Source organism: Dendronephthya gigantea, unplaced genomic scaffold, assembly GCF_004324835.1.
Source record: "Dendronephthya gigantea isolate DGI-Jeju-01 unplaced genomic scaffold, DenGig_1.0 000013F, whole genome shotgun sequence".
In the NCBI taxonomy this organism is placed as follows: domain Eukaryota; kingdom Metazoa; phylum Cnidaria; class Anthozoa; order Malacalcyonacea; family Nephtheidae; genus Dendronephthya; species Dendronephthya gigantea.
In genome coordinates, this window is record NW_021163023.1 from 23,998 (window position 1) to 141,872 (window position 117,875).

At 37.0% G+C, this 117,875-nt stretch overlaps 4 protein-coding genes across 4 annotated transcripts; 1 reads left to right on the plus strand and 3 right to left on the minus strand.

Annotated features, from left to right (window-relative positions):
• Positions 1-1,485: 1,485 nt before the first annotated feature.
• On the plus strand, positions 1,486-9,510 carry LOC114519245 (lactadherin-like). The gene is made up of 9 exons (XM_028539344.1): positions 1,486-1,734; positions 1,899-1,985; positions 2,220-2,247; positions 2,378-2,691; positions 3,163-3,304; positions 4,088-4,272; positions 5,886-6,027; positions 8,724-9,058; positions 9,496-9,510. The coding sequence occupies exons 1-9, from the start codon at positions 1,486-1,488 to the stop codon at positions 9,508-9,510; spliced, it is 1,497 nt and encodes a 498-aa protein (XP_028395145.1).
• Positions 9,511-39,601: 30,091 nt separating this feature from the next.
• LOC114519378 (putative ankyrin repeat protein RF_0381) lies at positions 39,602-49,818 on the minus strand. The gene is made up of 5 exons (XM_028539503.1): positions 49,290-49,818; positions 49,191-49,199; positions 48,612-48,654; positions 47,713-48,477; positions 39,602-42,870 (listed from the first exon to the last, which is right to left on the minus strand). Exons 1-5 carry the CDS (start codon positions 49,619-49,621, stop codon positions 42,061-42,063), a joined length of 1,959 nt encoding a protein of 652 aa, XP_028395304.1. The 5' UTR covers positions 49,622-49,818; the 3' UTR covers positions 39,602-42,060.
• A 28-nt stretch (positions 49,819-49,846) lies between these two features.
• Positions 49,847-73,802, minus strand: LOC114519579 (putative ankyrin repeat protein RF_0381). The gene is made up of 5 exons (XM_028539730.1): positions 73,702-73,802; positions 71,252-71,478; positions 56,974-57,363; positions 52,724-53,008; positions 49,847-50,855 (listed from the first exon to the last, which is right to left on the minus strand). Exons 2-5 carry the CDS (start codon positions 71,415-71,417, stop codon positions 50,179-50,181), a joined length of 1,518 nt encoding a protein of 505 aa, XP_028395531.1. The 5' UTR covers positions 71,418-71,478; positions 73,702-73,802; the 3' UTR covers positions 49,847-50,178.
• A 5,494-nt stretch (positions 73,803-79,296) lies between these two features.
• Positions 79,297-104,634, minus strand: LOC114519580 (serine/threonine-protein phosphatase 6 regulatory ankyrin repeat subunit A-like). The gene is made up of 4 exons (XM_028539731.1): positions 104,547-104,634; positions 97,689-97,945; positions 81,239-84,522; positions 79,297-80,750 (listed from the first exon to the last, which is right to left on the minus strand). Exons 2-4 carry the CDS (start codon positions 97,876-97,878, stop codon positions 79,938-79,940), a joined length of 4,287 nt encoding a protein of 1,428 aa, XP_028395532.1. The 5' UTR covers positions 97,879-97,945; positions 104,547-104,634; the 3' UTR covers positions 79,297-79,937.
• Between the last annotated feature and the right edge of the window lie 13,241 nt (positions 104,635-117,875).

The window sequence follows — 117,875 nt, forward strand, 5'->3', positions numbered from 1 at the left end:
CCCCATGAAAATTCAACACAGTTTGTGGGTGCAACAAAACTGCTGACAAACTTAAAACTTATTTGTTAAATATATTATTCACCAGTAATTACTTGAATCAAATACCAATATTTTAAAATATATTATAGTCATACAACTATTCAATATTAATGTTACAGCATTCAGAATAATAAAAAATGCCAAGTATATGATGTAGTCATGCTGTAGGATCTATTATGGTGCATTCTTATGAAGGATCTATATATTATGGTGCAACAAAAATTTGTTTCAGTTTTAACAAGATTGATTAATTATCAAAACCTGCAAACTCCAAAATCTATAGCATGAATTTGTGGTCACAGCTGGGCAAATGGGTTGTGTTGCACAAACATTGAACTTTAAATATCAAGTTCAAATTTTAAGTGCACACAGGTATCACAGTGCCATACTACATGTAGGCCTATATACATGTAGGCCCATATATATAAAGGGCCTGCTCCTGCTTGCTGGGAAATTGTAGAATGTGTGTCAACTCTCATGCTTTTACTGTTTTACACATACTGTATTTTTTCAATTACCTTAAAAAGCAATTTGATAATTAATGAAAGAGATTTAAGTGGAGCATTTTAGAGGTAAATAAGTTAAAATAAGCAAATTTGAGCACGGCAAACATTATTTCTTACATACTGTACATGATACATTTATGACTATATCATGTATGACTGTATGACTATAACAGTGGATGATCAATTTACTTTTTTGATCGCGTCGCGTAGCGACAGCGATCTATAGTTTCGGCTTGGTTTTTTTTTTTTTTTTTCCTCTCGGGTCGACCCCCAGCGTCGCTAGCTGCGGGCCATATCACCCTAATCGGGAACCTGCGCACAGGTAAGTTGCTAGTTATATTACGTGTTGTATTCACTTTGGGCATATTTCGTTTCACCTTCGAACTTCGAAGCAGTAAAGTAGAATCAATAAAGCGATCAAAATGCTAGCAAGTGTTATCTTTATCTTTACACTCATTACACATATAACTAACTGCACACGCCGAGCCGAGTAAGCCTGAACTAAAGGATTTCAAGCAGTTTCGAAATGGGCTGTTTTGTGTTTCTCCTGCTTTCAACATGCGACTATAGTTCGGTATATTGTTCATTTTTATTATTAAGAACATTTACGACACAAAATTTGCATAGCTGGGCTGGCTACGCCGCTGTGAACGACGCGATCATATAACGCCTAGTAGGCGTCTTGTTTGAATAAGCTCTTCAATTATTAAACATATAAAAAGATAAAAGAGAGACAATTTACACCTTATCTAATACCAATAATAATAATAATAATACCAATACAATAACCGCGTAACCAATGTAAGCAATTATTGAAGAAGTGATTCTGTTGGATTTTATGTTGTACATACCTTGCTTTTTTCATTTCCTACGACAAGGTTCCTGCAACACCAGTGAAGTTCCATTTGGACTAAAGGATGGAAGGATAAAGGATTCTCAGATGTCATCATCAACCGAAAAAAATGGATTTTCCGTATCAAAAGGGAGATTAAACGGTGCAGCTTCTTGGCGTCCCGACGATGACAATCAGAACCAATGGCTCCAAGTCGATCTTGGCAAAAAGGAACTTGTTACAGCCATTGCCACTCAAGGTTCTGGTTCTAATCGTTATTGGCTGAAGAATTATTCGATCACTTACGGTGTGGATAAAGAAAACCTCACTTCATACAACATTAATGCAACTCAGAAGGTGAGCAGCCAAAGAGATAATAATCATATTATTATTAGATTATTAAAGTTTTGAACACTCTCCAGAGGTTGTTACCACTTTCACCCCCAGTGTGTCTTAATCAAAAGTAGCTTATAAATATATTGTGAAAAGTCGACTTCATCAATAATTTATAATTTATAAAGGTGTTCGCTGGAAATTATGACAAGAACTCTGTCGTGACAAATCTCTTATATCCAGCAATAAATGCGCGTTATATTCGCATACACCCAGTGTCTTGGCTTAATAACATATATCCTTGAGAATCGAAGTTATTGGTTGCTACACAGGTAGATAATACTCAACATTGAGCATATCTTATTTGTTTCCAGTCCCTCGTTTACCTTCAACACGCCCATTCTAAGTTAACTCCAATAAAGCGGTGGATTGTGGAAGAGTCGGGTGGCGTGAATTATTATCTTTCATGATAATATCCAGCTGATCTAAGCACCAATCATTTATCTTAGTTACATTTTTGCATTTCCTACGACGAAGGTTTTTGCAACACCAGCGAAGTTCCATTTGGAGTAGAGGATGGAAGAATAAAGAATTCTCAGATATCATCATTTACTGAACAAAATGTCTTACATACGTATCTTACTTTTTTTGCATTTCTTTCAACAAGGTTTTTGCAACACCAGCGAAGTTCCATTTGGGGTAGAGGATGGAAGAATAAAGAATTCGCAGATGACATCATCAACTGCAAAACTGAGCGAATTTTCTGCATCAAAAGGGAGATTAAACGGTACAGACTCTTGGCGTCCCACAAATGATGATCAGAAACAATGGCTCCAAGTCGATCTTGTCAAAAAGGAACTTGTTACAGCGATTGCCACTCAAGGTTCTGGTTCTAATCGTTATTGGGTGAAGACTTATTCGATCTCTTACGGTGTTGACAAAGAAAAGCTCACTTTATACAAAATTAATGTAACTCAGAAGGTGAGCAGCTAAAAAGATAATAATCGTTTTATTATATCGTCATCGTACAAGCAATCAGAGCCTATGACTTCTTCAGGATTTCTCAGGGAAAGAAAACTAATTGTTACCCAAGATTCTTCTAAATTACTTTCAATCTCTGAGTCAAGAACTCTGGGGGTGGAAATTCAATTGAATAATCACAGCTACAAAACGTGTACTAAAATAAATAATAGTTATATTGACAATAGATTTAAAAAGAATAATCAGTCAAGATACCACAAAATTTTTTTTGTCTTTGATAAAAACTCATATATTGTGTTCACAAGATGTTTATTTTCGTATATGTTTTATTATATTTTGCGAAATTGTCGGCTGTAATATATTTATTTATTTATTGATATCTGTGGTTATATATTTTTATTTCTTTTCCTAAATGAGAAGTAGTCTAATGCTCAAGGTGTTCATTTCATCCATCATTTATAATTTATAAAGGTATTCGCTGGAAATTATGACAAGAATTCTGTCGTGACAAATCTCTTATATCCAGCAATAAATGCGCGTTATATTCGCATACACCCAGTGTCTTGGTTTAATCGCATATCAATGAGAATCGAAGTTATATGTTGCTACACAGGTAAATAATACTCAACATTCACTTGTTTCCAGTACCACGCATATCCAAAATTAACCTCAACATAGCGTTCAATTGCGGGTGAAGGGTTGGGTGCAGTGAAATATTATCATTTGAGATCATAATTATGAGCTAGAATTTCAATGCATTTGCACCGAGCAAATGTCTGCGTACACTAGAACATCAAGGCAATATATAACAATGGGTATTGATGATTATAAGCAGGAACGGACGGGGGGGGGATGATGTAGTATTAAGTTACTAGCATTAAATTATTGCGCATTACAATTACGGCGGTGAACTTTGGTGTATTAGAGAAACGTTTAACGAACTATTTAACGACATAACATTTCGTAAAAAATATTCTTCTTGTAGCACCGATTCATTCTAATTCTATTTTTTTACTGACATCCGATCCCAGTTCCCTTTTTCCATTGTGGCATGATTTGGTATGTAGCATTATAAAATAACATGTATATAACGCGTGTTCTGATTAATTGAAGCCCGTGTTTGGATCAGGCCATCCAAACACGGAAACCATTAATTAATTGTATATTAATTCACTTGGCCTCTTCAAGTAACCAATGCACGCAATGATCGAAAAGACCTCTTATATCTTAAACACGCATAACTTATTTTTTTGTAACTTCTTACAACAATTAAGGTTCTTGCAACTCCAGTGAGGCTCCACTTGGAGTGGAAGATGGAAGAATAAAGAATTCTCAGATGACATCATCAACTAAAGAAAAGGACATTCTGCATTAAAAGGGAGATTAAACGGTGCAGGTTATTGGCGTCCCGCAAATAAGAAACAGAACCAATGGCTCCAAGTCGATCTTGGCAACCAGGAATTTGTTACAGCGATTGCCACTCAAGGTTCTGGTCGTAGTTACTGGGTGGAGACTTATTCGATCTCTTACGGTGTGGATAAAGCAAACCTCACTTCATACAAAATTTATGCAACTCAGAAGGTAAGAAGTTAAAGAAATTATAATCTTATTATTAGATTAGTGTAGAAAAAGTCAGGATTTTTTTCATTGTGTCGAGAATTGACATGGACATTTGCACTAATAGTAATAGCTAATTTTATATAGCAACGCACTAGAACGCACTTGATTGGTTGACACTTAAACTAACAGTTCAAATTACACTTGCATGCATCTTCAATTAATATCATCTGTATATAACTAATTCTTCTCTACTCGGAGACACACACACAATTACACAAATGAGAAAATAACCAAAATCACGTTGTTGCATTGATCGTCCAATTTGTATCCCGCTAATTCGAACCTCCACTAAAGTCCTCTGCAAACATGGTAGACACAACGCAGCAAATGAAGAACATTTGGTAATTCAAGTATTAAAACAATCGAGACACAGTGCGCTTTTCTTCACTCTCGCAACATTCCCGCGTGTTTGGATCAAGCCATCCAAACACGTAAACCATTAAGTAATTGTTTAATCCAGCACAGCTATTATTCAATCAGATTGCTATCCACTTTTAACTGTCTTTTAGCAGACAGTTTCCAGAGGGAAATGAATATTTTTTCTGATCATAAAATGTGATCCAGTAGCAGCCAATGTACTTATTTCATGACCTAATTGTAACACTCACTGTGTTTCCACAATCTGACGAAATTGCTTTGCAAGTTTGTGCTTTTCACTGGTGAATCTCGATCAAGGACCTTTCTCAAAACGTGTTTTGCACCACACCTGTACTTTACATCTGGATATAAGTTTGGGCGATGAAAACTCTTTTTTACCATGCATTATTGCTTCTGAAGAGAGAATTTTGCTTCTGGAAGTTCTGTCAAATTCCCAGGAGCAGAAAGGCTTTTGTGCTTGTAACAAAGATATGTAAAATATGCACAAAACTGACAATATCTAACACATCCAAAGGCATAGCACAGTGACGGGACTTTTAAATTATAACAATTGAAGTCTTCTTTTTTATACACTCTGTAGTTTTCGCTAAAATATTTTTGTCTCTTTTCATCATTCCCTACTTCCTTTATAAGGACGGTCTAATGTAAATAAAAAACCTTACCTAGTATGACGATTCATATCATTAATTAAGTATTAAAACTGTGATGATTTGCCGGAGTTATGGTTAATTGCTGGATAATACTTGAAGGATTTTGGTCTGAAGTTTTATACATAATGTCACGAAGCTTCAAGAGGGTTGAGGTTTATGGTGGAATCTCTGGTTATTCATTAGTTATGTTACAAAGTGTGACATTAGTAGTTTTTGCTCCCGCGCGGTAGGTATGTTGATTTTAGAATGACTTGATTCAAATTCGTGAACAGAGCCCGGCAGTCAATCACGTTCGAAAAAATTAATATTGTATATTGTCATTCAGTCAACGATAGACGCTTTTAGGCAGGGACGCCTGAGTCATGGGGCAGAGAGGGTGACTTTCCCATTTGTCCTCTGCTTACTGAGGGACGCTGGGTCAACTGCGCTTTGCTACTTTTTATACTGCTTTGAAATTTAAGCCAATCTTTTAAAATTTAGTATAAAGAGACCCAAGTAAAATAAGAAATAGTAAAAATACAAGGACCATTCAACATTTCCTTTCAGGTGTTCGATGGAAATATGGAAGGAAATTCTGTTGTGACAAATGTCTTATCACCAGCTGTAACAGCTCGTTATATCCGCATACACCCAAGGACATGGAACAATCACATTTCCTTGAGAGTGGAACTTTATTGCTGTCAAAGAGGTAGGATTAGAAGCAGTGCAGGCAGAAGTTTGCAAGTAGTGATTGTCATTGGCGTCAATCCAACGTTAATTGAGGGGAACCAAATTCATATATTCAGCTATGCCTGGCTAATTTCTTTTGAAAACAACTCACTTTCAATAGAATTAAGCCTGGCATAACAGAATATATGAATATGGTCCCCCTCAATTAATCTTCGATTGACGCCGATGGTAATTGTAAATTTGAAAATTTTCTTCGGAATGGCGTATTTGTACAATACACTGAAAAGAAAGTGTGAAAATTGGCAGTCAACACCGTTACTTATATACAGGATCGCAAGCGAACAGCATTCTCGTGACTGCCGTCCCCAAGTGGGTGGGGGTGGTTATCGTTTCAAGACTATTCGGCACTTCTTTTCACACCATTCAAATCTACAAGCTGCTGCTCGCTGTAATCATAAGAGACTTATTAATTTAGCCGTATGCGCATTTCAGTAGGGACAACGTTTTCTTTTCCATAATTATAGTTGCGTTTTGCAAAAATTAAAATCGTTTACAACTTTAAACGGTACAGAAGGTAAACAAAAGTCCATATGTCAGGACCCCATGATGTTTGTGCCCATGTGCAGCTCGCTTTGTGTAATACAAAGAAATTTAACTCCACAAAATTCTTATTTCTACGAAAATATATCATATCATATTCTAAAAAAAGTTAAGGCAATGGATTGCACTTCTTTGGCCCGTGCTCAGTGCTGGCTATAATTGTTCCCACAAGAAATAGTTTTTTGTTACTAGAAATACATGCATGCAGAAACCCCTCGCCTCGGTTTAACAAAATTAGTTATTAATTAAGCATAGGGATGGTAACATGATTGTTAGAAAAATACGTATGTGAGAAAAAGAAATTGAGAAAAGTGTGGAAATATTTTTCTGCACGTGGAAGCACTGTAGTCATAGCAACTCGCAACGGCCGTATATTTTTAAAGAATCAAAGTTTACCCTCATATTTTTGTGAAAAAATGGCAAAAATACGACAAGATTCTTACCTTTTTCTGGAATTTAAGTTACTCATTTATAGTCAGTGTTATGGTAAATTATTACTCCGGCGTCAGCGACGGAGTTGAAAATTCGCCCCGGTTTTGTTTTGTTTTTGTTTTGTTTTTATTTTTCGTCGTCGCAAGTCAGAAATGGCGCGAAATATTCTAGTATCTAAAATGTGTATGTGACCGTATTTATCTACGTCCCAGTATTATCTCCCAAGAGTTGTGGTACACAGCTTTGGCTAATTTTCCAATGCGCGATTCGATTTCTCTCGCATGATACGGCAATTTCTCCAAGAGGAACAAATAAACCGTTCTTTTCATGCTGTTCGATTAAGTTTAGATTGAATTGGGGTAAGAATATATTTAATACATGTAGATTCTGGTCCTATTTTAGTAATCTCGCTGCTATTTCGCCGTTTAAAAAGATGATGTGGTCGTCGTGTATGGGCGCGTCGACACGCCGCGTAGTAGTTTGCACAGGATCGAAGATTTAATATAACTATATAAGCACAAATTCCAAAGGCGTAAGACGAAGCGAATGTATCATGCGGTTTATTTACATTTTTGAACAATTGAACTTCTATACTGCGATGTGCTTCTGAATTTCGCGATCGAACATTTAGGTTCGCTAGGTATCTAAATGCGAATATGTATGCGAAACAATACGCGAACTGTATTGTTTATGTTCAGAAGCTCTATATTGAAGACTGGCACGTGCGCCGGAGTTAACGCCAGAACGGCGTCTTGTTTTAATTATTAATTACCATGAAATATAACATCAGACGTCTCATACAACTTGCAACGCCTCGACTGGTTTTTGCACGGGAATGTTTTGATTTTCTTTTCTTTTTGTTATTATAAAAACGGAGTTTATAAATGAAATTATAATGTCGTTTATTACATAACACATTCAGATTTATAGTGAAATACATTTGAGAATATTAAAGTTGTGTTTACCACGAAAGAATTACATTTTAAAGCTGTGGATGAAATATTATCAAGTGTAAAATCTTCCGACTTTATTATACACGGTGAATTCGGTCAAAAATTTGGTCTTGTTATTTGTTAAACCGTGAAAAGTGCTGACCACATTCGAGTTTCCCTCTAATTTAATTAAAAATACATATACTCTTTATTTTATGAAAACATAAAAATTATTCATTTCATCAAAATTTTGCAAAATGACAGTTAGTTATTGACGTTTGAAAATACAAATTTTTGTCTCGACCAATCAAGAGCTTAGTGGTTCACTCTGGCGCACGTGCATAACGTAGAAGACCGTCCATGGCGTGAGGTCCATTGCATAATGGCGGACAACTTTGATTTCGCATTTGCACATCGTGGGTGTAAATATCCGAGCGGAATTAGTACCCTCGCACGGTGCTCCGCACCGGATCGGGGATAAAATGTTTAGTACTAAACTAAGCGGTTGTACCGAGCTCATTTGGCCCAAACAGTGGTTATATTAGTTCATTAACGGTAGTTATTAATTTCTTTGAAACCGAGTAGTCATGTATATCTAGCGCTTGTGTGATATGCAACTAGTCTTATGACTTTTATTCTGTATATTTAGGAGGTGAATAAACATGTTATTAAATTTAGATTTATCTGGTTTCGTCCAAACGGCAGTTTAAATTTTTAAAATACTCTCTAATGAATGCAATTCTTTGCAAAGCTGGTGAAAAGACACTCGGCGTGGAAGATAAGAGTAAAGTTAAAGCTTCGCAATTGACTTCTTCGAGTTATTTGAATGCATGGACCAAAGCAGCTCGTGGACGATTGCACAACAATGGACAATGGAGAGCAGGATGGAGAGCAGGAGCAAACGACAAGAACCAGTGGATACAGGTTGATCTTAGCAAGAAGGAAGTTGTCTCAGGGATTGCCACTCAGGGAGGATATTATTGTTATCCACATTTTTGTTATTATCGTTGGGTGAAGACCTATTATGTTAAGCATAGTTTGAATGGAACAACATTCGAGTCTTACAAAGATGAGGGTGATGATAAGGTGAGAATTATTGCAGTACAGGGCGTATAAAAAATACAGTTCATAAATCTTGGGCAGGCCATTCGAATGGTACCGGATTCTCGATACAGTCTCTCGAATTTTTTTAGTGTACATTTTAAACAGTGATATCGATTATCTAAATATTTCGCTCGAAGGATAAAAGTTAATATACTTTGCAGGAAACATATCTTCAGCGAAAATCGATTCAAAGCTTATGCGTGCCACCCGTTACCATTGCAAGAGAGTCGTTTCAAAATGGCCGCCAAACAGGGTTTAATCGTGTGTACATGGCAAACCAGTTCGGTGACCCCAAATTCCTTTGTATAAAACATTTACGCTATTGATGCTTTATCTATTTAAAGTCTGTTATGGGGATTTTTTTCTATTTACAAAAACGTCATTTTAACATATTAAAAATTTTTAAAACTTTTTTATAGATAAAGCATCTATAGCGTAAACTTTTATTACTAATAATTGGGGGTCACCGAACTCGTTTGCAACATAAATAAGATTAAACCCTGTTTGGGGGCATTTTGAAACGTCTCTGCTCCCAGGGTAACGGGTGCCAGGCACCATTTCTGAATAGATTTCTGCTCTAGATATTTCTCCTGCAAAAGTATATTAACTTTTAGACCTGGCCTGTGGCGAAATATTTAGATGTTTGATATCCCTGTTTAAAATGTGCATCTAAATTAAAAATTCGAGAAACTGCATCGAGCCACTTTAAGCGGTGGACATGCCACAGTTAAAAAATACTGTTATAAAGTTTCTCATCCCCGAGCCGGTGCGGAGCACCGTGCGAGGGTACTAATTCCGCCCGGGGATTAGGAATTACACCCGGGACCCGGGAGAACATAGCGGAATCCAAAGTTGCCCAAATGTCATGGACGTTCAATGGTCATGGTACTTGTGCGTATGCGTGAAATGCGAACTAGTGTGGACTGGAAATCAGCAACTTCCGGATTGGCTAAGACGAAAAGTTTGTGTTTCAGTGAAAAACGTCAGCAATTTAACTGTCATTTTGCAAACTATTTTTTAAAAAAATGTTTCGAAAACAAAATATGAAATGTGGAATCAAAAAACAGATAAAACACTGGGAAGAGCTTAAAATATTATCAGAACGGGAGGAATTAGCGGTGAAAAGGAACAACTCGATTATATACCTTGAAATGGTAGGAGTCTATTTTGTTTATTTCGAGGTTTATTTCGTGTTTGCTGTACGAATACATTTTATGACCTTGGTAATATTGAAGGTTAGGTCTGGCTAGCTCAGGAAATATCTTGCTTCGTTTAAAATGGTGAGAGGTTGCTGCATGCATGTATTTCTAGTACAAATAAATCAATTATTACTCTCCTCAGTATCAGCCTTAGCTGATTATAGTTATTCGCTCATAAAATTGGCTCATATGACCGGGATATTTAGCCGGGGTATCGCTTTGGTAACGCTGGCTAATTTAAATATGGAGGAAATATTTACAAAACGCCTTGTAATAGTGGATCTTTTGTCTTTATAGCTGCAGCTGTTCTTAATCTTGGAACACTATTAGCAGCCAGTTAGCACTCCCGAAGGAATAAACTATGAGGAAGAAGGAATTTTGTTTTAGAGCAATCACAATGCATAAATAATAATTTCATACGGTGAAAAAATAAGCACATTATTTACCATTTTAAATGAAGTATTAAAAAAATTGTGAAAAATCGACCCTGGGGGATGCCTTTGACCGGTCACAAAGAAAATCGAGCGAAAAATTCGTTCGATCGAAAAGTATGGCCTAGTTGGAGAACGGCTTCGGTTCAAAACGAAATTCCTCAGTAGCACAGGTTTATGTAAAAGTATGTCTGTTGTTTGTTTGTCACTGAATGTACAGTACTATCATAGGAAGCCTGCATGGTCAAGTGCTTTCGTCATACTTAACGGTTTTATTATTTTCTAAACAGATTTGGGTAGGGTTTTATGATTTTCAAGAAAATACATTAGAATTTAATTTGCAACTTTACCTAGATATTTGATGGGAATAGTGACTGTGATACCATTGTGAAAAATAACCTGTCTCCACCAATCACTGCTCGTTATATTCGTATACATCCAGTGTCTTGGTATAATGACATTCGCATGCGAATTGAGCTTTATGGTTGTTACTCAGGTATGTACTAACCTTATATACTTCAAATAAATATCAGTTTATTATAAAATATTTTGGTTAAACCTGAGTGAACAAACGAAGCCAAGGTTACATGCCAGAGAATATATTTGACTGCGTGGAACTGTGATATTGCGTTTATTGCATTTATTGGGTTTTTTTTTACTGGTGGATCTTCGCGTTTGTAACGTTACATTCTACCGTTTGTCCTCTTGTGGATCTGTAAATCGTGTGTTCCTACCAATACGATCAGGCTTCCTTCGCGTGTAATTCCTGTGGTAAAAGGTCGATTGCGCGCTTTTCTAAAATTCTGCTCTTGCAGCCCCAGACTTCCTCAGGTGCCTCTGTATGCGAAAAAAAGGAAATTTTTGACGGGACTATTGACAGTTGGTAAACGTAAATACATTCGTTGGTTTTCATTTGGCTTTCAGAAAAATTCACACAAATTCAACTTGCCAAACCCTATACATACGTTTTCTCATATAGTAGTTATAGAAACAGAATATCCAAGTAAAATGCTTCGTTATATTTTATTGTAGCCCTAGCTGGACTTGGTGAATCTTAGAAGCATTTGAATAATTATATGATTAGTAAATGATTAGCGAATGAAAAGTTTGTGAAGTTAATAAGAGATAAGTACAAGTTAGTCATTAGCAATGCAGTGGCACCAAATACAATAACTATATTACAGTCAGATATACGAGCATGCGTAGAAGTAGCGCGGTATTATTGTATCTGAATTATCACTTAATAGTCTGTAATCCAACATGCACTGGTAATAATTTATAAATAAATCAACAATTATACGAAAAAGATGGCGGTGTGTGCATTTCAAGCTGAAAATATAGCTGGGAAAATTGGAAAAAGACGCGTTGAGTACCTTGTGTTAGTAATGAAGTTGTTAGTAGATTTAACATGATAAAGAAAACAATCCCATGTTTTATGTCCGTCTTTCAAAGACGATGTTTCACACTTCAGTATACACGGGCTTCCGCCATTTTGAGAATTGTTGATTGCACGAGTCTTGCACATGTTTAGTTAAGTTTTTTTAGTGTGTATTTCAGTATTTCTAGAACAACATTATGAATTTCACAGCATCTTGATTTTTGTTGTTTTTTTCTGATCCTTCGAATCGAAACAGGAAGAAGGAATCTGTAGAAATGGGTTTACAAGAACAATGAGTAAATTTCAAACGCATTTAATTTTACTACATCAGCCTCGGGAGAGAAGCAAAGTTGTGCATTTGTACGCCTCATTCCACCAATTAAAATCTAATAGGGGCTTTTAACTTTATGGCTAAGAATGGGAGTCGAACATCAATTGATAAAGTCTTAATTATTCTTTTACACGAGCAGAAATTGTTGTATCAAAACTTTCTTTTTTCTCCTGCTATTTGTTGAAGTTACGCCAAACCGTACCTTGAGTGACAAATGGAATATCTCTGGGAGGTCATGGAAGGCAGATGTCTCCCTTGCATGAGAATCGTATACATTACTGCTATTTAAAGAATTTGTTCAAAGATCTTTATTACTGACAAATTTGTAGAAAATCTCCCGAGTTCTCGACTCGTTTATTACTGAAGATGTCAAGTATTTTCTAATTTTCAGTGCTATGAATTTCCAGGATATTTGGAATTTTTGTGCAGGAATTTTACAGCAAGCGCTGTTGGATAACACTTACTTTAGACTGTGTTTGGTGGCCTAAGAGATAGTCTTTTGCTCGTGCACGCATTCAGATACTGATGCGAATAGTTCATTGCAATGACTGCACAGTGTTTCTTGTTTCGAATCGGTATTTGATTTGAAAACTAATATACGTTTTAATTCCTCACTTTACTTAGGGCAGTTCAAGATAGAGAATTTTTGTCTTTCGTTTTTTAAGTATTCCATGCTCGTTATTTCATATTTATACAGGCCAAATTACGTCAAAGCGTTTCACAAATTTAACTTTTCGTCCCTCGACATTCCATCCCCATCCCCTAACTTTTCATCTGAGCTGTTAAATCCTTTGTTTTCAGAACAATTCTCAAACATAGTGTTGTTTGATCCACTGACCTATATATACAAGAATAAAAATTGCATCCGTCTGGAACCTACCTCAGACTCTTGTGAGTTTGACTGCAACGTAATAACTGCATTTGCTAAGAGCAGGTTTCAGACTGTCCTAAAGGCGGTTTTCCACTTACGAATTTTTTTGCGAAGAAACGCATGTTCATACGCTTAATGACGTCGACGTCACATATTTGTAGCGATAAAATTATCAGGCTGTTCGCTGCGACGAAAATGTGAATTCGAATGATTTCTACTTTTTCGCGGCGAAAGAAGTCGCTAGCCAATCACATGGCAGAATTTTTATCTTCTGCATTTTTGTTCAAAATGGCGGACGTTGACCAGGGAGTGGAAGTGAGTGAAAGTGATTTTCTGGACGCCGAATTAAACGTTTCTCTACCACTGAACGTTCAACTTTATGTTGTTCATAGTTATCTGGCTCCAAGTCCTCAGCCGACAGCTAATTTTTATAAGGAAATGTTCCTAGAAGAAGTCAGGAAATATCGATGTCTCTGGGACGTGAATAGCGAGGGATACAAAATGCGACCAATGAAGCAAAACGCATGGTTGGAAATAGCCGGAGTGTTCAAAAGAGATGGTGAGTTTATGCTTGGCATTTATGCGTCTACAAGCAAAGCAGTGATAATAATTTTTAGAAGGGAGTTTATTGGTTGTTTTAAAAGCCCCAAAGGCATTGCAATAAAATGGTCTTAATTTTAGCAATTTAGGTATCTACATACTAAAATTATAATTCATATTAATATTCAGCAAAATAAACAAATACGAATAGTTGAAGTACAGTTACATAAGAATTGGGGTCAGTGCCACAGTGATTTGAATGAATATAAATAACAGTGTGATATGCTGATTTGTAGAAAGAATTTTGAGCAAAAGCATTGTACTGTATTTTGAGATAGCCTGCTGTTTCCTCCACTATAGTTTTTCTTTCTATGTGTCATATTTTGATGCAACATACTTACTGATCTTTTGCGGGGATCAAGTATTGCGGTAAACACGATTTGTATGACTATTTTGGCTCATGTCAGAGCATATTGGGATTCATACTGTAGGGTATTAATTAAACAATGCAAATGTTTGTGAATGGCACACAAAGGGTTGGGCATTGCTGGTCATAAATTAAATTTGACTTCCTCCAAGTGTATTTTTCTTTCTCACTGCACTATATAGTGTGTCAATAACATGATGCATTTGCCCAGGGGAAGGAGCAAAAGATAGATTTGCTAACAATAGATGAGGAAAATAACTTTAGTTTTATATATATTATAAAACACTTACCAGTATAAGAATAGGATAAGTTCGAGATAAATTCCTGTAACTTGATGCACATCACAAAAACGTTACTTCAGTTCATAATTTGGCCAAACTTGACTGTCAAATTTATATTAATTGCACTCTGTCAGCTTTACCCCTGGGTTGGGGTTAAGGTGATCCCCACCTATTTTATCTTACAAGGTTGATTTTTGTCAAGTAACCGTATCAAGAAAAAGAATCATATGGGCAGTATTTTTCTTATATTTATGTATGTAGCATGTAGTACATGTAATTTTTGTTAATGCAAAACAAATACGTTTTTATTTCCATGCTCACAAGACATATTATACTACATTTCAGTTGAGTTTTTGCAACGGAATTTGAATAACTTGAAGGACAACTTAAAAAAGTGTCTTGAAAAGAGGCAGCAGATGACCAAGTCAGGTGCTCCAGCATCTGCTTTGCCACAGCGCAAATATTTTCAGCAGATGCGATTTCTTCATGAAAAAGCAGCAAACCAACCTACAGAGTCCAATATTCCTCTGTCAATGGAATTAACTGGAAGAGATGAATGCGACCCGTGTCCAAGTGCAACATCAACTACCCCCTCTACAGGGTGTATCAAAAAAAATGTCCCAAATGTAAAATTTCCGTTTTTGTGGGTAGCCGCGCATGCGCGGCTAACCACTATGTTATAGCTGAAAAGTGTCCGCGTCCGTCTAAATGTCCACATCTTCGGAAATCGTCGGATAAGTGAACAGATCACGAGTGATCACGATTCACTGTCACGATTATGAACTATTAGGTTTGTTGACATCTTCGGTGATTGTCGGATGACCGAAACGAACTAACATGGATGCACACAACTAACAGCTGCAATTGCACGATATTTATTGATTCGTAAGTACTTTTGGCATGCTATTTATTATCCATATATAATTGTATATGATTTCCAAAGGTAACACAGCATAAGTATTAAAACTTGCTTATATCGCCCATTTTATTTGTTGATTAATTTCAAATAGTTTAATTTAAAAACGTTTGGGCTAAAAACCATAATAGATTTTAGGCCTGTGGAAATTTAAAATGGCTTTTGTATTGTAAAACAGAGTGGATATTGGTACACCCTGCATATTTAATACTTTGCATATATTTAATGACTTGTACATACATGGAAATGTTAATTTGCACACATTTGTATTTTTTGAATATGAAATATTTAGAGTCCATTTGCTTCAAAAGGATCAAAATATTAAATGCTAAATTATGCTTCCTGTAAACACTAAAATTGAGCAAAGGAATTATGCCTAAATTCACAAACAGCAGTGGAACAGAAATACAAACATAATATATTGATTTATAACAAGATCTCAAGGTTCAGTTTCTTTATACTATTTGGATGAAACTGGCGAAGGTTATGCTTCAGTTTTTAATGAAACTGGCAAAAGTTATGCTTCAGTTTCACCGTGGTTTCACGAAAAATGTAACACATGCATCGAAAATGTGTCAGCACCCTTTAACTACTGGTGAAAAATGGAAGGGAATGGCTGAGATATCTAAAATGCAGGGGACTTGATAGATCAGGTTGTATAGAAATAAAATAGCAATCAAAGACCAATATAGTCATTACAACAAGTCCCATTCCCAAAATTCCATGTTTAGACATATAATTAATATAAAAATTTTACTCAAGTTAGTTTAAACCCACAGACAATGTGTATATTGTAGAAACATATGTGTATGTAAACTACTGATAATATATTCAAATGAAGACCTAACATATATATATATATATATATATATATATATATATATATATATATATATATATATATATATATATATATATATATATATATATAAGTTCAAAGTCATATAAGATTCTTTAATTAAATTATATGAAATATAATTATACCATTTTGTCAAATAACAAGCGTCAATTGTCACTAGGAAGCTTTAACATAATTTAACGGAACTTTATACTTTTTTTTGTTTTAGTTTATTTTATGTAACTGTGCAGTTCCTATAAACATAACTTTTAGGATAGTTCAATGATTTTCTTCTGGATAGTGTCATAAACAATGTCCAGTTCATCAATGTCTGCTATCAATTCATTGATAAGCTTTTCTGGTGTCATTTGATCTAGCGAGTCATCTGTGGAACATCTAGCTATGAGCTGATGCACAATGCTGTTGAAGGCTGTCAAATTGAATGCTATGCTAGCTAATAAATAATCAAGGGACATCAAAAAGAAATACTTTGAAAACGTCTAAAAACCTTTCTCTCCTTCCAAACTAAGCTTTATGTTATCAGACGATTTGTACCGCCACTCTGGAACCTTACTCTCTTTTTTGTTCTGTCCACCTATTCTGTTTTTTAAAAGCCATGCATTTCCTATCTTTTGTAAATATGCTTTTATATATGTTATTATTCTGTCGTTAAAAATGTATTTAAATTAATACAATAAAAAAATTAAATATATTGTGCAAAAAAAGTCGTGAATTCGACTGGCTAACATATGGCATTAGAAAGTAAAATTGTAAGCATTAGTTTATATTGACTCGCCACTATAGCAGCCTGGTTTACTATCTAACTTTGAGTTAAACATGTGTGGCAAAAGTCTTCCTCCAGAGAAAATTGCATATCTGTGCCTATTACTCAATGAAAAGGATTTGAGTGTTAGTGAAATAGCTCGAAAGCTAAAGATAACACGTTCTTGTGTATATAAATATAAAAAGGTTGGAATCTCTAGTGTTCAAAAGAAGAAAATAAACAAAGGAGGTAGACCAAAAAAATTGAATGAAAGGGATAAGAGAGTCTTAGTAAGGACAATTAAAATATTACGTGAAAGAGATGGCACTTTTACGTCTAAGAGACTTGCTAGAGAGGCTGGAATAGATCTGACAAAAGTTAGTATGCGTACAGTTCGCAGGGCGATGAATAACGCCGGTTTTAAATATTTGCAAGCAAGAAAAAAGGGCATTTTAAAGAAAAGCGATTTAAAAAAAAAACTTTCCTTTGCCAATAAAATGAAGAAAGAATATCCAAGCAATGTATGGGAGAGAGACATAAACTTTTTTTTAGACGGTGTTAGCTTTGCATACAAACGAAATCCATTTGATCAAGGGAGTTCGCCTAAAGGACGAATTTGGAGAAAGCCAAGTGAAGGTCTTGATTTTGGGTGCACAGCAAAAGGGAAGAAGGAAGGAAGTGGCGGAAAATTAGTAAAACTTATGGTGGCTATATCGCATGGGAAAGGTGTTCTAGATTGCGAACAGTATGATAAAATGTCCGGTTCCCACTTTCAGGACTACATAAATCGCAATTTTCCAACTTTGTTTCAAAAAGCTGATAAATGGCAGTCTAAACTATGGATTCAAGATGGGTGCCCTTGTCAAAATAGTAAAGCAGCGAAAATTGCTATGAGAGAATCAGGGTCAGATTTGCTTTCAATACCGCCTAGAAGTCCTGATATAAATCCGATCGAGAATCTGTTTCATCTTGTGAGACGAGAACTCGACAGACAAGCAATCAGCGGATGTATAGTACAGGAGAGTTATAATGAATTCGCCACGCGAGTTATAAACACGTTCAAGTCTTTTCCTCTCGAGTGCATTGATAATATAATAGGGTCAATGGATAAACGAATGAGCATGATTATCAGTAGAAGGGGTCAAAGAATTAGGTACTAAGTAGCTGTATATTTGACTGATTAATACAAAGTAAACATATATTGCATATTTGCGGGTCGAATTATTGAACTATCAGTGAATATAATAATAAAAAACAATTATTTACAGGAGTGTATACTATAATGAAGTCGATAAATATATTATAATTACAAAATTCAATGCGGTGTCGTTTTAACGGCGCACCAAAGAGCGCGCTAGAAAAATGCAAAATATCATTCAGAACAATAAAAGTAGGAGAAATCAATCGTACTGTCTTTAAGCTATTTACAATGCTATTAACTGCGATGTATTTTTCGCGCAAATTCTTCAATATTTTTCAAAATCACAACGGTTCACCATTTCTGACATAAAGTAATTGAATCATCATATCTTATATCACTGTACGGTGCACCAATGGTGAACCGTTGAATAAGTGTGTTTTTTTAATGTACTAGCTAACTCCTAATGTTCGTTTTTAAATAATACAAGTAGGCATGTTGGTTTTTTAAATAGCGACATGAAATAAACACGTACAAAGCACCTTAGTATATTACGCTGTAAACTGTATCCTATAATATCATTAGCATGACATATAGCTATTCGCGCATATAGAGTTGATTTCCGGATATTGCGGCATTATTGTTTTACACATCATGCTGTTCGTTGCATACTAGAGTTGCAAAGCAACGAGGGCAAGGTTTGATCCTCATCTGTTGTTCTTCTGGTATCTGATGAGTGAGTGAAAATAGCTTCCAACGAACCGACATCATTTCCGTCTCCCGCTCATCGATTGTCCCTCCTCTGACGTATGTCAATCTACTTTTGCTTGTTGCAAACACTGGCGTATCCGACTCCAATAAAATATCTTCAGCGTAGTGGGTTTTGGGTGCAGAAAAGTGTACAGGCTCGCCCTCGAGTAACAGAAGCAGGTCATGCCAACGAATCAATTTTTCATTCCAACGGAAATCATTAAGAAAAATGCACTCGGCTTCTTGGACGCCAACCCATGCGAAGGTGCCAGTAGCGGGATTTTTGAAGGTGTGCATGATAAAGCACATTTAAGGGCCTGAGCAAAAAGGTTTTGCCGCAATCAGCCGGGCCGACGAGCATGACATTTCGATATTTACCCCGTCCCTTTTGTAACAGTGCGAAGATAGAATTGGCAAATTCAACTACATATATACCGTTAGCTGCTAAAACTTCTTTGGCGCATTGCAACCAACGACCTTCACAGTTCTCAGCACATTCGCGTGTCTTTGCTTCCTCAAGTAACTGGATGCGTGTTTTCCTGCTTCTTTCAAGTTTAGCTTCCGCATTCAACATGTCCCATGTAGTTTTTAATATATGGGCTACAACTTTTGGTTGTCTGTTCATGATGAACTCCGCAAGATCAGATTTACCCTCAGCCTTTTGCTTTTGCGCAAGAGCAAGCAATTCTGTACGAGTCTTAATGGACTTCGCTTGCACTATTTCAGACACTTCCAAAGACGTCAATCTCTTCTTTCGTTTTCTCGACCTTTTGGACGTTGATTCCCCGTCGTCGCTGCCCGATTCATCTCTGATACCATTTGCTATTGTCGCACTAGCAGAATCGGTTTTCGGTGGTTCACCATTCGTCAAGTCAGGATGACCAGGACTTTGAATATATTCTTCGTCAGACTTAGTGACGTATTCCCAGGCACTGTAGTAGTTGTGATGTGACGAGGAAAAATGTACTGAAACATGAAAGTTGTCTAGCAGAAGCCGTTTAATTCTTAGCCATCTTTGCCTACGTTCAAGCTTGATTGCAATATGATAGTGCTTGCCACCATCTTGATGATTTTCGAGACAACGTACAGCACCACTGCAAAACTTTATTGTCCTTCTTAAATGCCAGAACTGATGCTTGGGCAAAATCACTTCTTGAAGGAAAGATTGTTAGGTCCGCTTGGCTATATGTTATCATATAAACTTGTCGAACGTCGCGCGATCGTAGTGCTTCAGTCGCCATTACAAAGAATTTATGACTATTACACGATAACATGTAAAACTGTTTATAAATATGACCACGTGCGTAGGTGTTGACAGTTTAATGTTTAAGGAATATACCAGAGCCACCTTAATAGTATGTTAACTTTTGTAACATTATACTTGCAACAGTACAATATTAACTTAAGACAAAGGAGAAAGTGAGAAAAGATTGTTGGCTCTTTATATGAGACCAATTTAAAAGATTAAATAAATCATTCTTTTCAGACAGGCCAAGTTTGGTTTTTCATTAACAAAATTATGTACCGTGGGGGGTGGTCCCTTTCCACTGATATTGAGAGGGCTTGCGCGCGAAAATGTGAAGCTGAAATTGAGATATTATTTAGCTGTCTAAAAGAAGGAAAGCTTTTTAATAAACTGTCAAAGTTTCAGGAAAAATAATGCAAACTGGGAGCAACGCGCGACCCCTAAAAGTGACAAATATTTCATTGCGCGCAGTTGATTAAATGCATGGTTGATTTTAGCGTGACCGATCTCATGCAAAGCTGGGCAAATGAATGAATTAAAGCGAGAAACTGAACAAGAAGACGAAGCGATTTAATAATAAGATTCTTATTCCTGATGTTAATCCTCAACATTTCCACCATTCTAAGCAAACTCTAAAATTCTAAGCAGACTGCGGCTCGTCTTAGCATGGTAAACACTGAACGGCGAACCACATTTGTCTGTCCTGCCTCAAACTATCCATTTCGTTCGAAATTCTTTCTTGCAAATCGCCTACGCTACCACCGGCAAATCTAGGCGAATGGACAGACAAATGGTTCGCTGTTCAGTGTTTAGTATGCTCACACAAGCAGCAGTTTGCTTAGAATGAAATGGTGGAAATGCTGAGAATTAACATCACGAATAAATCGCTTTGTTTTTGTGTTCAGTTTCTCGCTTTAATTTATTCATTTGCCCAGCCTTACATGAGATCGGTCACGCTAAAATCAACCATTTGTCACATTTAGGGGTCGCGCGTTGCTCCCAGTATGCATTATTTTTCCTGAAACTTTGACAGTTTATTAAAAAGCTTTCCTACTTTTAGACAGCTAAATAATATCTCAATTTCAGCTTCAAATTTTCGCGCACAAGCCCTCTCAATATCAGTGGAAAGGAACCACCCCCCGGTAACATAATTTTGTTAATGAAAAACCAAACTTGGCCTAGGTATACCAGATAAGTCTTATTTATCTCTAGGAACACAAAAATTTGCCAAATTCTGCAAAATATCCTGAAAAGCGGAAATTTTACATTTGGGACATTTTTTTTATACACCCTGTAGAACACCGAAGCGAAAAGCTAGTGATGACCCATTGATTCCTTCTGTAAATAGCAGGCATGCTTCAAAGACAACACGTCAGGATGCTATTGATCTAGCAATACTAAAACAACTTGAGAGGACAGAACAAAAAATGGATGAAGCACCTTCAAATGAAAGTACATCAGATGAGATATCTCTGTACTGCCAAACTCTAATTCCCATTGTACGTTCCTTCCACCACAAAAGAAAAGACAAGCTATGATTAAGCTCAGACAACGATTGATTGAAATTGAATTTAATGATGACTAAGGTGACATGGAGAAAAAATTTAGGTTCTCATTTCATCACCTTTTCATTGTTATAATCATGCGACTCAAATTGATCTAAATTGTCTAGTTTACATTTAATTGTATTTTATGCTCTTAGATTGTTGTGGCTATACCTACACCGTCCACAGGTAATCTGTTATTTGAAATCAGAACCTAAAATATTTCATGTTCAGCATGTCCACATCAGCATTGTCACAAGTTATGTTACAGTTAAATGTATCTGTCATAGCACGTAGCAGTTCTATCAACTATATCTGCCATTGCCAGTCGACTGCTCCTTCTGAGCTGAAACACTCTTTGTATCCTTGCCTTACTAAGGATGCATCCCTTGAGTAGTTATTCGAGCCAATTCTTCTAAGCGGTTGCAAACCTAAAGTGTCGTGTTCTGTGTTCCTCCATTCACCAACTGTAGTTCCCGTTGCATTGTCCTGGTCAATGTAATCTCTAGGACAATATCTACATGCATTTGAGGAGTTATTGCTTATTAAAAAATTGTGTAGGGCAACAACTGCCTTTGTGATTTCGGTAGTCTTTTGAACATTTGCAACAATTGGTCGGCGAAATATTCTGAATCTTGAGGCCGCTATTCCAAATGCATTTTCAATAACTCTTCTTGCTCTGGAGAGCCTATAATTAAATATACGTTCATCTAGTGGGAGATACTGCGATGGGAAAGGTTTCATATGTGTTTTCAGCCCGAATGCGTCATCAGCAACACACAGCAAAAAGTCGCTTTCTTATTTTGAAAAAAAAAACTCATTTCAAGATTTTTTATCTTGAAATGAGAGAAATTTTCATGGGAGAATAGCAAGAAATAATTTCTCGCTAAGAAAACATATCAATCAAATATTTTCTTGTTTTAAGAAAAAATGTTTTCTTAAGATAAGAAATTTTGGAGAAAAATAATCCTAAAACAAGAAATATAGTAACTATTTTTTAAGAAAAATTAACTTAATTTGAGAAATATTTATTTATATTAAGAAAAATATTCTTGTTTTAAGAAAGCGGGAGAATAGCAAGAAATATTTTCTCAGCAAGAATTTTTTTCAGACTGAGAATTTCAGAATTTCACTGCTCTGTTGAATTTACTCCTAAATACGTTTTATGGAACGGGTTATCTTGGCCCTTAACTGCTTTGCTTAGTTCTAATTGTACTCTGAAGTTCAGGTTTTTCGGCCACTGAGGCTGATTCTGAGTCCGACATTTCGCAATAACTCTCTGATTTTCAAATTATTTGTACCAAACACTCTCTTTGCCTATTAAACGGCACGCATATATTGTTTGGCACTGCTACTTTAAACGCAAGTCGAACGGGAATTTCTTTAATATCTATTGAAAATATATTCTATAGAAAAGATTAAGTTTAACTATAATATATAAGTACAAGGTATAAACATACATGCATTCCAATCATTTTAGTTCATACGATGAATCAAACTAAACTTAAACATAAACAAAAACACTAATCAAACTACAAACATACATGCAAAGAGATAAATTTCAGTACCTGAAGGGTGGATCCCCTTAGGACTTTGTCTATTACAACTATTTCCAAATCAACCGTTCGTTCTATCTCGCACATTTTCCTGGCGCTTAACTGATTAGCAGTCACTCGTACAGTATTATTTATTAACTTAATAACTAACATAACAGATATCTCGCAGAACCAACTTTGGTTGATAGAGTTTCGTCGTGATCAAGCTTGCTATAAATATGGTGTTTTCTATTCGTTTAAAGCTGGGTGTGTTCTTAGTTAAAGGACTGCTATTGCAGTAGCGGATCTAGGGGTGTACAAAATATATTACACAGCTTAATTTTAAATTCAAAACATGCACCTTAATAACAACTCTATTGGTTACAAATTTCAAAAGAATATTTTTAAATTAAAATCTGCCAATGCGATTCCGATTTTAGCTAGCACTGTAGTAATTTATTCTGCACACCCCGAGATCCGCCTATGTGCAATTGCATCACTGCTGGTATATCTATCAAATGAGTATGGCTTCAAATCCTGGACCTGGTCTATCTTTATTTCTTAAGGAAATTTACTAATTCTAGAGGGCTTCAATTCGCTCATCTTAATATCGGAAGCTTCGTGGGCAAACTTTATTCAAGAGGAATGCAGTTGAAAGATATTCTTTTCGATATATTGAAAATTTCAGAAACCTAGTTAAATGACCAATTATCTCGGATAATAAGGAATTTCTTTCTGGTTATTCGTGTATTAAAAATGACACACTGAATGAAGTTAGCGAAGGAACCATAATAACCGAATACTATTCGGGATGGCATCCCATACCGCTCAACTAGTACAGATTTAACAAGTGAGGTTTGTTAATCATGCTGTATTGAAGTAGTTCGACCGAAATGTAAAACGCTCTTAGTGTGGACAGTTTATAGAGCGCCTGATATGAATCTGGATATTTTTATTGAGGATTTAAATCAATCTCAATTTACAATATCAGGGAATACTCATTGAATAATTATAATAACTCGAAATTTACATATAGCGGGACAAAATCGTCAGGCTGGCTTTGCCACTGACACTCATACCATCTTACTCGGTGATTTCAATGTGGATATGCAAACTTTGAAAAGTAAGGAAAAAAAGTTGCATGTAAATTAAGTAAATTATCATCTGTCAATAATTTTTAGCAGTTTATAATGGACCCCAAAAGGGTTACTGAAACATCGTCTACACTGATTGATTTATTGTTCCGAATAGTGGGAACTCATTGTTCATCACGGAGTTTTTCCACTAAGCCTCAGCGAGCATTCATTAATATTGTGTCTACAAAGCTGGTCAATTTAAGTCTCCAGGGAAAGTTATAGAGCATCGTTCGTTCAAAAATAATAAATCATATTTCATTAACGATTTTAAATCTGTTGATTAATTGGTAACTCATTGGTTGTCGATAACTACCAACGAGGATTTAGACCAAGCGTTTTTTAAGTGGAACTCGTGTTTCACCACGTTTATAGATAAACGATGCTTCGATCAAAAAGTCACGTATACCAGGTATATCTACGCCATGGATGGCTGCCGAACTATCGTCATTGATGCAAAAACGTGATCTTCTTCATAGGAAAGCTATCAAATTTATATTACAAATTAATGGTCCCAATACAAAGACCTTCGGAATAAAGTTAATAGGGAGGTAAGAAAGTACTGTAAAGCTGATTATTATTCAAGGTTAATCGAGGATAATAAAAACAATTCAAGCGCACTCTGGATCACTTTAAATTAAATTCTTTCGCATAAGAAAAACAAATTCAGTCTTTCGTGTCGAAGCTAATGTTTATATATATAGTGAATCCAAGTCCATTGCTGATATTTTTAAATCAACATTTTTAAACTATCCGATGTAAAATTGTTAATTGCCTGACGTTTTCTAGATCTTCAATATTTAACAATAACAAATCAAGTTTATCTTGCGAGTTGAAATACAGCCGATTACTAAACAATTCATCTTGAATGAATTATTGAAACTTAAGCCCAATTAGGCAGTCGGTATGGATATGATCAATGCCAGATTTTTGAAGGACGGTGCTTATGTTTTGCAAAAAGTTTGACGAACTTTTTTAATCGGTCTATTGAGTCCTCAAACTTCCCGTTACCTTGGAAACTTCGTAAAATAACAGCATTTTTTAATGAAGGAGTTGGTATGATCTCAACAACCTCAGACCTAGAACAGTTTCACCTACTGTATCCAAGATCCTTGAAAGGCAGTTCAATGTCAGCTATATCATTACGTGAATGTCAACAAGATCTTAACATCTACACAGTTCGGTTTTAGACCGAAGCTATCAACATCTATAGCATTAATACCCATTACTATTCTGGAGAAAATGGACAAAGGCTATCTTACTGGTGCTCGGTTTTTCGACCTATCAAAGACTTTTGACACCATGGACCATACCGTCTTGTTAAAAGAAATGCTATATGGATAGGTTTCCATTAAAACAAAAAATCAAAACAAATTGGAATCATTATTCATTACGTTGCCAAAGAGACGCCTGATTGCAGGCTAAGAATAGCCTGCAATAGGGGAAGCCTGATCATCAACGAAGATATATTACAGTCTTGGCACTCTTCATCCTCTCATCCCTTGCCTCTCTTTCATTTAAGATCATTCACCCAGAGTAATATGACCCCCATTTCTTTGTTTACATTAAAACTGTTTGTAATTTAATTTCGTTGCTGATCAGGCTTCCCTCATTGTGGGCTATTCATAGCCCACAATCAGGCATCTCTTTGGCAGCATGTATGCCAATTTGTTTTGATTTTTTGTTTTCTATTGGCCCGGTTTCGTTTTACGTGTTTTGCCACACGATACAAAACATGACTGTATTCTCCCCTATTTATTTTCATACTAACTCTCCTGACGAAGGCGTTCAGGTCGAAACGTCGAGAAGTGTTTTGTTTTGTCTATTTTGGCAGTTGTTATACCACATTTGATGTTAAGTTGTTTTTGAAGACGCTCCCACGCTGCTCCCTGATTATATTGCATGGTATTTATATGTATATATATAGTTCTTTTAGAATACAAAATTACTTTTAGAATACAAAATGATTATTCATATTGGAGGGAAAAATGATTTCAGACTTACATTTACTGTCCCTCCAGACAGTCCATAGATGCTTTCCGGTTTACGATTAGACCCAGTACCCTGCTCGATTAGAAAATGGCTGATAAATAGAGTCTTGACAACATTAAACATACTCGATATGGGCTAATGTATGAAAAAAAAGTCCGTATATAGACCATGTTCGTATAGACCGTCTCAGCTTCCACGCAAATTAACCTATTTCAGTATTAACTGTGGACAATTTAAGAAGCAGGTCAGTTTTGTAACTATATTAGTTATGTTATTTACTTTGCTAACGCAAACTATACATAATTGATGAACAAGCAATTTGTCCATTTAAAACTGCGTGTCAAAACATATATACCTCACTTTCAAAATGGCTGGCTTGATGAGCATTTGTGCGTTTATTTTAATCTCAAAAATACTCCTGCCAGGCGAATGTCAAATCATTCATCAGGCTTTTTTTCGAAAACACCAACAAAAATACTTGGCGAATCATGTCATTGATACCAAACATGCAGATACCGAGTTTGATTGTTATATGTTTTGCGTCGGAGATGATTCGTGTGCGTCTGTGAATTTTAAAACCTCTGGACCCGGGAAAGGTCTGTGTGAGATCAACAGCAAGACACTTCGAGAGATATCTTACGCTGATGAAAGCATGTATAACCCAGAATTCAACCATTTTCACAAAGTTGAAAAGGTAAGAAAACTATATTTGCCACTGCTATATAAGCATACTGTTGTAGTATCCTTTTCAAAGGCAATGCATGGATACGCCTATATGTATGATTTATCAGAGAAATTAATTGTTGGATGAAGGACCTTTTTAGAATAGCCGGTAATTTGTATACTAATATACCGGGGACGCAATTGTATAAAATTTGACGTAATTTTTACCCAGTTATATCCGTAAAGTATTGTCCATAACACGTGAAATATTGATTAGGGCTAGAAACATAAAATAAATCTTTTATTTGTAAATTGATGACTATATTCGGCAGTTCAGTTCTATATGAGTGTGTTTCTTGATATTTTCTTAAACTGTTGCAACACATAAATAATATATTTCAAAGAAAACATAACCAAAATGCACGTATTTTTGCTATTGACATCAGCACCTTCCTCGACAAGATATTTTACTATTTGCAGCATTACCTTACCGGAAGTTGAACTAGACTGAAAAACACGCCAAAGAATCGTCTTCTTCCAACGATCTTCTTTGTTTTTGCCACATTCAACTTGCTTTATTATTTCGTCCCAAAATTCCGGTTTGCCTTCTGCCAGAATGTGAAAAAAGTATAGTTGTAGTATTTGAAAAACAAAGTATATTTGTAGCATTTGAAAAAAAAGCAATATTGATTGCATTTGCGAAACATGAAAATCAAAGATGCACGTGTTCACATATGACATGAAAAATGTGAAATCCACTTTTGAAATCATGTGGATTTTTCCTAATTTTCTAAGGGCTCGAGTAATACATAAATTGTTCAGAAAATAAATCTGCATGGTTGGAATGAAACATACAGTTAATTATCATCAACGTAAGCACAGGCATTTGGTAAGTGACTTTCCAGAATCTGAAGAAAATGGACAAGTATCGAACGAACAGAAGTAGGCCCAGACAAGATCCATATTTTTGAGATCAAATTAAACGCTTTGATGTACCGCCATTTACGGAATTATCAAGCAATCAATTACAAACAGAAGATGTAACAGAAGATGTTCTAATGTTAGCTATATGGAAAGATGACAAAATGGTTTGAATCAAAGATTGGCTCTTAAGATGACTTGACAGAATTTTTTTTTGCGTTACTTCTTTTACTTGTTAGCTAGCTAGTCGAGGTGTGAAATTATATAAATATAATAATTTTTTTTGCAACTTTGGATAATAAAAAAAGATGTCATTACCTCTGCAATGAACATGAGACTGCATGTCTGCTATGTACATGTCTTTTAAAGGCCTAAGTGTCAGGCAAAACAATTCCTGTATCAGTGCTTTGTGTTAGAGTGTAAGTTGTTAGAAATGTTTTTACAAATTTACACTTGATATGCTTTGCTCAATGCTGAATGTACAAAGTTTTTGGCCTTGTTTAAAACTGGAAACTTCAGTGATTTAAATTAAAATATGAATAGACTGATAGTGAAAACTTCGGTTTAGTTCAGGGGCTTGGATTTCTGCTGGAAGCATAGTAATTTCCTTTAATTTTTCCCCAAATTCCCTTGTTTTCCGGTTCCGTAATTTAAAGAAGATGAAAAAATGTAAAATTAAGAACAAGGAAAATGTTCAAAAAACATCAAAATAATGTTTTGAACGAAAAAGGCGCTCTTCGAGTCAAACTACAGGTTGCGTCATTTGGCATCGACGCTTAAAAAAACACCCGCAAAAATATATATTCCGTTGCAGCACAAATGACAAAAATAGGAGCAAATTGAAGGTTTACAAGCTTCGACTGAGCCTATTCTGAGTTGAGAACCATTGAAAACCTTGTTATATGTTGCTTTTGATGTTTTCTCACTCCTTATAGTTTCAAGACACTGTTTTTAACTGTTTCAGAAAGTTAACGATGCCCTTGAGGATGATAACTTTAACTAAGTTTTAGCTTAGTTAAGTCTAGTAAATGACGTTTTAACTGCAAAAATTGCGATTAAATAGTAATTAATCCTTTTTGGCGTTTTTTCTTTGTTCTTCCTCTCCAAGTTTGAGCCTTTTTTGTTTATCAAGGACAGACATGGGTTGTTTATTTTCCATTGTAGCAATGAGGACTGTGTGGCAAAGAAACATACACTGTAAATGTGACATAACATGCGTGTGTGTGTGATGCAACCATAAATTATGCATACGCAAACATCGCAAAAAATGTTCTTTATGAAGTTTAAAACCGAAAATATAATAACTTGTTCGCGATTGTGCAATTCTGTACCGCTTTTAAAGAGAAAACTATTGAATAACTTTGCAAAGTTCTTTTTTTTCTGCGTACGCATTCTGCAATCTTCTGACAGGTCATCATACACATCTGGCAATTGTGAAATTGCCATTTTGAGGCTTAAAGTATATACACAAGGTTATTAATTCAGACATTACGTATTTTCCGTGTGCGAGCCTCGAATCTTTTGTGCAAGACATATTTTTTTGAGTATTTATAAATCATTTTGAGATGAAAGAGAAATCATTTTTCAATCGTATTGACAAGTTCTACCAATTTCCGCGCTGTCGCATGCACAAAAGACCTTCTCTTCTTAAGGGGCACCCTACAGTTCTTGAAAAAATAGGTATATTGCGTAACCTTTGCAGTCAACTTAATTTAAAGCAAACATATAGGAAAAGCAATGGGATTAATTTCAGGATATTTGAGAAGCTTTCGTTTAACGTCATTATGAAAATGCCCAATTATATTGCTCGATCAATCATTAAAATTTTACTAGTTGTTTATGATAAATATTTAGGTTCTAAACATTTTTAAGTATTGATCGATTGAGCAGAAGACCAACTCGACTAGTGCGACAACGCCTTATACAAACAAGATATGAGAGCTAGAACGAGCTTCTAACGCCAACTTACATTTCTAATTATAACTGACAACGCTGATTGGTTAAATAAGGATCAGCCCACTCTGGTTGATGACGTGTGCAGATGTCCCTCAACCGTTACTATATAAAAGGGCGGGCACAACACCCAAACCTTCAGTGGACTAATAGAGTAAAAGTCATATGAAGCGTTAAGAAGCTCAACCTTACAGACTAGACAAAGAAGACACGACTATACTTGATTAAAGTGAAGTAAAAAGCAAATTCCGAATAAACAAGACATCTTGAGAATCAAAATATAATTCAAACAAGACACAGATTGAGACTGTAAATAATTTTCGACTTTATTACAAAGTCATCTTCAGACAGAATGAAATACAACACTTTACAACGCGTATATATACAACACAGAGAGAGAGCGCACGTGTCAATCGAGCATGTAGGCGGAAGGCCGGTAAATCAAGCAGAGCGAAACATGATAAGGTTGTGAATCAACTTACTAGTTGCATCGAAATGTAAATGGTTACATCAAATGCATATTGTCATTTGACTCCAGAATAATCATTATACGGCTGGGCTTCTCAAACTTCATTTCTTAACCTGCGCCTGCCCGACCACCACCGACCTGCACTGCGGAGGAGAGTTGCATTATTTGTTCCACGTCTCATATCCTGGAGCAATATTGAATAAAGATCCAAAAGGGGCGGAGCCATTTGGAGAAAGTGTCAACGAAGGCTTTCCATATCACAAGAATGGTGGTGCTATAGGGATGAATATAAAACGCCTAAGATTACAAAATTTTTCTTTGATATGAAAATATGGGCGATAACTCCTTATAATCTTTGTCTCATCTCCTTTGGGAAATTCATTTTGTATTTCAAATTTTGTTAGTCTCCTCGGCGCTCTGTGAGCATAAGGTTTGTCAACAATCTTGTGACAAATCAGCGACCACACAAAATTCCGAGATTCACGATTATCAAGTTTTCCCATACTTAAGGTGGCTCCCTACAGTTTCTTGAAATTTTTAAACAGGGATATTCAGCGTTTAAACGTTTGACCAGACGGCTAAAATTTTATATACCTCTCTGGAAACATACCTAGAGACGAAATTTATTGAGATCTTGTGCTTTATTGGCAGCCGTTGCTCTAGACTATTGCTATAGACCGTTGCTAAAAACCAACTCTAGACTATAGTGTCAACGCACTTAAACAAAACGTATACGAGCTGGACAACTCTAGACAACTCTACACGTATAGTGACAATTATATTTAGGAATGACAGACACGTGAACAGTGCATGCATATAATTAGGATAAGGCTTTGGAAAATAATATTGTTATTGTATGCAGGGACTTGAGATATGAAATAAACCTTTAATAGAAAATATATCGATATCGATCATTGAATGACGTCATTTGGCGACGAGAAAAGAAAATAACGAGTTTGAGCAAGGAAACGAAGTACGAAGACGAAGACGTGTTTCGGCCGAGGTAGACTGGGAATAGTAGTCTTCGTCTTAAGTCTTCGTGCAGCGGGATATTTGAATTGAGCAGTTCTGTCAAAGTTATACGACTACGAGCACGGTACTAATTTTGTAAACATGGACAGAGTTGAATACGAGATGGCTATTTTTGCAATATTTTCAGAAGATGCTTTGGAAGTGGAAGATGGTTGTGCTGCTTTACGGTTTAAACATCTCAAACAACATTTATATTCCATACAAGAACTATTCCAGATTTGACTTGAATATATCTTACTTTGAAAACTTCGTTCTGACCACAACGAACTTTGTGAAAATATTCGTCCTAAACCAGGACAACAGGACGAAGACGTTAAACCCTCACCGCTGACCTTAAGCGGAGTATGCGCAAATGATGCGCAGACGTTAAAAATTGTGTAGTTGTCTTCGTCTTCGTACTTCGTTGCCTTGCTCAAACTCCCTAATGCCACTGCCTGAACCACAAACAGGCTAAAACGTCTCAGCAAAACGAAAGCAGTGCAAAATTACAGGGGATTGGCTCGTTGGACACGGGAGCCCCTCGAAGCGGCTTACCACCTTTTACACCGTATGACTCCCACAAAGACCACTCTACTCAGTTTACTGTGGGACAATGCTGACGAAAATGGATCAAACGATTTGAAAACCTACTTATCAGATTTACGCGTATTCGATTCGAAAGTAAAAAGCGGTTTACTTCTCACTTACGTCGGAAAAACAAGAAATGATATTTTCGACACACTCCCTGAAACCGGAGACGATTACGAAACCGCCGCGTGTTCAAATTGACCGAGTAATAGCAACACAGACATGGCTATATATCTTTGAGTTTCACGAAATGAAGCGAGAACAAGAAGAGACCCTGAATGACGCACATTTTTCATAAAACAACTGATTCAAGATTACGTAGTAAAGCTCTACGCGAAACTATGACACTCCATGCTCTTTTAAGTCCATGAAGTCGGAGTATTTGGTGTGGAGTGTACGGCTTCGGACTTGGTCTGAACTGATAAAATTGGCGTGCGAACGAGTTCGTTATTTCTTCCCAATGCTCCATTGATTGTCCAGCCAAATATCGTTTTCACTGCATACGGTCCCGTTTTCCTTGACAATTTTTGACTTGCTTCGGCTCTAATTCTCTTGGTGCATCGTTCCCAATTACGAGACCAATTTCAGCATTCAAATTAGACAAGTTTATTCCCTTGAGATGAGCCCATCTAACGACATCTTCTTGCAGTGGAATACTAGCTTTGCTAACTGGTAATCGAACAGTAGAGAATACTCTTGGTATTTCCACCATACTACTTCATTCAAATAAAAAACATTAAAACCAATAGTGACGCATTCGATCGGATTATCCTCGTTTTGCAGAGTTGTTAGTCAGAACGTTGTCTCCTTCCCTTTGCCATCAAGTTGTTTCATCAATTCTTCTGAACAAAACGTAGTGTTGGAACCTGGGTCTAAAAAAGCATGGGTCGTAACTGTTCGTGAGGATCCAGCAAAGCTGACCTTGACTGGCACGATTGGCAATCCAGTTGTAATCACGCCGGCCCCGGTGACATCAGAGCTTATCTTTGTTGCTTTTACGCATCCACTTTGTGCATCGACATTAGCAGTCTTTGTTTTAGTTTTTATCACATTCGCAAAGGATCGTACGAAGTAACGATGCTGTGCTTGGTAAGAATAACCCACGCCCTCATTTTCTTCTTCAGCTGGCAGATTGTGTCTGGATCCCGACTCTCTGCATGCAGGCACTTTGACAAAACCAGACGAAATTTGCTGCCGTTTCACTTCTTTAACATTACATGCAGTGGAAAAAATCGACCCCACAAGTACTCAACGCGTATACAGGTCTAAAAACATCCAAGATGTTCTCGGTGTATCCTTTTCCCACCTGCATAGATAACATGCGTATTCAGTGGACCTTTTATGCGCTATAAATTGATTTTTTGTCTAGGCGATAAGAAAAGATATCTATTACTTGGGATATCTTAAAATTTTAAACGTTTGCTCTTATGAGATAACAATTAGGCAAAAATGGCCGCAATTAACGCGGAAATTCTTCTGGCTAATTTGCAGCTTATAAATAATTATAAACTGTCTATTAGTAGTTCAGAAAAAACATAAACGTTTGGTGGAAAACAAAGTGTAAAGCAAAAAAAATGTTTCTGCATTCCAAACTAGTTCATAAAGCACTATTTACGCACATGAGGACACCAGTACGCACTAACGCACTGTATGTCAAGTCATCTCTCATATAATTATGATCACTGCTAAGATATTGTTCTAGTTATCTTAGAGTTTAGTAATAAAATGCAGCATAATTTTCCTACTGCGCGTTGTGCGTCTAATATAGCCTAAAGCTTCTGTTAAAAGTGCAAGATTCAGTCTCTCACATTCAAGCTTATATTAACACATTTGAATGGATGTATGGCTTCGGTTGTGTGAGTGTTCCTTTCTCCTTTTAAATCGCCACCTTGGGTCGCAAGGCCTAGGCACTCGTAATGAGTGAGCTGGTGAGGGAAAGAGACAAATTTACATTCTTATGTTTGAATATGGCCGTCAAGAGTAAGTATGGTAAACACGGAGACATTATATATAAAATGTATCGTTTATATATTTGCAAATAGTTGTAAATTGTAATGATTGTTAAATTAATTTTGTGCACGCCCCCATGGAAATCAGCTTTTGTTGTTGGTGCTAGCGTGTTGAAATAAAGTTTTATGTAGCTATGTGTACGTATGTACGTATGTACGTATGTGTGTATCTATTTCAATAGAGAGAAATATAATTAGAAAAATTATAATAACGTTCTATTTTGGCTGTCTATAGCAGATGCTGCCACCGATCAATCAAATTATCTAATCTGTGATGTTTTCGCGACGTATGTAGGACGCATTGTCACGCATAGATTACAAATATCTTTAACGCACGTGTATTCAAACGAGGATGATCATATTTTGCTGCCGTACAGCTGGCACCAGCTGGTTTTGCAATATTAGCAAGTTGCTAAATGTAAATTTAAATCATTCAAAGCGGGACTCAGTTGAGTTAGGTGCTTCAGTTAACGCTTCAGTTACATCATGGTTCATGGTTGTAGCTTGCTGTTGGGTCAAGTCGTTATCGCTTGTTTGTGTTTGATTACAGGCTTCTTTCATCGCTGGGAAACCCATCGGGGTTCAGAGCACATCAGCCAGAAGTGGAGGGTAGGAGCGAGCAAGTGGGAGGAAAAATCAAAAAGCAAAATTTTAACACGCGATATCATAAGACAAAAACAACGCTTCACCTTTTTACCCTTTGACTCAAGACTTCAAACAAGGAAACACAATCGGATCAAACGGGACATTAGAGCAACATCAAGAGGTAAAGATGGTTCCATCCAATGCGCGAGTTCTATCTTTACAATAAAATACGAATATGCGTACGAAGTATTTAACGACTTTTCCATCACGTACCGACGACGAAAATACCATTATTACCAGTACAGATTGACGGATGAAGGTCTAGAGGTTTGTTAATCGTCAAGTACTCTTGTTCAACAAAAATGGCAGAATTTGGTTACCATGGAAATGGGACAGCTGGCCTCTAAACATTGCAATGTATCCGTGGATGGACTTCACATGCGAGATTACTTTGTATATAAAAATCTAACTGTTTTCGTCAGACCTGCTCAGCAAAGTTTCATAAGGCAAAGTTACGGAGTGATTTTTGGACATTTTGCAATTTGTTCAGCGAAGCTAAGTTTAGCCTGCAATGACTATTTGGTTAAAGTAAACTACGGTGGACAATATCATGTCCTTTCTGATTTGAGGCTACTTTACAACTCCACGATTTACTTTTATGACGAATATCGATTTAATGACGATAGTTTTGAAGTTTGTGTTTCTAATAATTCAAGAATTCAGGCTGTTTGGAGATCTCGAAATTCGTGGGAGAAGTATAAAAACTCTATAAATGCCAAGATGATGATAACATTAAAATCAGTTATGTTGTAAATAAACAGTTCACAATCTTTTCAAAATTGAACGGTCAATATTTCTCAAGAAATGACTATGGGGTAATAGACGGTGAACCACACGTGTGTAAAGAAAAAATAGAGCCAGAATTAGAAACATACCCTGAGGATGTTATTCTAACATGCAACGAATCAATCTTCAGTATAAAATACAATGATGAATACAAAGTTTGGAATAACTTTTCGATACTCTATAAGAACAAGGTGTACGATTATACTGAGTATCGAGTTCTGAATGATACCATAAAGATTTGTAACTCCACTGATGACTACGTACGGAATATGTGGAAAATACGCAATGCCTTAGTAAAGGAAAAAGTGCATCGTGGAAATTGTGGGAAAATTAGCCTTATTAATGGACAACATAATTACTTCGTGACCAAACAGTTTCATGTCTTCTGGGAGAAAGCTGATCAATACTTCACTAGAAATGACTATGGGGTGAGAAACGGTGCACTAGTTTTATGCTCAGAGTCGTTTACTAATGGCAGAATAGGAATAGGAGAGTATACCAAGAAAGATCTATTAACATGCAACGATTCAATTATCAATATAAAATACGATGATGACTACAAAGTTTGGAATAACTTTTCAATACTCTATAAGAACAAGGTGTATGATTATACTGAGTATCGAATTCTGAATGATACCATAAAGATTTGTAACTCCACTGATAACTACGTAAGAATGATTTGGAAAATGCGTAATTCTTGGGTAAAAAATGTAATTCATCTTAAGGCTTGTCGAAATCCTGACTTTACTTGGTCATACATATATGCTGTAAGCAAGCAGTTCCACGTCTACTGGGCAACAACTGGTCAATATTTCTCAAGAAATGCCTATGGGGTGAAGGATGGGAAAGCTCATGTTTGCAAAGAAAAGTTGCGTGTATCCACAAAGTATACCAAGGAAGATCTATTAACATGCAACGATTCAATCATCAATATAAAATACGATGATGAATACAAAGTTTGGAATAACTTTTCCATACTCTACAAGAACAAGGTTTATGATTACAATGAGTATCGTTCTCGGAATGATAGCATAAAGATTTGTAACTCCACTGATAAATTCGTGTGGGATTGTTGGACATTGCGTAATTATTTCGTAACAAGGATAAGAGGTTTTCGTTGTGATGTAAAGATAATCCGAGATATTTATGTTGTGACCAAGGATTTACATGTCTACTGGGCGCCAGCTAGACAATTTTTCCCCAGAAATATTGGGTGTTTGGGGTTAACCTTTTCGTATGCCGGAAGAACTTACGACCTTTATCAACGGATTACACCAAGGAAGATCTATTAACATGCAACGATTCAATTATCAATTTAAAATACGATGATAAATACAGAGTTTGGAATAACTTCTCAGTACTCTATGAGAACAAGGTGTATGATTATACTGAGTATCGAGTTTTGAACGGCAGCATAAAGATTTGTAACTCCACTGATAGCTACGTACGGAATATTTGGAAAACGCGCAATTATTGGGTGAAAAAGTTCATATATTTTGAAAGATGTAATAGAACTATTATTAAAGAGGGACGCAAGCGTGGAAATTTTCCTTTACTGAAGGAGGTGAAGTTACAGGAAACAACAGCAAAGTACATAATTGACAATACAAGTTTTGTCGACTTTCCAAGGCACTACACCCTGTTTTGGTTGTTTTCACAGCCGGTCAATGTTACAATAAGTTCTTCAATGAGAGTTGCAAGAGAGTACAGTTACGGCGTGTTGGAAGGTAAATTTATTGTATGTTCTGATAAACACGTGAGACTCGATATATCAGACATTAGATTTTCTTTCGTAGCACCGATTTGTGCTTTAGCCCTCTCGATGATTTGTTTATTACTGCTCTTGATCGTTTATGGCATGCTTCCAGAGTTGCGCACTCTTCCTGGTTGGAATTTGATGAGTTTAAGCTTCTCATTTCTCTTGGCATTGATTAATTATGTAGTATATTTGTCGCGGTATCTGCGTGTAGGTAAGGAGTTGGACTTTCCATGTGCCAGACTAGAAATAACAAGTAGATTCATTACATATAGCACACTCATGAATGCTGCAGTAAATATCTATCATCTAAGAAAAACCTTTTGTATCAATACAGTATGTGCGACGAGATCTGATGTAAGAAAGTTGAAAACTTTCTTGAAGTACAGTCTCTTTAGCTGGGGTGTTCCAGTCTCTTTTACTCTTCTCAACATTATTCTTGTGAAGATTAAAGTGTTAAGATTTTATCAGCATATATCTCAAGGATTGGTTTATTGTGCCAAGTGTCATAATATTCCTAATTGGTTGATCGCTGCAGAAAAATATGGTTTTCGAGGCTGTGTTTTGTTCTACATCGTTGCAATGTTTATTTTCACCGCCTTTCGAATTCGCCAATCACTCAAAGAAAGCAACAGCATTGTACAAAAATCGAATATTGTTAAGAATCGGAGAAGCTTTGTTTTACTATTAAAGCTGTCAACCACTACAGCGATTAGTTGGACGCCTCTCATATTTGAAGACTTAGTTTTCAAGTCTGACGTGATGATAGCTTTACTGACCATAGCCTGGCTTACGGGTGTTTATGTTGGAATCGCGTTTGTTTTCACACGAAAAAATTACCACCTTCTAAGAAAGAAATATTTTACCAAGTGAACTATATAGCAATGAAATTGTTTTGTTTTTTTTGTAATAAGAAATTATAATCCATTATTTCATAAAATGAAATTTTATTACCCAATGTTGACGTTCCAAATTATAACTACCAACACACAAGTAAGTCTAGAGATCTGGGGCCGGTTGTTCGAAAAGCGGTGAATAAGTTAAAAATGGAAAACAAAATTATCTATTTATTGAACAACTGAGCTGAAATATTTCGATGTAAATAGTTTAATTTGTGAATGGAAGCAGATATTAAATGCATAAGATGCAGGTTCAGTCATTCACAAGATCTATGAGAGTATTTTTAATTTTTGGCTTATTCACCGTTTGAGCTAAACACCTTTCGGCCCCTGACCATGTTCCAAAGTCCAACAGTCAGGGTTTGATGAAATAAGGCTGGTAAACAAAAACATTAACTCGTAAGCAGTTCCCGTTTTTTTTCATCGCGCGTTATGGTAGGGTGTCATACAATTATACAGTATATCCGTACAATTAGCTAAGCTTTCCAAGAAAATTGTATAAATTTAGCACATAAGCAAGTGTATATGCACGTTTATATTAAGTGTAGCAGTCACAATAAAATGAATCAATAAAGTCATGGCCAAAAAAATTTATGGGTCCCTTTATTATGGAATAAGTTTCATATCGAGGATCGGCGGATCTAAGATTTCTTCTAACTTAATCCAAAAAGATTTACTCAAAAAATGGGGGGGGGAGAGGATGTAAAAAAATACGGGGAAGGTAGTAAAAAAAAACGGGCGAGGAACAAGAATTAGGCTAATTTCACTCTCATTAACGAGCCCTAAAAGCAATGATTCTGATCCACATGCATATAAACAATTCAAAAAGACTGAATGGCTTTTCAGACGGACTGTTCAGGATTTAAAGGGGGATTAGAGCTATGTCAACAGTCCCATTTGTGGGTGTGCTCATTTTCAGTTTTCAGCACTTTGTTCCCAGATTCGGATTTTGGCACATATGCCATGTTGACCACATTGGTTATTTTACCCTAAAGGTTGAGAAAATCTGTCCTAAATGAAATACACACAAATTCCTTCACAGGTCCTGGCCTCACTATATGCTGGTTCATTACGCATGTGATATGTAAAATAATTACAGTCTCTAATGCTTTAAAACATTAACAAATACAGCCAAATACAAAATTACAGAAACCATTACAATTACAAATATTGACAGCTAATAATACAATCTAGTAATATACAAGAAAATGGTTTTCGACCCTGATTGGTTGATTTCAGTGCAGTTAATCCCAAACAGTGGTGCAAAAATGTGAAACAGGGCAAATTTCTGTAACAACAGTGCAAAATCCTCTTATAAATATATCTGATTTTTTTGAAAAAAAAATTAACCAATCAATTACTGTTCCGCGTTTAATAATAGCAATGGACAGACGAACTGTTAAAATTTGAATTTTGAATGTTTTTCAATATTTGCATAAATTGTTTAAACTAATTAAATTCGAAATAAAATGTTCAAGGACATATAATGGATGAGGTCAATAATTTATTGTCTCCAAGATTTCCTTGCATATCATTAATACGTAGTACTATAATTTCTCGTGTAATTACGGATAAACATGCACTCGTGAGTTTTTAAAGACTGCAAATATACCGCTCGTCCTTCGGACTCGCGCTATTTTGCAACCTTTAAAAACTCACTTGTGCTTGTTAATCCGTAATTGCACTCGAAATTACACAATTATCTATATACAAAGAAATGTAAGTCATTATTTCATTGCTGGTTTATATGTTCAAGAATTGCATACACTAGAAGGGCTATTTCTAAAATTATAATGGTTCATATTAAGTTTCTTGTCTCTTTCTTGTGATTGACCAACTGTTAGTTTGAATATTAAAATTAAAATAATTCAGAACTTGCACTATATACATTATAAGAGTAATAATATTGAAATTTTACCTGGTGGCGGTGCTTTATAATATAGCATTCCCAAGCAATTAAGATGCTTCAAGTCTGTGTAATACTTGCATGCATTTGTAAATCTATGTAATACGTGACTAATGCTACAAGTCTGTTTACATAGCTTTCTTGCCTTTAAAATAGGGACGCTGAAGTTTTTATTTTGACAGCATTTCGAGAAAAGCAAAGTAATTTTTTTAAGAAATTTTTGAACTATTTGAATTCTTACCTATGTTCAGAGATTGATTCGATTTGATTGTATTGCAATAAATCACCATTTGATAACAAATTCTTTACAATAATTCTTAAATTTGGTTTCCACACTTATTCTGATTTTTCAATGTCTGATTAATAATTATCGAGGCAATTCCCTTGTTAATAGTACATGTTTGTGGACTTTTACGTCCAAGGGGGATTTGAAGAAGTCGGTGTTTATCGATAAGTTTAAGAAATGTTTTGCCGACTTTAGTTTTAACATTTTTCCTCGCTTGGTGATATTGTTTAAAGTTCTGTTTATCTGGGAATGGTCGTTGGTTGGTATTTAAATTAATACCTGTAATCACTGCAGTTTAGAGCCTCTCTATAAACATGGGCGGTTTATTCCAACGCACAAAAGTTTGCGGGCAGCAAATGCATAGGTTGGGGTACCTGACCAATTCTTGGAATATCCATAAGGTGTAATGGTTGACTCTGGACTTCTTCTTTGACCACGGGGGCTTCAAAATGTCTTTCGCTCTCTTCTCATCTTTTTTTCGTGCCTTTACTTTGCATGATTCCTGAACCTACAAACCTGTTACCAAGTTTGCATACTACGGTGGTAATAGAGTCAAGTGGCTTTCAAGATCAGAGTGGATATCAAGATCACCATTTTCTCGATCAAAAACTCCAACGATGGATTCGTTTTCGCCCATGGATTTTTCGAGGGAGAAAAGATGTTTGTAATCGTGGTCTAATTCTGTAAGATCGATCTTCATCTTCCGTTATCGGTTGTAAAGTCTCAGCCCATCATATATTAGCTACTTTTTAGAGAAGTTTATGATGTATGACCTTTTTTGAGAGTTTAACGAATGAGTTGCGGTATGTGAGTTCATCCAGCGGTGATGCTATAGCTACCTTGACGAAATTGTTATTAATACCGCCTGGAATAACTTCGTTTTCCTGGTCAAGCTCATTTTCCATACTGGCTTAAATAAAACTGGAATCTTGTACTTGTTTACACTTTCCCATGCAGCAGTATTTCATTATAACGTATGAGTTTATTGGCGCCACTATGTTGATTCCATCGCTAATAGCAAGTTTATTTGTTACACAAAGGAATTCTTCATTAATATTATCTGTTACATCATCGTCCAAGATTTTGATATTTGCATGTAGAAATTTGCTGTATTTTTTGCCGGTCGCACAAACTTTACTTGATTCATCTCGATTATTAAATACAAGGCCAAAACGTTGCTCTTCGTCTTCAGTTTTAATCGCAAAAAATGCTATCAAATGGTAAATTATTAAGCTTGCACAAGCCTACAAGCAGGTTTGAAATTGCAGCAATCTTGGTACAGAGAAAAACATCCGATTTTATATCAATCAAAGTCGAAAAATCTCGTAATGTGCCTTTCTCGAAGAGTTGTCATGAAAACAAATTTAGCGCATGTAATTAATGCTGTGCGAAGACGTTTTAGGTCACACTTGTTATTTTGCGTTAATTGTGATTTTTTTAGAGTTGAGTACGAATTTAATTTTAATTTAGACTGTCAATACGAAATGTGTGCAAAGCGTAGCTGACTGCAATTAACATTTTTCATTTGTAAAAATCCTAAAAGGTTCGAAATCTTTTAGGGGTGATCTAAAGCTTTCGCACGGGTATATTCTTCCGCGACGGAAACGCTGTGAACGAAAGAAAGTTTTTACAGTTGATCGTGAATGATATCTGTTTTGTATAAATTGGGCTAAAATATAAAACATATTATCTAAAAGCTCAAGTCTAAAAAATTCTTCACTTGACGTAGATCGATCCAATAATTAATCAAAACTTTTGTTAATCTGCATCTGAATTCTGTTAGTCTTCATTAACGAAAGAATCTCTCAGCGCTTCGTCAGCATAAGGTCTTTTATCAATCTTGTGATTAATCAGCTGGGACACAAACTTTCGAGCTTTACGATCACCAAGTTTCTTCAAATTGACAGAGTTTCCTTTCAAAACATTTTTCGTTCGATCTAACCTAGATCCGAAAGGATGTTCACCTTTAGTTAAAACGTAGAAAGCAATCATACCCGCGACATGAACATCTGATTTCTTTTTGAATGGACCTTTTTCTTGTTTCTCTCCCGCCTCAATAACTTCTGGCGGTATCCATCCTTCAGTGCCTTTAGCATCTGTTGCAACTGCCGTTTCGTCGCCTTTTAGAATTCGGCTTATTCCAAAGTCTGCCAATCTCATACTGCCTTCGATATCAACAAGGATGTTTGATGGTTTAAGATCTCTGTGCAATATTCCTTTACCATGAAGAAATTCCAGTCCTGATAGAATTTCTTTGATCATTCTTGGACCTTGCTCTTGCAACTGCTCAATAGTGTGAGAGCCGACAAGTTCAGTAAGGGTTTCCTCACAAAGATCAACAATTAGATGTATGAAATTCTCGTCCCTATGAAAATATCGATAGCTCACAATAAATGGAGAATTTTCTGTTTTCAGAAGACTCATAATTTCCATTTCGTTTTCAGCTACTTTATCCCACTTTTGCAACACCATTCTCTTAACAGCAACTTCACTTCCATCCTTCATGAGACCAACATAAACACATGAATAACCACCATCACCAATTCTGAATTGCTTGTCGGCGACAAAAGCCTGTATCGGAATTTCAGTCTATGGAAGAAAAAAGAAATGGAATAGAAATGCCATTAATGAGTTAAAAATAAGACATAATGTACATGGGTGTCCCCAAAGATAAAGGACTCCGGATTTGATTAGAAATTAAATAGCTTCTTATCAAGTAAAGTTTTATTAGTTTGAGGAAAAACTAACTTAGATTTTGATATGTTATAGTAGTTTTTTAGAAAAAAATTCATGGAGATATTACTTTACAAAATCCGTATACAATATTTCGGGATGTCTCTAAAATATAAAAAATACGCTGTATAAAAACACTAGAAATACATTCATTCAGCAACCCCTCCCTATGCCAAACCAAATAGTTACACAATTCCTGAGCTAACCTTACCTAAACTTATATTATGAAATGACTCAAAACTCAAATCAGTCAATATTATATTTTATCGACTATATCCTGCTAATTTTTCTATCATTAGGAACAAAATTGATCATAAAGATAAAACATTGGCCGTTTAATTTTTGCAGCATAATATGCCATTAAGTCTCTTTATATAGTCTCCCTTGCAGCAATTAATTAAATGTTTAAAATTCGAAATTGAAACCATGAAAAAAGTACAATATTTTCTGACACAAAGAAAATACCTCAAATATAGTATTTTATTCTGTGATTGCAGTCGATCCTAATACTTTTATAGTATGTAGTGATACTTGTAGTGATCAAAATTTACGCTACACTTTCAAAAACACATTTTTAGGTTTAAGCGAAGGGGTAAAAGCCTCTCACATGCAGGTGGGTATGCCTTTACAAAATGACATACAAAGCTGAAAATTATACAAATAAACTGCATCCTTACCGCGATGCAAACATGGAATAAACACGTACCCATTTAAAACACTTATAAGCTTGCATATTATGAATTATTTCTCTTACACCGCTTAAACTTTATATTTTTTATGGTTATCTGTTATACTTTATCTTGTTTCGTCTCATTTTATTTTGCACATATTTTGTTAAGATAACTGACAAAATCGAACGTCTACCGTCCATAACATAGAATTTGGACAACTTTGGATTACGCTATGTTCTGTTACAATAATACCTTGTGTAATTCCTAATTTCCGGCGACATAATTAATTAACTAGAAATACAAGCATGCATGCACCATCCCTCGCCATTTTCAACCAAAAAAATAATCTAGATTAGCTATAATAAGTTTATATTATGGAATGACTCAATAGCAAAGCGTCGCTAGCCAACTTTTTTATCATTTGGCAACAATATCATAAATCAATGGATTGTGATGTCACCCGTTTTCTACAACCTTACAGAAAACATCATGGATTCGCCCATTGTGGCGAAGTCCGTTGAACCACAAAGTATCATTGATTTGTCTGTAATGTAAAGGCCAAGGCACACAATTACACAAAAATATAAATCATAATTTCGTATATAAATTATGGACAAGAGCTTCAAGGTTTCGTGATAACAGGTTAGGACATTCAAGCACATTATCATGCATGATAATCACACAGCACTTGTGCCGCACACTTTTTTAAAAAGCTCATACGCTATTTTAATATTAAAAGGTTATATGATGGCCGTAGTAGAGCAAACAAATTATTTCTAGATGCCAGAGACTCAAGCTTGATGCTCTAACCTTGCTGCTTCAAACTTAAAACAGGTATTTCAATGATATAATGATGGCGACTCTCGCAATGATCTTAGGAATCATGAAACTGATTTAACATTACCATGCACAACCAAAGAAATAATTATTTTGAATACGGTTTAGATACAATGGAGCCATCCATTAGCATAACCTGCCATTGATGTAAAAAGGGTTGATTCTGTTAATTTATTTAAACAAGCGAGATGAAGCTGATCTTTCCACGATGATACCAATTCGTTTTTTATGTGTTTATAGTTTTTCTATTTATCTGTCTGTTTTGTCTAGAGTGTCAAAATTAGGTTTACTTATGTATATGTGTGTATTTAGCAAAGTATAGTGTAAGCGATAAGCAATAAATATACGACCCAAACCCACTCCACCTGCGGCATGTATATGTTGAAATATGTTTCTTAAAATGCGAGGCAAACACGTAATTAAGCAAACACATTTGGAAATTAAAGGACTCTAATACACCGCACACTATCAGTTGGAAAATCATTAAGAAATCACAACCGTATTGTAATAAAACTAAACGCTGTAATTTATGCCTATCTGAGAAATTTATCATCATATGTCTTCCTGAATTAAGCTCTTTGAACAAGCGTAACGAACTTGTTTCCACATGCCGGCATCGAAAGAAGTTTTTGCTAAGTAACACCTAGTAACCAACTACATGTAATACGACCTAATTAATTATGCATCTCTTGTATATAGCCGTTGTGCTGTTGTAATTACATATTATTTACCAAGCGTTAAGCTTGCCACACTCATCAGATTTCCTTTTGGAGGCTGTGGCAGGGAAACCCAACATTTCCTCACCATGTTGGCAGATAAGGTGGCGACGAAGCGACATCTGAGGTTGTCCGTCGTGATGAGCTGGCTGCGAAAACAGATCTCTTTTGCCCTCATCAGAGCACAAGTATTGTGCATTCGCGGATCACGTTCTTGGCGCCATGTAAATTCATCATCGAACATTGAACTGTCCGAACAATTATCAAATTTTAAAATGTAATATCTTTGACTATAATTGTAAACGTGTTGTGAAATCCGCTCCAGGATTACTTTTGATATGTGTAATACCTCAAGTTTGTAATTAAATATATGTCATTTTCTAAAAAAAAAAATGTAATACAAAAATCTAAGCTAACTATCCTTCCATCTAATAAAATTTATTTCAGTTTAATGGCTTGTGTCATTAAAAAGTTATCATCAATCAAACAGAAGTCCTTTTTTTCGGACACCCGCCATATATATCCTTTGTTTTATACGGTATAATTTTAGTCAACTAATTACAGAAGGCCATCTAAGATACGGGGAGAAATTAAAACAGACATTTAGGCCGCATATATTCAATTTTAAATTTGCGCAGTATGAAAGATGGGATATGTAGGTTCAATTCATATCAGAAAGTAATAATCAAATGTTTTTAAAATTGAAATAAGCGATCGAAATTAAACGTGCTCGATTGGTAGTAAAAAGGACAAAATTGAAATTTGGTAGGAGCTTAGTGGCGCAGACACCAATGAAATTATCTGTTTAATTCCCAGTGTTGAAAGAATGTGATTTTCGACCGTCAATTTTTGTCATGCGTCGCCATTCGATCGACTTTTGTTTGTCAGGATGATTTTTTGAGCACGCCTACCATAGCTAGTTTTCTGCGTTTTCATCATTCCTATGCGAATGCGTAATGCTTTATATTCGCACTTGTGAGAGAATTGTCATCAGGATAACCTCGATATAATATTGTATTCGTTTATCATAATATAAAAAAGATCAAGTTTTTTGGTACACAATATTAATTGTCTTCACCATCTCGAAGACTACCCAAGAGATGACTGGGAAAAGAGAAAGACACAACGTGTATTCATTCACTGCATTTCAATTAAAATTTGTAATTCTAGGTTTAAGCTCTTTCTTGGCAGGTGAAAATCAAATTAAATTGGACTTGTTATTTTAAATATTGCATAACGACGTGTTAAAGCGGCGGTTTCTTTCTTTGAGTCACGTTTTGGAACCCGTAATGAGTGACAGTCTATATTTGTCGTTAATTTATGCTAATACACAATACACTGACAACAATACACTTTTTCAATTTTTTAAGAGCTCGATTTCTCGCCTTTGTTTAATTTACGTTTTTCCTTTTCCGCCAATTCGGTGATAGTGACAGGTTTTTACAAAAAAGACTGGGTATAGCTCCAGAGTGTTCAAAACCAGTGGCGGATCTAGGGGTGTGCAGAAATGAGAATAAATTACTACTGCTTAAAATCGGAATCGCATAGGTAGATTTTAAACTAAAAATATTCTTTTCAAATCTATAACCAATAACGTTTTTAATAAGGTGTTTTGAATTAAAACAAGACGCCTGTTCTGGCGTTAACTCCGGCGCACGTGCCAGTCTTCAATACAGAGCTTCGGAACATAAACAATACAGTTCATATTCGCATTTAGATGCCTTGCGAACCTAAATGTTCGATCGCGAAATTCAGAAGCACATCGTACTTTAAAAAGTATAGAAGTTCAATTGTTCAAAAATGTAAATAAACGGCATGATACATTCGCTTTGTCTTACACTTTGCCTTTGGAATTTGCGCTTATATAGTTATATTAAATCTTTAATCCTGTGCAAGCTACGACGAGTCAAAGCGCCCATACACGACCATTTAATCATCTGTTTAAACGGCGAAATAGCAGCGATATTACTAAAATTGGACCAGAATCTACATGTAATAAATATATTCTTACCCCAATTCAATCTAAACTTAATCGAGAAGCATGAAAAAAACGGTTTATTTGTTCCTGTTGGAGGAATTGCCGTATCATGCGAGCGAAATCGAATCGCGCATTGGAAAATTAGCCAAAGTTGTGCACCACAACTCTTGGGAGACAAGACTGGGACATAAATTATAGATAAATCCAATCAAAAAAACATTTTAAATACTAGTATATTTCTCACCATTTCAGACTTGCGACGACGAAAAATAATAAAAAAAAAAAAAAAAAAATAAAACCGAGGCGAATTTTCAACCCCGTCGCTGACGCCGGAGTAATTAAGCGGTGTAATTTATTCTGCACAGGCCTAGATCCGCCACTGTTCAAAACTAAAATCTAAATTCCTCTTTAATGTATCCGTTAATAATCAATGTTACTATAACCAAATTAAGTGACAAAAACCTAATATATGTTTAAAATATATTTCAAGTATTACCTTCTCTAACTGGTTGCAATTCGTTGTACCAAGCACCTGAATTTTCTGACGATGTTTTACGGACCTTTTAAGAATAGTTGCAATTTCATCATGACCAAGGTGGATACTCATTTCAAGAAGGCTCAAATTTCTTCCATCAACGAGAAATGTCCCACCTCTCCATAAGTTGACGTTCTTTTTTAACAGAAGAGTGACCAAATTAACCGAATTTTTCACAATTGCTATCTTTAAAATATCAATGCCAAGAGTATCATTGCGGATTTCAGCGCCATTTTCAACAAGATATTTTACTATTTCAACCCGACCTTTAGCAACAGCAGAGTGCAGCACAGTGCACCCGTTTGTATCCTTGCCATTTACATCAGCACCCTTTTCCACAAGACACTTTATTATTTCAAGCGCACCCTCGGTAACAGCAGAGTGCAGCACAGTCCACCCGTTTGTATTTTTGCCATTTATATCAGCGCCTTTTTCAACAAGAAATTTTACTATCTCAAGCGTACCGTCTGTAATAGCAGAGTGCAGCACAGTCCACCCGTCAGTATCCCTGCCATTTACATCACCATCATGTTCAACAAGATATTTTACTATTTCAAGATTACCTTTAGCAACTGCAGAGTGCAGCACAGTGCTCCCGTTTGTTTTTTTGCCATTTAAATCAGCGCCCTTTTGAACAAGATATTTTACTATCTCAAGCGTACCCTCTGTAACAGCAGAGTGCAGCACAGTCCACCCATCAGTATCCTTGGCATTTACATCAACGCTCTTTTCAACAAGATATTTTACTATTTCAAGCTTAGCTTTAGCAACAGCAGAGTGCAGCACAGTCAAGCCGTTTGTTTTTTTGCCATTTATATCAGCGCCCTTTTCAACAAGGTATTTTACTATTACAAACGTACCTTCAGTAACGGCAGTGTGCAGCACTGTACTACCACAAGTATCCTTGTTATTTACATCCGCCCCTTTTCAACAAGATATTTTACCATTTCCGGCGTAGATTTAGCGACAGCAAAGTGCATCGCTGCCCCCCACTCATTCATATTCCCATTTGCATTAGCGCATTTTTCAACAAGAAATTTCACGATTTCCAGCCTATTTTTACTAACAGCTATGTCCAGCGCAATCCAGCCGTCAGTATTCTTGCAATTTACATCAGCGCCCTTTTAACAAGATATTTCACAATTTCAAAGCGTTCCTTCTGTAACAGCAGAGTGCAGCACAGTCTGCCCGTTTGTGTTTTTGCCATTTACATCAGCGCCCTTTTTAACTAGATATTTTATTATTTCAAGCTTGCCTTTTGTAACAGAAGAGTGCAGCACAGTCCACCCGTCAGTACCCCAGCCATTTACATCAGCGCCCTTTTCAACAAGATATTTTACTATTTCAAGCGTACCCATTGTAACAGCAGAGTGCAGCACAGTCCACCCGTTTGTGTTTTTGCTATTTACATCAGCGCCCTTTTCAACAAGATATTTTACTGTTTCAAGCTTGCCATTTGTAACAGAAGAGTGCAGCACAGTCCACCCGTCAGTATCCCTGTCATTTACATCAGCTCCCTTTTCAACAAGATATTTTACTATTTCAAGCTTAGCTTTAGCAACAGCAGAGTGCAAAACAGACCACCCGTTTTTTTTTTGCCATTTACATCAGCGCCTTTTTCAACAAGATATTTTACTATCTCAAGCTTACCCTCTGTAACGGCAGAGTGCAGCACAGTCAGGCCCTTTTTTTTTTTGCCATTTACATCAGCGCCTTTTACAACAAGATATTTCACTATCTCAAGCGTACCCTCTGTAACGGCAGTGTGGAGCACTGTACTCCCACAAGTATCCGTGTCATTTACATCAGCACCCTTTTCAACAAGATATTTTACCATTTCCAGCGTACACTTAGCGACAGCAAAGTGCATCGCTGCCCCCCACTCATTCCTATTTCCATTAGCATTGGCGCCTTTTTCAACAAGATATTTCACGATTTCCAACCTATTTTTACTAACAGCTATGTCCAACGCAATCCAACCATCAGTATCCCTGCCATTTACATCAGCGCCCTTTTCAACAAGATATTTCACTATTACAAGCGTACCTTCAGTAACAGCAGAGTGCAGCACAGTCCAGCCGTTTGTTTTTTTGCCATTTACATCAGCGCCCTTTTCAACAAGATATTTTACTATCTCAAGCTTACCCTCCGTAACAGCAGAGTGCAGAACAGTCCACCCGTCCGTATCCTTGCTATTTACATCAGCGCCCATTTCAACAAGATATTTTACTATCTCAAGCGTACCCTCTGTAACAGCAAAGTGCAGCAAAGGCCACTCGTCATTATTCTTGGCATTTACATCAGCTTCCTTTTCAACAAGACATTTTACTATTTCAAGCGTACACTCTCTAACAGCATAGTGCAGCACAGTCCATCCGTCCATATAAACGACATTTACATCAGCGCCCTTTTCAACAAGATATTTTACTACTTCAAGCGTACACCCTTTGTAACAGCAGAGTGCAGCACAGTCCACCCGTTTCTTTTTTTGGCAATTACATCAGCGCCCTTTTCAACAAGATATTTTACTATTTCAAGAGCACCTTCAGTAACAGCAGTGTGGAGCACAGTCCACCCTTCAGTATTGCTGCCATTTACATCGGCGCCCTTTTCAACAAGATGTTTTACTATTTCCAGCATACCTTCAGCGACAGTAGAGTGCAGAACAGTGCACCCATCGGTATAGCTGCCATTTACATCAGCGCCCTTTTCAACAAGATATTTTACTATTTCAAGCTTACCTTCTGTAACAGCAGAGTGCAGCACAGTACACCCGTCAGTATCCCTGCCATTTACATCAGCCCCCTTTTCAACAAGATATTTTACTATTTCGAGCTTACCTTCTGTAACAGCAGAGTGCAGCACAGTCAATCCGTCAGTATTCTCGCCATTTACAGTAGCGCCCTTTTCAACAAGGTATTTTACTATTCCAAGCGTACATTCAGTAACAGCAGAGTGCAGCACAGCGGAGCAGTCGGTATCCTTGCCATTTACATCTGTAACTGTCCGTTCAAGTTCCTGTCTTTGTTCATCCTGAAATTGCAGGGGCTTTTCTTCTTCACCTACGCTCATTCTTCCACTGGAATTTTGCTTTTTATATGTGCCTATACAGGATAGGTAAAAAAATCGCGTGAGGCGAAAAATTTCAATTCCTGAAGGAAATTTTGGAATACCTCCTGCATTATTTGATTGACAAGTTACAAAGAATGCAGAACATGCCTGCAAGGGTCATAAAACCCAGCCTGCACTTACACTTACTTTCAGTGCGGCCGATTTGACGCATGCTCAGTGATTCGAAACTTGTCCCTAACGCGGCTAAGTTTTGTACGCATGAGAGTAAAATTGTAGTCCACTTTCAAGGCGGCCGTCAAGGTGCTGGCCGTAGGTGCGATTTCACGTACTATGCGCCAGTTAAGGTCGGGTTTGACGTGTAAATCGTATGGAATAAGATCAAGCGATATATTGAATGAATTAGGGATGAAAGCGAAAAAGCAATTCTCGCGTACAAAGTAAGATATAATTGCGTAAATCAAGCAATAGCTCAGATAATCAGTTTCATAATTTGAAAAAGAGCAGCAATAATTTTCAAATTCCGAAGCCTGAAATTAATTTTATGAATGAGAGCATAAGTTATTCCGGAGCAAAAACCACAGCCAGTCGATTCAATATTTGAATCAAACAAGACACAGGTTGAAACTGTAAGTTTCTTTGATTCGATCTCATGGCTTTGAAAGTCCAAAATTTACAGTCCCAACTTGTGTCTTGTTTCATTCAAATATTGATTCTGAAGATGTTTATTCTATTCGGAATTTTTTTTACTTTATACTGGAGCAATGCTGTGGAATATAATTTGCCAAATGTTGCAACCTAACCATTGGTCAGTTTAAAAATGTCCTCAATAGCAATAAATAGTTTTATTCAAAATTTAAATTCGTATAGATATGATTTACATAGTTGTACAATTAACATTATTTTTTTTTAAAGTTCGTTTAAAAATGGCGAATTTAATTTGTTTGGAAGGTTATGCAACGTGATTGGCTGCCGCAAATATTTTTTAATTTTTCTTAATTGTTTTCGCTGAGAGTCAGACTTCGCGCGAAGAAATTGGATTTTTTTAAAGTATTTTTCCTCTTGTCTCAATACACTCACAACAATAGTGTTATTCTATTTTACTAGTATTTTAGGGACCTCAGCACAACCCCGCTCTGGGCGCTCCTACAAGAAAAACATATCAATTCCAAAGCTTAGAATATACTAGTTAATCAAAACATGCAAACGACTTAAAGATTAAAAAAAAACGCTTTGTTAATGATTTTGAATTAACAGCTACACTCTACGCGTATCTATCACAATATTGTTTCAGAATGGGTGTGATAAATTAAGAGATCGTGCATCCAGAAAAATGCGAAATTTATGTTATCATCAAATCAACGGGTCCTGGATTGTTATATGAGCCAATCGATCTGGATAGCAAACAAAACTGGGAGAATCACATTCATAAAATATGCAGTAAAGTTAGTGCAGATATTGTTGCGATAAGACCTTTATTAAACCTTTTGGTACACTTGCAACTACACAAACAATTTAGAAGACAGCAATATATTTTGATTTCTTAAATTTAATGTTGACTATTTTTCCGGACAACGGAGGTAAAGACATACGATTTTTTATACCTAAGCAGAAACGTAGCAAAAAATGGAACTTCGGATCGAACTTACACCTCTGCGATTCCGCATACATGATAGAGATGTCCAAAGCAGAATTGATCAATTGCCTAAAGCAGTTTCACACGACTGCCAGGCAGAAAAAACTGCTGGTAGAGTGAATAGTTATGACCCAGCCCTGCACGCGCCTCGTGAGCTATCAGCACATGTACGACTTGAGTTCGCAGAATAACTGGCAATTATATACATGTCGCTAACAATACGTTTTTAAATATTTCAATCTATATATTTTACTATTTCCAGCGTACCTTTTGTAACAGCAGAGTGTAGCACTGTCCAGCCGTCAGTCGTCTTGCCATTTACATCAGCGCGTTTCTCCACAAGATATTTCACTATTTCCAGAGTACTTTTGGCAACAGCAGAGTGCAGCACAGACTGCCCATAAGTATCTTTGCAATTCACATTAGCACCATGCTCAACAAGATATTTTACTATTTCGAGCGAACCTTGAGTAATTGTTCGTTCAAATCGCTTTCGTAGTTCATCCCAATGCACACTCATACTTCCACTTTGCTCTTGCTTTTTATCTGAGCCTATACAGGATTTATAAAAAAGCTTATAGATAGATAGAGAGATAAAATTACCTTTTTCTTTCTTGAAATTTGCAACGCACTTCTACTTCTAAGAGATGTAAATTAGTGAGGAGTTCCCAAAATGTAAAAGAAAAACCATGGCGTGTAACAAAGACAAAAATTTGGTAGTAGCCAAAATTTACATCTCTCAAAAGACGAATTGCATTGGAAGTTCCAAGAGGAATTGCACCGTGTAACAAGGCCTTAAGGCTGAATTGCGTAATATTTACAAAATTTAAAATTACCTATACAACATTTTTAACTTCAGTGTAACTATTTATCACATATTATTACGTTTTCGCTGCTTTTCTTAAATATAAAAGAATTCTTAGTACGATCAGTATAAATGTGTGGCATTAAATTTACGTTCATTTCTTAGGTCAAGATACGATTGATGACTGGTCTTCACACAAGTTTCACAAGCTGAACCATAATCCACTCCTGGCTTTATAATTGCTATCGCTCTTTTTTCTAAAAGTACAAGGTCAATCTTTAAATATTTCGGTTGATCCAACACACGATGTAAAAAATAAAATAAAATCTGCAGTTAGTAACTTAGCCTTCTCTAACTGAACCAAAAAGTATAGTCTCTTATTGAATTTCTTGATGACTCCTTCGATATGAGCATTCCATGTAAATTTATTACTTAGTGTAACCCCAAGAAATTTGACATTCTCAACAGTTTCGATTTCTTTCCATTTACATTTAATGTTAGAAACATTACTGGTGTTACTGAATTTTGCGAGAATGTAATTCTAAGTTCTTGAAATCTATTTTCCTCTAAACACTGCGCTCTAACACGATCCACTATACTCTGGGCCTCACTGACACCACCCTTGGGAGGATCTGTGATGCTGTAGTATGATAGGTATGGCGAATTAATATCAAGATCGTTGATCATTAAAACAAATAACCAGAAGCCCAGCTTCGTACCCTGTGAAACGCCAGAAGGAACAGAACCCAATTCAAAATAACAGCCTTCGGCCAATTTCACTCTCTGCGTTCTATTAGACAGGAACTCAGTTATCCAGCTGATTATGCTCCAAGGTAAATCCAAACTACTCATTTTCCTGATAAGGATCTCATGATCAATTAAATCAAACGCTTTTCGATCATCGAATAGAATTGTTCTTACGGTCGCACCATTCCCATCAGTTTCTAAATACCAATGATGTAACCTGCTTATTAACGACATGGTAGTTGACGACTTTGGAATCGACGGGTACTGGCGCTGATCTATCACGTTTAAAACATCTGATTTTACATAATCTTTTATGATGAACTCCTCTGCTACTTTAGACACATACTAACACAGGGATATTGGTCGTAAGTCGTTTTACTGGTTTCTTCTTTGGTAATGGGGATACATCTGCCATCTTCCAGGCTATAGGTATCAGCTGTTCACAGTAAGATGAATTAAGCATTTTCGTGATGGGAAAAGCAACAATATATGAATATTCCTTCAAGAGCCAGTTAGGTATTTTGTTAGGTGAATCTTTTAATGGCAGGCGTTCAAGAGGAGTGAAAGGTTTGTATTCTTCAAGTGGTGCGAGCAAAGCTGTGTTGATGGTATTTGCTTGTTCGTGTGGAGTTAGGTTTGAGAATCTAAATAGCCTACTCTTGCTAGTTAGATATCTTTAAGGCCGTACCGAGAACATTCCGATTTGCATGGCCGGTGTGTTTTCAATAGTTCACCAACGAGGTTAATTATTTACTAACGAAGTATCTTGGCGGGATATTTTTGTAATTTGTAAGTTTCTCTCATAGTGAAATTGAAAGCAACAGGACAAGAGGAAAAACTATTACGAAAGAAGTGCATGCTTAGCAAGAAAATGAAGACATTATAAAACGGTGTAACTTTTCATGTAGCTTGCCTAGCAAATGGCGTTGTTGTAAAGGGGTGTAGGAAGGTTAATAGGGAGTTATTATGATAAAACAAGCTTTTTCCTGTTGAATAAAATTTTTTGTAACCTATAGAAAAAAAATAAGGAAACATCACCTCGACTAAAAATCATGATGAAAATCGCATATTTTCCACAAGATCATATTTCGGTCGGAATTTTACAGAGAATTTGCATATCGGGAATAAGCTTGAAAATTGCGAGCCTATACTACGTTACTAGTAAATAAAGCGAAAATGAACAGATTCTACTTCCTTTAACGAATTGTTATTCTTGGGTATATTTTCATATTTTGGGTATATTTTCAAATTTTGGGTATATTTCAAGAAGTACTTATAATTTGTACTCGGCTTTGGCTAACGTTAATCGTTTGTAGATTTCCTATCAATCTGAGATAAAAATGAAGGTTCCTGCGGATTTTATTGTTTATACTAGAAAAATGCATGCAGCAACCCTTCGCCATTTTAAACGAAGCAAAATATTTCGTGCGCTACCCAGACCTACCTTTCTACGCTAATATGATACAAATAATGAATGTTTATGAGTGCAATGGTAAAAATATTTTCACGAGGTGAAAGATAGAATGTTCCCTCTGGAGAGTGCAATGGAACGCTTTCCATTGCACTCTTGGGTAATGGGACTTTCTATTTAATATCACGTGATCGTTATCAACCAATTAAGCGCCCTAAATTTAATGGGGTATTGTATAATATGAAATAACTCGTGCAAATTTTTCGGAAACAAAGACAGTCGTAAAGGTGAACAGAAATCACCTGATTGGCTGCTGCATTACGTTTAAGTGAGTGTTAAACTTTTCAATAGCTAAACCTTCAAAACATCAAAACAGCACAAATAATTATAATAACCATACAAGCACTAAACGTCGAATGTTGTTTTTCGATTATTTATTTCATTCAATGATTTTAGCGACTATATAAGCTGCAAATTGATATTTGTTTTATCAAAACTCTGAAGTACACTTTTGAGAACTCTTTTTAAAGTTTAAGCGATGATGTAAAGCCTTAAACGGTCGGTTAGCTCCTTCTAAAACGACATACCAAGCTCGTACTTGTCAAAATAACAATGCAATCTTACAGCAAACACTGAATAAGCAAAATATAGACACCTACCACTTCAAAGATTATAAACTACGAGTCGTTCCTATTTCACCAACTGTTTCTGTGCTGTGATGATCTTTAAATCTTTTATCATTGTTTTAATATTTGACTCCATGATTTCATTTTATATTTTTAAAAAATAGTTTGAAAAATGACGGTTAAAATGCTGACGCTATCATGCATGCTCTCTTTTTGTCTTAGCCAATCAGCAAGTCGTAGTCGTTCTTTCTTCATTCAAATTTTGCGCATGCGCACAACTACCATGACCATTGAACGTCCATGACATTTTGGCAACTTTGGATTCTGCTATGTTCTCCCGGGTCCCGGGTGTAATTCCTAATCTCCGGGCGGAATTAGTACCCTCGCGCCGGCTCGGGGATCATGCGTGTCTACAGGGCCTATACGCTGGGAGAACAATCTTCATTATCACCGAAATTTCAAACTGCGCCATAGGTCATCATAACAGCAACAAGATCCCATTTTCCCAAGCGTAAAAAGGAATGCTGATTTTATAAATTTCAGTGTTTCTATTTCTGTAACTATACGTTTACTGTATTATGCAAGGTTGTTTGGGTTTATTGATGCAGCCGCTATAGCTCATCGACCGAAATAGTTGGCGATGTATTCTTTTTTTCCAGAGTACCTTCAGCAACAGCGGAGAGCAAAAGAGTCCACTCGTTGGTCATTTTGCCATGTGTATCAGCGCCTTTCTCCACCAGATATTTTACTTTCTCAAGCGTACCTACTGTAAAAGCAGAGTGCAGCACTGTCCACCCGTCATAATCCTTGTTATTTACATCAGCGCCCTTTTCAACAATATATTTTACTCTATCCAAATTACTTTTAGTAACAGCAGAGTATAGCACAGTTCTCCCGTGTGCAAAATATCTTACTTTTTCAAGCTTACCTTCAGTAACAGCAGTGTGCAGCACACTCCATCCATTGGCGTTCTTGCCATTTACATCAGCGCCTTTCTCCACCAGATATTTTACTTTCTCAAGCGTACCTGTTGTAACAGTAGAGTGCAGCACTGTCCACCCGTCATAATCCTTGTTATTTACATCAGCGCCCTTTTCAACAATATATTTTACTCTATCCAAAGTACTTTTAGTAACAGCAGAGTATAGCACAGTCCTCCCGTGTGCATCCTTGAAAGTTAAATCAGCGCCCTCTTGAACAAGATATTTTATCACTTCCAGCGAACCTTGAGTTCGTTCAAATTGCTCTCTTAGTTCAAACCAAAGGTGTAGTTTTCTTTCTTCTCCACGCACACCTTGCTCTTGCTTTTTATCAGTTCCTATATAAAGAAGTTCTCACAAGTTAAAGTCAGCGCAAGTATGAAGACCCTATTAAACTTTTTTATGCAACTTGCCTGGGAAGGCATTGCACCGCTGGGAGGTAGAAATATGTCGGGGATTTGGGGGCTCCTCTCACGAGGTGTCACAGGCATGGTTACCGCAGGACGACCACTCTAAGAGCTATAAAATATTTTGTCTTATAATATTGGGAGCACTGACTTCTCAGAAGACTCAGAAAAAGTGCGCCGTGTAAAGCCCGTTTTCCATTTGGCGAATTTGTTCGCGAGAAGTACAGCTACAAATTCTGCAACGTGATTAGCTAGCATAAATGCTTTTTAGGCCGACTTTTTCACTGACAAATCACGATACCAAATTTCATCGCGAGAAAAATTCCGAGCGCATGCAGAGCTGAGTCAGCTCATGCGGCCTTGACAGGCTTGAAAAACAAAGGCGAAGCACACGTAATGAAAAATCGTCTTAAAGGCCCACGTACACTGAACGCGATTCGCCAAGGCAAGTTTGTAGTTAAAACTAAATAATATCAATTCTGGAAGGAAATTTTAAGAGTTATATGCCCGAGACTTGTCAAAACGTGTTATCCTTCAGTATAATTATCAACAATATTACAATAAATTATGAAAAAATTTAGTTGCTTTTGAAAACTGGAAAATTCGTTAAAACCGCGTGTAATAACGCTATGCTACTACTACTACAATTGCCATCACCACTGTCCACTACAGTCTGTTTCATCCGTAGGAATCATTTGGTCGTAGACATAATTATAACGAAATGATGCCGCTGAAGTAGTTTTGGTCGAAACGTCGGTGGTCAAACGATGCCCTAAGATTTGTTTCGTACGACGTAATCGGCGCGAAACATTCTTTAGTGATTACATGTGTAATATTGTTTGTTTCTTACGCTTTTTCTATGTATCTTTCTATATCCCTTACATAACTAGATCTCCCTCAATTAATGTCAATCAATCCCCTAATCAAGTCTATATTTAGCTATTACTGTCCGTGTCTATATATATATATATACATTACATCTCTCCCTTTGTTTAATGAATTATCAAGTTTGGGTTTATTGCATTTCCAAAAAGTTCTCTCTGTCTACGCTGCCTTGTTGACCTTCTCACCACTGGTTCTGGCGTTGGTTCGTCCGCTGCTCGTTCGATGAGTGCATTTCCTGTCGCTCTGTTTTGCTTGTCGAAATTTGTAGACTTCGTATAATCGATTTTTTTGAGGCTCGAAGTATTCGGTGAGAAGTTCCGTCGCTTTATCGAAGTCGTCGTCGTTACCAGGGTCTGGAAAGTGTCGAAAGATTTCCCGTACTCGCGGTCCTGCTTGGTATAAAAGTAATGCTCGTTGGCGTGTCTTGTTTGTAATGTTGCTCGCCGTTAGAAATGTTTTGAAATCTGCCAACCAAGTACGCCATTTAGCCGCTATATTTCCTCCCGCGTCAGCATCAGGGTCAAACGGTGGCATAGGCGTGAGATATGTCGCCATTATATAATATGTTTTAATCACTTGTTTTAGTCTTCGTCGCCAATGTAATATTCAAGCAGTTAAAACGCCAACCGCGAAAGAAACAAAACACAAGACATCCAATAAGACATGTTTTTACTGTGGTGGCAGCTACCCTCACACCAACAAACCGTGCCCTGCCAAAAACAAGACATGTGCCAATTGTGGTAAACTAAACCATTTTGCTAGCCAGTGCCGCAGTAGCAACACGAGAGAAAATAGACAAACTGGTAAACCACGCGAAGACCTACGACCAGTTAACACAGACCTCCAGGACAACACTAGCAGCGACAGTAGTGGTCCAGAATATTGTTACGCGGTCAACAACAAACAAAAACACCCGCAAGCGTCAATTGCTCTCAATGGACAAAGAGTAAAAATGACCATTGATACGGGGTCAAGCATAAATGTAATCGATAAACACACGTTCCAACAACTGCGAGATATCCGACTTCAGCCAACATCCGTGAAAGCATATCCCTTCAATTCCACAACACCTGTGAAGATGGAAGGAAAATTCCGCGTTTTAGCAGAGTCGAAACACAAATTCACGGTAGCTACCATATTTGTTACTTCTGACGACGGCGGTTGTTTACTTAGTTCTGAAACTGCACAAGAACTTGGACTCGTAAGTCTCCATTTAAATCAGATAAACAAGGAAACAGAACGTTCAAAAATCACACCAACAACGAGCGATAAAAACCTCGCACGCATCCTAGATAAACATGGCCCTGTGTTCTGTGGACTTGGGAAACTAAAGAACAAACAAATCAAATTAGTTATCGATGAAACCGTTTCACCAGTTGCACAACCGCAGCGCCGAGCACCGTTCCATTTACGCGGAAAAATTGAAGATGAAATACGCAGATTAGAACAGGATGACATCATTGAGAGAATACCCGAAGGAATTTCAACGGAGTGGGTTTCCCCAGTCGTCGTCGTCCCAAAGCGTGACGATAAGATTCGATTGTGCGTAGATATGCGAGTAGCAAATACAGCTATTCAGAGAACTAGATCTCCCTCAATTAATGTCAATCAATCCCCTAATCAAGTCTATATTTAGCTATTACTGTCCGTGTCTATATATATATATATACATTACAACATGTGAAAACTAATTCCACCGTTTTGTTTAATAAATAGGCCCTATCCTTTTCTTCTAAACATAAATAACATCTTTTTGATCACAATTTTTATCAGCAGTTTTGCGTTTCCCTTAAACGTCAAGCTAAGTGTCTCTAAAAACCTATATGATAATTTAACTTGTTTTAGCCAATATAGAAGCCGTATATGATCGATTCGGAACCGTGCCCTCGTTCAGTTAATGAGGCTACTCGTTCGCTCTCGTTCTAGGGTGCAGGTTAACTATTTGAAAGACTGTGCCAAACGTGGACTGGCATTGAAATTTTTGCGATGTTTTCGATTTGATTATTGTGTTGTCGTTATCAGCAGTCCATAACATTCCGTTTAGAAACAAACGGCAACCGCGATCATATTTTTCCCTTGCGGTCGTCTGCGGTTTCTATCGGTCGACCGTAACCGAACCGGGCCGCAGTGTCAGTTATTTCTGGACAGTCCTGTATATAATTAGGGAACCGACATTTTGGAACGCTTGATGCAATTTGCCGCAACGAGTCAAGTCGTACGAAAAAGTTCGCGGTGGAAACCCGTTTTCCACTTGCTGAATTTGTTCGCGCGAACTGAAAATTCTGCAACGGGATAAGCTGGCGTAAATTCTTTTTGCCACGATTTTTTTTTCGCTTCGAATCATGCGAAAAAATTCGTGTAATGGAAAACTGGCCTAAACATGTCCAGACCCCACGTCTATATATACTTCCAACAAAAGCGTTATGCTATTCCTTTAGTATTTTAGGACCACAGCACTCATGCCACACTGGGCGTTCCTACAGGCGTTTAAAAACACATGGGAACAATCAGAAAGAAACATTCCGAATACTGGTAGAGGTGCTGAATCGAAGATCATTACGAGTATATGTGACGCTCTGCCTCTCCAATCTTTGTTCCCCACGTCGGTTTATTTTCCTGTATGTTGTTTCATCTATCAGGTTGACACCGTTGACTGATGCTCCAGTATCAATCATTATGTTGAGACATTGTCTTTCTATTTCAATTAGACACATATTCGTATTCTTCATCTTCGTCAACATTTAGTCGGATTTCGTTAAGAGAATCTGCGACAGCATTAACTGCCTTCGATTTCGGTGGATTTGTTCGACATACGCGTGCAAAATGTCCTCTTTTCCCGCATGCTCTACAAACTTTATCTTTAATTCGCTGGACAAACTTATTTCTGGGGAAAATGTCCACCACAATTTCTGCAGGCTCGGCTATGTAAAGCCCCGTTTACACTACACTCGATTTATTGGCACGGCACGGCTAAAATGGGTACCCGTGCCCATTTCATCTGTGCCCGGCCTGTGTTTTGGTAGCCTGAACACTAATAAAATTGGGCACGGGTACAAATTTTAGCCGTGCCGTGCCGATAAATTGACTGTAGTGTAAACGGGGCTTATTTAATTTGTTTCTTGTTATGCAAGTTCTTCTTACTAGAACGATGGTGAATAATTTCGTCTCACTTGATAACTTCTGCTTCTGCCAGAAACTGAATTTACTGCTTGATCTCTTCACTCCAGATGTTTCGCTTTGCTGTCACTTATTTCCATGCAAAGACCTTCCAACCTTTAGTAGCTCTTCTAAACGGTATTCACCCTGAAGTGCTCGTCTACGCAGCTTGTTCAAAATGGAACTAAGAATAACATGTTCTTTTATCTCTTTATTTATATCAGAAAAATCGCAAGTTTTGGCGAGTTGACGAGGTTTGACGTGATAACTATCGAGTGATTCTGTCTTGACCTTGGTTCTGTCTTGCTTGTCTGAAATTGTAGACTCCATACGCGATATATATATATATATATTAATATATATATATATATATATATATATATATATATATATATATATAAACAAATCAACAAAATATAATCATAAAATTGTATTTCATCGCTACACTGTGTTTCACGTACTAGTTTTAGTACGATCCTCAGGCGATAACTATTTACAACGGTTTACGCACACGCGTTTTTGATTGATTACGCGAGAGTTTTAACGTGCATGTTTGCGTGCGCTTAACATTACAAACCTTAAAACCATATCTATGCCGGCATTTACTAAACAGTTCTGTCCTTTTGTTCAACGATTTGTTTTTGTCTGATAGCATGATTAATCTTTTTTCCTCGGTGCATAAATTGCAAACTTTCATTTCTGGACATGCGGCGGGAACTTGCTTCATCACTGACCATTTTATCCCAAATGGTTTATCTTGCGACTTGAGCCCCCAAACATACTTCGAGAGCTCCGTTTCTCCAGAGTAGCGTTCGTGGTTAAAAGACTTTAAGTGGTTGCTGTATCTGAGTTTGAAGCTACCTGATGTCATACCAATATAATGCTTGACAACTTCTCCATTATCCGAGCTAACTTCCGCTTTGTACACAATACTTTTCACGAGAAAAGTAAAATTTTCAACCGGAACACGGTCAAAGTGAGTTACTCTTGTATGAACAATGTTAAAACCTCAATCTCCAACCACAATCATAGAGTCCTTAAACATCAAAACAACTCCCAATGTTCTTTGAAATCATGCAACTGCAGAGTTAAGGAGGAATGCCCAATGAACGGTAATTGTCTCGTGAAAAGTATTGTGTACAAAGCGGAAGTTAGCTCGGATAATGGAGAAGTTGTCAAGCATTATATTGGTATGACATCAGGTAGCTTCAAACTCAGATACAGCAACCACTTAAAGTCTTTTAACCACGAACGCTACTCTGGAGAAACGGAGCTCTCGAAGTATGTTTGGGGGCTCAAGTCGCAAGATAAACCATTTGGGATAAAATGGTCAGTGATGAAGCAAGTTCCCGCCGCATGTCCAGAAATGAAAGTTTGCAATTTATGCACCGAGGAAAAAAGATTAATCATGCTATCAGACAAAAACAAATCGTTGAACAAAAGGACAGAACTGTTTAGTAAATGCCGGCATAGATATGGTTTTAAGGTTTGTAATGTTAAGCGCACGCAAACATGCACGTTAAAACTCTCGCGTAATCAATCAAAAACGCGTGTGCGTAAACCGTTGTAAATAGTTATCGCCTGAGGATCGTACTAAAACTAGTACGTGAAACACAGTGTAGCGATGAAATACAATTTTATGATTATAATTTGTTGATTTGTTTGTGTTTTTGCTCTACTATTTACTTGTATTGAGCACTCTGGTTTACTACGCACAGATCCAAGATTATATATATATATATATATATATATATATATATATATATATATACACCCATTTGCAAAAACGTTGACCGCAGATAGATATATAGATAAATACTTGAAATCTAATTATAATTGCATATGTTGTGAAATTTTATTGAAATCCCATGCAAATGTAATCACATGCAATTCTAATTAGATTTTGAGTATCTATCTATCTATCTATCTGCGGCCAACGTTTTTGCAAATGGGTGTGTATATATATATTATAAAATATAATTTATATATATTATATATATATATATATATATATATATATATATATATATATACACATATATATATATATTTATATATATATACATATATATATAATATATATATATTTAAAATACTCATTAATATTCAATAGACGTTTTGACCAATCCAATGAACTTTTTTAAACACGCGAGTAGGCTTTTATACTCGATAAAGCACTATCAGGACACTGTTTTATATAAAGACACATGTGGCTTTATATAAAGTTCATGTTCAATCCGATTGGTCGCAACGTCTATTGAATATTAATGTCGTATTTTAAGCTATTCAAAACACTCGTAGCTCGTGTTTTATGCGCTAAAACAACCTAAGCCGGTTTTCCACCAGCGATACTTTTCGCGCGAAGCGACTTTATTCCTTTGTATTGGAGCAATTTGTTCCAGGTGGTTGCAGTTGAGAGCTCTGAAACAAAAGTAAAATGTCGCTTCGCGCGAAAAATATCGCTAGTGGAAAACCGGCTTTATACCGCATAAAACACTTCTATGTATATATATATATTATTATATATATATATTATATATATATATATATATATATTATATATATATATATCACCCATTTGCAAAACGTTGGCCGCAGGTAGATAGATAGATAGATACTCGAAATCTAATTAGAATTGCATATGTTGTGTAATATGATTGAAATCCCATGCAAATGTAATCATATGCAATTCTAATTAGACTTCGAGTATCTATCTATCTATCTATCTGTGGCCAACGTTTTGCAAATGGGTGTATATATATATATATATATTATATATAATATATTTATATTTATATATTATATATAATATGTTATATATTATATTATATATTATATATATATATATATACACCCATTGCAAAAACGTTGACCGCAGTAGATATAATATACTTGAAATCTAATTATAATTGCATATGTTGTGAAATTTTATTGAAATCCCATGCAAATGTAATCACATGCAATTCTAATTAGATTTTGAGTATCTATCTATCTATCTATCTGCGGCAAACGTTTTTGCAAATGGGTGTGTGTATATATATATATATATCGTCGACTTCTGGGCCAGCAAAGTGCAGCATAAGTGCTTTATTTTTTTCTTAACTGCAATGTTCATCGCCGTTCACAGCCGTTCTAAATGTGTTATCCACTTCCTCCATCTTAGGGGCTGTTTACATGAACCCGGTTACCCGAGATTCAACGAAGCATGAGATGATTTTGAGGTATTGAACTGAGTAGATAACAAGATCCTGGCAGTCGTATAATTACCACAACAATAGCATGTGCTTGTTTGGTGCCATAAAGACTTTTTTCAATACCTCAAAGTCCTCTCACGCTTCGTTGAATCTCGGGTAACCGGGCTCATGTAAAAAGCCCCTTAGTCCGGTATGGCCGTCCAGAAGAACTTCAAAGGCAGGAAAAGACAGCCATTAAGTCTTAATTATTGCCAAACTGAGGCTGCATGTGTTTTGCAGTTGTCGTTTGATTTCGTATCGTAGACTGCTTGCCTCCAAAGCAACAACACAATTTGTATTTCGTACTCGTGTGGCTAGTTGTAGACTACAATTTTAGATCCTCGTCGCCAGATATAAAGACTTGACTCGTGTTATAGAACAACTGACACCCGATTACACGCTTTCGATTTTTTTTATATACAACTATAATGAATACTAAGTAAATTAACGATAAAATATTAATCACTACATTAAAGTATCCTACTCAAACAACACATTCGCACAAAAATCAACTGTTTTCCTAGCGCCGTTTTTTCTCATTTGGATGCTAGATTTGTCCCTCGTTCTCGTCGCTCTCCGTGTAGTTTATGTATTTAAGTTTCAATGCTGTTCCGCGTCGTATGCTAGTCAAATCATGCATGACATACATATACATACCAGAATATCAGAGAACTTGGGAATATCTCCCGTCACTAGAAAACAAACTTTAGCGCTGTTACATGCTCGGTATCAACCCTCGCATAAAGGATGCATCGTTCGCCGAGCCCGCGATTTTCTCGAGCGAAAGTCGAAATGATTCTGATTGGTCTGATGGAATGATGTAGTACAATGCACAAATTTGTCAGCATTTCTAGCTTCAGGTTTGGATTATCTCAGCGTCTTTGCTTTGGAATTTAATACATTGTCCCCACCCCGCACTAATTCCTCACGGGGATTAAGAACTACACCCGGGTATGTGACAGACCATAGAGGTATCAAAAGTAGCCCAAATCCTATGTTATGGACCTTATACGTTCAATGGTCATGGTATATTTGTACCTATGCGCTAAATATCAAGGAGTAAAGACTGGTTAGGTGATCTACAACTTGCTGGTTGGCTAAAACCGAAAGTTTATAATTGAACAAGACGCCTATTCTGGCGTTAACTCCGGCGTGCCGCACACGTGCCATGCAGTCTTCAATATAAAGCTTCTGAACATAAACAATACAGTTCATATTCATTTAGATGCCTTGCGAACCTAAATGTTGTTCGATCGCGAAATTCAGAAGCACATCGTACTTTAAAAAGTATAAAAGTTAAATTGTTCAAAAATGTAAATAAACCGTATGATACGTTCACTTTGTCTTTGGAATTCGTGCTTATATGGTTATATTAAATTTTCAATCCTGTGTAAACTGCGACGTGTCAACGCGCCCATACACATCTTGTTAAACGGCGAAATAGCAGCCATATCATTAAAATAGGACAAGAATCTACATGTATTAAATATATTCTTACCCCAATTCAATCTAAACTTAATCGAACAGCATGAAAAGAATGGTTTATTTGTTCCTCTTGGAGGAATTGCCGTATCATGCGAGCGAAGTCGAATCGCGCATCGGAAAATTAGCCAAAGCTGTGCACCACAACACTTGGGAGATAACACTGGGACGTAGATAAATCCAATCACATACACATTTCAAATACTAGTATTTTTGCGCCATTACACACTTGCGACGAGGAAAAATAAAAACAAAACCGAGGCGAATTTTCAACTCAGTCGCTGACGCCGGGGTAATAAGAACATCGCCAAATCAAACTGTCATTTTGCAAAACTATTTTTAAAAAACTTATCAGAAGAATACAGAAACAATACAAGACTATAGTGGTGGAATGGGAAGGACTCGTAGATTGTAATCTTTGAACTGGCAGATGCCTATTCTGTTTATTTCGTGTTTCCTGAAAAAATTCATTTTATTTGTTTTAGTATGAGCTTGGTATGTTGTTTTGCAAAAACATATTAACCGCCTATTAAAGATTTACATCGTCGCTTTAATCCAAAAACATTTCTTAAAGTGTAAATCGGAGTTTTGATAAAACATATATCACTTCAAAGCTTTTAGAGTCGACTGCAATCACTTCGTAAATATATTTCAAAAAACAACATTCGATGTTTAGTCCTTGAGTTGGGGATTTAATATAAGCCGGTTAAATGTTTTGAATGTTAAATGAAGTTTATATTTCTTACATAAGTGGTGAAAATCTGCATGTAGATTGCCGGTTCCATGCGGCAGGAAAACGGGAGATGTTTACTTCACTTTTATATAGTTGTCAGAAGCTAGAGTGTTTAGAAATACTTTTACTACAACAGTAACTGTTGCCACCAAAACCATTATTATCACTACAACCACTACTATCACTACGACCACAACAACGACGACCACAACCACTACTATCACGACGACCACAACCACTACTATCACAACGACCACAACCACTACTATCACGACGACCACAACCACTACTATCACAACGACCACAACCACTACTATCACGACGACCACAACCACTACTATCACAACGACCACAACCACTACTATCACTACAACCACAACCACTACTATCACTACGACCACAACCACTACTATCACTACGACCACAACCACTACTATCACGACGACCACAACCACTACTATCACGACGACCACAACCACTACTATCACTACGACTACGACCACAACCATTACTATCACTACGACCACAACCACTACTATCACTACGACCACAACCACTACTATCACTACGACCACAACCACTACTATCACGACGACCACAACCACTACTATCACTACGACCACAACCATTACTATCACTACGACCACAACCACTACTATCACAACGACCACAACCACTACTATCACTACGACCACAACCATTACTATCACTACGACCACAACCACTACTATCACTACGACCACAACCACTACTATCACGACGACCACAACCACTACTATCACTACGACCACAACCATTACTATCACTACGACCACAACCACTACTATCACAACGACCACAACCACTACTATCACGACGACCACAACCACTACTATCACGACGACCACAACCACTACTATCACAACGACCACAACCACTACTATCACTACAACCACAACCACTACTATCACTACGACCACAACCACTACTATCACTACGACCACAACCACTACTATCACAACGACCACAACCACCACTATCACTACGACCACAACCACTACTATCACTACGACCACAACCACCACTATCACTACGACCACAACCACTACTAACACGACGACCACAACCACCACTATCACTACGACCACAACCACTACTATCACTACGACCACAACCACCACTATCACGACGACCACAACCACTACTATCACTACAACCACAACCACTACTATCACGACGACCACAACCACTACTATCACTACGACCACAACCACTACTATCACTACGACCACAACCACTACTATCACTACGACCACAACCACTACTACCTTACATACATTTTAAAATTACCGACTGCTTTTTTTAAACTCCAAATAACTCGAAACTACAACTACCCTAGGTACGTCTCTTAGGAATATGCGCAGACATCGTTAATAGTACGCTTAATTTTGTTGGGACCTTTTTAAAACTAGGTACGCAGCACGTTCCTAATTTTTTAAAAGAAATAATAGTAAACCACAAAATATAACTAAACATGAAGCTACAAACAAGACAAAACCAATGTATTGATACATTATACGACCTACTACAGGGGCCGGTTGTTCAAAAGCCGGTTAACGCTAACCCAGGGTTAAAAATGCCTAACCCAGGGTTAAATTTTAAACCTTGGTTGATTTGCGTTGCACAAAGCTCGGTTAGCGTTAACCCTGGGTTAAAATTGATAAAAAATTAACCCTGCTAGCTAGGTGGTTTATCTTTTTAATCCTGGGTTAACTTCGATTCAAAATGGATGAATAAGGAGCGGAAACACGTAAATACGGATGATTCTTTATGAATTAAACACTTTTGAAAGGTTTTACCAACAGTTTCGGAGAGCAAAGAATTATTTAAGTTTGACTACCTTCGCTTCAATGCAATACATGATAAATGCATTCAACCGTACATATTGAAACATCGTAATCGAAATATTTTTTTCGGATTCCATTGTATCAGGTATCTTAGCTCATTGTATTTCAAACGTCAACTGAATCTCGATTCTCTTGATTGGCATGCAGTGGTAAGACTACGTTTGTTTCTGAATTTAATAATCAAACATGGCCTGAAATTCTAAAATTGATTGTTTATAATTTGCTTTATTTTATTTCACATCGTTTAACATACAAAATGGCCTTGCATCTCTAAACTTTCCAAAATTCCATCCACGGAAATTGCAGTTCAATACAACGTTACTGCTCTCACGGCATATAATTTTTCGATTGACAATATTTCCTCATTTGACGCTCGTTTATTGACCAATGGAAAGCGTTCTTATATCTAATTTAGTCCTTAAAATACTTTTAATCCTAGGTTAAATATTTTAACCTTGGGTTAACTAATCCCATCGCTAACCCTGCTTTGAACAACACAGTTTTAACCCAGGTTTAGCTAACCTAGTGTTAAGGATTTTAACCCAGGTTTAGCACTAACCCAGGGTTAAATTTAACCTGCTTTTGAACAACCGGCCCCTGGGTTAAAACTATGTTGTTCAAAACAGGGTTAGCGGTAGGGTTAGTTAACTGGGGCCGGTTGTTCAAAAGCCGGTTAACTTTAACCCAGGGTTAAAAATGCCTAACCCAGGGTTAAATTTTAAACCTTGGTTGATTTGCGTTGCTCAAAGCTCGGTTAGCGTTAACCCTGGGTTAAAATTGATAAAAAATTAACCCTGCTAGCTAGGTGGGTTAACTTTTTAATCCTGGGTTAACTTCGATTTAAAATGGATGAATAAGGAGCTGAAACATGTAAACACGTATAATTCGTCATGAATTAAACACTTTTGAAAGGTTTTACGAATAATTTCGACAGCAAAGAATTATTTAAGTTTGACTTCGTTCGGTTTCGGCTGACGTATTGATTTATTTATCTTCGCTTCAATGCAATACACGATAAATGAATACAACCGTACAAATTGAAACATCGTAATCGAAGTATTTGTTTCGGATGCCAAAATTCGATTCTTTTGATTGGCAGCAAGTGGTAAGGCTACGTTTGTTCCTGAATTTTGAATAATCAAAGAATGGCTGAAATTTTAAAATAGATTATAGATTGTTTATATATAATTTGCACATCGACATATTTCACATCGACATTGTTTATCATACAAAATGGCCTTTCATTTTGAATCTTTCCAAAATTCCATGCACGGAAATTGCTGTTCAAAACAACGTCCCTGCGACCCTGCCCTCACGGCATATAATCTTTCGCCTGACAGTATATCCTCGTCGGGTAAAGTTTTGACGCTCGTTTATTGACCAATCAAAACGTTCTTATATCCAATTTAGTCCTTAAAATATATTTAACCTTAGGTTAAATATTTTAACCCTGGGTTAACTAACCCTACCACTAACCCTGCTTTGAACAACACAGTTTTAACCCAGGTTTAGCTAACCTAGGGTTAAGGATTTTAACCCAGGTTTAGCACTAACCCAGGGTTAAATTTAACCTGCTTTTGAACAACCGGCCCCTGAGGGTTAAAATATTTAACCTAAGATTAAATGTATTTTAAGGACTAAATTGGATATAAGAACGTTTTCGATTGGTCAATAAACGAGCGTCAAAACTTTACCCGACGAGGATATATTGTCAGTCGAAAGATTATATGCTGTGAGGGCAGGGTCGCAGGGACGTTGTTTTGAACAGTAATTTCCGTGCATGGAATTTTGGAAAGATTCGAAATGAAAGGCAATTTTGTATGATAAACAATGTCGATGTGAAATAAAGTTAAGCAAATTATAAACATCTATCTTAAAATTTCAGGCATTCTTTGATTATTCAAAATTCAGGAACAAACGTAGCCTTACCACTTGCTGCCAATCAAAAGAACCGAATTTTGGCATCCGAAACAAATATTTCGATTACGATGTTTCAATTTGTACGGTTGTCTTCATTTATCGTGTATTGCATTGAAGCGAAGATAAATAAATCAATACATAAGCTGAAACCGAACGAAGTCAAACTTAAATAGTTCTTTGCTGACGAAATTATTCGTGAAACCTTTCAAAAGTGTTTAATTCATGACGAATTATACGTGTTTACGTGTTTCAGCTCCTTATTCATCCATTTTGAATCGAAGTTAACCCAGGATAAAAAGTTAACTCACCTAGCCAGCAGGGTTATTTTTTTTATGAATTTTAACCCAGGGTTAACGCTAACCTAGGTTTAAAATTTAACCCTGGGTTAGGCATTTTTAACCTTGGGTTAGCGGTAACCGGCTTTTGAATAACCGGCCCCAGGTTTAGCACTAATTTAGGGTTAAATTTAACCTGCTTTTGAACAACCGGCCCCATATGTAAAAATTTCAGTACAGTATTCTTACCATTATCACAATCTTCATCATTTTGTATGTTTTTTCCTTCCACTTCTTCTTCAATTTCTTTCTGTTTACAAACAGTATTCTTGGATTGTTTATTTTCCGACATATCTCTGTCTACCAATCTTTCTGCTAAGCCTGGAGTTATGATGCTCTTCTCATGCTGGGGCATTGAGTAAAATGACTACGCTGTAAAACAATTTAAACTTGCTCCAAAATACCACCAGCGCTCCCTTAAAAAGCAAAATATAATCTAGTTTTTGTGACCAATATTTTTTTCAATAACAAAAGTTTGAAATTTAATTCATTCAAACTTTATAGAATTCCCTGTTACAGGTGCTATGGCCTAGCAGGATCTAGCAGAGGGTTCAACATGTCCAGACCTTTTAACAAAAACTTGCAATCTTAGACTAGTTAGATCAGTGTATTCAAATAGATGTTAAACTATGCCATGTAAGTTTACAGTGAAACTGGAAATTTCATCATCTCCAACTGCTTTATTGCCCTGTGTTTATAAGCCATATTAAAGTGTCTCTGACACTGATTTAAATAAGTGGGACAACCACCCTGCCACTTCAAACGAAGCAAATTATTTCCGGACCTTAACCAGAGGCTAAGTTTATATTATGAAATGATTCAACTGAGTCTGATTGACTTTGATCCAATCTCTACCAAAGATGAGGAAGATACGCAGTTTGAAGAAGTAAATTCTTGACGATTATAAACTTTAGAATGTGCAAGTGTGCACATTGTAAGATTATGAACCGAACATAGAAAGTTTTTGCTACTATGAAAAGTCCTAAATATCATGAGTATGTTCACTACTGAAATCTGCACAACACAAAGATCTTAGCACAAACTTTAACCCAGACACAAGAAGAAGTTTGTTAAGAGAAACTTGCAGGGGAAGCTTTAACGAACTCCAGGATTGTCACAAATTTAAACGCATGTACAACACCTGTGTTACTGTGTTATTGTGTTATTGTACAGTGAAATTCCGATAGTCATGAAAGCAACAAGAGCTTTTGAGACACATTGTCCCTCAATGGCTATACGTTTATCTATCCAAATTGAGCAATTATTTATTTCAGTTTGACAGTCATAGTATTGTAGTACAGTAGTATTACCAAATAATTTTTGCAGCACCATGGTAACAATCAACCAATACAGAGTATTGTAATTATTGTGTACGCATTGCAACATATATAACATTTTTTATACTCGTCTAGATTATTTTGGTGAAGTATTTCATACAACACTCACTGCTAAGCACCAGTGACCTCCATTTGTCTATTGGCAAACCACGTGTACGCATGCGTACCTCTCGTTAAAGTACGATGTGCTTCAGTGCTTCTGAATGTCGAACAACATTTAGCGGGTTGACAACACTTCTATACTTAAAGATGAGGTAAAGTCCGTTCTGCGCATAAATTCCGCGCATCAACACATTCCATCAGTGGGGGAGCAACTTTTGGAATGTTAATGATATGCGATATTAACGCGTTGTATTACAAACGGCAGTTCGGGAGCAAAATTATTTTATTTCATGTCGCAAGGCGAAGAGGCTCGAATTGCTCGATAATCGAACGATAACTTATCTTATCATAAAGCTGCTAGAAAAAGCAATATTATGCTGAAAGGAATGCTCCAAGAATTTATTTGTTGAATAAGGCCCGAAATGGCGAGGCTATTTGTTGTCGCTACAGACGCCACCTTCTCGCTTGTCCTACAATTACAAATATATAACGTTTTAAATAACGGCCGGTTTATTTACAAGCTTCGCTTTATATTTTCTTCAAAATATAACAATATTTTCTTCAAAATATAATAAAAAATAAGCATATTCATCACAGATCACAGCCCGTCGAGCGAGAAGAAAATAATAAAATTATAACGACGCAACGTCATGTAAAGATTATATAACCAACGTAAACAAACATTGTTATGCGCAGAATATATGCTCAGAACGGACTTTACATCATCTTTAATTTTAAAACATGGCCTGAACATCGAACAACATTTAGTTTCACAAGGCTTCTAAATCAATGAGTATAAACCGTAGTGTTTATGTTCAGAAGCTTTATATTCAAGACTGGGACGTGCGGCAAGCCAGAGTTAACGCCAGAGAAGGCGTCTTGTTTACTACATTCGATATAAAAGCTACGAAATTCACAATTTTCTTACTCGCTATTCTAAAGGATTTCTTATTTCTTATTACAGAATAACAACCTCTTTTATCGCGGTGTGTAATATGAAAGTGGTGCCGGTCCAGAAATATATAAAATTCCGTCTTAAATTCAATCATATTTGCAGGCGTTTCATCAATAAATTATTTTATAGCAATTCTGTATACTATAGCGCAATAACCATACACATTGCCTTCATTATACTCGCATCTGAGTATGTCGCGCTGGGGCAAATTACTGCAAATTACTATTATGATTTGGGTTTCGTACCTTCAATTCTTTATACAATACAGACACGATACAGCATCGTACATAAACAAATACTTTCGATAAATTTTAGTGATCGTCGTGTCCTTCAAACCTAATCTGTGATCACGAGATCCAATACCCCGGGGCGGAGCCGGTCTGCCGGTGTCAAGCGAAATTTATGACCATTGCGAAATACATGACCACGCGTGACGAGTCACGAATTTCGCGGCTTACTCGCGCGAAAAGCATGACGATTGCGAAATCTATCATTTCGGCGGCCGAGTGCGACCCATGGCCAGTAGTGGTGGGCGATACCATGAGTATCGATTTCGATACGATACCAAGTACTTTTTCATCGATACCACTGGTATCGATACTTTTTCGATACCGATACTTGTCATTAGACACAAAAATACACATACTATCAGTAAATGTAATGTATTCTTACAACAACAATAATCATTCTTCAGTGTGGTATCTAACTTTTCAAAATGATCCTAGACTACACTTTGTGGACGAACATTCGATATAGATGCCATTTAGGCCATTTGAGTAATTTTACAAAAAAGATTGCATTAAAAAAACACCTGGAAAATGACTGGAAATAAAACTGTACTCATGCAAATATTAATCGCAGAACTTCATGTAACATCAAATATTAACAATAGTTTGACCGCGTGACAAGTATCGAAATCATCGATATTTTACAAAAGTATCGATACCAGCTTTTGAGTTCTGAGTATCGGAAGTATCGATACTTTGGTATCGGTATCGCCCACCACTAATGGCCAGAAATTGCGGAATGCGGACATGGAATATGGAGATTGCCATAGCAAATTTGCATATCTGTTCAAATATTATTCGTTAGCAGAGCTATAAATTATATTGCGCATTCTTAAATTTCGCAAAAATTTAAGAAAATCATGGCATCTTTGCCATTTGCCCCGGTTGTTTCTTGTAATTTGTGTCATATTAAAGATCCTGAAGTAATATTTTGCTGGTAAAGGTTTATGTCGGCTCTGTATTTTTTATTTTATTTCTACGCTATTACGGTTTTCGTTTTATATGGTATTCAACGTGATAAATGACCAAAACATTGTTTTGAAAATGTAGGACGATTGGACGAATACTGATAAAACATTTTGAAATACTGCCTCAAAATATTAACATTAACTTTCTCTGCAACGAGCAATTAAGGCAAATTATAATCGACCACCTAAAGCTGTATTTATAGCGTTTAGTACTGTGCACATTACAGTTTACTATAAACTCACGAAGCTTTATTTTGACGCTATATGCAAATTTAGACGGAAGTAGAATGTTAATTATGTCGATCCGAATTTTCTGGCCATGGTTTGGTTTTGGCTAATTTTCATCAAAATTTTAGTACGTTATAGTAATTAATCGAGAAAAAGTTTAAAACAAAGATTCACTAGGACAGATAAAACCTCATTGAAGGCTATTCGTCGCTAAAATACTATAGACTAGAAGTAATCACAGATTAGTGATGTGCGTTCGGAATGTGTTGATTTCGGTTCACGATCATTAACAAAAATGTTAACATTACAACGTCACAGGCTCACAGCGTATGTGATTCAAAAGTTTACCCGCAAAATGAGTAATTTAACAACAGTGATGGCTCATATGCTTTAACTAACAACAAAATGTCAAAACAGAGTGAGCACATGCTCTCCAGTTACTATGACGACCCATCAGAATCTGACATCGCAAATCTCGATATGACACGGCTAAGAAGCGTTCTCCTTCGTCGAACGCAATTATCGAATTTGAACAAGTATAAACAGCATGTTCCATACGATATTAACCCAGTCCAAGGTTGACAATCTTGTCAAGAACTTGACTTTGACTTGTCAAGTTCTAGCAAGACTTAACACAAGATCCTGCCAGGATCTTTCTAAGACCTTGTTAAATCATGCAAGATTTGTCAAGATTTTACCATGATCATTCATGCAGGATCCCTCAAGCTGCAAGATCCTGGAAAATTTTGCCATGATCGTGCAGAGTATTGGAAGATTTTGCCATGATCTTGCAGGATCGTGGAAGACTTTTGCTATTATCTTTATTACCCAACTACTTTAATACCTAACCACTGTAGTGCGCAGTATTATATTATCTAACCACTTCTTTACCAAGACTCGATTGTTCGTTATTGCGAATGCGATAAATCCCCAAGAATCTTGGAGATTTTTACGTATGACCAGGGCCTTCGTTGCGCTGTACCCCTCTCCATGAACACAGAAGACCTTACTGGATACTAGAGTGGTTGAATTGAGTGGTTGGGTACTAGAGTCAGTTGGGTAATGAGGTAGTTGGTTAATAGGGTGGTTAGATAATAAATTACTGGGTACTAGGGTCAGTTGGGTAATGAGGTAGTTTTCATAGGGTAGTTAGATCATAAATTACTGGGTACTAGAGTCAGTTGGGTAATGAAATAGTTGGTTAATAGGGTGGTAACTAAGATAATAAATTACTGGGTACTAGCTATAGAGTCAGTTGGGTATATACTTAAGTCAGTTGGGTAATGAAGTAGTTTTCATAGGGTATTTAGATCATAAATGGGTACTAAAGTCAACTGGGTGATGAAATAGTTGGTTAATAGGGTGGTTATTTCATGAAATACTGTGTACTATAATGGTACATTGCTTCATTTAATTTCTGACAAGATAATTTGACGTACAGTTTTACCTCATTTACATCATTATTTACAACTTATTTACATCATTGAAATTTACATCTTATTTACATATGCACCTTGCAACACTTCACCCTAGCAACACATCAGCAATAAAATTTTCCTGAAAGTGCTGTTGCGAAGTCCACGCCTCTGCAACTGGCATGGAAAAATTGGTAACAACGGTCACATCCAAGCCAGTATTTGCAAACACCTGTATTTCTCTCAACCGCGTTATTTTACAACACGCGTTCAGCACACTATCGGGCCTATAATTTCGCGCAATAACGCATGCTCTGAAACAATTCTAGCGTATTCGTATCAACACTTACCCTTCGATTGTTGGTGGTAATGTTGCCGCTGAAATTCCTGACACTACAAACAGCCAACATTTCCTTTACAAAGCCCATGAATTAACAAAGTTAAAAAACATCTGAAGACAATTGATGTTAAGAAATCGGCCAGGCTGGATTTTAAACTGTTGAAAATAGCGTCGGATGTAATAGCACCTTCACTGACAGAAATTTTTATCCACTCTATTGTGACTGGAATATTTGCCTACGATTGAAAGGAAGCTAGAGTGTCACCCTTATACAAAGCGGCCATAAAACTGATCTAGGTAACTACAGACTAACAGACCGATATTGATCCTACCACCAGTGTTCAAAATCTTCGACAAAGTTATTTACGACAAACTTTATCACTATTTTATTGAAAACAGCCTGCTGGTTTCATGTTAATCTGGGTGTAGAGTATTTTATAGTACACAAGAGTCAACAAATGACTGGTCGGTTAATATACATAACGGCTTGTTAAATGATAATAATCTTTATCCATCTATAAAATGCTTTCATTCACCACGAAATTCCTTTGCTAAAGCTAATAATATATGAAGTTGATCCAGGTAGTCTGGATTGGTTTAAATCAAATCTAAAAAATAGAAAACAAAGATGCAAAGTAAATGGCTCTATCTCGTTTACTTGTGGAGTTCCACATGGTAGTAGTTTGGGACCACTACTATTCCTGAGCTATATTAACGACCGAAACAACGTGCCAAATTGCTTGAACTATCTCAGCCCAGAATATTTGCGGACGATAGGAGTATAGATAGAAGTTATTCAGCTGATTCATTTGACAAAATGCAATTTGTTATTAACCATGAATTCCAACATCTAAATACCTGGCTTATAGCCAAAAGCTAAGTTCTTATGTATAGTGAAAACGGAATTCATGATAATAGAATCGCGGCAAAGAACTCAAATACTACGGCGAAAACGACATATCTATTTCCATTAACAATCGTGAAATAAGGGGCAATGTTTCCAAATCTTTGGGTATGTATATTGATAGTCACTTCTCGTGGGCAGAGCACACTGACAACATATCTAAAAAGATTTCTTCGGCTATTGGAGCGTTATATCGCGTAAGGGCGCAAAGCGGCAAGAGTTCAGTTTTTTTCGCTTTAATACAACCTCATTTTGACTACAATTGCTCGGTTTGGGGTGAATTAGGCGACACACTTACAAAAAATTACATAACTACAAACCAGATTGGTTAGAATCTATGAATCGGTGCTTGCGATAAAAGACACTAGCTACGAGGTTAAAGGCTCAGTTTATGTTGAAAATATTAAAACGCTTCCAGATTTACAAATCTTGTTTCTCTCCACTATACTGAGTATGATTTTTTAAATAATCAATTTAAATGAAATTTACCAAAACCACAAACGAATTATTTAAAACGTAGCTTATACTGTTGTTATGGGATAGCTTACATGAAGAAATTTGGTATTCCAACTCACCTTCATCAATTTAAGAAAGCTAAATGATTACTTTAAAAATTTATATAACGATAGCCTCCTCCGCAGGCATCTCTTATGTATTTATATCTAAAATAAATACATAAGAGATGCCTACGGAGGAGGCTAATACAACGACTCTCTTACGGCAAGTTTGTAAAGCAGGGGGCGACGCTCTTTAAAAAAACCCTAAGGCTCTAGCATTACTTGTTTGATCGGAATGAAACTTGGCACAATTATTCTAAGCAATATTCCGCATGGATTGACGGAGTTCGAATTTTTACTTTTGACCTTTGAAGCAAGTTACAAGAAATTCTTGATATATTTGCAGCAAATAATATATACATATAATTAATATTCAGCCTATACACAGGGTGTCCCAAAAAAACCGAAAACTATTGAAATCACCCATAACAAGGCAATTGTTAGAGTTTGAATGGCTAAGCACTCTGTTGGACTCACAGGTGTATAACATTATTTAAATGTGCATCTCAAGGACCATGACCTTCGACATGTCCCCTTTCTCTAGCAACACAAAGCATTTAGCATTTTATAAGTTGCATTAAATCCCCACGGGCTAAAATTCGTGAACACGGCATTCAATTTTTAACAATGAGTGATTTCAATAGTTTTCTTTTTTTGGGACACCCTGTATAAGTAAACGCAAATGATTAGAAATACATTGTCCTCTCCATTGTTATAAATACAATGCAGCTCAGAAATTAAACTCGGTTACGCAGTTCCTGGTCCACTATAGTACGATCGTACTTGTTTAACTGAAGATTCCTCCGTGTTTAAAGCAATTGTTGGTATTGTATGGTATCGCAGGTACGTGTGGACGGCCGAAAACGCAACGAATCCCGATACGTGTGGACGCGTAAAATTTTGAATCCGTAACGAAATGTTTGCAGATACAAATTAATCTGGAGACGTGGAAATTGTCGAGATATTTGTTTGCGTTTTTTACAACACATGTGCTTTTTAAAAGATCACTCTTGTAATCGATACTTTTGTCGAGGTTTTCATTCAGCGATCGTAACCTATATAGTAACTGTAAATAGTTCATCTAAACCATAGTTATATGTACAAAAGATCACTAATGCATGAGCCGCGCGCATTTGTACCAATGCACGCTATATAACTAGAGTGATAACTGGTGATAAATGTGTTCGCAATTAGATGACTTTTCCAAATGACTTTTCCTAAGGTTCAGATTCTAAAATATGATCAGCAGCGACAGACTAAATGCGGCGAAGATAAGTGGGGGTGCTGGTTTGACGAACCTGTGTCGAACTTTTGGCGCACTAATTTAGACTAATTTACACTTTACGCTATGTGTGCACGAGCTGCGTTTTCGAACATTTTCAAAATCGTTTTTATCTAGTTAATCGCTTTGATGCCTTGTACACACGACCTTGTCCACAAGGGGAAATATGCTCAATATGTTAAATTAGCTTCAACTTTTATTACGATTTGACGGTGTTTGAAACCGTTTTGACATAAAAACGAAAATGAAAACGCTTGAAAACGTTACCGTGTGAACATGGTCTTAGATATACACTACAGAGCCGCCTGGAGGCCACTGGAAACTCATAGTTATTAGGCTTTCAATACCATAGGCGCGTGGACCTAAAAAGTAGGAGGGGGGCAGCCGCGTAACGAGCGGCCTCGGGGCGCCCCCCCCTATGATTTAAAAATTTGGCCGATAACTCTATAAAATCATTGTTTCATCTCCTTTGACAAATTCATTTTGTAGTCCAAATTTTCTTAGTCTCCATTAATGAAAGGATCCCTCAGCGCTTCGTGAGCATAAGGTCTGTCATCAATCTTATGACTAATCAGCCACGACACAAAATGCCGAGCTTCACGATCATCAAGTCTGTCAATACTTACACAGTTTCCTTCTAAAATATTTCTCATTCGATCAAACGAAGACCCAAAAGGGTGTTCACCTTTAGTTAAGACGAAGAAAGCAATCATACCCGCGACCTGAACATCTGATTTCCTTTTGAAAGGACCTTTTTCGTTTTTCTCTATTGCTTTGATTACTTCTGGTGGCATCCATCCTGGAGTACCTTTAGCGAATGTTTGAACTGTCGTTTCATCGTCATTTAGGACACGGCTTATTCCAAAATCTGCTAATTTCATGCGACCTTCAATATCAACCAGGACGTTTGATGGTTTTAGGTCTCTGTGCAATATTCCTTTTCCATGAAGAAATTCAAGTCCGAATAGAACTTCCTTAATCATTCGTGGACCTTGCTCTTGTAGATGTTCAATATTGCATGCATGAACAAGTTCCCTCAAGTTTTCTTCGCAAAGATCCACAATAAGATACATGAAGTCATCGCCACGGTGAAAATGTCGATAACTCACTATGAATGGAGAGTTGTCTGTTTTAATAAGATTCATTATCTCCTTTTCATTCTCAACTGTGTTATCGTCACTTTGTACTAGAATTCTTTTAACAGCAACTTCACTTCCATCTTTCATAAGCCCAACATAGACACAAGAACCACAACAACCATCGCCAATTTTGAATTGATTCTTTGCAACAAAGTCCTGCATTGGAACTCCGATCTATCAGAGAGAAACACAATTTTTTTACTATGGTGAGAATTAAGAAAGGAAGAAAACACATTCAAGTGTTGTAATAAATGCAAGCGAAAAGTATAAAAGAATATGTTATACGAAAGGCGCTGTTACATATGCAATTTCAGTTCCTTGCAACTTGCAATTAAATTATAATTTTGAGTGATGTTAATTTGCAAAGAGTGCACGAAATGCGAAGGAAACGTTAGCATATCGTAAGAAATGTTTGTATTTGACAACATTAGATGCCTCAGGAGTAGAATTGCATTGCAAGTTGCAAGAAAAATTGCATAGTGCAACACCACCTTAAGTATCTCAAATGAAAACAACATTTGCAATTTTAGCTTAAAGACGTAACTAAACGTTATAAATTATAAACTAGACGTTATAAATTATAGACCCGCCAGTTACCTCTGTTAATGCACAATGACATTAAAACAACCCTATATATGTTTGAAATATTTTCTAATTATTACCTTCTCTAACTGGTTGCAATTGAATGTTTTTAACATTTGAATTTTCTGACGATGTTTTATGGACCTTTTGAGGATATCTGCAATTTCATCATGACCAATATAAATACACCATTCAATAAGACTCATTTGCTTTTCTTCAACAAGAAATGTCCCAATTCTCCACACAGCAATATCCTTTTCCAACAAAAAATTGACCAAGACAACTGAATTGTTCACAATAGCCATTTCCAGGACGTCAATACCAAGAGAATGAAAGTCTCTTTTACTTTCAAGAGTCACGTCAGAACCCTGCTCAACTAAATACTGGACAATTTCAAATGTACCTGTATCCACAGCAATGTGCAACACTGACCATCCATCAGCATCTTTACCATTCACATCAGCACCGTGCTCAACCAGGTATCTCACAATTTCGAACGTACCTTTAGTCACAGCAGAGTGCAGCACTGTCTTCCCGTTAGACTTCTTTCCATTCACATTAGCGCCCTTTTCCACAACATATTTTATTATTTCCAGCGTACCTTCAGTTACAGCGGAGTGCAGCACAGTCCACCCGTCAGCATCTTCGCCATTTACATCAGCGCCACTCTCAACAAGATGTTTTACAATTGGTAGAGTGCCTTTAATAACAGCATAGTGCAGAACTGTCCACCCTTTATTATCCTTGCTATTTACATCAGCGCCCATTTCAACAAGATTTTTTACCATTTCTAACGTACCTTTAGAAACAGTAGTTTGCAGTACAGTTCGACCGTCACTATGCTTGTCATTCACTCCAGCGCCCATATCAATGAGATATTTGACCATTTCTAGCGTGCCGTTAGTTACACCAGTACATAGAACGGTCACCCCGCCAATATCCTTGCCATTTACATCAGCGCCCTTTTCGACAAGATATTTCACCATTTCCATTGGACCTTTAGAAACAGCGGCGTGCAGCACACTCCATCCTTCAGTATCCTTGCCATTTATATCAGCGCCCATTTCAACAAGGTATTTTACCATCTCTAGTGTACTTCGAGAAACAGCAGAGTGCAGCACATTCCGACCATCGTCATCCTTGTCGTTTACATCAGCGCCCATTTCAACGAGACATTTTATCACTGGTAACGAACCTATAGGAACGGCATTGTGCAAAACTGTCCGCCCTGCAGTATCCTTGTCATTCACACTGGCGCCATTCTTAGAAAGATATTTTACAATTTCTGATTTACCATTAGAAACAGCGGCGTCAATCACTGTCACCTTTTCAATATCCTTGCCATTTACATCAGCGCCATTTTCAACAAGATATTCTACCATTTCAAGCGTACCCACGGTAACAGCAGTGTGCAGCACGGTCACCCCAGAATTATTTTTGCCATTTATATCAGCGCCCTTTTCAACAAGATATTTTACCATCTCTAAAGTACCTTTAAAGAAAGCAGTGTGCAGCACTGTCCATCCATTAAGATCCTTGCTATTCACGTTAGCGCCTTCTTCAAGAAGATATTTTACCTTCTCTAGCGCACCTTTGGTAACACCGGTGTGCAGCACCGTCACTCCACCAGTGTTCTTGCCATTTATATCAGCGCCTTTTTCAACAAGATATTTTACCACTTCTAGCGTACCTTTAGAAACAGCCCCATTGAGCACTGTCACCCCTTCAGTATCCGTGCCATTTACATTAGCTCCATTTTCAATAAGATATATTATCATATCTAGTGTACTTTCAGTAACAGCAGAGTGCAGCACTGTCCAGCCGTTAGTATTCTTTCCATTCACATCAGCGCCCTTTTCAACAAGATATTTTACCATTTCTAATGTACCTTTAGTAACAGCCGCGTACAGTACTGTCCAGCCGTCGGTATCCTTGCCATTTACATCAGCGCCATTTTCAACAAGAAATTTTACCATTTCTAGCGTGCCTTCAGTAACAGCACTGTGTAGCGCTGTCCAACCATCATTCGTTGCATTTATATCAGCTCCTTTTTTGACAAGATATTTCACTATTCCTAGCGTACCTTTTGAAATAGCAGCGTGAAGCACTGTCCACCCGCTAGTATCCTTTCCATTCACATCAGCACCACATTGTTCAACAAGATATTTTACCATCTCTAGCGTACTTTCAGTAACAGCAAAGTGAAGCGCAGTCCGCCCGTTATTACTCATATCATTGACATCAGCACCATTCTCAACAAGATATTTTACCATTTCTAGCGTACCCAGAGTAACACCAGTGTGCAGTACTGTTACCCCGCCAATATTTTGGCCATTTATATCAGCTCCCCATTCAAGAAGACATTTTACTATTTCTAAAGAACCTTTAAAGAAAGCAGCGTGCAGCACTGTCCACCCTTCAAGATCTTTGCTATTCACGTTAGCGCCTTCTTCAAGAAGATATTTTACCTTTTCTAGCGCGCCTTTAGAAACAGCCCCGTGCAGCACTGTCACCTCCTCAGTATTCGTGCCATTTACATCCGCGCCATTTTCACTAAGATATATTACCATTTCCAATGTACCTTCAGTAACAGCAGAGTGTAGCACTGTCCAGCCGCTATTATTCTCACCATTTACATCAGCGCCCTTTTCAACAAGATATTTTACCATTTCTAATGTACTTTTAGTAACAGCCGCGTACAGTACTGTCCAGCCGTCGGTATCCTTGCCATTTACATCAGCGCCATTTTCAATAAGATATTTTACTATTTCTAGCGTACCTTCAGCAACAGCACTGTGCAGTACTGTCCATCCATCATCATTCTTTGCATTTATATCAGCGTTTTTTGCAATAAGATACTTCACTATTTCTAGCGTACCTTTTGAAATAGCCGCGTGCAGCACAGTCCACCCGCCAGTAACCTTTCCATTCACATCAGCACCACATTGATCAATTAAATATTTGACAATGTCTGTTACGCCATCATCAACAGCATGATGTAAAGCAGTTTTGCCCGACTCATCTTTAATATTTATGTCAGCACCACAATCTTCAACAAAATATTTCACAATTTCTAACGATCGAGACTGTATTGCACTTTTCAGAGCGATGCTATCTGCGTGGAAATTTTGTTCTGGACCATATTGAACAAAATATTTAACAAGATCGACTAAACCATTTCTCGTTCCAATCCATAAAACTGTTCCACCATCTTTGTGCTCGAAGTAAACGTTTGCTCCGTGGTCAATTAAATATCTGAAAATTTCTTTATCAACTGGATTGACTACAAAAGTACGCCAAAACTGCAGTTTTCCTTCTTCAGCGACATTTATTCTTCCACTTGCCTCTTGATTTTTATCAATACCTAAATGAAAATTAACATACTTTTTGTTGAGTGAAATGTAACAAATTGAGAGCCCTTTCTAATTTTTGTGGGTAGCCGCTGCGCATGCGCGGCTAACCACTATGTAGTTGAAAAGTGTCTGTGGGTGCGTGTGTTTGTCCGTCCATCTTCGGCCATCGTCGGATGTACGAAAGATTACGAACATACTCGCTCGCGCGTTCTTCGCTGCTTTCGGAAAACTTCGTGAATTGTCTATTGTCGACTTTTGTCGTTTGAGCTTCGAAGGTATTTGCAAATCTGTTCTTCGTTCGAAGGTTTTGGCAAATTTTGAGGCCAAGGTAAGATATTTTTTACGATATTTGTTTATTTTGATCGCTAATTTATCCATTGTTCCATTGTGTTCGAGAAATTTCGATCACAAACGTACTCATATATACTAAATACGCGAATCGATCTTTTCAGACTTTTCGCACGAGGCAAACTTGCCTGCACTGACTTTTGGTCAGGCGCCGGCCCTACGTGTCAGAGGTGCACGTATCGAAAAATCAAATAAACCGGAGCCATTGTTGCTCGCACTGGTCGTCATAGATCGGGCATCATTTACGTCAAAGGCCACGTACCAAAATTAGACCTTGCCATTGTGCAGGTATTGAAATTAGACCTTGCCATTGTGCAGGTATTGAAATTAGACCTTGCCATTGTGCAGGTATTGACATTGAACCTTGCCACTGTGCGGGTATATAAAGTGACAGTCATTGTGCTGTTACATTCAAACAAAAATCTTCCATCTTGCAGGTAAATTTACAGCCGAATATAAGACAGCTATTGTTTTATTATTGAAGTCAACATTTGAAACAATATGGGCGTTACTATTCAAGTTTATCGCTCCAGAATTGGCTCACATCACAATTTTACAGACAGTCGCAGCAGGCTGTGCCGCCTAAATGGCAAACATTGGAATCAAATACTATTAATGTTCTACTTTAATGTATTCTACTTGCCTTTTTTGAAAAGTCAATTAAATAAAAGGCAAAAGAACAGTGAATTGTACATGTGGTATGTTCAAATGATATACTATCATAATGTGTATGTGCCATTGTTACTAAGGCTGTCAAATGATGTGGAGGAAAATCCAGGCCCAATGACTATAAATGATATAGTTGATGCTGTCTGTACAGTACATGCTGATTTTAATCAGGGTAATGAATTAATTTTTGGTACAAATGCTGGTAAACAGTGTGTGGCTATGTCATTGTATGCAATTGTTTACAGAGAAATTAAATCGGTGAATATTTGGGATCAGTCAATTCTAAACACACTTTTAATAAGTGGAAATAGTTTGTATGGTGTTATCAGCCAAAGTGTAAATAAAAGTTATTTATTGTTAACTGATGTCCCTGAGTTTGTGGATATAGATAATCATACTTTTAATTTGCAATACAGTGATTCCTTTTCAGGAGCATTATATTTAAGTGAGAATAGTCCCCCATATGTGACTCTTGAGCATGCCTTGAATGAAGTATTTTATTCTCTAAACTTTAAAAGCTGTTTGCTTACAATTGGTATGAATACTGTTGCAATTATGATGCCCTTTCCTGATGTATTTAAAGTGTTTGATTCACACTCAAGAGATTTATGTGGAAGACCATCAGCATTGGGTTACAGTGTTTTAATATCTGTAGAAGGAATAGAGAATCTTAGACAGTATTTTCAATTAACTTCAAGATCCAGTGAAGAAAATATTGTGTTGCCATTTGAGTTAAAGGGTGTAAAATGCATTAATTGTAATATGATACAATTGTATACAAAAGATGTTACAAATTCAGATATGACTGATTCTACTGAGCTATTTGAACAAGAAAGTCAAACTAAACCTGCAAAAATAAGAGCTTATAGTAATTTAGGACGACAGAATGAGACCATTCAACAAAAAGAAGCCATACTTGCACAAAATAATAATGCTAAAAATGCAAAAAGACAACATGAAACTAGTCAACAAAGGGAAGCTAGACTTACAATAGAGAATAATGCTAAAAAAGCAAGAAGGCAAAATGAAACTGCTCAGCAAAGGAAAGCTAGACTTACAAAAGTATGTAATGCCACTAAAACAAGAAGACAAAATGAGACCACTCAGCAAAGAGAGGCTAGACTTGAGAAAAAGAAAAATTCTGAAAAAGCAAGAAGACAAAATGAGACTGATCAGCAAAGGCAAGCTAGACATCATGCCACTAAAACAAGAAGAAAAAATGAGACAACTCAGCAAAGGGAGGCTAGACTTGAGAAAAAGAAGAATGCTGAAAAAGGCAAGCTAGACTTACTAAAGATAAAGAAAGGAGAAAATCTAGAAAAAATACCAGCTCTGTAAAGCATAAGAATAAAGGTAACGGTTTGCATTCAGATGGAATTTTTAATTCAAATGTGACAAATTGTCACAATGATACACTGGAACTAGTTGCAAAGTTTCATAACTCTGTATCTTTAGAACCTCTGTATGTTTGCACTTGCTGTGACCAATTATGGTATAAACATTCTGTTTCTCCTGCAGACAGACTGAGAACTTTTAATCCTGATATAACAAAGTATCTACAAAATATAAAAAGTGTTGATAATATTGAATGGATTTGTCAAACTTGTAACAACCACTTAAAGAAAAGGAAAGTTCCTCCTTGTGCAATTGCTAATGGCATGCAATTTCCAGAAAAACCATCTTTCTTTGATCTAAATGAACTGGAATGTCGACTTATTGCTCCTCGGTTAGCATTTCAATTAATTTTCAGGCCCCAAGAGGTGGCCAACTCAAGATTACTGGTAATGTTGTTAATGTTCCAGCAGATATTAGCAGCACAGTGAATGTGCTGCCTGTAGTGTTCAGCGTTAATAAGGACGTCACAGATAGGTATGGATATTTAAGGGTAACGAGGGATCGAGAGAGAGAGGGAAAAATAAGATGGCGGCAAACACATGTCCATGTATTGTTACAGAAAGCGTTTTGTAGATAAGTTTATACAGTATTAAATTGGCGACGAGTGATTTATTTTGGACGAAGAAAGTATGGCTACTACATTACCAGAATTTCCACCTTTTGATGTAGGTTTGGAACCTTCGTCACTGGGATTACAATGGAAAAAGTGGACAGCTCGGTTGGAAAATTTGTTTATAGCTTTGGCTATCGAAGATAAGAAGCGACAGAAAGCTCTTCTATTACATTATGGTGGGTCACAATTGTGCGATATTTACTATACACTTGAGAGTGAAGAAGATGAAGAGTATCAACATGTAAAAGCTAAGTTAAATTCATACTTTGAGCCAAAGATCAACATTACTTTTCAGACATATAACTTTAGACAACTAGCCCAGGCAGAAGACGAGTCTATCGATAAATTTGTTACTAGACTTCGTGAGGCTGCTAGTCGATGCCAGTTTAACGATACTGCACGGGAGATTAAAGATCAGATTGTACAGAAGTGCACCTCTGATCGGCTGAGAAGGAAGGCGCTAAGAGAAGATCCAAGTTTGGATAATCTACTGAAGGCGGCACGTGCGATGGAGTTGGCTGACCATCAGGCAACAGCTATGGAAGGTGAACCAGGAGTCCTAAAGGTGGGTCGAAAAGATGCTGTTGTTAAATCTGATAACAAGGATCAGTTGAAGCCAAAGGATAATGACAAGGCATGTTTCAGCTGTGGTGGATCATGGCCACACCCAAAAGGAAGGCGTTCCTGCCCAGCTTACGGGTTAGATTGTAGACGGTGTGGTACAAAGAATCATTTTGCACGCATGTGCAAAAACAAGAAGAATGTAAGAATCATTGCTGAGTCGGACGACAGTGAGACTGATGATGACAGTTATCGGGTTTCATCAGTGGAAAGTAGCAAGAAATGTCGCAGACATGTGACAGTGAAAGTTGACAGTCATCCGGTGCGCTTCCAAGTTGACTCGGGGGCTGATGTCAACATTATGGATGAAAAAACATTTTCACATATTAAAGAGCGAGTAAAATTGTCAAGGTGTACCACTCGACTTTATGCATATGGCTCCAGAAAACCTTTGCCACTGTTGGGCAAATTTACGGCAACGTTATCTAACAGTGAGAGGTATGACGTTGCCGACATTTATGTTGTACATGGGACCCATAATGCGGGGTCACTTCTGGGGTCAGGATCAGCAACAGCATTGGGAATTCTGAAAATTGTTAATCAGATCAGCGGTAGCCAGAATGTCAATGGTAATCAGAATGGGGGCAGGGCTTCAGCGACTGAAAAGGGTGCTCGAGTATCCAAACCACAAGGACAAACTGGCTCGGTTAACTCTGTGGATCAATTGGTGGCAGAATATGATGATTTGTTTCAAGGAATAGGCAAATTGAAGGGGGTACAAGTTAAGTTGCATATTGATGAACAAGTCCAACCAGTCGCACAGAAGCACCGTAGAGTTCCTTTTCACCTGCGAGAGAAATTAGATGCTGAACTAGAGCGTTTAGAAAAAGCTGAAATTATAGAGAAAGTCGAGACAGCCACAGATTGGGTTTCGCCAATTGTCATTACGCCGAAAAAGGGCACTGATGAAATACGCATGTGTGTTGATATGGGAGCGCCAAATCGAGCAATTAAACGGGTAAGGCACGTAATTCCGACAATTGAAGATCTACGGCATGATGTCAATGGTGCAAAAGTCTTTTCGAAACTGGACTTGGCAAATGGTTTTCATCAGTTGGAGCTCCACGAGGACAGCCGAGGGGTTACAACGTTCTCAACACATGCAGGCCTCCGTAGGTTTCGCCGTCTCAACTTCGGTACCAACTCTGCGCCAGAGATTTTTCACGAAGAGCTTCGTAAATTGCTCACGGGAATTAAAGGTGTTCGTAATATTCACGATGACATCCTGGTAACAGGGGTTGATATTCAAGACCACTACAGAGCGTTGTCAGAGACATTCCAGCGACTTCGAGAGGCAGGCCTAACACTTAAGCGATCTAAGTGTGAGTTCGAGAGGTCCGAGTTGACATTTTTTGGACTTGTTTTCACCAAGGATGGAATTCGCCCAGATCCAGAGAAAGTGAAAGCCATCCAACATCTCAGCCTCCCGAAGAATGTAGCTCAACTTCGGTCATTCTTGGGAATGACAAACTATTCCGCACAGTTTATTCCGGACTATGCGACTCTCGTTGACCCTCTTCGTTCTTTGACAAAGAAAGATGTTCGTTGGGTGTGGACAGAAGGACACCAAGAGTGTTTCGACAAGCTCAAAGAAAGCTTAAAAGAAAATGCTTTGCTGAATTACTACGATCCTAGCCTCCCTACGGAAGTAGTGTGTGACGCATCTCCAGTTGGCGTGAGTGCTATATTAGCTCAATATAAGTCGGAGAGGAACAGATCGGTATTTATGACATGTTACCAGATGGGGATGGCGAGGATCAAGTCGGTGATCGAGAGGGAGGTGTCTTGATACAACAAGAGGAAGAAGTGCCATTGGAAATGGCGGAGGAACGGCAGAATGAGAACGAAGTGCAGGATCAAAGGCGGGAGCAGAGGGGAAGACATCGAAATCCCCCGCAATGGCATGCGGACTATGACATGGGAACTGATGAAGACGAATAAAGATAAGTTGTATATATATATATACTATTATATAAATAACGGAACAGTGACATCTATTGTTTAAGTTGTGTTGTGTTGTGCTGTGTGGCACTTTTATTTTATCTTATTGAACTGGGATGATTTATTTGTTTTATGTCTAAACTTGGGGAGAGATGTAGTGTTCAGCGTTAATAAGGACGTCACAGATAGGTATGGATATTTAAGGGTAACGAGGGATCGAGAGAGAGAGGGAAAAATAAGATGGCGGCAAACACATGTCCATGTATTGTTACAGAAAGCGTTTTGTAGATAAGTTTATACAGTATTAAACTGCCTAGATTATCAAATGAGATAGGTACTATTAAAGTTCAGCTTAAGCGAAGATTACAATACAAGAGTTCTGCACTTTCAATGAATATAAGACCGCACAAAGTAATGCAAGCTATTATTACATGGTTAATTAGCACAAGTCCTTTGTATCAAAATCAAGGAATCACTATCAACACAAATTGGTTAAGAAGTGTGCAAGAGTCACTGGATGAGATCTCTTGTAGTAATGAAACATCAAATGATGCAGATGATTTAATAACAAACAATGCAGAAGATGAATGGAGTGAAGATGAAGCTGAGATACCAGCTGGAGTAACTGATAGTATGTTGACTCCTCCAGACTTTGTCAGTGATAGTGAAAGACAAGAAATCTATAATGTTGCTCCTGGTGAAGGTAACCGACCATTGAGTATTTTTAGAGATCAGTACTCTGAAGAAATGGCATATCCAGGAATATTTCTTGGTCAAAAAAGACCAGATGATAAACAAAGGCTAAGAAGCGTTTACTATAGTGAAATATGTAAATCTGAATTAAGAAGATCAGATCGTCGAGCGGCCATGTGTGTTGAAAATATCTTCTTTAAAGCTAAGAAATTGCAGATGAAATTTTTGATTGGTCAGGCACAGATTGCTCTCCGAAAAAACAAAATAGGTAACAGAAATCTAACTGCTGGAGACCTAAAAAGTGCAGAAGGTTTACAAAGTTTAATAAACCATGATGATGGTTTCAGATTTCTAAAAACACTCAGGGGCTCACCACCCTATTTTGAACGAGCCAAAAAGGACTTATTTGCTATGATTCGTCAATTAGGACCAGCATCATTATTTTGCAGTTTTTCATCAGCAGAAACAAAATGGAATCATTTATTAAGAATTCTTGGTAAACTTATTGATCACAAGGATTATAGTGATGAAGAATTGAACAATCTTACCTGGGAAGAAAGGAGTCGACTAATCCAAAGCGACCCAGTAACCTGTGCAAGACATTTTGATTTTCAGTTTAATACCTTCTTAAAAGATGTCTTAATGAGTGAACTTGCTCCATTAGGAAAACTTAAAGATTGGTTTTATAGAGTAGAATACCAACAGCGAGGATCACCTCATATTCATATGTTAATATGGCTTGAAAATGCACCTGTGTTTGGTGTTGATAAAGATGAAGATGTTGTTGCTTATATTGATAGCATAATTACCTGTAGTAAACCGGAAGATGATACGGAATTACTTGATCTTGTGAATAGGCAGACACACAGACATTCTCATACTTGCAGGAAAAAGTCCAAAAATATTTGTAGATTCAATTATCTACAACCACCAATGAGATGTACTCAGATTCTTTACCCACTCGATGAAGGTATCTCTTCAACTGTTGCTAAATCCAGCAAAGAATTGTGGAAAGAGATTAAAACGAAACTAAATGATTTTAAAGAGGGTAAAGACATTATTTTTGATCAATTACTACAAGAGTTAGGTGTTTCAGAACGGCAGTATATTCTTGCTATACGATCATCTTTGAATACTCCGACAATCTTCTTAAAAAGAAGTCCAAATGAATTAAGGATTAATAATTACAATCCTGTTTGCCTTCGGGCATGGAGAGCAAACATGGACATTCAATTTGTCTTAGATGTATATGCATGTGCAATGTATATTGTATCATATATTTCCAAAGGTCAAAAAGGAATGAGTGAATTACTGCGTAAAGCTTGTGCTGAAGCGAAAGAAGGTAATACAAATATCAAACAGCAAGTTCGTGATATTGGCAACAAATTTTTGAATTCTGTTGAAATATGTGCACAAGAAGCCGTGTATATTGTTCTGCAACTTCCAATGCGAAAATCTTCTCGTAGTGTAATTTTCATTAACACATCTCCTCCTTCTGAAAGAGTCGAATTACTTAAACCATTGAGTGAAATAGAGAAAATGTCTGATGAATCAGAAGAAATTCAGTCTGGTGGTCTTTTAAAAAGATATGTAGAACGACCTGATTGTTTGCAAAATGTGACGTTGGCCGATTGGGCAGCATGGTACGACTCTTGTGGTCAAAAAACATATAGGAAAACAAACAAGCCTGACGTTGATAATCTTCCATTGGAAAATAATGAAAGATAATGACGACGAGTTGTTAATAAATGACGATAATCTTCACGTTGTAAAAACTCCTGAAAATATGAAAATAAGGAAAGATCTCGAGCTAGAGTAATCCGAAGTGTCTGGTTCAATAAAGAGACTCAACTGAAAAACATTATCGCGAGTTAATTATGCTCTTTACTCCTTGGCGGAATGAGCAAACCGATTTGATGGGAAATTATTCCTGTTTTGAAGAGCACTATTTAGCTCGAAATGAAGAAATCAGTAAGCAAATGAACAATATGCTGTTTGTAGTGAAGACTTAAATGAAATTGGACATCATTTAGACGAATGTGATGATGATGCTTTTGATACCATTGCACCTGTGACACAAGATGTTGAACGACATGATCAGGATGAAGGATGCGTGGATACACATCCTGATTTAAACTAAACATTTGATCATCTTGCTGAAAATTTGGGCATACCGTCTTCTTTACCAAATAATGAGCCGTTGATTTTAAATGAAATGCAAGATAACGAATATCGAGCCTTAGTTCAGCTGCTGAATAAGAAGCAAAGAGAATTCTTCTATCATGCTCTGCATTTGATAAAAACATCAGAAAAGCCATTTTACGCATTTCTCAGTGGAAGTGGAGGTGTCGGAAAGTCTCACCTTATTAAATCGATATACCAGGCAGCATTGAAGTATTACAATTCACGAGCAGGGGACGATTTTCATCGTGTTCATATATTATTGCTTGCTCCAACAGGAAAAGCTGCATATCTTATAAAAGATAACACGATTCACAGTGCCTTGCGCATTCCAGCAAGTCAGTCATTGAAAAATTATAAACCATTAGATTCTGGAAGACTGAACACGATGAGATGCGAACTAAGTTCATTAAAGTTAATATTGCTTGATGAGATATCAATGGTTGGCAACAGCATGTTCACCATTCAATTGAACAACCGTTTAAAAGATTTAAAAGGTAGCAAAGAGGATTTCGGTGGTGTCAGCATAATCACAATTGGTGACTTATTTCAACTAAAACCTGTAATGGATGGTTACATATTCACAGATATTCAGTCTTTAAGTTCTTATGATGTGCTTGCCCCGAACTTATGGAGAAAATATTTTAGAATGTTTGAGCTTGATGAAATCATGCGACAGAGAGAAAGCAAGATTTTTGCAGAGATACTTAATCGACTTCGTGAAGGTAATCATACTCCGAGTGATCTACAAAAACTAAAGGAAAGATGTATTGAAGAGAGTGTTTGTCCCAGAGAAGCCCCACGTTTATTCATTCAAAATGCTTTAGTTGATGAATACAATGATATAGTTTATCAATCATTCGATTGTGGTGATAAATACATAATCAAGGCACAAGATAGCGTCATTGGAGCCTGTTCAGCTGAATTGAGGGAAAAGATAATGAGACAAATACCACATGTTCCTTTGAAAAATTCAAAACAGTTGGCTTATAAACTGCATATTGCTGTCGGGCAAAGAACAGAAATTGCCGTGAATATTCGCACTGATGATGGTCTGACAAACGGTGCAGGTAATGTCATTAAACATGTTCAATTGACTGATAATACTAAACCTTCTGGCGTCGTTTGGGTTCAGTTTGACGACGAAGATGTTGGAAAGAAAACTAGACAAGAAAATAGAATTCTCTATGCTCGAAGTACATCTATACTAAGTACTTGGACACCAATAAAACCTGTTACAACGCAATTTGCTGTAGGTAAAACGAAGTCTGCTCAAGTGGTAAGAAGGCAATTCCCTTTAAGGCCAGCTGCCGCAAAAACGGTTCATCGATCACAAGGTGACACTCAGTCACAAATCGTCGTTAATTTGAATACAAGAAGAGCAATACCTCATATTCATTACGTCGCTCTAAGCCGAGTAAGAACAATCGAAGGGCTATATATAACTGATCTGTGCGAAAGTAAGATTTCCGTCGATCCTAAAGTCGTAGAAGAAATGCACTTACTGAGAAATGAGTATAAATTAGATCTTTGCTTTACTCCGTTGTACATGCTGAATCCCACTGATTTAAAAATTTGTTATCTTAATGCAAGATCTTTGCACAAACACATTGAAGATGTACGAAAAGATATTAATTATAGGTCAGCTGATATCCTAATTTTTTCCGAAACGAGATTTAGTGCAGAAGATCCTGGTGAATTGTACGCAATTGAAGGCTATGGGTTATTCAGAAATGACGACATTTCAAATCTCAGCCGTCCATATCATGGAACAGCTGTTTATTCTAAACTTCCTATGATGATTGGATATCCTTGTGCGAGAAACTGTCATGGGATAGAGGTAACTATTATGAAAACGGTCGAATGTCCAGACCTGATTGTAATTGGAATATACAGATCTCCAAAACTTGTACTATCATCTCTTTTGGCTGCCATTTCTACGACATTGGAGGAACATCCTTCTCCACAGGTTATAATCATTGGAGACTTTAATGTCAACTGGCTTGATGAGATAGAACGAAGATCACTGTATAATCTTATGATCAATGCCAATGGTCTCGAGCAACTTATATCTAGTTCTACAACAGATAATGGAACATTGATTGATCATCTGTATACGAATTTGATTGAAGAGGATAACCTGGCAGGTACTCTTGAAACTTACTTTAGTGATCACAAAGCAATTTGGGCTTCTCTTAAGATAAGGAAGTAATCGCATTCAAACATAGCGTTAGCATGTTACAAGAACAACCATAGTATTGACATGGTTAGATGAACCCAGGCCAATGTTTATTGGCCTGTCTCCAATTTAACAAAAGGTAAGCATTTATTTTTTTCCGGTTTTTTTTCGGTTTCCTTCCAATTTTACCATTTCCTTTTCTCTTTAGGTTCTGATGGCATATTTTCAAATTATTCAAATGATGTCGAAGCTAAAACACTAATAATCTAAAGGTATATAATAGATTAGTATTGGATGCGAGCTATACATGTCTTCTTTATTTTGATAACGCGAGTCTTTGCTTTTTACAGAACTGAATCAGCTATAATCATGAAAAAGGCTTTAAAAATGTTGACGTTGCTTGTTGCCAACCGCGTGGATCAACGCCCAATTAACTCGAAGATGAGAAGACCACAACACAAATATCGGAAATCCTCGTTCCTCTTTGCGTACATCTTCGTCCACGTCCACTCACCGTAACTGTAGTCTGTTCATTGCACCAACGAATGCCAAACAAGAGCAAAGTTCGTTTTTTTAAAGCAACATTGATCTACTTCACACAAGGCAAAGGAAGAAATTACCTTCCTGGTACAGTAGCTATATATTACTCAGCAATACACGTTTATATCAGTGATGAATGTCATTCAATGTTAACTGATTGTCGGACTGATATGATCAATGGAACGTGCAAACAAACCACGTATAGTCTTATTGGACCTACGAAGTGGTGCTATCTCCAGCTAATTAATACTGATAAGTTATCGGTAATCAACATTGCAAACCACCTGTACCTTCCTGCTGGATAATGGTGATAAACGTATATATACAAAAACTTTGGCAAACAAGCCTTATAATCGTACTGGAACAATAGCCTCCGATATGCTAACTAATAATCAAGGGACATCAAAAGAAATAATTTGAAAACGTCTAAAACCTTTCTTTCCTTTCAAACTAAGCTTTAAGTTATCAGACGATTTGTGCCACCATTCTGGAACCTTACTCTCTTTTTTGTTCTGTCTACCTATTCTGGTTTTAAAAACTATGCATTTCCTCTCTTTTGTAAATATGCTTTTATATATGTTATTATTCTGTCTCTAAGAATGTATTTAAATTAATACAATAAAAAATATAACATAATTTTTATATTGTGCAATATAATCGATTTCGATATAACTGAATTCAACTGGCTATAATTTTTGCCATTGCGTATGGCATTAGAAAGTAAAATTATAAGCATTAGTTTATATTTACTCGCCACTATAGCAGTCTGTAGTTAAAATTTTTTGCCAAGCCATAGCTTTATCGCATCCAATGTTTTGTAAAGTTTTAGAGGCTACCCACATGTACGCATTGCGTACCTATTTTTTTCATATTCTAATGATCAATATACAGCCAAAGTGTAGGTTTAAGTTTATAAGTTTAAAAGTTAGTTGTGGTATGCATATTTTTGCTGCGTTGTCGACCACCAGTGGGATAAATGTATTTTTTGACATTTTTTGGTAACGAAAGTTCAGTAACTGAGACTTCAAGTTTGGCCACTATCGATATGGTACTGCGGACGTGAAACAATTAGGACTGGGGCGAGACACCTGAGTGAACAACAGGTGCAGACTAATTCTTTGTTTGCAGCAAAAATGTTTTTACACAGCAAAAATTTACACCGGCGATCTTAGGGAACAATAACCGTATTATTCTGTAGTAGGAACAGAATGATGATCGTATTAACGAAACTCACTTCAGTACGCAACGTTACATGTACGAAAATCGTTTTGCTAGCAAGGGAGGAGGAGACTGCAAAAGTTTGAAACTTACGAAACACGATGATTCGGGGTGTAAAATTATACGGGATTCATTTGAAAAGATAATAATTTAGTATTTAATTTCGACCAATGGACAAGATACGATTCAGCAGTAGCCTGTGGTCAAATGTCACTCCCTATCTCTATTTCGCGCGACGATTTCCGAACTCGATCAAGGGTCTCCGCAAGAGTCCGTTGTCTGTAGTCGTGCAAAGAGTGTCTCTTTAAAAGACTTTTTAAGAAGTCGTTGTAAAAAGCAGGTCGAGAGGTAAATATAGTACGCGCTTTTTCGAATGCATGTCATGCTTCCACGTATCTCACGAACTAGGACACACGTAAACTGAAATACAACGACATACGACGAAATAATTATGACAAGCTGGGACGGAGCACGACGAAATACGGCGGACATATATGAAAACCGAATCACAACGGAGCACGACGAAATACGGCGGACATATGAAAACCGAATCACAACGGAATACGACGAAGTAGGACATATAAAAACAGACTCGCAACAGAGTACGACATCATCTTGCATAACTAGACATGCAGGAGCTTACAATGCTCACTGCTGACTGTAAACATTGTCTATCAAGTCCAAGATATCGAGAAAGCTTTTCGATGATTATTGTTAATTAAAAAGAACCTCGTCTATTTACACTACACTTGTTTTGAGAAGCGCTTTATAACTCTTACCGTTATCACATTCTTCGTTTTGAGTGTTTCGTCCTTGGAGTTTCTCTTTAAATACTTTCTGTTCTGGTTTTCCCGAAGACTTTAAACGACGGGTTTTTGTTATGGCGCCGTCCTGCTGAGGCATCACATCATTATCATTATCATCTTGCTTGGATTCGTTCATTCTCTTCATATCTAGCGAATCCGCCATCTTAGAGTAAAACGGCTATGATGTAAAACAATTCGGATTTTCTATTAAAATGGCACACCTGCGCAACCTGAAAATCAAAATTTGTTTTTAGGTTTCATTACTACAAATTCAGGACTTCAATTACCATAATATCAGGATTTCGTAATCAAAGATGGCTGCCTTGTTATTATATTTATAGAATTATATAAGACACGATACAAATTTTGAAAATAAAGCAACTTCTAGGTTACATATTGCTGCATGTTGCAGCAGCAGCAGCAGTACGCTTAAGACGGAGACTCAGTACTGTTATGACAATTTTTTCATATGTTTATCTTACCTTTAACAGGTTCCCCAGTGATGTCATCTCAGCAACTTGCTAACCATTATATTTCAAGGAGCTAACGCGTTCCGAGATGACGTTACTGGGAAACTGTTAAAGGTAAAAAATTGTCATGTCAGTGCCCATCTTAAAGTGCCTATATCACTTGTGGGATCTTTACGGATTTGAATAGAGCTTGAAAAATTAGTTTATAAGTTGTACAACCCTTTTTGATATAGTTAAATAGTTTCGGAAATATTTGCATCTAAACATGACGATTTGCCTAAATTTCCGTCGTGCTCGGGGGCCTGGGACTCAGGAACCGAGTTCTTTTCAAACATAATATAATCAATTGTAATTTTACTTCCATCTTCCAATAACGTAGAATATTTTGAGAAAAACTCGCCCAGTTGCTACAGCCATACACAACGCACCGTTCCCGCATTTTTTTCTTGAAAAGCGCAAACTATATTGCCAGTGAAACTCTTCATGTTTACATTATAAAAGACGGCGAGTTTGCAAATCATTCCTGAGTCCCAGTCCCCCCAACCGACGTATTTTCGAAATTATTTAATTATATCAAAAAAGGTTGTAGAACTTATAAACAAATTCGTAAAGATCCCACATGTGATATAGGCACTTTAAACCGTTGCTTAAATTTCAAATTTTGTCTCGTTCTCATATAATTCTACTAGAAACGCATGCATGCAGCAACCCCTTGCCTCCGTTAAACAAAATTAGTTAAGCATACTAGCATTGGGATGGTAACATCACAGTTAGAAAATTTATGTGTGTTGGGGGGTTTGGAGGGTACTTGGTATTGTTGGTATGTGAGAAAAGAAGTATGGAAATATTTTCCTGGACGTGGAAGCACTGTGATCATAGCAACTCCAAAGCTGTGCCACAAGGCCGTATATTTTCAAAGAATCAAAGTTTACCCTCATATTTTCGTGAAAAAAATGGCAAAAATACGACAAGATTCTTGCCTTTTTCTGGAAGTTAAGTTACTCATCTACAGTCAGTGTTATGGTTATTTTAATTATTAATTACCATGAAATATAACATCAGACGTCTCATACAACTTCCGAAGTTTTATGTTTATAGAATTATAGGCCTCGACCGGTTTTTGTACGCGAATATTTTGATTTGATTTTCTTTTTGTCATCATAAAAACGGAGTCTATAAATGAAATAATAATAAACAAGGAAATGTTTTTCGACCCTGATTGGTTAATTTCAGTGCAGTTAATCCCAAAAAAGTAGTGCAAAAATGTGTAACAATTAAGTCAACAGTGAAAATTTCTGTAACAACAGTGCAAAATCATGTTGCAAATATATCTGATTTGTTGAAAAGAAATGAAATTAACCAATCAATTACTGCTCCACATTTAATAATAGCAATGGACAGACGACCTGTTAAAATTTGAATGATTTTCGTCACTTGTATAAATTGTTTGAACTAACTAAATTCGATCAAAAGTTCAAGGACATAATTATAATGGATGAGGTCATTATTTTATTGTCTCGAAGATTCCTTGCATATCATTAATACGTAATAGTATAATTTCTCTGTAATTACGGATAAACATGCACTCGTGAGTTTTTAAAGACTGCAATCATGCTTGTTAATCCGTAATTGCACTCGAAATCATACTATTACCTATACTTATAATGTCGTCTATCATGTAGCACATTCAGATTGATATTGAAACACGTTTGATAATATTAAAGTTGTGTTTACCAATCACTTTTAAAGTTGTGCTGGGTGAAATATTATCAAGTGTAAAATCTTCCGACGTCATTATACACGGTGAATTCGGTCGAAAATTTAGTCTTGTTATTTTTTAAACCATAAAAAGTCCTGACCACATTCGAGTTTCCCTCTAATGTAATTAAAATATATATATTTCATATTTATGAAAATATAAACTTATAAATTTAACAAATTTGCGAAATTACAGTTATTGCTCATTTGTGGTTATGCATTGACCTTTGCAAATACAGCTTTCTAGAGTACTCACTTCAGTCTTGACCATTAGTAGTTCACACTGGCGCATGTGCTGATGTTCATAACTTAAAAGACCGTCCATGGCGTGAGGTCCATTGCATAAAGGCGGACGACTTTAGCATTCGCACATCGTGGGTGTAAATATCCCAGGGGAATTAGTACCCTCGCACGGTTGCTCTGCACCGGCTCTTGGATTATAACAAGGCAGCCATCTGATTATAATCAGGGCAATTTCTGATTGTGTGTAACCTCTGATATTAAAAGAGCGCGGAAAACTTCTGCGTATGCGCCATGGCAGAAAATACATATATTCCAAATGCATATAAGCCAATGCAAAAATATACAAGACGAATAGACGACACAATTATTAACAGCGTACTACCATTTATCCTAATGAGCCATTTATCCTATTTATCGTGTGAATTTTTTCGTTTTTGACGGGGTACATGGCTTGAGAATATTTTTTTGAAAACAAAAGTACCTAAAAGTTAAGAGTAAAGAGAACCGAGGTTGAACCTCTGTCGAAATTCGGTCTCACAGACTCTGACAGACATTTCTTAAGATTTTTTCGATTTTATTACTGTGTTATCCTTCTCAGCTGTTCATAACATTCGGAAGCGAACGGCAACGGCGATCGTATTTTTTTCCTTGCGGTCGTCTGCGGTTTCTATCGGTAAACCGCAACCGAACCGCAACCGCAGTGTTAGGTTATTTCTGGGAAAATGTAAAAATGTAAATTAACCTAAATTTTCATTATCGAGGAAACCAAAACTTACCGTATCCATGCAGCGACATAAAAAGTGTCTTAAATAAAAGTTTAAGAACTTCCATTGCTTATTTGATAAACAAAATGTTTTAGACGATTGATTTGTGAAAAAATCACCTTTAGCTCAAGTTCTTATGGGGTGCAACTACTTCAACGTTCTGGTCGTTTTTATTTTTGGTTTCTAGAATGGGATGTTTATTTTTGCGCTCGAATTTTTATGGCTTGTAAAACACAGAATCTTTCACTCTTTTTACCGCCCTTTTACCGCTTTGGCTCAGTGAATATATATAGGCTGGTATAATCACCTCGCCTTCGGCGACTAAATTGTTAGTAGACAAAAATATATAGAAAAGAAATAGTATTAAGGTAGTTACGTATCTGATTCCCACCCTAACTAGCCTGCCTTTAAAAACGTTTTTAGCGCGTATTTCAACACTGACTTGGAGTTGAGTCCAGCGGTTGCTGTGAAATACGCTAGACGCTAATATGATTTTTGATATACTTTTATTTTACAAGGAAATACGTCCATACCGTTTTGAGATATGTTCTCTTGACAGTGCTCAGTGAGGCTCTTTTTAGTCATTTTTTCCCTAGCTAGCAAATTAAGGCGAGGGGGAAAAACAATTAAGGAGCGTAAAAATTATTTAAGGCGTGCTATGATTGAACTACGCGAGTCTATTTCCTAACAGAATTATAAGCGATAATCTAGGCGAGGCTTTTCCCTAACAGTATATATAAATATATATCGATTTTGATTTTTGGCACTTGACTCGATGTAGGTAAATTCTAAAGGTTTTTTAAAGGGTCTTAATTTCGAGTGGAATTACACACTTCAAATTCGAGCCAGCTAGGAATACAAGTTGATGGAAAAATGAGTCAACTATAGGTCCTCCGGCAGGAATCAAACCTACGCTTTTGCGATGCCGGTGCAATGCTGTTGCCACTGAGCTACAGAGGTAGCTGACAAGAGCAAGCGTGGTAAATGTGTATAGGATGGTAATGCCGGGAATAGGTGAGGGTAAATCGATGAACCACTCGAAGTTAAGACCCTTTATAAAACCTCTAGAATTTACCTATACATCGAGTGAAGTGTCAAAAAGCAAAATCGATTTACCCTCTCCTATTTCCAGCATTACCATCCTATACACATTAACACGCTTGCTCTTGTCAGCTACCACTGTAGCTCAGTGGCAAGATCGATAGCATTGCACCGGATGTAAAAGACGATTTAAAATACAATAAACTTGGTTTACTTCATATGATTTTATTCACTACTAATTTGTTTCGTATAACAAGCAGCGCTTGCCACACTCATCAGGTGAATCTAAATGTCGCGCTATCATAGCGACATAATCGACAAGTATTTTGAATAGTTTATTTGAGTTTATATTAAATTTTACTGGACATTATGTCGCAAGATTTTCTGGAGAAGATTGCAGAGATCGTTTTAAATGTGGCTGGGAATCTCAGTCTTCTAAGAGGTAAGGATTTAAAATTATACGAGCAAACAGACGAAAGCTATATTTGAATTTGCCGCGTAAACTGTGAACACATTAAACAATAAAAAAATATATTCACAGTTTTAATACTCATCATTCCCATGTTTATATAAATATATTATACCGTGGTTATACTACAGGCACTATGCCATATAAAGTGTGATATTGATGTTGGCTAAACCATGGTCAAATTTTAGCATGGATTCAAGTTAATATATAAATATCAACATGAAACATCTGTACTCAATCTTAGATATACTGAATCTTGGATATACATAAGTTTTGATTAAGAATTAGGATGGAATAACAATTATATTGCCTTTTAAAAATTTTTTATATGGATCCTTAGATGGTGGTTTAAAAAGTGGTGATGTTTAAGTCTATAAACCTGTAATGAAAGAGGTCTCATTGGAAAGTAATATCTGTGGTAAGTAATGCATTATAAGCAATTGTCCAATGCTGTTAGATTATTCACGAAAGCATATGGCTTAGTTTTTAATGTATAATATAATATACCGGTACTCAAGTATCTTAAAACCTGCATGTGCATGGTCTACGTACATGTTTCCATTTAACTGTTAAATTCTAAATAGATTATAATTTGTATTTTTAATTTTTAAGGTGATTTGATATGAAAAACATCCACTTAATATTCAGTGAATCTACTGGTTAACCTTCACAACAAGAAAAGAATGCATTTGACTTGGTTTCCAGCAGTAAGGTAAGGAAATTATCAGCTCAGTATTCACATGTCACTCAAATTACAAATTCATTCTGTATTTCAACTCCATTATTTACTTATTATTTACAGACAATTGATTATATAGATATTTATCATCTAATAGATAAAGGGAAAAATCATTAATTGACAGCTTACCAGATGACTATACCCCTTATGCCTAATTTTATATCTGTCAGAGCATGCAAAACTGTGCATAGCATTGCCAATCATATAATTTCACACATATTATGCACTTCTTAGTTTCTTTTAACTTTTAATTTGTTATCTTAATTCTGATTTCTCAAATATGCTTGCTTTTTGTTTTATTAGGAACATGGATTGAGGTAGTACGTGAGCAAGAAACTCAGTGGAAAATTTCCTATGCCAATGATTAATTGGACCCACAGTGTTGCAGCACTTAATATTCTAGGACAAAAATACTTCAGGTGATCTTATAAATATTTTCATGTTTGGGATCATATACAAAATTTAAGAAGCTGGTCAATAATCAAAGGGGAACATTGCTCAGGAATGAATCAGTTTAGCTTATGTGTAATAATTGCATTAATTACATAGATGTGCTTTTCTTCTCTCATGAATATTATTATTCAACTTTAATTTATGTTCAAATCATGAGCCCCATAATCCACCCCCACCCCCCCCCCCTTTTAAATATAGCCCCCTATGGTATTGAGTGTAGGATAAACAAGGCTTATATTGTTGATCCAGTACTCAGCTTGATATATTGCCAGTTTTGACTTACTTTATCAAACATTGGTCTCAAAACATCTTATTACAGTTGCTGTTTGTCTTACGCGATGCCTAACTGCATAGGAAATAAAGAAATTTAAAGAGTAGAATTTTGACTTTCAACAGCCTTTAACTTCCTGTTTAAGAATATACACAACAATACACGTGTGTCTGGCAGGCATCAAGTGAGAAACTTTTGACGGAACAAATTAGAAATAAAATAAGAAAATTTGGACAAATAAATTTTGTTAAAAAATGCTAAAATATCACATATTTTGAATAATGAACAACTCAATGTAACGCTAATAATATGCATGATGTCCACGAGTAACTATAAACAATCGGCAGAATATATTGAATGTAATTCTAAGCAATATTGCACGGCAAATTACTACTGCATTTTCTCCCTGGAAATTAAAACTAACAGATAATGGTCTACTGTGGCAATCAAACCTGTGTGGAAACCAATCATACGCGGGATTGATTTGTGCTACGGCCAAACACAATTAATGCTTCGCAATAAATATGCTGCTCGATGAAACATATCATTTATAGTCGCATAAGAGTTCTCTCGCGCTGCAGCAAATTATTGTGATTAATTGGGGATATTTATTAGCTTCATACCTTCAACTCTTCATGCCATATATCATCGTAACGAGCCACGATACAGCGTAGCACATAAACAAATAAGTTTATCAAAGATAAATTTGAGTAATCTTCTACAAACCTAATCACGAGACTGGAAACGGGAATTCCCCCCGTCGTCGTTGGAATTCCCCTCAATCCCCCTGAGCCCGCGCGTCAAACATGTATGATGGTCAAACATCGTGAGAATGCGGAATTTCTGGCAACGGCTTTGAAGGGAAGTGCCTTACTAGTGTTGGCAAATTTGTCTCACGACCGTGGACAACGTTTTGGAGCCCTTTTTACAGCCTTAGCTAGTCACTTTGGTACGTCACATCGCACGGAGATATCTAAAGTGAAGTTTAAGAATCGGTTCAGGCATGAGCGCTATCAAGAACTACCCGTTTTGGTTGAAGATATCGAGAGGCTTGCTCGGTTGGCTTATCCTGACGCACCTCCAACACTTTTCGACACTAGCTCGTAATCAATTTGTCGACTTTTTACCGGATGATGACATGCGTCTACGTATGCTTCTCCGTTAAGAACGTCCACCTGTTTGTACAGCTCATTTTGAGCGATGTGTTTTTACACAAAAACTATCACGTGACAATAAGCACGTTGATCCACTGCGTTGAACTTAGGAAAAATTCCACTAAGCTTTATTAAAATTCCTGGAGGACTGGCTCGTCATTGTTTTGAAGCCACCTCACAAGGTGCAAGAAGCTAAAAAATCAATTATAAGCCATGATAATTGATAAATTGTTTTTGGATTTGACAAGGCAAACAAGATAATATATTAACTAGGCTTTGACAGCCACCTCCAGAGGTTGAAATTTTACACTCTTTACAGCAAAAATCTTATTACTTTGTATCAACACCCAATCTACACTTTGTAACGATATATGACGTCAGTATAGACGTCATGTGACTTGGACGAGGGGGTGTGCTCGCTATATTTTATTTTATCAACAGTTTTGTAAATACATGAAAAATATACGTGGAGTTTTTCTGAGTATATTTGAGTCTACTTGTCGGTATCGTTTCATGGTGTCAGGTGTGGGATATCCTACACCAACGAGGCGTTTCACAAAACAACAAAAATCACTATAAAACAAGGAAAAGGACGTACAAGTGATTGTGCAATGTCAGACGGGGAAGCATCCGCCGCCATTTATGTTCCGCCTTCAAATATACCTCCACCAAAACCGCTTGTATTTGATGACAACATTGCAATCAGTTGGAAGACTTGGAAAAAGGCTTGGAAGCGTTTTGAGATCGCCACGGGAGTTTATAAGCAAGATGATGTAGTTCGCGTGTCAACTTTGTTAAGTATAATAGGCGAAGATGGCGCCAAAACATTCGACACATTTACGTGGGGAGAAGACGAAAGCGAAGACAATATAGCCCATGTTTTGAAGAAATTTGATGAGCATTGCGAGCCCAGAATTCAAGTTATTTACGAACGATATCGTTTCAATAATAGAAGGCAAGAACAAGGTGAAAATATATCCACCTATTTGACAGAGTTACGAACAATAGCACGAAATTGTGATCACGAGTCAATTACACCCGATGAGATATTACGAGACAGATTAGTTTTGGGTATCAGAGATGACAAAGTCCGCGAACGATTATTACGCACAGACGGGTTGACACTAAAGAAAGCTGTCGAAATAATCAAAGCGGCAGAACAAACACAGCAACAAGTTAAACAAATAACCGGCGAGTTATTAGTAAACACAATTAATAGTCAAGGAAATAGTCATAATACAAAATCACCAATGCAAAATACTCATGATGGGCGGGGCAGAGGCAAAATCAGAGGCGGCACCTATCAACAGAATAGCTGTGGCAACTGTGGAAGATATCACGGGAGACGAGCTTGCCCTGCATTTGGAAAAAAATGCCATAATTGTGACAAGCTTAACCATTTTAAAAAAGTGTGTCGCGGGAAAACTGCGTTTTTTCTCCAAGAGGATTCTGATTCCGGCTCAGAGGATCCATACATTATTAGCTCAGTTTCAAAGAATCCAAAGAAGAAGGCAAAAGTAGCAGTGACCAAACTATTCATTAACAAACAAAGGAAAGAGAATATAGTAAAGATACAGATAGACACAGGAGCCCAGTGTAACATTCTTCCGGTTGAGACTTATGTGAAGGTTACAGGGGACACTGAGTTAAAGTTACTAAAACCGTGCCAGAAGGAAATAGTGTCATACACTGGAGAGCGGTGCAACATAACGGGAAAAATCACCCTTCCGGTATGGCGCGCAAGTCATAAACAACATATTAAGTTTAACATCATTGATGGCGATTACCGACCAATTTTGTCCCTTGACACTAGCATAGCTCTTGGGATTGTGAACCTTCGACATTGTGACATTCTTTCTCTGGGTATTCAAACCCCAAAAGACCCTTGCAATGAATACGAGGATTTGTTTGATGGCTCATTGGGGAAAATACCAGATACACACAAGATTGTAACGGATAGCACCGTAGAGCCCGTAGTTCATGCCCCTCGAAGAGTACCCGTAGCTTTACGTCCACGAATAAAATCAGAATTGGATAAGCTGGTTGAGCGTGAGGTGATCGTTCCAGTGTCTAAACCAACACAATGGGTATCAAGTATGTTGGCTGTCGTGAAACCAAATAAAATCCGGATCTGCATCGATCCACGTGATCTCAATCGCGCAATATGCCGTGAGCATTATCAGCTGCCCACCGTTGAGGAGGTGACTACCCGCCTAACAGGAGCCAAGAAATTCACAGTGTGTGATGCAAAAGATGGATTTCATCAAATAGAACTCGATGAAAATTCGAGTCTCCTGACCACGTTCAACACCCCATTTGGAAGGTATCGGTGGACTCGACTACCATTTGGCATTTCAAGCGCTCCTGAGGTTTGGCAGCGTCGAATGCATGAGTTCGTAGAAGGGATTAGAAGGGGTTGAAGTGATTGCAGATGACTTTCTCATTGCTGGTTTCGGAAACACAGACGAAGAAGTTAACGCGAGCCTACAAAAGAACGAGCGGGCATTTTTCGAAAAGTGTCGTAAATGGAATTTGAAGTTGAATAAGAGCAAGCTAAAACGAGGACAATCGTCAGTAGCATTTATGGGTCATCTACTCACCCCCGAAGGGTTAAAGCCAGATCCTGCCAAAGTTGAAGCCATTCTTGAAATGCCCTCTCCAACCGATGTCAAGGCAGTAAAGAGATTTTTGGGGATGGTCAACTATCTCGCCAAATTCTTACCACTACTATCGGACATGACTCAACCACTCCATAAGCTCGAGGACAAGGATGTTGAATGGTGTTGGCTAGAACAACACGAACAAGCATTCAAAACAGTTAAGGACTTCCTCGCAAAGGCCCCTGTACTAGCTTACTACGACATCAATAAAGAAGTTACAATACAATGCGATGCAAGTGAGACCGGACTTGGTGCCGTGCTGTTGCAAGAAGATCAGCCAATCGCATATGCTTCAAGGGCTCTCACTGACACGGAAACTAGGTATGCCCAAATTGAAAAGGAACTACTCGCGATTGTTTGGGCCACTAATAAGTTTGATCAATATATCCTAGGCCGCGAGGTTGTTCATATAGAATCTGACCATCAACCATTGAAAGCAGTTTTCGCCAAACCCATCCACAAATCACCCAAGAGACTACAAAGAATGCTTATGGCTTTACAGAATTATACACTAGATATACGTTACAAGAAAGGAGCACTAATGTGGATCTCAGACACCTTAAGCCGAGCATATCGATGTACGACCGAATCGGCCCAACATGATATAAGCGAAGTGCGTGCTCTAGAAGAAGTTGATCACAGCGAAGGGGTGTCTATAGCCCCGAATCGGTTAAAACAGTTTGAAAAATGTACAGCAGCAGATCCAACAATGCAACAACTGATTACCGTCATCAACAGAGGATGGCCACTAAACAGAAAACAATGCCCACAAGTAATAACACCATTCTACAACAATCGTGGCGAACTCATTGAAGATAAGGGACTGGTTTTTCTTGGGGAAAGACTTGTCGTACCGGCATCTCTAAGAAAAGAAATGCTTCAACAGATTCATAAATCTCATATCGGGATTGAGGGTTGTCTTCGACGAGCTAGGGAAGTATTATACTGGCCAAGGATGAATGCGGAGGTAAAGGATTATGTCTCAAAATGCTCAATATGCCAAGCAAATCAGCCGGAACAGTGCCGCGAACCACTCCAGTCCTACGAAGTACCTCGCCGGCCATGGTCAATGGTCGCAGAAGATCTATTTCAATTGGGACAGCAGAATTTCCTCATCATCGTTGATTACTGGAGTGGATTCTTTGAAGTTCAAGAGTTGACAAGGATGACATCGAAAGCCGTCGTTACAGCATCAAAAGTCCAATTCGCTAGACACGGAATCCCGGATACATTAATCTCCGACAATGGCCCACAATTTGCGTCAACAGAATTTGCCCAGTTTACAGCAGAATGGCAAATTGAGCATAGAACATCGAGCCCACATTATCCTCAATCTAATGGGCGCGCTGAAAACGCTGTTAAAACCTGTAAATCCCTACTAAAGAAGGCGAAAGCCAGCGGGGAAGACCCTCTATTAGCACTGTTGGACTGGAGGAATACCCCAACTGAGAATGTAGGAACCTCACCAGCGCAAAGACTAATGGGTAGACGAACTCGTACGTTGCTTCCAACACGTCAGAGCCTTCTCAGACCATACGAGCAAGATAGGGTAAAGAAGAAAATAGAGAGCTCCAAAGCAAAACAAGCAAGCTTCTATAACCAGAGGTGTCAACCCCTACAACCTTTACAAAGTGGCGACGCCGTAAGGATGAAACTCCCGGGAGATGATCATTGGTCGCTTGGTACCTGCATACGTTCGCTCGGGAATCGATCGTTCGAAGTCGAGATTTGTGGAAGACGCTATCGCCGCAATCGTCGTCACTTACGTGTAACTAAAGAGATCGCGCCGGTTATCAGAACGGATGATTTGCAAAACGAACCGACTGATCATTTTACCGATACGGAATCTGTCCTCAGTACGCCCTCTGTGGAACAAGATACCCAAGTTACTCCCATAAATCATGATAAGGAGAACCAGAACCTGCCAAGCAGCTCGGGTAGAGACGAAAGTCGGATGTCTGTTGCACCTAATACTGATCAAGAAGCAACGATTCTCCGTCGATCTACGCGAGAAAGACGTCCGCCAGAGTGGCATAAAGATTACCAGAAGCACTAAGATCTACAGCCTTTATTTTGTTTAGAAAATTTTAAAAAAAAAACCAAACAAACAAACTCAACAGCAAAACATTTTAATGTTGTTTATATAGAACAGTATCAAACAATTTGTTTATATTAAGGGGAAGATGTAACGATATATGACGTCAGTATAGACGTCATGTGACTTGGACGAGGGGGTGTGCTCGCTATATTTTATTTTATCAACAGTTTTGTAAATACATGAAAAATATACGTGGAGTTTTTCTGAGTATATTTGAGTCTACTTGTCGGTATCGTTACACACTTCTGTCAATAGGATCATCTTAATTGATGTAGGGATCAATAACATAGTGACAAGTAGGCTCACTGACATTGGGGGAATGCTTATACCTATTAACATTGATGTTTGCTATCATGAAAACAACATAGGGCAAAGTCAAATGATTGATACTGCCAGGAATTTAATTCTCACCAAACAAGTCAAGAAAAAATTATACAGTTTGGGTATATAACATTGCACTGTAACGTAACAAAGGTCGCAAATAATATACTTGCTGTTTGTACCACAGGTTTTGATGGATTCATTGGCTCAGAAGCTCTGGTATTCAGGCAAAAAAACAAAATTTTAATTGTTATAAAAACGGCCTACCTGGATGATATAAAAAAAAGCCATAAAATGAGAAAAATCACTCTCCCGATAAGTGAATTAAGCCATTCACAACGTGAGACGTAAAGCACGAAGTTACGTCTCATTTCAATTTTTTGAACAAGGAAAAAAGGGAACCTTTTTAGAAAAAATACAAAAAAATATATACCGAAAGCCGAAAATATTTTCATAAAAACCAGGAGAGTGACGGACACGGTTTCTAACTTTTTATCCCGATATGCCAGTGGTAACTACAATGAGCAACAGGAACCATTGGCGTCAGCAAAGCTCAAAATCTGCCATCTTAGTGGCTTCAACTTTTGGCCGAGAGCAAGTCCTCCAGGAATTTTAATATAGCTCAGTGAAAAATTCATGTTGAAGCAAATACTAGAAGCAAAAGAACTTCGCGTTTACTAATGAATATTAAATCGTTAATGGACAATTCATGGTTTTGCTAACCTGTTGAAATTAATGTATTTGTGCTAACCGGCTGAACAAGCCTTGGAAACTCGCCACTTATAATTATATTGTAAACTTTATTAATTTTAGATCGAATAAAAACCCAACATTGCATATAGATTTGCGAGTATTTCAGGCTAACCTGTCATTACACCACCTAACTAGCACTTGAGTTAGGCCCGGTTTACACTATCAAATTTTCTGTGATCACAGTTGGAATTTTCAAACAACAAACCCTAAGTTTTGAAAAATTTTTTAAAAATACTGGAGGTAACTATAACACTCATTAACCGTAAGTTATTTCATCCTAATATTCAGTGTAAAATGTTTGAAACTTTCGATTTAACAATGCAAAATTGCAACTGTGATCACAGAAACTGATTATCTTGCTAATTGGTGAGGCGAGGTGATTACAACTCTACATTCACTGAGCCGAATGCGAAGTTATTATAGGCTTGTAATCACTGAGCCTTTCGCGACTAATTAGTGTAAATTTCGAGGTATTTACAAATAATAATCAGCATAATTTCATAAAAATTTATAATTACTTCGAAATTCTTATTTGAAAAACAACAACAAAAAGCTATAGTCACCGGCCAGTGACTATCACCTCAGAGACAGTGAATCTTGACCAATCAGAATGCAGAAAAATCAAAAGTCAACTCGAAATTTATATTAGTTGTCAACAGAAACTTTGAATTTCGCGAGGGACCAAAATACGATAAATGCCGGAAGATCAGTGTACGCTTCCTGGGACATATCGTGAATCAAGAAAGTATTGCAGTTGATCTAACAAAGCAATTGCTGTCTGTGCAATAATAAGACCGAAGTCAGAAGTTTCCTCGGATTATGCACATATTATCACTGGAAGTTCGTTCCTCGTTTCGCTAACTTCGCCCGATCCCTAATTTAGTCAACTGACAAAAAAAAATTGAGAGTTCGCATGGATAGAAAAATGCCAAGAGTCGTTCGAAAATCTGAGGCAATCGCTGACTACAACGGCAATATTGTTTTTTCCTAGCATAGACGAGAATTTTTATTGGGTACAGATGCATCTTACTGTGCGATTGGCGCCCTTGTGTCACAGAACCAAGATAGAGAGGGAAATTAAAGTGAAAGCCTATTCTGCTAAACATTGAGTCGATCGGAGAGGAATTACGACGCGGCAAGTACGATTAACAAAACAATTGGTAAGATAAAAGAAAGATTATGTTGGATTTAAATCCTCATTGCAGAAGAAGGTAACAAGTACACTGTTACTTTAGTCTTTCTTCCTTGGCTGACCTCGATGTCCAACATGGCGGATAGTCACGTTAAAGACAGTTCTGATAAATCTGTTGATATGCTCAGGGAATGTTTAGATCTTAGTAAATTAAATGAGTACATAACGTCTAAAAGTATTGTTTATGATGGAACAAGAATAAAATGGTGCGGCAACTATGAGTTACTGAGAGTATTTGTTGAATCTGCTTTTCGCCAACATGGGAAATGGTGGCTCTCAGGCGGCAATGCAAAAAGATTTGATTCTTCTACGTCTGATTTTGTAGTCGTATGGTATCCTGGCAAACTCAATACGCTAACATTTAATGGAGAAGTTGGTAAGCAGGCGAAAGAACGCTTAATAAAACTTTGTACATCCTCCCCTTTGGGTATGCTAGAAAATATAGAGCAACATCAATGTGGTTGTATTGATTTTAATGCTGGCTTAGACAATCTTAATTTAGACATAGAAATTTTAAAAAGTAGAGTGGACTCTATGCAATCGCTAATGAATTCGCAGGAGAGTGAACTGGCACCGAAGATATGCGAATTGAGCAATGAAATAGCTCTGTTGAAAATCGATCTCGAGGAAGAAAATTCAGAAACGCCTTCTTAGAGCGAGAAGTTAAGTGCCTTAAACAAGAAGTCGAGTTAATTAATTCATATCGATATGGTTCGGCAAGCACTGCTGGCAATGTTAAACAAATCAACATATCACCCACGCAAGATATAGTTGTTATTGAAGACAGGGCCTGCCAGCCGAGCTCTAACGTTTCAAATACTAACGACCAAATTACAGTACAACAAAACAGCATCGTAGAATTAGTTGAAGATGTTTACGGGCCAAGCTCAAATCATGTGATTATGGATCAATTGTCACCAGCGGAAAGAATTGAAAATCAGCTTCAAGAGTACCGTAGTAAACAAAGTCACAAATCTAAACAACTAAGTAACAAAGAAGACATAGCCGCTATCGAAAAGCATAATCAGTCAAGTCCAAATCATATGAATATTGAACAACTACCAGGAACCGGAGAATTTGATAAACAATTGCAAGACTACCGCAACAAACAAAACTATGTATTTCAACGTCGAATAAACGTCAAACATCAGATTAAACCCAAACGTCAACCTAGGCAGGATAGCCGATCTAAGCCACGTTCGGAATCAGCTCACAGTCGAAATGGATCATATCAAAGTATTCGTCATAGTCCCAAATTCAACCATCAACCTAAGCAAATTGATAGTCGTTTAAAGGCACCCTCGAAACCACCTTGCCAACGGAATGGATCGTATCAAAGGCACCATCAAAAATTTCCCTTTCGGAAGAATTTATTGCCCGAACAGAATCAGTCCCGGGAAAAGCATCTAAACAAAGCTCCAGCCCAAAATTTTTTTCGAGAGAACGCATTGCTCGAACAAAATCAGTCTCGGCAAAATCATTCAAACAAAACCCCGGCCCGAAATTCTTTTTGGAAAGAGGTATTGCTCGAACAGAATCGGTCTTGGCAAAAATATCTAAACAAAGTTTCAGCCCTAACCCGAACATCAGTTCCTCCTCGACTAATGGAGACATTAGCGTAGGCTATGATGCCTTTGATGCCTACTCTACCACCCCCCCTTTAGGTGCCTCCCCTTTATTGTCACAAATTCCTGTTAGAATTTCTACACGTACTACATGTATAACACAGAATAATAGAAGGGCTGTAAATCATGGCGTTCTGCGAAGTCTGAAAAAGACAAAGCATTCAAAGATTTACGATATCCCAACAATTTTATCTGCAAATGTAAGAGCGCTGGCTAAGAAGGTTGACGAGACCCAACAAATTGCTGATCTGAATTCTGCGGGAGTTATCTGTATAACCGAATCGTGGCTATCGCCGGAAATTCCTAACCCCTGTGTCTCTATTCCTGGATACAATATGTTTCGCAAGGATCGTATTGGTACTCCTGGTGGTGGAGTATGTGTTTACACGAACCTATCCACCCTACCAAGCCAAAATATACCCGTTTGGGTTACCCAACGCACAAAATTCACCTCTAAACATATGGAAGCCACTAAACGTCCCAAAAAAACCAACTTGATCAGAATTCCTTGCCTACCAATGAATCCCACTCCCAGACAAGTCGGTAATTCCATCGATTCGACAAATCAAAATAACACCCACTATGTCCCCGCTTTTCTCTTATCTAATGTAATGTCATTAGCCCCAAAAATTGATGAAGTACAAGATGTTGTCCGACGCGGAAACTACCAATTTATTAGCATAGTGGAGACTTGGCTACAGAGTCATATACACGACAATGTAGTCAATATCGAAGGATATAACCTCATCCGCAGAGATAGAATTAACGGCCAACACGGAGGCGTTTGTACTTATATTGAAAATACGATCGGTTTTGAGTTAATAGAAAACTTGACTAATGACTTGTTTGAGGTGTTATGGATCAAAATGCTGATGCCCAGACTGCCGAGAAGATTTAATAGCTTGGTCGTCGGGACCTTATACCACCCCCCAAGTGCTGACGATCCGCAATGCTGGATTATTTATCCAACTGTCTCTCTACATTGGAATCATGCTATCCTAATTGTGGTTTTATTATTCTGGGCGACTTTAATCAGTTAAATATCAACCGATTAAAACTAAGCTATAACCTACGTCAGCTTGTTAACTTTCCAACACGTGGCAGAAATACTCTTGATCTCGTCTTGACAAATCTTTACGAATACTACGATCAACCGGTAAAGTATGCACCATTCGGTCTCTCTGATCATATGTCTGTAGAATTTAAACCAAAAGAACGATGTCAACCCCAAAGAGCGCAGAAAAGAGTGGTGAAGAAAAGAGATCTACGTCCGAGCTCCCGTCTTGCATTCCGTAAATATTTGGAACTGTTGGACATTCCCAGCATGTTTGACAAAGCCCCTTCTTGCACAGAAAAAATCTCCCTTTTGGAAACCATTGTAACTACTGGTCTGGATTATATTCTCCCACTGCGCTCAATTACATCTCGATATAATGAACCTCCCTAGATGAACTCAAAATTATCATTATTAATTAAGAAACGCCAGAAAGCTCTTAACCAAGGAAATATTACCCAATTCAAGTATTTGAGAAATAAAGTAAACCGCAAAAGGAAAAGTTGTCGTGCGAAGCATTATGAAAATAGTATTCAACATCTTAAAGAATGTAAACCATCCTCTTGGTGGAATGAGGTTAAGAAGCTCAGTGGAGCAAAATCTACTAGCGGAAATAACGAAGAAATCCTTAAAGCCTTAAGACCTGATGAACACCTTACGGAAACAGATAAAGTAGATATTGCAAACGAGATAAATGATTCTTTTCTTTCCCCAATGGCTGAATTTACTCCTCTCACTCCAGAGAATTACCAAGATCTGTTATTTGGCGCAGCTAATGATTCTACTGTTACAATTGCTGCAGGAGATGTATTTAAAAAACTGTCAACGCTTAATCCAAGGAAAGCCCACGGCCCTGATGGAATACCAACATGGGTGTTAAAAGAGAATGCTGATTTATTGGAACTTCCAGTCAAAGATATCCTAGATAGTTCTTACCGCGAATGCCGTATTCCACAATCTTGGAAAGAGGCCGACATTATTGCTATCCCTAAAAAGAAACCTATAACTGACATTAATAACAACCTACGTCCAATATCATTAACACCTATTTTATCAAAACTGGCCGAAGAATTCGTGGTTGAACAACACCTAAAACCTGCGGTACAGCCACAATTGATAAAAGGCAATTCGGATCCATCCCGAATTCAAGCACTACGTATGCCCTTATCAGCATGTTGCATTTTTGGAATAAAAACACGGACGGAAATGGCTCTACAATCAGAATTATGCTTTTTGACTTTCGAAAAGCTTTCGACATGATAGATCATCATATCCTCGCACGAAAACTGTTAAAATACAACATCCCAAAACCTATATTGCATTGGATCTTAGACTTCCTCACTGATCGCAGTCAGAGAGTTAAACTTAGTGATGACTGTTTTTCCGAGTGGAAGGCTGTGCCAGCGGGTGTCCCCCAGGGGACAAAATTAGGCCCTTGGCTTTTCTTAATCATGATGGACGACCTTGATGTTGCTGACAACAAGAACCTATGGAAATACGTAGACGATTCAACTATGTCTGAAATCATAAATAAAGATCAACCTAGTATAATGCAAGCGTATGTCAACGAATTCTCTTCAAAATCCAGAAGTGATGGTATGCAGTTAAAAGAGTCCAAATGCATAGAAATTCTTTTTCTCAACTGTAAAGAGAGAGTTTGATCCTATTATTATCAACGACAAAAACATCGAAGTAGTCCAGTGTGAAAAACTACTCGGTTTAACCATCTCCGACAACCTCAAATGGAATAAACATATTGAGACTGTATGCAAGAAGATTTCAACTCGTCTATACTTCCTGCGACAATTGAAACGGGCTAAGTTACCGTCCAAGGATCTTCTCTTGTTCTATGTTACTTGTATTCGGCCGGTTGCTGAATACGCGTGCGAAGTATTCCACGATTCCCTTACAAAATACCTGTCAGACGATCTCGAAAGATTACAACGCCGAGCTTGCAGAATAATCCTCCCCGAACATTCGTATGAGGACGCACTTAATCAACTAGGTCTCTTGTCATTGTACGATCGAAGACAAAATTTGACCGATAAACTTTTTCAGCAAATTGTTAATGATCCGCAAGACAAATTACACCATTTATTACCAGCATTAAATTTATCTGAGGCATCTCTGAGAGAAAAAAGAATATTTCAAGTTCCAAACTGTAAAACAATTAGATTTAAAAACGATTTTATCAATTTCAATTCTAGTAAATATGTATAATATATCTGAGTCACTAAATAATGTAAATAGATAGTTTTACCAATTGAACCTCCACTTTTATGGATTTTAATAACATAGATCATATTCTTTGTAAGACTAAAGGTTTTTCAGCCGGAGCCTATTGCCGAGGCTGCAAGTTTTAAGTCAATAAACCATCTATCTATCTATCTATCTATCTCTCTATCTATCTATCTATCTATCTATCTATCTATCTATCTATCTATCTATCTATCTATCTATCTATCTATCTATCTATCTATCTATCTATCTATCTATCTATCTATCTATCTATCTATCTATCTATCTATCTATCTATCTATCTATCTATCTATCTATCTATCTATCTATCTATCTATCTATCTATCTATCTATCTATCTATCTATCTATCTATCTATCTATCTATCTATCTATCTATCTATCTATCTATCTATCTATCTATCTATCTATCTATCTATCTATCTATCTATCTATCTATCTATCTATCTATCTATCTATCTATCTATCTATCTATCTATCTATCTATCTATCTATCTATCTATCTATCTATCTATCTATCTATCTATCTATCTATCTATCTATCTATCTATCTATCTATCTATCTATCTATCTATCTATCTATCTATCTATCTATCTATCTATCTATCTATCTATCTATCTATCTATCTATCTATCTATCTATCTATCTATCTATCTATCTATCTATCTATCTATCTATCTATCTATCTATCTATCTATCTCGTTATGCTATTAGCTATGGATTACTTTACCAAGTGGTCGGAGACCTACTCATTTCCGAACTTGGAGGCGGAAACAGTAGCAAAAGTGTTGTTGTCAATTCGTATATCGTTTTAGAGTGTCGAATTGCATTCTGATC

What these genes read in the sequence shown, in the direction of transcription:
- LOC114519245 (XM_028539344.1), top strand. Translation starts at nt 1,486, where the DNA reads ATGTCATCATCAACCGAAAAAAATGGATTTTCCGTATCAAAAGGGAGA. An exon ending in GTTATATTCGCATACACCCA is followed by an intron (nt 1,986 to 2,219) that starts GTGTCTTGGCTT and finishes CATTTATCTTAG; the next exon opens with TTACATTTTTGCATTTCCTA. An exon ending in AAATTTATGCAACTCAGAAG is followed by an intron (nt 4,273 to 5,885) that starts GTAAGAAGTTAA and finishes ATTTCCTTTCAG; the next exon opens with GTGTTCGATGGAAATATGGA.
- LOC114519378 (XM_028539503.1), bottom strand. Translation starts at nt 49,621, where the DNA reads ATGCACTTTGCTGTCGCTAAGTGTACGCTGGAAATGGTAAAATATCTT. An exon ending in GCACACTGCCGTTACTGAAG is followed by an intron (nt 48,478 to 48,611) that starts GTACGTTTGTAA and finishes CTTGTTGAAAAG; the next exon opens with AGCGTTGATGTAAATGCCAA. An exon ending in ATTGCAACCAGTTAGAGAAG is followed by an intron (nt 42,871 to 47,712) that starts GTAATACTTGAA and finishes TTTCTTCCATAG; the next exon opens with ACTGAAATTCCGATACAGGC.
- LOC114519579 (XM_028539730.1), bottom strand. Translation starts at nt 71,417, where the DNA reads ATGCCCCAGCATGAGAAGAGCATCATAACTCCAGGCTTAGCAGAAAGA. An exon ending in TGATGAAGATTGTGATAATG is followed by an intron (nt 57,364 to 71,251) that starts GTAAGAATACTG and finishes TTCTTTATATAG; the next exon opens with GAACTGATAAAAAGCAAGAG. An exon ending in GCACACTGCTGTTACTGAAG is followed by an intron (nt 53,009 to 56,973) that starts GTAAGCTTGAAA and finishes AATCCTGTATAG; the next exon opens with GCTCAGATAAAAAGCAAGAG.
- LOC114519580 (XM_028539731.1), bottom strand. Translation starts at nt 97,878, where the DNA reads ATGGCGGATTCGCTAGATATGAAGAGAATGAACGAATCCAAGCAAGAT. An exon ending in AAACGAAGAATGTGATAACG is followed by an intron (nt 84,523 to 97,688) that starts GTAAGAGTTATA and finishes ATTTTCATTTAG; the next exon opens with GTATTGATAAAAATCAAGAG. An exon ending in ATTGCAACCAGTTAGAGAAG is followed by an intron (nt 80,751 to 81,238) that starts GTAATAATTAGA and finishes TCTCTCTGATAG; the next exon opens with ATCGGAGTTCCAATGCAGGA.